Source organism: Telmatherina bonti, assembly GCF_933228915.1.
Source record: "Telmatherina bonti genome assembly, chromosome: 17".
Classification (NCBI taxonomy): Eukaryota; Metazoa; Chordata; class Actinopteri; order Atheriniformes; family Telmatherinidae; genus Telmatherina; species Telmatherina bonti.
The window spans coordinates 20,705,101-20,810,013 of NC_136615.1; the positions used below are offsets into that span (position 1 = coordinate 20,705,101).

Genomic DNA, 104,913 nt, shown 5'->3' on the forward strand with positions numbered 1-104,913 from the left:
TAATGCCGAGAAACCATTTTATTTGGAAAAAAAAAAACTGTTTAAATAGTCAGAAGCTTTAGTCCAATATTTGAGAACACATTTCTTTGACTTTATCAACAAAACTGTTCTCACAAAGGTTCTTAAGTTTATCATTTCTGATTAATTTCTGTTGACTGTCAAAATGAATGCCATTCTTGTTTTTACAACTTTTGCAGATAACTGTGGACATGACACTTTCTATGAGTTGACATTTAATTAAGGAGAATAAGAAAAAATTTAAACAAATTAACACTTATACATTTATTAGTCAATTGTAGAACAATGGACTGATGGTGGAGCTTCATGAGAACATAAAAACATCATTAGCTCAGACTATTCAACTGATAAGAGACTAAGCAAAGTATTTGCATTTAATTTTGTTGATTTTGATTTCCTGATAATAAAGACTTTGGGAAAATGAATTGAGCACTTTACAATCAGTTTTCAATTTTGCAATACATTTCTTACAAAACTGCAATCAGCAGCATACAGACTTAAATAACGAGGTGTTAGTTAGTCACTCAACGAGGTGGACTTTTTTGTTAGTTAGTCACTCAGTCAGTGAGTCAGTTACTCGATTAGCTAGATATTTACATAGTAAAAATGAGGATGTTTTTAGTTGCGTGCAAGGCATAACAAAGGCGGGTCTGTTGAGTAACAAAATGTCCACGTTGACACCACACAGATGTAATTAATATGTGTACTCACAGAGGGCGCGATAGAGCACTGCTGCCGTACAGTCAGCGCTACCAACAGGAGAAGAAGTACAACAAAAGCGACCACCTATTTCGAGTGTAGCATCTCATCACCTCTTCTCTTTGGGTCCTCATTTATTCTAATTAAGCAAAATGTAACTGCAACCAAATGTAGTTTTACAGTCTGGAGGCTTTTGCTGGGTAGCAGGTGATCAGAAGAAAGGCTGTTATTGCTCTTATACGTGTTTTTGTTTGTAAATTTGGCAGCTAAGCTAGCTCTGAGGTTAGCTCCCCTCTTTACTGGCTCGTCTTCGTCTGAACTGCTCTGGAGATGAACAGCTGTGTTTATAGTCCACATTAATCCTTTACCTATTCCTCAGTTTGATCTGCTAACATTCAGGTAAGTCGGCCAAGTCGTTATTTTCGGTAAATAAGCTGAACATTTGGTTCGTGTGTGATGAGAACTAACACCGACATCAGACTCTTTGGCTTTAAATGTGAGGAGATTAAAACTTTCTCACAGTGGTTAATAATGAATAATTAACTGTACATTTGATGACAGAGATGATCTGTTACTGCTACTACTTACCCATTTATTATGACCAGTCAATGTGCCAAGTTGGGCCTTTCTGTTTAATGATGGTTGCACAAGGAATATGGATAACATTAGGTCATTTATATCGAAAATTGGAACAGATAATATTGCTATAAAATTAATTGAGAATTTAACAGACTTATTGGGAGGAAAGTTTTTCCAGGCCTCTAGTAGTGTTCCACAGACCTCTAGAATACAAATGAGAGTGCTCTGAAGCAGAAAAAGTCCAAATACGACTGAAGTATTTTTATTTATTTGTCTGTTTCTCTTGAGAGATGGGAAGCTTGGGCAGCAGGTTCCAGTCCTCCCCTCAGGGACCGGAAGAGGCTGCAGAGGGAACAAGCAGCAGCCGTAAACATGATTGTGACTGTAAGAAAAGGAAACGAAATGCTCAGTGTGACTGTGAAAGTGAGCAAGAGGAGGATGATGCCTTATTAGACACACCTCGTAGGTAAGTCCAGCCAAAGAACTTAATTCAGAGTCAAATGTAATTTATTTATCATTATCAATTAACTACTTCATGTAGTTGTTCATTTTCTTATCTTATTTTATTCTTTACTGTTTTTATTTATGCAGGAAGAAACTGAAAAGCACTTCAAGATACATTTATCAGACTTTATTTCTTAATGGAGAAAACAGTGACATTCGCATTTGTGCACTGGGACAGGAGTGGAACCTCCACAAAGTCTACCTTTGTCAGGTAGTGCAAAGACACAAAGTATTTTATGGCAATCATGTATTATTGTTGGGTATGACCTTGTTTATTTTCACTATTCCCTTTGTAGTCAGGGTATTTCTCCAGTATGTTTAGTGGCTCTTGGAAGGAGTCCAGCATGATGGAAATCAACTTGGAGATCCCAGACCAGAACATCGATACGGAGGGTGAGAACAGCAGAACACTGAAATCTTCTGTAAGCATGTCTCTATTTTACTGACAATTCTTACATTTCCTTTGTTGTTACAGCACTCCAAGTTGTTTTCGGCTCCCTTTACCGGGACGATGTCCTGATCAAGCCCAGCAGGGTCGTCAGTATTCTTGCTGCTGCTTGTATGCTGCAGCTGGTCAGTACATGAAACAAACTAATTTCCTTTCTGACATGTGAAGTGACCATCTTTATTAAGCACGAATGTAGCTCTATTTTAGTAGACAACCTAAGAAAGTCTCTGGTGTGTTACTGTTGACAGGATGGCTTGATCCAGCAGTGCGGTGAAAGCATGAAGGAAAACATCAGTGCAAAGACCGTGTGTGGCTATTATGCTTGTGCTAGCATATATGGCCTGGATTCAGTCATGAAAAAGTCAGATTTTTTTTTTATATACATCAGATATATTTGGGTTTTTTTTTAATTTCCTTATAAACATTTTTTCCCCACATCTGTGTTCCTTCTTGCAGGTGTCTTGAGTGGCTTCTTAACAATCTGATGACTCACCAAAATGTTGAGTTGATGAAAGAACTTGGGTAAGTGTGATTCTACAGTTTTTACATCTTTCTATTCATAAGGCTCTATGTTTAATCCTCCAAAAATTTTCCATTTGGTTTATGTCATGCCTTGTGAGGCAACAACGAGGAAACAATCAGTTGCATCAGTTGTCGTAAAATAGTGACCATCCTCTATTCTCTTTATATTGCAGGGTTGAGGTGATGGAGCAGCTCATTCAGTCCTCAGATCTTTTTGTCATGCAGGTAGAGATGGATGTATACACTGCTCTGAAAAAGGTAAAAAGGGAAACATTCACATGATGCACATCATACTTCCCATGTATTTAAAAAAAAAAAAAAAAAAAAAACATAATGCGAAACTCAATTTTTATTGGCTACTTGATGTGTTTCTGCAGTGGATGTTTCTGCAGCTCAATCTGTCCTGGGACGGCCCCATCAAGCAGCTTCTAGCAGATGCTGATGCCTGGCTTTGCAAACGCAGGACAGGTTATATAGATTCACCTTGTTAAACTGTACTTTCATATCTTCACATTTTTGCATTTGTAATCTCACACTACCTCAATGCTAATCTGTAGACCTGTGTGAGAAAGAACCATTTTTGGACACAGAGGAAGGCGCGCCTTTTCGCTCAGTGTTCAAGCTTGTCCGCCTCCAGTATATTATCAATGATCTTGCATCTGCACGAATCCTGGAGAGAGACAACATTTTGCCCCCTGGTAATATGATTCTGGCAAACATAATTCCATTATAGATACTGTCTGCTTAACGTGCTTTTTCCTACATTATATAATAATATTAAGATATCACTGCCCTGTTTTTGCAAGTTGAAATTTATGTTTACACTTTATGTTCTAGAGTGGTTAACAGCAATGTACAAAACTCAGTGGTTTGCCATGCTTCGAACTGAATTCGACAACGACAATGGGTGAGTATCAAAGACGAAACCATTATAGAGCCTTTGGACATTTATTTTGCAATATGTAGCATGTTGATGGTACATCAACATGCTACATACATTTGGTACAAGCTATTCTTCATTTGAACAACACTCATTTGTTGTCAATAATCCACCTGTTTTTATCAGCACTATTTATAGGCCACCAAATCCTCCCTCTTGTTTTATTAAAGAATTTTCTGATTTCATATCAACCATACATCTTAAATATAATGTGATTTTAATAACTGGTGATTTTAACCTTCACATTGATAACAGTGGTGATCCTTATGCCAGAGAGTTTTTAAACATTTTAAACAGTATGGGTTTTAAACAGCATGTTACACAGCCTACCCACAACAGAGGACACACCTTGGACTTGGTCATAACTTATGGCCTGACCACTGGTGTGTCCTCTGTTGTTGACCTGGCTGTGTCAAACCACTACTGTGTGTTTTTTAACATCACCAGCTCTATAAAACAAGACGCTTCGGTGAGGACTGTGAGGAGGCGATATATTACTTCTGAAGTGGCTGCAAATTTTATTAATATTTTATCTGGAACTCCTGCTCAGATTTTTCCTGCATCAAGTGATTTTTATCGTCGACCATTTTAACAACAAATTAAAGTCTGCAATTAACTCAGCAGCTCCAGTTAAAACAAAAATATTAAGAACTAAATTCAGAATACCATGGAGAAATGAGGAAATAAAAGAGTAAAAGAGAAGCTGCAGGAGAGCAGAGAGGAAATGGAGGAAAACAAAACTAACAATCCATCAGGATATTTTAAAGGAACAACTTAAAATTTATAATAACAAAATCAAACTGGAAAGAACACTATTTTTCAAACCTCATCACAGATAACAAAAATAATAAAAAATTTCTTTTTAAAACCATTGATATTTTAATGAACACAGATAGTAACAAGTCTTCCTTGCAGCCATCAGACGCTGCATGTGAGGACTTCGCAGACCACTTCAGAAGTAAGATCAATGCTATTAGATCCAATCTTTTATCTCAGCATAATGTTGATTTTAATCGATCTGAAACATTGTTTTTATCTGAGGAAACACTGGAGAGTTTTGTTCTGGTTGATGTACGGATGCTTGGTCGAGTTTTCTCCCAGCTAAATCCAACAACCTGCCTTTTAGACCCGATTCCCACATCGCTTTTAAAAACTTTTTATGGTTTCTTTGAGTGTGAACTTTTAGACATAGTAAACTACTCTCTTCAGATGGGTGTCTTCCCTTCTGCTTTTAAAACGGCGGTGGTAAGGCCCCTTCTGAAGAAGAGTGGCTTAGATGCAAACATGGTTGATAATTACCAACCTGTATCCAACTTAACGTTTTTAAGTAAAATAATAGAAAAAGTTGTTTTTACTCAATTACACAAGTTTTTGAATAAACAAAACATTTTAGAAAAATATCAGTCTAGTTTTAGGACTAACCACAGTACGGAGACGACCCTCTTAAAGATTGTTAGTGACCTTAAATCTAGCCTGGACTCACAGAAACTTTCTGTTCTTGTTCTACTGGATCTTAGTGCCGCATTCGATACAGTAGATCATCAGATTTTATTGAACAGACTCAGAAGTCTGGGCCTCTCAGGGATTGCTCTTAAGTGGTTTCATTCTTCTCTCTTGGATCGACAATTTTTTGTAAGAATGGATACATGCTACTCAAGAACCTATGAAATGAAATGTGGGGTTCCCCAAGGATCAATTTTAGGCCCGTTACTTTTTAACCTGTATATGTTACCACTTGGGGACGTCATCAGGAGACACGGTGTTGATTTTCACAGCTATGCCGATGATACACAGCTTTACATCGCCGTGTCCCCTAATGACTTAGAGCCACTAAATGTTCTTTTAAATTGTATTTCAGATATAAAGTCATGGATGGCAGCAAACTTTTTACAGCTCAACCAGGACAAAACTGAAGTTTTAATTATCGGTCCTGAAGGCAAGAGAGAGATCCTTTTATCAAAATTACAACATTTTAATCCCTCCCAGTGTGTGAGAAATTTGGGTGTTCTTCTTGACTCTGAGCTGGATTTTATTCCACACATAAAAAATGTAACAAAAACAGGTTTTTATCATCTAAAAAAATATTGCCAGAGTCCGTCCATTTCTCTCTCTTGCCAGCACAGAGGTGCTGATGCATGCTTTTATATCCAGTAGATTAGATTACTGTAACACCCTGCTCTCTGGTCTTCCTAAAAAGTCTCTTTCCAGCCTACAATTACTACAGAATTCAGCGGCACGAGTTCTGACGAGGACCAAAGGGCGGGAACGCGTTACACTAGTTTTAAAATCGCTGCATTGGCTTCCTGTGTGCTTCAGGGTTGATTTTAAGATTCTTTTACTTGTTTATAAATGTCTTAATGGTCTTGGGCCTTCTTATTTATCCGACCTTCTTTTTAATTATGAGCCTTCACGGACCCTGAGGTCCTCTGGTACCGGCCTTTTAGTGGTTCCTAAAGTCAGAACTAAGACATACGGTGAGACCTCTTTCCATTGTTATGGTCCCTGACTGTGGAACAGCCTGCCAGAGAGCCTCAGGGCCGCAGAGACTGTTGATGTTTTTAAGAAGAGGCTCAAGACACACCTTTTTAGCTTAGCATTTAACTGAATTTTATTTTACTTTATTTACTTATCTTAATTTACTTCATTTATTTATTTATTTTTAAATTGTTTTATTAGATTTCTTATTTTTAATACATTATTGTGAAGTCCTTTTATGTATATATGTATATTTTCTTTTATTGTTGCTTATTTCTTACTGCTTCTTAAGGTTGTTCATCTTCTGGTTTTAACTCCAGTGTTTTCCTTATGGAGATCCAGCACGCTGGGGGCCCTGCCTGTTTGGTCTGGGGGCTGTTGTCATGACGACCGCTGCTGTTTGGGTGGCGCGGGGTCCAGCACTGCAGCTTCACGGCTGCGGGGTGGCCCCTTTGCTGCCTGGGAGTTGTGCGTTCCTGTGGCAGCGGCCCCTATGAGCATGCGGGGGACTGGCTCCTGGTGTGGATGGATCCTGACGTATTGTTTCCTCACATCAGCACCAAGTCAGAATTTTTATCACTTAATGTTTTTAGTTATTTTATTAACCAGAATTCAGTTAAAGAGACAGTATTCAGGGTATGATGTTTTTCGGGGAATGTGGGTGGGTGGGTGTGGGGGGGTTCTTTGCTCTATGTCCTTGTTTGTGTGTGAGTGTGTGGAAAGAGCTTGTGTCTATTACTTTTAAATGCCTTTTATCCACTGTTTGTTTTAATCCTTATGACTTGATTTTATCCTGTAAAGCACTTTGTGTTGCCCGTGGCATGAAAAGTGCTCAAGAAATAAAGTTTGATTTGATTTGATACATGTGAGCATATGTTAGTGATATGATGTTTTGAAATCAAAACCATCTTTGTATTTGTAGTCCTCAGGAGCCTAACAAAGAGGAGTTTGAGCTGAGCAGTATGAGGTGTGGCAGGAAACTGAGTAAAGATGGAGATGTGAGTTCACCCACCACTGTTACAATGACAAATGATCCCACTTAGTTTAAGTAATAAGTTTTATACTTTGTAAAAACAATAACTGCTATTTTATCCGTGTTAGTATTGCTGGCGATGGACAGGCTTCAACTTTGGGTTTGACCTGCTGGTGACCTACACAAATCGCTTCATAGTGTTTAAAAGGAATACACTCAGTCAGCCATGTGGGGGCGCTGTGAGCCTACAGCCTCGGAGACATCTGGCATACAGGTCAGAGTGGCACGCTTGCTCAGGGTTGTGCAGTTTCAACAAAATGTGTTTAAGAAGCTTTGAATATTTCCTAAAAATGTCACAATTGAGCTTCCACTCCCAGAAGAAGTTGTACCAATATCCATGGTAATGTAATTCAACAGTCCAGAGTTGGTTTAAGGTTGTCCAAGAGGCAGTAAAAAAATCAGTTGCCATTTCATCATAATATAGGGATAATTAAGTATGTGTTGCCCCAATAAAAATAATTAAAACTTATCTTCCTTATGTTCTTAAAGGTGGAATTTTTCAACAAAAGTAAGTTTTTTTTGACAATGCAGCCAACCAGGATACAGATTGTCAATGGATTTCCTGGGTTCAGCTATGTTGTATTTTGCATCTAATGGGTAGAATTTCATTTTATTTACCTAGCTCAATTAGAGAACTTTTCCAAAGTAACAAATGGAGCAACGGTTTATCATTACACCGATTATAAACTAAAGCGCTTCCGTCCAAAATGTCTGGATTTGGAGACATTGCCAAATGCAGTGAATTAATGTGCTTCAGCTCCAGAAAAAACACATGCATCTGGGGTGTTGTGATTAGGGTGAGTAGTTTTCATTGTCTGAAATGATCTTCTGTTAGAAAACCAAAAGAAAAAAGCCAGATGTAGCACTTCCTAGATTAGTTTGAGATCCAAAGTAAAATGATAAAATGCCAGCACCAAAAAGTTAACTGAGTTTCCCAGCAGTTTCAGCTGTATTTTGACAGAATCACACAGATTTAAAACTGTGGTGTTGCACAGAAAAGGAAGCTATGTATGAGATTAGTTAGGAAGGTAACAGATGTAATGACCATCTAATAACGTTAATTGCTTTGGTCACACCACAGAACTCGTAATGAAGCCATGAATTAAATTGGTTAGTTTAACTTCTCTTTTTTAATCAGATTTTCCTGGAGACTGTATAGAAACATGGTTTATGTGTTACAGTCCACTCTGAAATTATGGTTACACTTCCCTCCGACCCATTTAGTTAGGAATCTGGTTAACTTGAGATAGCTACCAAGATACATTTTCAAGATGGATTTCCTGCACTTTTCCCACCATAATTGGGCTCAGAATAAAATTCCAGCCATCTCATAAAATTGGAATGACCATGTCTCAGTGGGATGCTCCTCATCTAGTTAAACCAGAGAAACTGTACAGTCAAATAACCCACCAGCATGACACTGGAGCTTTTGTGAATAAATAACCCAAGCATTTAAATAATTCAAACAAAAAATGAAATGTTTGGGAGGAAAAATCTGGCTGGGTTGTGTCAGCAGAAGTTTTGTATGCATGAAGTGTACTCAGCTGTTGTCGTGGTGGCCTCGCCTTAACAACCACAGTGTGGACAAAGGCAGGTTTATAGCAAAAGAAAAAAAAATGCTGAAATTGTCCAGTCAGCAGATGCTTTTAAAGCTGTGTGAGCAGTATTCAACTTTTCACCGCAGTTCTTAGTAAGAAAGCAGAAAAGACTAATTCCCAAAAAGTTACTTTAACTCTTTATCTTTTAAAAATATTTTAACCCAATATAAAATTAACTCCATTTTAACCTGTCCTCTTTTTTTTTTTTCCATTTTGAAGGTTACGTCTAGCCTCCTTTGATAGTCGAGGTAAACTGGTCTGCAGTCGCTCAACAGGTTACCAGCTTCTCACGCTTGAGAAAGACCAGGTCAGTGAGAACAGCGGCAGTAGCCTGAATATGTGTTCACTGGTGGGTCATCACTGTTCAGACAGTACAGCCTGTAAATTTGCTTAATTCTCCTTTTTGCTAAATCTCTCAGGAGTATGTGGTAATGAACCTGGATAGCCGGTTGCTGTCATTCCCCCTCTACGTGTGCTGTAACTTCCTATATACATCACCACATGCAGACCACCGTCCAGATTCCTCAGAACAAGACAGCACCTCTCGCTGTGCTTCTTGATGCCTACTCAACGGCCATTAACTGCTACCATTCCTCTGGTAATAAAGAGACACTGGTGTAAGTTTGTATGTACAGTCCACCACATTTAACACTCATTGGACACATCGTCTGCATGTTCAGTTGCTCATTGAGATGTTTACAGAAACTGTTTTACATCTCTGTGGGCAGTTTTTGGCATATTGAGTTTGTTTTGGATGCAAGGGGTTTATTATTATACAGACTCATCAGTGTTCTGATGGGATCGGACCGTCATTTTCTGTCAAAGCAGCTGAACTCTGCCATCAACTCTCTGTTCTGGGATGCTGAATCACTTGTATAGATGGAAAATCTTTGCTGTCGACGGAATTTGAAGACTTTGTGGCTTCAATATGATAAATTGGGTGGGTAAGACATCTCTGGTTCTTTTTTTTTTTAAAACTACACCTAATGAATCTTCCCTCTATTTGTTAATTAGCATGTAAGAGGGCATTATCCTTTTAAAACATGGGAACATCAGGAGGGTGGAGTTACCACAAGGTGAAATCAACAAGTGTGAACCATTTTCAGACACTTGTCAGGCTTTACTCACATCAGATACATTAACAGTTTAAATAGACTCTGACAAACATAAATTCTGTGTTAATGTGGTGGATTTCTCAAAATAAAATTCCAGATTTGACTGAGGATGAAACTGACAATGTGCCTCAGATTTGGGGTTAATCAGCTTGTTTCATAAAGTTGCCCACCTGCAGCCAATAGTGACTAAACACCACGGTTGAAATGAAGAAAAGTAGCTGACTGAAGCAGTAAAAAGCAAAGATTTCCAGCTGTTTTCTTTTGATACATCAGTTTCACTCAGTCAGAAGTCGCTCACGTTTCCATTAGTTTATTTACAAACCAGATGCACAAAAACTCTGAAATGTAACAATACTGAGTGAAGTAGCGTTGTGAGGTCAAGTCAGACTTCTCTGTAAACTTTCCTCTTAAATCTTGGGGTCTTTATGATTGCTGCTGTCTTTTCTTTAGGCTTAACACTTAAATGCATTTCAGGTTTCCACAGGATTTCTGCAGTTTTTCCCAGCTAGATTGTCATTCAGCTTAAACAGACACAATGTCATTTACGTATGACTCATAAACAAAGCTTTTAGACTTCATGGATCAAAGTATGAAGAAGCATTGCAGTTACCTTGCTGTATAAAGTTATCATCTACTACATATATATATATATATATATATATATATATATATACACACACACACGTTTTCCAACATTTGTTTTCTTAACTTGTAAATCTGTTACCTCATATAGTTTTGAAAAGAAGTCGAGGATTTTCGGTTGTAAATCAGACATCATGCTAACTCCAGATTTTTCTGGAGGACTTGTCTGTATAGTTGCAACTTTGACTGTCCTTGTGTTCAAATTTTAAGTTGTTTTTATTTGGCCATTATTTATTTTTATTTTTTTTACCTCCTTTGTATTTTTAAGAATGTAACTATTTGCAAAAGAAACGTATAATTCTCCGCTGCCAATAAAACTGCCCTTTCACTCGGGCTATGGTGCTATGACACAATCCTCTTGTTACAATCAGTTTGTCATACAGTTACACATTAATGTATTGTTTTCTTCAGATACTTGACAAGTATTGATATTATCACTTTGGTGTGATGGCCTTTTATACACATTGTTCATTTACTGCGTACACTGTAAAACCTGCTAAATTTAGACACATCTACACATTTATATTCAGCAGTTAGATGTGTCTATACATTGGACTAGTTGTGCGTGCATCGTTCTCATTTCACAGACAATGCTTCATAAACATTTTTATGTAATGGAGTCTGTAAAGAACAAGATAAAGGATTTGACAAAGACAGTTTTAAGAAATTCAAATATAGCTTGATAAAACTATTTTGCTTCAGTCTTATGGATGGTTCAAAAATCAGTGTGTAGGAGGCGCCGCTTTTGTCATTGGTTGGATCACCTCCAAAATCTAATCTGGTCCTTGCTGTAAAGTCTCAACATTAAGTTTAAAGGTTAAAAATGATCCTGGTCAAAGATTTCTATTTGTGAGTTTTTTTTATGAATTTATGTTAAAAAAAAAACCAACTCATGTATAGTCATGAAAGTTACAATATTCCAGTTTCTTTCTACCAGTTATTGTCAGCATTGGAATTACTTCAATGTTGGGGTTTATACTTCATTACAGACCCGGTTCATGTGGCCCGGCTCCTGCATTATTAAAACATTCATGTGTGATTTTATCAAATGAAGATGAAACATTTTATTAATTTCTGTAGGGATGGAGCTGTAGAAATTGGCTGCAAGATGCACATCATGTTTGCAGTGTTTTACACTTTGTACAATTTTACACCATTCCTCAGGTTGCCACCTTGTGTTGCCTTTCTGTACTATGTTTAAGAATATTCCTGTCATTAAAAAAAACAGAGCAACAAAAATATCATTTCTTTGTCTTCTGTTTTTGAGATGTTTATTTTTAATTGACATACAGATCTGACCATGTGAAGTAGAGAAAAAAAAACACAAAAAAACTCACAATGACAAAGACAGTATGGGGGGTGAGAGATAGAGCTGATAACAGTGAACAATATCAAATCTGACTGCCAAGAAAAGTTGAATATAAAATCTGAAGTACAATGGTGAGATGGTGTACAGTTTGAAATAGCATACTCCCATCAAATCTGAATAAATGGACTGTTAATAAAATGCGCACCAGTAGGCCTCTGCAGTGTTAGTTTCACTGCAGATTCACACAATAACATGACACCAGATGTCTTCCTGAATTTCTTTCCCTCATCTTAAATTAAATCAAAATCTAACATTTAAAAAAACCTTCAACTCCAGTAACAAATCTCACATGATGGACAGTCACTCATTACTCTACATATTTTATGGTTCAAGCCCTCAATTCCTCAGACCTCTAACGCTGCACTGCTCTATGTGAAAACAGCTCAGCTGTCTTACTCCTCACTGTGGTATAGAGTCCAAATTCTCCTTGAGTCTTCGGGTCATGCTGGGAATGAGGTTGATGTGGTCATCCACACAACTTCCCACACAGCGGTCCATTAACGATCGAACAGCTGGCTCCTTTGCAGCGGAGTCAAAAAGATCCTTTGCTTTATCATTGCAATGCATTGTGCATCTGGTCAGACGATCCTGAGGAAAGCAAGAAGAGTTTACACGTCTTAAGCTTTAAAAAAAATAATCTTACCAGCAGTCAAAATTAGGCACTTAACTACTAAACTAAAAAAGTTAATAAAACACAAATATAAATGTTTCATAACATTCAAAAGCTAAATGGTATACAAGAACATTAAAAATAGAAATAACTCAAAAACCTTTTTTAAAAAAACGTATCTGTAAATCCTGCTACGTGCACCATACATATAGAAATAAAATTTTATTTTTCCCCACAATTATAGAATATACTTTCAATATAAAAACAATTGTTTGCCTAACTACAACAAAAAGTAAAAAAAACAAAAAAAACATACAGCATTATTCAAAAAGTTTGTATAGTGTATAATGATTATGTGTAGTTTTATTTGTTTTAATATATGTAAAGCACTTTCCGTTACTTTATGTATGAAAGGTGCTATACAAATAAATTTTGATTTGATAAAATTGATGCTCGTGTGATGGGTGTTGTCTTGGTTTTCTTAAGTCAAAATATGGGCATTATAATAGAGAGATTTGTATAAATGAAGCTGTCCCAGAACCAGAACATTTACTGGTTTGTTTTGTGGTTAACGACCTTGTCACTGAAGAGATGTTTGTTTCCACCTCACCTGAAACTTTTCCAGCTCTGAAGTGACCAATCCTTGAGCCTGTGCAAGAGGAGTGTGACACCTCTCAATGCACTGATGCACCTGGGTCATGGAGTCTGTGGGGCGATCACAGCACTCTGCACTGCACTTGAACATGCGACCCTGCAGCAGGATCACACACACCAAATCATACCGACAAACACGGCACAGCACGTGAGCTGCATCGCTAGTTTCACGCAGACACGACACCAACCTGCATCTTACGGATGTGCTCCCTCTCCAGACTTTGGACCATTTCTTCGACTACATTCTGCACGCGTGTCTGATGTGCCTCTGCCATTTCTGCTCGCTCCTCACCTTTAACAAACTACAAAGTAGAAACTGGGTTTTCATGTAAACCTATCTGGACTAGAGACGTGTAACAACAGCACTCACGTATAAGCGGACGTTTAGTTTCTTTACTATTTTCTAACAACTAAGGTCACCTCCATTCAAGCATGTTTCAAGATGATAAGGGGTTACGTCACTTCCGATTTTCTTCCGCATCCTAAGCAGAATAACTTCCGCCAGGCTCATCCGCATCATTTATGTCGTCAACGGCACTAATTTCATATCACGTAAACAGTGATATCACAAGCAGTAATTAAAGAGTTAAACATTTCTGTGCTGTACCTAGACCAGTTAATTTACCAGGTTAAGGGAAAATAATAAACACTTAATGGCTAACACACAACCACATCAACAATATTTAGTCTAAAAACAACCATATTGGGTGTTATGGCTGCTTTTCACTCTGTATGTGTCATACACATTGTTTAGAGAAGTATGAAAGTTTACTGAAAGCATCTGTGGACTTTTTTGTTTTGGTTTTTTTTTTTTTTTTACTGGAAACGTCAGCGTGACCGGAAATGTGCAGAAACGCTGCGTGACGTTCAGGCGGCGCTGCGTCGTCGTGACTCAACGACTAAAACTAGTTTAGTTAGTTACTAATAATTATAGGGTTTTCATAAAGCTTCTCCTTGAATTGTTGTTTGTGTTTAAGTTGTCAGAAGCGAATTTCATCAAGGTGTAAAGTTATCTTGAAGCGGAACTTTGTAGAAGCTACCTCTGGATTTAAAGCGTAAGAGCTTTACAGACTTTGAAACTAGTGAACACGAATTAACTCCGAAGTCCACAGAAGACATTTCAGTGCTCAGTCGGTTGTGTAAACTGTTTAGCTAATCATTTTATTATTTTGAACTATTGCGCTTCTGATTGAGGTAACTGAAGTTTGTAATGCTTCCCTTATTTCTAATGTCCAGATGCTTTGAGGTTGGAGTTGTAGATGCCTGCAATGAGTGTGCGCACGCTGTCCCTGCGAGCCCTGCTACTCCTCGGGCTTTGGCAGTCTGGGAGGAGAGGTCTGGCCTCAGCTCCAGAGCTGCAAGAGCAGCCCAAAAATATAGGTAAGCAACCAAATCTTAAAGGTGTCATAACCTGGTCTTTTCATGTACCCACTGTCCTCTAACGGGTTTTAAATAACGGTTTAAAAACTTATTAAACAAAAAAATAAATAAATAAATAAATAAAAATTAAAAGTGCTTTTTCTGACACTTTATTCATAATAAAACTTTTCTCGCGAGAATTCACGCGAGATTTTCATCAACCTAGATATCGATTAAGAACTTTTTCCAATTTCTAATCAGCCTTTACTGCCATGCACTTGTTTAAAGAAAAAAAAAAGTTTCTATGGTAGATTAAAAAGGATTATTATTACCCAACACAGAAACTTCAGTCCCATTTTAAAATGTATATCCACATTGTTCAGATTGTGGATGGTAAAACTTCCAACCCACAGCTGGTCAGCTGCTTATCTCAGCTACTGTTGGTATGAAAAGGAGCAGGAATACAGTTTTTGCCCACATCCTCAAACCTCTTAAAAAGCTGTTATTCTGTTGCAAGCCGGCATGGAGGTTTCACATTGATGTCTTTTCCATCTCTTTAACAGCCGTGGTTGGAGCAGGCATCGGTGGAACAGCGGCAGCATTTTACCTGAGGCAAGAGTTTGGACCTGGTGTCAAGATCGACGTGTTTGAATCTGACAGTGTTGGTGGGCGACTAGCGACAGTGAAGATTGGAGATTATGAGTATGAGACAGGAGGCTCTGTGATCCATCCTCTGAACCTGCACATGAAACACTTCATTGAAAGATTAGGTAATGTTCATCTGTTAAGCTGCACGCTCATATAACATGAATGGTTGAATTCTGAATCATTTGTAAATGGAAATCAGCTTTTTTTTTTGTTTTTACCAGGTATTCCTCCAAGAAAAGATGTCAGCTCTAAAATGGCAATCTTTGATGGAAAAGAGCTTGTTTTCGAAGAGAGTAATTGGTTTATAATTAACTTCTTGCGTCTGCTTTGGCGGTATGGCCTCAATTTTCTTAGGATGCAGATGTGGGTGGAGAGTGTTTTGGATAAATTTATGAGGTGAAAAGGCTTCCTTTTTAAGTCATTTCAAATGAGAATTACTGCTTCTTATTCTGTCTAGTGTCCTTACAACACTATTAATGCTATCATTGACAGAATCTACCAGTATCAGCAGTTCGGTTACTCATTCTCCAGTGTGGAGAGGCTCTTGCATGCTATGGGAGGTGACAGCTTTCTAACCCTGATGAATCAGACTCTGGAGGAAACCATGATTGGAGAAGGATTTTCACAGGTCTTCATCAACGACATTGTCGCACCCATTACCCGTGTCAACTACGGCCAGAGCGTTCGCATCAATGGCTTTGTGGGTATGTTTTACAACATTAAACAGAAAATGCTGCGGGAATTTATGGTGATAGTAAGGTTTGGTTAATGTGCGGTTTTGTTGTGTAGGGGCGGTGTCACTAGCAGGTGCAGATTCAGGGCTGTGGGCAGTAGATGGTGGCAATAAGAGGGTGTGCACAGGACTGCTCTACCACAGTAAAAGTGAGCTTATCAATGCCAAAGTGACTTCCATTTCACTCAAGGCTCGGCCATCAAAGACAGGTACCATTTATGTTGCTTGATTCAGCACACAGCTGTTCTCTGTTAAATGTCATGTATTCATCCTAATTTCCCCTCATTCTTGTTTTCAGGAACCACAGCTAGTTTCTATGAGATTAACTATGTTGGAGAATCGGGCGCAGCACATTCTCTGTATGACATTGTTGTCATTGCAATGCCACTTCATCAGGGAAAATCTGACATTGCATTTTCAGGCTTCTCCCCTCCAATCCCATCTCACTACCCGGGTCGTTACCATCAGACTGTGGCCACTTTGGTCCATGGCATGCTGAACATGTCCTACCTGGGAACGACGGAGCCAGCCTCAGAGTTCACAGTGTCTGATATTCTCACCATGGACACGAAGGGCTGCGTCATCAACAGCCTGAGCTCCATTGACCCAGTACACATACCTGATGGTTACAAGCGACCCCCTGCGAGTCAGACCAAAGTCTGGAAGGTGTTCTCCCCCGGCTCTCTGACACAGGAACAGCTGCAGAACATTTTCCTCTCATATGATACAGTGTCTGAGACTCCATGGCTCGCTTACCCCACTTACCGTCCTCCGCACCGCAAAACCCCTCCTTTCATCCTTCACAACCGACTGTACTACCTCAACGCTGTGGAGTGGGCAGCTAGTGCCATGGAGATGAGTGCCATCGCTGGCAGGAACGTGGCTTTGCTGGCACATAATCGCTGGCACCAAAAGATGGGAAAGATTGACCAGGAAGACCTACACACACGACTGAGAGGAGAACTCTGAAAAGTGACTACTATAGAGAAATCAAATCAAGAGCGATTAAACTCAGGCAATCAAGCTCTTCCTTTATGTCAGTCTGATGATCATTCACTGCACTGACCAAAGTAAAAATAATTTTGAAGCCCTTTTTTAATCACTAATTGCAACAGCTAATTGTGACATTTTATTTTGAACTGTTGAAGGGAAAAAACAACTGTAACCACAGTCAACCTGAAATAATCAATACCAGAAGCAGCACAACTAATTTAGAAAAAAAACTACTTTGCTGAACACTGTGAGCCAAGCTGCACTGAAAGGTGGACACAAGTTCGCCTCTTTTCTTAAGTTTATAGTTGTGTGTTGTGCTATGAACATAGTTTTCAAGTCTGTGTTTCAGTCTGTGTTCACTCTTTAGTTGGTTTTATGTGGTGATGAATAATATTCATGTCTTTTTGCTGACTGGTTTGCATTTCTTTAGATGACTTACCAGTCTTGCTACCTCCTCAGACCACTATAAACTGTAAAGTTGAGTGATTTTTGACCACCTATCTACTAATTTTAATAATATATAACTAAGCAGGGTAATCTCACTACACACCAGAAAACTGCATAAATCTACCTTTAAAAATGTGGTTGTGCCTTAGATTAATCCATTTACTTGCTTGTCTGAAACAATTAAGAAATTCTTTGTCTTTTAGGTTTTTCCGTTGTTTTTTGTTTTTTTTTTTAATTGATCACAGGCCACCAGGACCAATTTTATCATGTTTCTGCAGCATTTTGATACAGTATGTGAACTAAAAGGTGAAAGTATTAAACCCCTATGATTTATCAGACTTCATTTTGTTAAAATATACCCTTTTTTCTATACCTGGGCTTTACTTTTAGATTCTTCTTTTCTACTCTGGCACAACAAATATAGTTTGTTAATTGCTGAAGAGCTTCTGGTTGTTTTTTTGTTTTTTTTCTCACATTTGGCGAGAATATTAATTGTGCACTTTAATCAGGTTTCAGGTTTACACACTGATTTCACAGTTAATTCAATTTGAATTGTACTGAAACCCCGTCAAAATAAAGTGCTGAGATTTTGCTAATATTTGTCTAATTTTGGCAACTGAGCAGAGTCAATCTTATCCTTGTAATGATGGAGTAAGGAGACAATAACATCTTATTTAAAGCTGGGGTAGGTAATGTTGGGGAGCTAGCAAGATGTGAAAGTGGCACCCTGTCTTGGCTCCTCCCCCTCCGGTTTTGCTCATTGCGTGATCCAGGAATTTTTTGCTTACTTCCACCAAGGAGGTTATGTTTTTACTGGCGTTTATCTATTTGTGTTCAACATAACTCAAAAAGTTATGGACAGTTTTTAACTAAAATTTTATGAGTTGTTTGAATTGTGAAAAGGAAGAACAGGTTTAATTTTGGTTGTGATCCAGATCACCGTTTGGATCCAGGAACTTTTAAAGGCCGTGGCGGAGTTTTGCGCTCTCCAAGTGCTTTTCTAGTTCACAGCTTTTTCCACCAATGATTTTCTCTTTCTCGGCTGTTTAGCGAGAGGAAAACCCCACCCAAATAAACCGAGCCAGGTTGGAGACGTGCTTCCTGCATTTTTTCAGCCGTGAAGAAGCTTACCAAATATAAAAAATGAACAACTTCAATTTGGCCCAAATGTTTTGATTGGTCAGTTTTTACAGATTTACAGAAAACTGAGGGGTCTAACTATATTTCCAATTGTTTATGATTTAAAAATGTACAGACTACTATCAAGACGAGGAATCACTTCACTTAGAGTAAAAATAAAATGTCTGAACTAGATTCAGACAAAATGTAAGAGTGATCAAATGTGAGTCCCTTTCAAGAGCTTCATCAGACAGTGAGCAGATTTGGTATGATTAAGTGGAGAAAAATACAAATGAAACAGTAATTGATTCAACTTCTGGTTTTAATGTCAAATGTTTTTCTTTTGCTGCGATGGACTGGCCAGCTGTCCAGGGTGTACCCTGCCTTTCACCCAAAGACTACTGGGATAGGCCCCAGCTTCCCCACGACCCTGAATCAGATGAAGCAGTTAGGATAGTGAGTGAGTGAGTGAATGGATGGATGGATGAATGAATGTTTTCTTTAGCTTCCTGTTAATGACATCAGTCAGGAATTGCCTCAAGGACCAAGGCATGTTTCATAGGTAAAGCAGCGTGTAACACACACTTGCAGATAATTGTAAGTGTGTGTACTACATTTTTTTACCGCATGTATGTACTATTGTAGGACTGATGACAGACTTCAAAGGAAATGCAGCATGCAATGCATGGAGCAGAAAATGGCACGACTACCAAGCCATGAGAGTTTACTGCTCCACATTCTGAAAACACTTGACACTGAACACTAGAGTCCATCTGTAAATACAACTTTGTGAAGAAAATAAAAGGAAAAAAAGCAAAATAAAAACATTACAGAAGCGTAGAGCTGTCATCTTAATTATACCTTAACTACCAAGTGAAAACATACAACGTTAAAATGAAATGAAAAATACTTTATTAATCCCCAAAGGGAAATTCAATGTTGTCGTATATAATTAACTTGAGGAGGTCTTGTTCCGGAGGCTGCTGGCAAGAACGATCTTCTCTCTTTCAGTCTTAAATCGGACCTGAAGAAGCCTCTCATTGAACACACTTTGTTGTTTCTTCACTGTGTTGTGGAGAGGATGTGAAGAATCCTCCATCATCTTCATCAGCTTGTGCAGCATTCTTCTTTGGACAATCAGCTCCAGCGGCTCCAGAGTTACTCCAAGCACAGAACCAGCTTTCTTGATCAGTTTGTTGATTCTTTTCAGGTCTCTGGTTCTGATGCTATTACCCCAGCAGATGGCTGCAAAGCTGACTGCACTCTCCACAACAGACTTATAGAAGATATGCAACATCTTGGTGCAGACATTAAAAGAGCTCAGCTTCCTAAAGAAGTAGAGTCTGCCCTGACCTTTCTTATAGATGTATTCAGTGTTGTATTTCCAGTCCAGTTTGTTGTCCAACTGAACTCTCAACGTACTTGTATTCCTCCACCACCTCCACCTCCTCTCCCAGGATGGAAACAGTGCTTTGTTTATTCTTGTTCCTCCTGAAATCAACAATCATCTCTTTTGTTTTGCTGGTATTTAATATGAGATGATTGTCACCACACCATTTAACAAACTGACTGACCAGTTCTCTGTGCTCTGCTTCTTGTCCATCACTGATACACCCCACAACTGCAGAGTCATCAGAGTATTTCTGCACATGACAGGACTCAGAGTTGTACTGGAAGTCTGAGGTGTACAGTGTGAATAGGAATGGTGAGAGGACAGTTCCTTGTGATGCACCAGTGCTGCTGACCTTCATCTAAGACACACAACCTTTTCAGTCTCACAAACTGGGGTCTGTTTGTGAGGTAGTCATAGATCCAGGTAGTTGTGGAGGTATCCATCTGGAATTTTTGGAGCTTCTCACGTAACAAAGCAGGCTGAATGGTATTGAAATCACTTGAGAAATCAAAGAACATGACCCTCAGAAAGCTGCCAGGTCCAAATAAGAGTGTGCTCTCTGGAGCAGGTATATGATGGCATCTTCAACCTCAAGTCCATTACGATATGCTAACTGTAATGCAGTTTGTAATGTGAAAGCACCTCACTGTTCTTGTTGGGAAGATGCTGTCCACACAGAAGTTTATGTAATCTGTCACACACTCAGTCATGGCGTTGATGTCGTCACCATGAGGTTCACAGAAGACGTTCCAATCTGCAGCCTCAAAACCTCCTCTAAGAGCATCTTCAGCTTCAGCAGACCAGATTTTAATAGTCTTTGTGATGACTGGTTGCTGCTGAACAATGGGCTTGTAGGTGGAGGTGAGAAGAACCAGATTATGGTCAGATCTTCCTAAAGGAGGCAGGGCAGAACAACTGTATCCATTATTCATATTTGCATAAAATAAGTCTAACAACTTATTTTCTCTGGTGGAGCAGCTGACAAACTGTTGGAAAGTTGGGAGAGTTGCAGAGAGGGAGACATTGTTGAAGTCTCCGGAGATCGCCATGAATGAGTTTGGATGCTGTGTTTAGCCGAGCAACAACGGAGCTGATGACGTCACATGCTGTGTCTAGTGCGGTACCAGGTATCATATAAACCGCTACCAGAATAACACAGGTAAACTCTCTGGGTAAATAATATGGAGGGAAGCTCACAGCTAACAGTTTGATGTCCCTCGTGCATATCTTCTCCTTGACAGTAACATGTCCAGATGACACCAACGCTGGCTAACCAGCACTGCAATTCCATCACCCTTTAGCTTTCCGCTGTGTTGTCTACTGCGGTCTGCATGGACCGTTTTAAGGCCCGGTTAAGAAACATTACAGTCATGGATGTGTCCACGCAGCCATGTCTCGGTGAAGTACATAATACTGCACTCTTTGTGTTCTTTCGAGAGGCACCTCTTGTGGTTCTTTCTGAGACCATGTTAGCGTCTCAAGCTCGTCCGTTCTGTTAGCTAGCGATCTCACATTACCCATGAGGACGGTTGGTAAAAATGGTTTAAATCTCCATCGCTTTCTCCTCTGCCTCACTCCGGCTATACATCCTTTTGTCTTTCTTTTCAACTCCATCGGGATTTGATGTGTCGTTTCGCTGATAATCCTGATTTGGGAGAGTTTATTCAGTTGATCCCGATCGTAAACAAGTCTTTTGTTGCCATGGAGACTCATCATAACAAGTCTTGAAAGAGCCAAAAATATGCAGAAAAATCTTCACTGTAGCACACCCTCCGAACTGGCATAAAATCCTCAGAAAAACATTTCTGATTTGAGGTAATATCTATGTGAGAAGAGTTTGTACTTTAAAAAGAAAATCAAGATAGCAAGTCAGAACTACTACAAATTGCTGCCATCAGATGGCGCAATCTAGAATGGAAAAAGTGTGATACATTTATCACATAAAATGTGATAGTTTCACCTTTTTACAATAGAACTATCTTGTTATAATGTGGTAGTACAGTTATAATTAAGATGAAAGCTCTACACTTCCTTAATGATGTCATTCTCTACAGGTAAGGTGTTGCTGGTGTCAGTAAGCCAAATTCCAATCTTTGCTTGTAGTCTGAACAGGCCTGCCTGCAGTCCAGACTCACTTAACACATTTGTGTCAGTCCTGAATTGATGACATGCTAAATCTCATGTCAAGCAAGATAATAATAATAATAATAATAATAATAATAATAATAATAATAATAACAATAATAATAATAATAATGGATCTGTGTTATAAACTGAGGAATTGTCTCCATGAGCAACATTGTGACCGATCATTTATTTGCCAAATCTGTATTGTGAAGTCACTGTTTCCATGTCTAAAAAGAAACATTGTTTTCGGCTCTGATACATGGAGTCCCTTTTCATCAGACGTCCCAAATAAAGGCCCTGTGACCTAAGCACAATGGATGCTATTGTCAAACTGAATAAGGATAGATCTGTCTCATGTTGCATCTCCAAGCTGTCCTCTCAGGTAGGGAGGGACAATGGTACCAGAGCTGCCAGTCCATGAAAAACATGTGATCTGATTAGAGATTTATATAAGAGGACACAACAACAAACCCCATGTTCAAACCACCCCAAATCTCCCGAAAACCGAACCTGCAGCCGAGATGAGATATCTAGTGCCAATATTTGTTTTCCTTGCTGTGGCAGCGGTCCACACTGGTAAGTTGAGGAGTTGTGGATTTTGAGGCATGATGAAACTTCATGTGGTACCAATTAATGATGGTTAATGATCAAAATGTTATTATTTTGTTTCTTTTTAGATAATTATGCTTTATGATGTGCATGATTTTTTTTTTAAGTGCTATTTTTTATCCAAATGCACAATATTGTCATGAATTAATATGAAACCTGATAGTCCTGTTAACTTACAGCACTGTCAGCATCCCTGGAATCTCCAGAGAAAGAGGAAAAAAGTGCTCAGCATGGTGAATAATTATTCTTATCAATAATGACAACATTAATGTTCATGATGACAATAGTTGCATGACTGAAAGATTCTGTTTTTGCAGATGGGCTGACCAAACTACAGAAAATAGGTAAACTACACTGGTCAAGTTTACCATCAATGAAAAAAAAACAACTAACATGTACATTAAAAAAAATACCACCTGTTTTGTTAACTGCTTAATATCTGCAAGTTCATCTGCATATGTCTGTGTATTATTTCATTACCAATATATCAGTTTTTTATTTGATCTTGTGTTTTATTTAATCGCTTTTGTGTCTTCAGATCTGATGGAGTTTGAAGCTGCTCAAAAGGCCAAGGAAGCCCAGGTCAATGGTAGGTTTAGAACTCCGAGATGAAAATAAATGACGTAAACCATCTACTTTTGTGAAGATGTAAAAATGCTTCTGCTTGCTTCTACTTATTAAGTGACAGAGGAACAGAATGAAGATGATACTCGCTATTTAAGTGAGGGTAAACACACAACATTGACTTATTCATAAACTGACAGCTCATATCTAAGTAATGCAACTCTTTCTATTGCTTTCCTTCACAGGGGCTGCTCATGATGAATCTGGTAAGTCCCAGTTCAACAAACATTGGTTTATGACTTGGCGTTAACACCCGATTTACCTGTTTAAATATTTCAACAGTGGAGGAGCATGTTGCAACTGAGGATGACAACACAGGTTTCTGAAAAACATCATGTTATGCCTTGAGGTGAACGTGAGTTTATCTCTGAACTGCATTTGGCATTGCGTAAATGTGACTTTGTTCTTTCACAGAGGGTGTGGGCAACTCTGACACCACAGCACATGATGGTAAGAGGAAGTTCATGCATGAGCCTGTAGGTGACAGTAAAACACAGTTTTTAAAAAATATGGTCACATGGAGCTGGAAATGTCTGAATGGCTGCAATTACTTCTCTTAACATGCAGACTCGGAGTCTGAGTCCAGTGAGGAAACTCAGGGTGAGTGCATGAAATGACATATTAGACTCATTATTTCAACTTCTGCTCTTCAGACATTGTTAATTTCTATCTTTAATGTTTATGACAGGCAGACAAAGGCGAGGTAAGCTGTTCCCATTTATTCATTTATGAAGTTTTCTAAAGATGAATGATATGCAACAGTCTGACAAAATGAAGAACCTTTCTAGAGCACCATGAGACAGTGACAGAGACAGTGAGCAGCTTGGGTAAGACTGAGTGGAAAAAACAAAACTAAGTCCTCAGAAAATGAAATTGCGAGTTTTAATGTCCCTTATTATGCTTTTTTCCCTCCAGATGAAGTCAGTCAAGATTTGCACAAGGAACAAGGTGACACACAAATATTTATGTTTTTGTAGGATTGTTCATTTGGTATAATCCAGACAATGAGCCCAGATCAGAGATTGTATTTTACATTCTTTGAGGTTGTTTCAGAACTACCTGCAGGAACAAGATGTGGTTGACCGTTTAGAGCAAAGCAGTAAAATCTAAATTGGGGGTTATGCAATGAACCAGACAGTAAAAACAAACAAAAAGAGGCAGAGAAGGAAAAACAGATCTGGTCAGAGCCAGTCTTAGCTAGATTTAAATAGTGTCAGAAACTTTTACAGACCATGTTTGGAGTCTTTTATAAAAATTCCTCTGGAGGGATTTCAAATATGTAACTCAGTGATAATGTACCAGTTTAAACAGTCCAAAAGTGTTTTTCAGACGAGGTGTTTAAGTCACCAAAGAGCTGGGTTACATTGATTTGATCTAAAAACTAAGCTGCAAGGATTGTTTGTTTGAATGTAGCCTCCTTGCATATGTGTAAATGTAGGACAAGAATCCAGGGCACCCAGACACAGCTGTCCCCAGGTACTTATTGTGCTTGATTTATACCCTTTCATCTGCTACTGGCTATTTTAGGGCTTAGGATGCACTGTTCCTTCCCAAAACTGAGGATTGTTTTCAAACTGATTTTGGTTCAAGTTTGCTGATACATCATTGAGATCGTTTCAAGCCATGATTGAAAAATTCAAATTATGGGAGTAAATCCTCATGTAGTTTGTAAATGAAATTTAGGCTTTTGTAGTAAATCCCTACCTTCAGGGATTAAGCATTGTTTATGTGCCTAACCGTAGTGGGGCAGAAAAACACACAGAGGCATAATTCATTGGTTCCCACTCGGGAGTGGTGAGTCATAAAAACCTGGGTGATGTGATTCATGTAGAGCGCTCTGGAAAACTACTGCATTGTGATGTTTGAAGCTAGCATAAAGGAATCCTTTCTGTTCCTGCCTCACAGATGTTTTGGAGTGAAAAAAAGCACGACAGCACGTGAATCCTACCGCTGACTCATCACCTGCTGTTTGAGATTAGCACCAATAAAAGGGGGAATAATCCCACCTGTCTGTATAACCTGTCTCCTTTTGTCATTTGCTCCAAGATTTCACAACTGTTTTATGCAAAGGGTCTCACATGACATACTTTATCTTACAGCAAGGCCAGATTCAAAGCCATGGTCCCAATCAGTGATGTTGGCTACATAGTGTTCCACCAAATGTAAACAAACGACAAGGACAACTCAACTTTTTTACAAATTTTTATTTTCGTATGCATAACCACAATTTTTAAGATTGTGTGCTTAAAAAAAGACATTTTGGTACCTAAATGAAAGTAAAATTAAGGCAGCTAACTCTAGCTCTGAAATGGATTTGGTTCTGCAGTCAAGTAATCACTCTGGTAGCAATGCAATACACTGTTTACCTGCTTTTTTGAATGCATTAACACCATACCAAACCACATCTTTAAATTCCAGTTTTCAAGGTCCTTTTCTTTACTATTAAGAATGTTCAAAGTGAGAAATGGGAAAAGAGCAAATTCTTCACAATTCTTCAGACAGATGCTAAATTAAATACATTAAGCCATACTTGGAACTTGGGAACACATCAATAACTTGTGTTGTACATGTGACTTTTGCATTTATTATCAATTTCAGCATGATTTACGATGGGGAATTGCACAGTATAAAGCAGATACTTCCTTTTTTTATATCAATCTAATGTGAACTTAGTGTACAAAGAAGAAAAATAACACAGTTGCACATACATAATTTACAAGACAGTTGATGTAACTTTTACAGAGTGATGATTTGAAAATGAAAGTTAGAAACAGATATGCAAGTTTCCCCATTTGACCCCCCCCTCCCCCCAAAAAAAGACAGACAACTGAAACCAATATAGCAAAACAACCATAGGCACATGTCACACTTTTTTTGAACTCCTGGCTTTCCCATTTTCTTTTAAAGTTGTTGGCTAGAGGTAAGCAATATAAGTTTGGCCATCCAACCTTAGTACCACCACATCCTGTGCACCCCAACTATACATGTGTATATATTGTCATCCTTCCCTGCTTGAGGTTGCAGCTGCATGCTCATAGGATGCCATAGATGAAGATGGCCATGATAGCAGCACTGATTAAGCCAGAGATAGGCACTGTCACAAACCATGCCATGAAGATGTTCCTGAACAGACGCCAGTCTACTGCTTCTCTTGATCGCAGCCACCCTACTGCCACCACAGAGCCCACCTGGAAACATAGCAGTGGTCAGAAAACAATCCCATCATCTTAAACTAGTTAAAATTCAACTTAAAGAAAAAATGCCATATTTAGAACATCTACCAGACTGTTTACATTAGCCTCTCTCATACTAAATATTCCCTTCCTGTGTCAGTCAGCTTCCCAGACCACAGTGTCTGACTTCACTTACTTTGCAGTGGGTGGTGGAAACAGGGAGACCAATGTTAGAGGCAACCACGACTGTCAAGGCTGAGGCCAGCTCAATGCTGAAACCACTGTAGGAAGAAAATAAAAACACTCATGTCTCATGTGGACGTCACCCTGCTCCATTCAAAGGATGGTAATGTCTGAAGGAGACTGTTCTAATGACAGGAAGGAACAAGTGTCATCTGTAAAAAATGTACCTTGAAGGGGTGATGGGGGTAAGGTCCTTGCCCATAGTCTGGATCACCCTACGACCCCATACCCAAAGTCCAGCACAGATGCCTACGCCTCCATACAGCAGAAGCCAAATGGGTGTAGGTTCGTTTGAGGTCACGCTGCTTGTTGTGTAAACCAACCACAGAGCTACCAATGGACCAATCGCATTACTGCAAATTGAAAAAAAAGTGAGGTTACTTCAACATTTGACAGAGTTTTGATAAGTTAAAATGTCACGAGCAATGTGTCAGAGGAGCACAAGTTTTATCTTATCAGCAACAGCCTGACATTCATACAGGGAGTGCTTACCTTACATCATTTCCTCCATGAGCAAAGGATCCAAAGCATGCAGTGAGAATTTGGAGGAACTGAAACAGAGTTGAGACTTCTTTCTTGTCTTTGTCAAGTCCGTCCTCTTCCAGAGAGCTCTGGCAACTACCCGTAGTTTCTTTCTCCATTTCTAGTCTCACAGCATCTTCTGAAATCTCAGGAGTTGTGTTTTCTGCCACAGCATTGCAGTAGCTATTGTAACTGTCCATACGCACACGCTTCTTTTCCACACCACCAGATACTGGAACTTTGTCACCATCTCCAGCAGCGCGGAAATCACTGTGCATGCCAATGATGGTCATGGTATATGAAGTGTAGCTGTTGTTGCGCCGGATAGGTCGGTCACCACCCTCACCCATACAGTCACCAACCTTGGCCAGATGGAGTTTGTGAAGCAAGTCTTTGTAGAGGCCCGAGTCCTTGTGGACTGTGTGATACTGGCTGTAACCGTTGCTGGGCATGTGTGTCGGCCTGTTATTGAACTGAGCCTGGTTGTTGAAATGGGCTTGATTGGCAGCATTTCTAATGTGTTCGTTGTTGAGCTGGACTTGATCGTTTGTCTGAGGCTGTTTGGGAGCTGCAAAAAGCAAAGTTAAAGAAGAAACAAAGACAAAACAATCAGTTCATATAACCTCAGTTAACAATTAGTAAATTAAGTACATCAAACTAATTTATCCATTCTAAAGAATTCTGTCTGCTTTAAACTATCATTACAATGTAAGTAGAGTTTTAATATTGTTCCTTGGGACTTACCATCATTGTTATCATCTGCCTCATCAGAGTCTCCAATATCAAACGCCACTTTGCACTCCTTATCGTTTTCTCCATTGTCAGAATCGCCAATGTTAAACGTCACCTTACGTTCTTCAGGGGCAGATGGAGCTTGAGCGCCAGAGCTCTGACTGACATCTGGCACAGCAGGTGCAGGCGTCTCCGTGGCAGCCTGTTTCAGGATAGGACACTCAGCCTCTTTGAGCTCTCTCTTTTCCATCAGGGGGCTCTCTGAAGGGCTGGAAGACTTGTTATCTCCTAGTAGGAAAAGAGATGAGTGAGTTGCGCCTTGGATTATGTCCAAACAGTATAGAGGAGAAATCCTAACAGAGTACATTTGTTTTCTTTAAACTTGATCTTTAGGATTAAATAATTCCATAGTTTCAGAGTCAAAAGACCATTGTCCTGTTAATGTAACAATATCTGTGTTTAAAAGTGAGCCTCTGTGTTCATAAGATCAGATAAAAACATTACAGGGAGTACATAAACATTATCACTACCCGATCAACTAATGACAAGAATCAACACAAGTTGAGGTTCACATTTAACTTCATTGTTCTTCATGCAACCAGATACTCAAGATAGTGCCAATATTTGCCATGTAATGACCCTGACAGTGAAGTGACCAGGAAGCCACACTGCATCAAACCTGCTGAAGATTAGAGCTGCAGTAATCATCCACCCACCCGTCAGTGCGCAGCAAATGCCACTTCAAGACCTTAAATTAACCCAGCCTTATTTTAGTCAAGGAGCTAAAGTCCAATTAAAGGATCACTATGACCCAATTAATCAACTAGTACACTAAACAGAAGCTCATACAAATGGTCAGTCATACCCAGCATTCCTGTAACACAAGTGCATTGAAATTTATACATGCGCATACTGGCCCTGATATTGGTGTCAGATAATCATAGTAATTTATCCTCATGCATGACACCCCCCTAGTCCATACACACACCACAAAAACCACACTTATTGCATAAAAATGCAGGCAGCTTCCCACACCCATTCTAAAATATGAAAGTTCAGGATTATGAAGCATCAAATGATAATATTTTGGGATTTTTTTAAGCACCTCCATTGTGGAAAAACAAGCTCCATTTGGCTGATTAATATTAACCTTTTCCATGAACGGGTGGAGGATACAAACTGAAAAGACACATTTCAGCTATAGCTCAGTGGTTAAAGGAAAGAAAATAATTTCTTCCAGGTGACAAGATTTAAAGAGTACTTACGTTCAATCTTCTTCTTCAGGCGAGGACAGACAATGAACCAAACTATGACAGCCGTCAGCACAGCACAGCCCAATGAGATGAGTAGGATGCCCCACCAAGGGATTTTGTCAAATCCCAACACTGAGGGGTCGCCATGGTCACATGAAGAAACAAAGAGGAGCAAGTAGAGAGAGAGGGGAGGGGAAAGAGAGAAAAAAAAAAAAACATTTAAAAAGACGAAGCAGCAAGTGCTGCAACACAAATTACATCTAAAATACTTAAAGGAAAAACAAACAGGAACAACTTATCTATGAAATGTATTTAACTGGCCACAATGGTATTTTCATAATTATTAAAATTTCACAGAACTATTTCCCGCCCATGCTTCAAACATGAATGGCACCTCGGACTGAAAGTTATATGCAGGAACAACATGAAGCTTCATGTGGATTTGATGACTAGGTTTAGGTTTGAACTAGTAAGCATGGTAAGCTTCACTGCAGCATTGCATCATTATGCCTTGAGGTTAAAAATTGAAGGCATGTGTCCCCCTATATGTGAACAGTTATGCAACACCCAAAAGATGAAACAACACAGATGCCACCATGACCCTCAAGTGCCCAGATAACAGCTGCTCACATACAATGCGCACCTTAAAAAGAAGACTACAGTAGGGAGGGAAGGGGGGTGGGGTTATATACTGTAGTGCTATAACCACCCTCTTGCCAAGACTGCAGCAAAAATAAAGGCAGTGCAATGCATGCTGAAAAAAAGTATTTTCATTTCCCTGGGGAAGCAGTCATCTGTTTTTTATCCAGATACTTCAAGTCAACTGTGGTTAGGACCTTGACTGTGCCGAATCATTAAACAATAACAGCAATTCCTCCCTTTAAGTTAAGAATGTTTGGTTAGTCAAAAACACACAAAAAGAGATGAGGGCCAAAGGCAACTGTGTTCATTTTTTTGGACAGAGTCCTCTGTGCATGCTCTCCACCAAGTCACGCTGCAGCATGACACTGCAGAGCACTGCACAGTTTACTTTGTTATGCAATGGAAGCTCACTCCCTCCAGGACAGTCATAAGACAGAGGGAAAAAAAACCAACTTAAAATGGTTCTCTTAAAAATGTACCCTACTGAAACAACTACATGGGCTGGGATGAAAACAAACATGAAATATGTTTATTTCAGCTATGATTAATTGATTTTTTTTAACAAGACAAAAAGTTTAAGTTTAGCACCTTTAATGAATAAAATATAGCTATAAGTAAATCAGATTGAGATGGAACCTAATTGATTGACACTCCTACTCAGTGAGGTGAGCTTATCCCACAACCATGCTGTGGGAATAAATGGGATTGCACAGGAAATGAAATTTCACCACAGCTGTGTTGAAAACCCCTCCCTAAAACCTAAGTATCCAGTGGCCTACTTTGCACAATGACTTTTCCCTCCTATTACACTGTATACACAACCTACCACAAGCCTTAATTACAGTGACAGTTTTAAGATTCACTTACCAATAGTTTATTTGTCCTTAGTTTTGTGTAGAACTAAAACTAGTTCTAGTTTTAGAACTAGTTTTAACAAGAAAATAGACAAATAAATATGAAAACCTAAGATGTCTATACTCAACATTTACTGACAAATATTCTGATCCAACAGCAGCTTTTGAATGTGCATGACTTTCTTTTAGGATCATGATTAAAGCTAAAGGAGGTCCAGTACACATTCATGCCGACAATTATTTAGCATCTCTAGCGTAATGTAGACCTGAAAGTGTTTCTTTCTCACCATCATTCAGCTCAACACCCTGAAATTTAACAACTGAGGTTGGAGTGAAGAAGTCCAAATTTACCATCATGGTGACACAACACACTAAAACTATAAACAAGCAAAAGACTATTTGAAGTCATATGAAATTAGCTTCATTTTTTCTGAAGAGCAGCAACATGTAGAAAAATTGGGTCAATTTTACTAGACATCAGATGCTGTTCCTAGTGTCTGCAAGAAGTCTAAATGCAGTTATCACAAATGTTACTCTGCTGTACTGTTGAAAAACATTTGTCAAACATTTGGGGTGATGATGATGGTGGGGATTAATGAATCAGAGAATTTAGAAGTAATTTTACCCAGAATGTGTCAGCAGGGGAGTGATACCAGGAGAGTTTATAATAGGCTGTGACAATCTTAAGTCACACTGCTACTGCACAAGAATGCATACATCACCAATAATAAGCTGGCAACCAGTGAGTAGCCAATTGTCACCTTGTGTGCCAGTCATAGCCTGCGATATAAAACATGGACAGAGCCTCCGTCAACTGATTTGAAACTCATTGGGCGGTTTCTTGACATCATTATCTTGGCAGCGTCACACGTGTTGTCTCTCCCGGAAAATACAAAAATGGGCAAAGAAGTAGAGCTGAGAAGGGGGCTGTGTGTGGGGGGGTTGCTTGCTAACCTCTAGCAAACTCTGACCTGTCTGTAGCTAAGAGCTATCTGAGCTAACCAGCTAACGGAGGTAAGTGGTTGTTCTACGATCCTCTCTTTTGAAGCAGGCTATCGGGTAACTGTCATTCAAAAGGACACGCCCCTAAATAAGCAGAATTTCTTGATGAAATTACTTCTAAACGGAGAAGTTAGAAAAAAAAAAAAAAATCACTCCCCCACAGTTGTCATGAAAGTAAACCTAAACTATTAAACCTAAACTAGTTTTTGTACGACACTGTAAACATGTTTTCCTTCGTGAAGTTGGCCTTGTAAACACAGGGATTTACTCTGTTTCAGAGCCCCTAGCAGATGATGGGTGAACTGCAACTTTTGGCACTTTCACACAGGCTTCACTTTTAATTGCCAGAGGTTGCCGCGTGGTGCCAGTGCACTACTTGAACTAAATGACTGATATAACTATGCTGTAGTTTAGTCCTTGAACTAGTAGTTTCTGCTTTCCACATTAAGGAACTGAGTCCAGCAGGAATCTAGATTTTCCATGGGATGATGGTTTGTTTTAGTACGTACTGATGATGTGAATCTCAACTAACTTACACCAGAAGTTAAAGAAAAAAATGAAGTGGGATTGTTGGAAGTCTAAGCACGCACCCTTCTTGTGAGGTACCCAACTACAGGTATCATGTACAGTGTGTTCCTTTGCGAGGTACAGCACAACTGTACAAAATGTGCCAAAGCAGGGTCATGGGCTACAGTAGTACTGCAAGTGATCTCCACTTTAACAGCACTGATGTGTGTATGCACATTAGCACGGCGAATCTGGTCAAATTCTAGCCTGTAGCAGCCATTTTATGGCCCAGGCCAGCTAACATCCTGAAATGACCCTGTAGAGAGAAGAAAAGAAAAAAGGAGCAAAAGTGGCTCATTTATTAAAGAGGTATCTGGAAGTTGAAAAACTAATAAAAGCTTGAAGACCATGAATATATAAATTCTGGGCAAAAATACATCTACAGGGGGGCAGACAACTCCAACAACTTTAAAAACCACCCTGTTTACTTCTCTTGTTCTCCTCAAAGTCTGACGGGACACTGACAGCCAGAGTTAAGTGAATTCCTATTTTCACATCCCACCCTGTTGTGCTCCACTCTAAAACTTTCTAGTTATGACCACACAGAACCACAAGCAAAAGTCCCAAAAAACACGTTAAAATAAACACAGCCTCTGTGAAAATGATAAACAGTCTGGTTCAGTCTGGGATGTGTGTGGGCATCGGGCTGTCTGAGGGAGCAGTTTATTTTAAGCTGTGGTTAAGCATGCAGAGAAAAATGAGACAATGACACTCACGTGGAGCTCCAGTGAATATGATGGAGAACAGGTTGATACCCATGGTCACAGCATAGAAGACAGGTAGAGCCTTCAAACCATTAGGTACTGGATCTTTCTGCAGTGGGAAAAAAACAATTCACAAATATAAATACTGAATGAATAAAATTGTGTTGTCAGGAGACACGTGGCTCTACAAGGTCATGATGGTAATATGAGCCAGCTTTTTCATGCTATGTCACAAACGCCTTTTTCTTTGGCCAAGGACCAAATCAGTGCAGAAACGACCCCAACAACACCACTTAAAATCTCCACTCTCACAAAAATGTTCATCTGAAAACTAACAACAGGCTTACCTTGCGTAAAATGAAGTTGCGCACAAAGTAGAAAACAATTCCTGACATTAACCCGGACAACAGAGGACTCAGGAACCATGAAGCAACTGAAAATGAAAAATTCAGAGAATTACTTGGTGGAAATAAAATGTCTTGCATTTTATACAATATTAAAACCAACAAAATTCCTCTATTATTATAAATAAATAATCTTCCTGAAATGCATAATAATATGCAACAATGTGAATAAACAATTGTAAAATTAGGCTGTACGTGGTCTATTCTTTTTCATGTAATAATGTAATAGTAAGTTACATCATAGTTGTGTCAAATCTCATCTTTTATATACTTTCACGTAAGCAACCTCTCCAACCATGTCAATGTCATTCTTTGTCATATATTTCAACTAACTGGAGATTGCAAATCAATAAAGCCAATTAGAAACGTTCATGACTTCACACTTTAACACAGTATAATTCTTAGAAATAGAGCACAGTTTTAGTTCAGCACAGTACTAGCCTTACCAATACGGAGAAGTTCAAGCCACCTGACACCCTGCTGGCCTCTGGCAACCAGTGAGTAGCCAATTGTAGCACCAACGATGCAGTGTGTTCCAGAGATGGGGAGCTTGAGGAAGGAGGCGGCCAGCTGCCACACAGCAGAACCTAATGACAAAAAAGAGAAGCAAAAAAAAAGTCATAATCATTTGTCATCATTTCTCCTTTCCAAACAACTTTGGTAAAATAAAAAGCAGCAGAAAATACAAATTAAATTATCAAAAGACCCTCCAGTAAAAATAACAACATTCAATTTTTCTCTCCTTCCATTTTAACATAAAATATCCCGATTCTGTGGTGCATTATTTCTTCAAGCTTCACACTTCAACTTCTGTCCACAAGGTTCAATGATAAGCAGGCATTACTTACCAGCCATGGCACTGACTGATCCAGCCATTAACACGTGTTCTGATCCATTGTACATCCCAACATCAATGATGCCTTTCCGGATGGTTTCACTCACTTTGGCACCGAGGAGCACAGACCCCAAAGTTTCAAAAACTGTCGCCAGGATGCATGCTTGTTTTAGAGTTACCACACCAGAGCCAACAGCTGTGCCAAATGAGTTAGCAACATCATTGGCACCTACGGAAAACGCCAAAATGAAGGCAATAAAAAAGCCAACGATCAGTAGCCACATGTACTCTGTGAGAGCAGTGTGGGTTGCAATTCCTACTGTAGTTGCCAGTATAACTGCTGTAGCTGTTGTTGACACCATGGTTACACTATAAGGGTCCAAAAATATCTAAGTGTATATATAAAAAAACAGGAGCTAACAAAATAAATAAACTTTGGTTAAATAAATAGATAAATTCCCTTTAAGTCTGTCCGTTAATATAATTTACAAGCAGTTTAAATTTCCTAAGAAAAATTGATTTATTGCTATAGCGTTTCTACAGTAGGTATACTGTATCTTTGGTTCTTAACTAAAAGTGAGAAACCACCCATTGTCCAATTTGCAAATGGTGAGCAGAAGTGAACTCTGAAAAAATAAAAAAAGAACAGAGAAATACTTGTTAAACAACATTTTTTTTCACAAGTAGGTTAATAAAAAAAAAAAAAAAAGCACAGGTTGATTAGAGCGAGAATGGAAAACCAGAAGTGATTGCTTATAACTGGAAGGAACTCTTCTTTCTGCTACCTCTGTTTTATTAGTTTGCCATACCCATCTAAATAACAGACCTTTGCTTAATGCCTCATTTATTTGTAATTAGGGTTAGAGATACGGTTTGTGTTAATTGGCATCTTGTTTGAAAAAAACAAACCTGAAGGCAATTTCAGAATAGGTAATGAAGACCGTCTTTTTCGTACATCTGTGTTTTACCTGGACACTTAATATAGTCTGCTGCCGTTTGGTTACATCCACAAAATAAGTGTCTAGACAATAATTTACCGTAACATCAAGGAGACACCATTCGGACAAGGTATCCACGTGCCCTCATCCATTCATACAACACAGCCCTGAATCACGAGCAGTCTGTTCACAAGACGAGGAACGATTAAAAAAAAATAGAAATGGACGCAGCTGTTTAAGACTCTTGGTTAAGTCTTACGTTGATCTCAGTAGCCATTTGTGTGACGAGTTTTTTTTTTTTGTAAAAGGAACTCAACCGGATGTGAAACAGCGAGGACCACACCACCTATACTGTACCGCCGGCAGGCCGGGTGCCGTCGTTCCGTCTGGACCATATGGTCTGTACCGGTCCAGACCCGGTTTTAATATCTGCTAATTGTGTTCTGGACACATGGTCAAAACTGTCACCGCTAGCTTAGCGAACAGGGCAGTTTCAATGGCCGACAACATGAGTTGAGCAGACTGCTGAAATCATATTCCTAATGGAAATAATTTAGCAATAAAACTCATATTTCTAAAGTACATGTAGTCATTAATACTAATAATATTAATACTAAAACATCCGCATTTGCTCATCCTTTATTAACTGTTCACTCGTTGTTGAAGAGTTCGTAGAGCTATAGCTTGATATTCAAGCTGTCGATAAGTATGCGTTATAACTGACTTGTAATACACGTCTTAATTATAGTTAGGTCACTACAACAAAACAGATTTCTGGGTATGACACTCATCTAAAAGTAAGTAAGTTTAATACTTACGATACGTTGCGGCAGTAAGCCGTGGAGAAAATGTGCCCTTTAGCCGGTAAGCTAATTAGCGCGAGCGGGACGTTAGCCGCTGCGTTAGCGCGAGCGGGATATTGTTAAAAAAAAATTAAATATCAGCTTCAAAAAACTGTCAAGTTAAAAAAAATGAACTGGCTGTGTCGAAAACAGCTTTTTAAAGTTATGGTTTTCAATGAAAAATTACAATAATAATAAAGTCACTATCCCCGGCTTCCAACCGTCTTCGTTTGAATGAAGTCTTCTTCGGAGAAGTTGGTAGTACTGGTTAACCTGGTAGGTTGTACTTATACTCCTCCTCCTGGACCGTCCCAAATTAGATCCCTCCCATTTCCGTGAAAGCAGAGAGATGTCTGCACGTGATCAATTCGGAACACTCTACAGTCTATGGTAACGCTCCATGACTTTCTTTTTTTTCCCTTTTTTTTTTTGTTTGTTTCGTGACTATGGAGTTAGATACGTGTTTTTATTCAGTGCAAGAAAACGTCAACATAGCATGCTGAAAACACGACCCAGAACAATTCGACTCCATCTATATATACAACTTTGCAAAGAAAAGAAAATAAAAAAGACTAATCGAAACATTACGGAAGCATAGAGCTGTCATCCTAACTATACCTTAACTGTCACATTATAACAGATAACGTTAAAACATGAATGGTTATTATACAAATTGTTATAATATGACACATTTCACGTTTTTACAATGAAACTAGGATGTTATAACGTCAGGGCCAGATTAGAAGTGCACAGGCCCCTGGGCCCAGGGTGTTCCAGGGGCCCCCTTCCCCACGCCAACACTAAAAATTGTGAATCATACACTGTGAAATGACATTTCTAACATCTCTCAGCCAATGTTACCAATAGTAATACACTAAACACTGTGGTTTAACTATCTGGCTTTTATGTACGTTTTGTTTCATGTCCAAAATGCTGGTGTTTGCCCTTCGTGGGTCCCACATGGGCCTCAAGTGGGCATGGGCCCCTGGGCCTGTGCCCATAATGCCCATTGGACAATCTGGCCTTATGTAACGTAATATGTTACAACGTAATAGTAAAGTTTATGATGACAGCTCTACGCTTCCTTAATTATGTCATTCTCTACAGGAAAGGTGTTGCTGGTGTCAGTAAGCCAAATTCCAACCTTTCCATGTTTGTAAAGTTTGAACAGACCTGCCTGCAGTCCAGACTCACTGAACACATTTGCAGCAGTCCTGAATTGATGAGATGCTAAAATCTTATGTCAAGCAAGACATAATAATAATAATAATAATAATAATAATAATAATAATAAGATGAAGACATGATGTGATCTGATTAGAGATTTATATAAGGACACAACAACAAACCCCACGTTTAAAGCACCCCAAATCTCCTGAAAGTCGAACCTGCAGCCAAGATGAGATATCTAGTGTCAATATTTGTTTTCCTTGCTGTGGCAGCGGTCCACACTGGTAAGTAGAGGAGTTGTAGATTTTGAAGCATGATGAAACTTCTGTGGTATCAATTAATGATGGTTAGTGATCAAAATGTTATTTTGTTTGTATCTAGATAATTATGCTTAATGATGTGCATGATTTTTTTTTAAAAGCGTATGCTATTTTTAATCCAAATGCACAAACTATTTTGTCATGTATTAATCTGAAACCTGATAGTCCTGAAAATTAAATGTTCAAGATCTCAAATGACAGCAAGTTTGTGTGTCGTTAAAATGTCTTAAGTACATTTCTTGATTAGTTAAAACCTCTCATTTCAGTCAGTCTAATTTGTGATCAGCTTAATATCTGCAAGTTCATCTGCATATGTCTGTGTATTATTTCATTACCAATATATCAGTTTTTTATTTGATCTTGTATTTTATTTAATCGCTTTTGTGTCTTCAGATCTGATGGAGTTTGAAGCTGCTCAAAAGGCCAAGGAAGCCCAGGTCAATGGTAGGTTTAGAACTCCGAGATGAAAATAAATGACGTAAACCATCTACTTTTGTGAAAATGTAAAAATGCTTCCGCTTGCTTCTGCTTATTAAGTAACAGAGGAAGAGAATGAAGATGATACTCGCTATTTAAGTGAGGGTAAACACACAACATTTACTTATTTCTGAATTGACAACTCATATCTAAGTAATGCAACTCTTTCCATTGCTTTCCTTCTCAGGGGCTGCTCATGATGAATCCGGTAAGCATAAATGTGACTTTGTTCTTTCACAGAGGGTGTGGGCAACTCTGACACCACAGCACACGATGGTAAGAGGAAGTTCATGCATGAGCCTGTAGGTGACAGTAAAACACAGTTTTTAAAAAATATGGTCACATGGCGCTGGAAATGTCGGAATGGCTGCAATTACTTCTCTTAACATGCAGACTCGGAGTCTGAGTCCAGTGAGGAAACTCAGGGTGAGTGCATGAAATGACATATTAGACTCATTATTTCAACTTCTGCTCTTCAGACATTGTTAATTTCTATCTTTAATGTTTATGACAGGCAGACAAAGGCGAGGTAAGCTGTTCCCATTTATTCATTTATGAAGTTTTCTAAAGATGAATGATATGCAACAGTCTGACAAAATGAAGAACCTTTCTAGAGCACCATGAGACAGTGACAGAGACAGTGAGCAGCTTGGGTAAGACTGAGTGGAAAAAACAAAACTAAGTCCTCAGAAAATGAAATTGCGAGTTTTAATGTCCCTTATTATGCTTTTTTCCCTCCAGATGAAGTCAGTCAAGATTTGCACAAGGAACAAGGTGACACACAAATATTTATGTTTTTGTAGGATTGTTCATTTGGTATAATCCAGACAATGAGCCCAGATCAGAGATTGTATTTTACATTCTTTGAGGTTGTTTCAGAACTACCTGCAGGAACAAGATGTGGTTGACCGTTTAGAGCAAAGCAGTAAAATCTAAATTGGGGGTTATGCAATGAACCAGACAGTAAAAACAAACAAAAAGAGGCAGAGAAGGAAAAACAGATCTGGTCAGAGCCAGTCTTAGCTAGATTTAAATAGTGTCAGAAACTTTTACAGACCATGTTTGGAGTCTTTTATAAAAATTCCTCTGGAGGGATTTCAAATATGTAACTCAGTGATAATGTACCAGTTTAAACAGTCCAAAAGTGTTTTTCAGACGAGGTGTTTAAGTCACCAAAGAGCTGGGTTACATTGATTTGATCTAAAAACTAAGCTGCAAGGATTGTTTGTTTGAATGTAGCCTCCTTGCATATGTGTAAATGTAGGACAAGAATCCAGGGCACCCAGACACAGCTGTCCCCAGGTACTTATTGTGCTTGATTTATACCCTTTCATCTGCTACTGGCTATTTTAGGGCTTAGGATGCACTGTTCCTTCCCAAAACTGAGGATTGTTTTCAAACTGATTTTGGTTCAAGTTTGCTGATACATCATTGAGATTGTTTCAAGCCATGATTGAAAAATTCAAATTATGGGAGTAAATCCTCATGTAGTTTGTAAATGAAATTTAGGCTTTTGTAGTAAATCCCTACCTTCAGGGATTAAGCATTGTTTATGTGCCTAACCGTAGTGGGGCAGAAAAACACACAGAGGCATAATTCATTGGTTCCCACTCGGGAGTGGTGAGTCATAAAAACCTGGGTGATGTGATTCATGTAGAGCGCTCTGGAAAACTACTGCATTGTGATGTTTGAAGCTAGCATAAAGGAATCCTTTCTGTTCCTGCCTCACAGATGTTTTGGAGTGAAAAAAAGCACGACAGCACGTGAATCCTACCGCTGACTCATCACCTGCTGTTTGAGATTAGCACCAATAAAAGGGGGAATAATCCCACCTGTCTGTATAACCTGTCTCCTTTTGTCATTTGCTCCAAGATTTCACAACTGTTTTATGCAAAGGGTCTCACATGACATACTTTATCTTACAGCAAGGCCAGATTCAAAGCCATGGTCCCAATCAGTGATGTTGGCTACATAGTGTTCCACCAAATGTAAACAAACGACAAGGACAACTCAACTTTTTTACAAATTTTTATTTTCGTATGCATAACCACAATTTTTAAGATTGTGTGCTTAAAAAAAGACATTTTGGTACCTAAATGAAAGTAAAATTAAGGCAGCTAACTCTAGCTCTGAAATGGATTTGGTTCTGCAGTCAAGTAATCACTCTGGTAGCAATGCAATACACTGTTTACCTGCTTTTTTGAATGCATTAACACCATACCAAACCACATCTTTAAATTCCAGTTTTCAAGGTCCTTTTCTTTACTATTAAGAATGTTCAAAGTGAGAAATGGGAAAAGAGCAAATTCTTCACAATTCTTCAGACAGATGCTAAATTAAATACATTAAGCCATACTTGGAACTTGGGAACACATCAATAACTTGTGTTGTACATGTGACTTTTGCATTTATTATCAATTTCAGCATGATTTACGATGGGGAATTGCACAGTATAAAGCAGATACTTCCTTTTTTTATATCAATCTAATGTGAACTTAGTGTACAAAGAAGAAAAATAACAGTTGCACATACATAATTTACAAGACAGTTGATGTAACTTTTACAGAGTGATGATTTGAAAATGAAAGTTAGAAACAGATATGCAAGTTTCCCCATTTGACCCCCCCCCCTCCCCCCAAAAAAAGACAGACAACTGAAACCAATATAGCAAAACAACCATAGGCACATGTCCCACTTTTTTTGAACTCCTGGCTTTCCCATTTTCTTTTAAAGTTGTTGGCTAGAGGTAAGCAATATAAGTTTGGCCATCCAACCTTAGTACCACCACATCCTGTGCACCCCAACTATACATGTGTATATATTGTCATCCTTCCCTGCTTGAGGTTGCAGCTGCATGCTCATAGGATGCCATAGATGAAGATGGCCATGATAGCAGCACTGATTAAGCCAGAGATAGGCACTGTCACAAACCATGCCATGAAGATGTTCCTGAACAGACGCCAGTCTACTGCTTCTCTTGATCGCAGCCACCCTACTGCCACCACAGAGCCCACCTGGAAACATAGCAGTGGTCAGAAAACAATCCCATCATCTTAAACTAGTTAAAATTCAACTTAAAGAAAAAATGCCATATTTAGAACATCTACCAGACTGTTTACATTAGCCTCTCTCATACTAAATATTCCCTTCCTGTGTCAGTCAGCTTCCCAGACCACAGTGTCTGACTTCACTTACTTTGCAGTGGGTGGTGGAAACAGGGAGACCAATGTTAGAGGCAACCACGACTGTCAAGGCTGAGGCCAGCTCAATGCTGAAACCACTGTAGGAAGAAAATAAAAACACTCATGTCTCATGTGGACGTCACCCTGCTCCATTCAAAGGATGGTAATGTCTGAAGGAGACTGTTCTAATGACAGGAAGGAACAAGTGTCATCTGTAAAAAATGTACCTTGAAGGGGTGATGGGGGTAAGGTCCTTGCCCATAGTCTGGATCACCCTACGACCCCATACCCAAAGTCCAGCACAGATGCCTACGCCTCCATACAGCAGAAGCCAAATGGGTGTAGGTTCGTTTGAGGTCACGCTGCTTGTTGTGTAAACCAACCACAGAGCTACCAATGGACCAATCGCATTACTGCAAATTGAAAAAAAAGTGAGGTTACTTCAACATTTGACAGAGTTTTGATAAGTTAAAATGTCACGAGCAATGTGTCAGAGGAGCACAAGTTTTATCTTATCAGCAACAGCCTGACATTCATACAGGGAGTGCTTACCTTACATCATTTCCTCCATGAGCAAAGGATCCAAAGCATGCAGTGAGAATTTGGAGGAACTGAAACAGAGTTGAGACTTCTTTCTTGTCTTTGTCAAGTCCGTCCTCTTCCAGAGAGCTCTGGCAACTACCCGTAGTTTCTTTCTCCATTTCTAGTCTCACAGCATCTTCTGAAATCTCAGGAGTTGTGTTTTCTGCCACAGCATTGCAGTAGCTATTGTAACTGTCCATACGCACACGCTTCTTTTCCACACCACCAGATACTGGAACTTTGTCACCATCTCCAGCAGCGCGGAAATCACTGTGCATGCCAATGATGGTCATGGTATATGAAGTGTAGCTGTTGTTGCGCCGGATAGGTCGGTCACCACCCTCACCCATACAGTCACCAACCTTGGCCAGATGGAGTTTGTGAAGCAAGTCTTTGTAGAGGCCCGAGTCCTTGTGGACTGTGTGATACTGGCTGTAACCGTTGCTGGGCATGTGTGTCGGCCTGTTATTGAACTGAGCCTGGTTGTTGAAATGGGCTTGATTGGCAGCATTTCTAATGTGTTCGTTGTTGAGCTGGACTTGATCGTTTGTCTGAGGCTGTTTGGGAGCTGCAAAAAGCAAAGTTAAAGAAGAAACAAAGACAAAACAATCAGTTCATATAACCTCAGTTAACAATTAGTAAATTAAGTACATCAAACTAATTTATCCATTCTAAAGAATTCTGTCTGCTTTAAACTATCATTACAATGTAAGTAGAGTTTTAATATTGTTCCTTGGGACTTACCATCATTGTTATCATCTGCCTCATCAGAGTCTCCAATATCAAACGCCACTTTGCACTCCTTATCGTTTTCTCCATTGTCAGAATCGCCAATGTTAAACGTCACCTTACGTTCTTCAGGGGCAGATGGAGCTTGAGCGCCAGAGCTCTGACTGACATCTGGCACAGCAGGTGCAGGCGTCTCCGTGGCAGCCTGTTTCAGGATAGGACACTCAGCCTCTTTGAGCTCTCTCTTTTCCATCAGGGGGCTCTCTGAAGGGCTGGAAGACTTGTTATCTCCTAGTAGGAAAAGAGATGAGTGAGTTGCGCCTTGGATTATGTCCACAGTATAGAGGAGAAATCCTAACAGAGTACATTTGTTTTCTTTAAACTTGATCTTTAGGATTAAATAATTCCATAGTTTCAGAGTCAAAAGACCATTGTCCTGTTAATGTAACAATATCTGTGTTTAAAAGTGAGCCTCTGTGTTCATAAGATCAGATAAAAACATTACAGGGAGTACATAAACATTACCACTACTCGATCAACTAATGACAAGAATCAACACAAGTTGAGGTTCACATTTAACTTCATTGTTCTTCATGCAACCAGATACTCAAGATAGTGCCAATATTTGCCATGTAATGACCCTGACAGTGAAGTGACCAGGAAGCCACACTGCATCAAACCTGCTGAAGATTAGAGCTGCAGTAATCATCCACCCACCCGTCAGTGCGCAGCAAATGCCACTTCAAGACCTTAAATTAACCCAGCCTTATTTTAGTCAAGGAGCTAAAGTCCGATTAAAGGATCACTATGACCCAATTAATCAACTAGTACACTAAACAGAAGCTCATACAAATGGTCAGTCATACCCAGCATTCCTGTAACACAAGTGCATTGAAATTTATACATGCGCATACTGGCCCTGATATTGGTGTCAGATAATCATAGTAATTTATCCTCATGCATGACACCCCCCTAGTCCATACACACACCACAAAAACCACACTTATTGCATAAAAATGCAGGCAGCTTCCCACACCCATTCTAAAATATGAAAGTTCAGGATTATGAAGCATCAAATGATAATATTTTGGGATTTTTTTAAGCACCTCCATTGTGGAAAAACAAGCTCCATTTGGCTGATTAATATTAACCTTTTCCATGAACGGGTGGAGGATACAAACTGAAAAGACACATTTCAGCTATAGCTCAGTGGTTAAAGGAAAGAAAATAATTTCTTCCAGGTGACAAGATTTAAAGAGTACTTACGTTCAATCTTCTTCTTCAGGCGAGGACAGACAATGAACCAAACTATGACAGCCGTCAGCACAGCACAGCCCAATGAGATGAGTAGGATGCCCCACCAAGGGATTTTGTCAAATCCCAACACTGAGGGGTCGCCATGGTCACATGAAGAAACAAAGAGGAGCAAGTAGAGAGAGAGGGGAGGGGAAAGAGAGAAAAAAAAAAAAACATTTAAAAAGACGAAGCAGCAAGTGCTGCAACACAAATTACATCTAAAATACTTAAAGGAAAAACAAACAGGAACAACTTATCTATGAAATGTATTTAACTGGCCACAATGGTATTTTCATAATTATTAAAATTTCACAGAACTATTTCCCGCCCATGCTTCAAACATGAATGGCACCTCGGACTGAAAGTTATATGCAGGAACAACATGAAGCTTCATGTGGATTTGATGACTAGGTTTAGGTTTGAACTAGTAAGCATGGTAAGCTTCACTGCAGCATTGCATCATTATGCCTTGAGGTTAAAAATTGAAGGCATGTGTCCCCCTATATGTGAACAGTTATGCAACACCCAAAAGATGAAACAACACAGATGCCACCATGACCCTCAAGTGCCCAGATAACAGCTGCTCACATACAATGCGCACCTTAAAAAGAAGACTACAGTAGGGAGGGAAGGGGGGTGGGGTTATATACTGTAGTGCTATAACCACCCTCTTGCCAAGACTGCAGCAAAAATAAAGGCAGTGCAATGCATGCTGAAAAAAAGTATTTTCATTTCCCTGGGGAAGCAGTCATCTGTTTTTTATCCAGATACTTCAAGTCAACTGTGGTTAGGACCTTGACTGTGCCGAATCATTAAACAATAACAGCAATTCCTCCCTTTAAGTTAAGAATGTTTGGTTAGTCAAAAACACACAAAAAGAGATGAGGGCCAAAGGCAACTGTGTTCATTTTTTGGACAGAGTCCTCTGTGCATGCTCTCCACCAAGTCACGCTGCAGCATGACACTGCAGAGCACTGCACAGTTTACTTTGTTATGCAATGGAAGCTCACTCCCTCCAGGACAGTCATAAGACAGAGGGAAAAAAAACCAACTTAAAATGGTTCTCTTAAAAATGTACCCTACTGAAACAACTACATGGGCTGGGATGAAAACAAACATGAAATATGTTTATTTCAGCTATGATTAATTGATTTTTTTTTAACAAGACAAAAAGTTTAAGTTTAGCACCTTTAATGAATAAAATATAGCTATAAGTAAATCAGATTGAGATGGAACCTAATTGATTGACACTCCTACTCAGTGAGGTGAGCTTAGGAAATGGAAATGAAATTTCACCACAGCTGTGTTGAAAACCCCTCCCTAAAACCTAAGTATCCAGTGGCCTACTTTGCACAATGACTTTTCCCTCCTATTACACTGTATACACAACCTACCACAAGCCTTAATTACAGTGACAGTTTTAAGATTCACTTACCAATAGTTTGTTTGTCCTTAGTTTTGTGTAGAACTAAAACTAGTTCTAGTTTTAGAACTAGTTTTAACAAGAAAATAGACAAATAAATATGAAAACCTAAGATGTCTATACTCAACATTTACTGACAAATATTCTGATCCAACAGCAGCTTTTGAATGTGCATGACTTTCTTTTAGGATCATGATTAAAGCTAAAGGAGGTCCAGTACACATTCATGCCGACAATTATTTAGCATCTCTAGCGTAATGTAGACCTGAAAGTGTTTCTTTCTCACCATCATTCAGCTCAACACCCTGAAATTTAACAACTGAGGTTGGAGTGAAGAAGTCCAAATTTACCATCATGGTGACACAACACACTAAAACTATAAACAAGCAAAAGACTATTTGAAGTCATATGAAATTAGCTTCATTTTTTCTGAAGAGCAGCAACATGTAGAAAAATTGGGTCAATTTTACTAGACATCAGATGCTGTTCCTAGTGTCTGCGAGAAGTCTAAATGCAGTTATCACAAATGTTACTCTGCTGTACTGTTGAAAAACATTTGTCAAACATTTGGGGTGATGATGATGGTGGGGATTAATGAATCAGAGAATTTAGAAGTAATTTTACCCAGAATGTGTCAGCAGGGGAGTGATACCAGGAGAGTTTATAATAGGCTGTGACAATCTTAAGTCACACTGCTACTGCACAAGAATGCATACATCACCAATAATAAGCTGGCAACCAGTGAGTAGCCAATTGTCACCTTGTGTGCCAGTCATAGCCTGCGATATAAAACATGGACAGAGCCTCCGTCAACTGATTTGAAACTCATTGGGCGGTTTCTTGACATCATTATCTTGGCAGCGTCACACGTGTTGTCTCTCCCGGAAAATACAAAAATGGGCAAAGAAGTAGAGCTGAGAAGGGGGCTGTGTGTGGGGGGGTTGATTGCTAACCTCTAGCAAACTCTGACCTGTCTGTAGCTAAGAGCTATCTGAGCTAACCAGCTAACGGAGGTAAGTGGTTGTTCTACGATCCTCTCTTTTGAAGCAGGCTATCGGGTAACCGTCATTCAAAAGGACACGCCCCTAAATAAGCAGAATTTCTTGATGAAATTACTTCTAAACGGAGAAGTTAGAAAAAAAAAAAAAATCACTCCCCCACAGTTGTCATGAAAGTAAACCTAAACTATTAAACCTAAACTAGTTTTTGTACGACACTGTAAACATGTTTTCCTTCGTGAAGTTGGCCTTGTAAACACAGGGATTTACTCTGTTTCAGAGCCCCTAGCAGATGATGGGTGAACTGCAACTTTTGGCACTTTCACACAGGCTTCACTTTTAACTGCCAGAGGTTGCCGCGTGGTGCCAGTGCACTACTTGAACTAAATGACTGATATAACTATGTTGTAGTTTAGTCCTTGAACTAGTAGTTTCTGCTTTCCACATTAAGGAACTGAGTCCAGCAGGAATCTAGATTTTCCATGGGATGATGGTTTGTTTTAGTACGTACTGATGATGTGAATCTCAACTAACTTACACCAGAAGTTAAAGAAAAAAATGAAGTGGGATTGTTGGAAGTCTAAGCACGCACCCTTCTTGTGAGGTACCCAACTACAGGTATCATGTACAGTGTGTTCCTTTGCGAGGTACAGCACAACTGTACAAAATGTGCCAAAGCAGGGTCATGGGCTACAGTAGTACTGCAAGTGATCTCCACTTTAACAGTACTGATGTGTGTATGCACATTAGCACGGCGAATCTGGTCAAATTCTAGCCTGTAGCAGCCATTTTATGGCCCAGGCCAGCTAACATCCTGAAATGACCCTGTAGAGAGAAGAAAAGAAAAAAGGAGCAAAAGTGGCTCATTTATTAAAGAGGTATCTGGAAGTTGAAAAACTAATAAAAGCTTGAAGACCATGAATATATAAATTCTGGGCAAAAATACATCTACAGGGGGGCAGACAACTCCAACAACTTTAAAAACCACCCTGTTTACTTCTCTTGTTCTCCTCAAAGTCTGACGGGACACTGACAGCCAGAGTTAAGTGAATTCCTATTTTCACATCCCACCCTGTTGTGCTCCACTCTAAAACTTTCTAGTTATGACCACACAGAACCACAAGCAAAAGTCCCAAAAAACACGTTAAAATAAACACAGCCTCTGTGAAAATGATAAACAGTCTGGTTCAGTCTGGGATGTGTGTGGGCATCGGGCTGTCTGAGGGAGCAGTTTATTTTAAGCTGTGGTTAAGCATGCAGAGAAAAATGAGACAATGACACTCACGTGGAGCTCCAGTGAACATGATGGAGAACAGGTTGATACCCATGGTCACAGCATAGAAGACAGGTAGGGCCTTCAAACCATTAGGTACTGGATCTTTCTGCAGTGGGAAAAAAACAATTCACAAATATAAATACTGAATGAATAAAATTGTGTTGTCAGGAGACACGTGGCTCTACAAGGTCATGATGGTAATATGAGCCAGCTTTTTCATGCTATGTCACAAACGCCTTTTTCTTTGGCCAAGGACCAAATCAGTGCAGAAACGACCCCAACAACACCACTTAAAATCTCCACTCTCACAAAAATGTTCATCTGAAAACTAACAACAGGCTTACCTTGCGTAAAATGAAGTTGCGCACAAAGTAGAAAACAATTCCTGACATTAACCCGGACAACAGAGGACTCAGGAACCATGAAGCAACTGAAAATGAAAAATTCAGAGAATTTTAACTACTAACTGGAGATTGCAAATCAATAAAGCCGATTAGAAACGTTCATGACTTCACACTTTAACACAGTATAATTCTTAGAAATAGAGCACAGTTTTAGTTCAGCACAGTACTAGCCTTACCAATACGGAGAAGTTCAAGCCACCTGACACCCTGCTGGCCTCTGGCAACCAGTGAGTAGCCAATTGTAGCACCAACGATGCAGTGTGTTCCAGAGATGGGGAGCTTGAGGAAGGAGGCGGCCAGCTGCCACACAGCAGAACCTAATGACAAAAAAGAGAAGCAAAAAAAAAGTCATAATCATTTGTCATCATTTCTCCTTTCCAAACAACTTTGGTAAAATAAAAAGCAGCAGAAAATACAAATTAAATTATCAAAAGACCCTCCAGTAAAAATAACAACATTCAATTTTTCTCTCCTTCCATTTTAACATAAAATATCCCGATTCTGTGGTGCATTATTTCTTCAAGCTTCACACTTCAACTTCTGTCCACAAGGTTCAATGATAAGCAGGCATTACTTACCAGCCATGGCACTGACTGATCCAGCCATTAACACGTGTTCTGATCCATTGTACATCCCAACATCAATGATGCCTTTCCGGATGGTTTCACTCACTTTGGCACCGAGGAGCACAGACCCCAAAGTTTCAAAAACTGTCGCCAGGATGCATGCTTGTTTTAGAGTTACCACACCAGAGCCAACAGCTGTGCCAAATGAGTTAGCAACATCATTGGCACCTACGGAAAACGCCAAAATGAAGGCAATAAAAAAGCCAACGATCAGTAGCCACATGTACTCTGTGAGAGCAGTGTGGGTTGCAATTCCTACTGTAGTTGCCAGTATAACTGCTGTAGCTGTTGTTGACACCATGGTTACACTATAAGGGTCCAAAAATATCTAAGTGTATATATAAAAAAACAGGAGCTAACAAAATAAATAAACTTTGGTTAAATAAATAGATAAATTCCCTTTAAGTCTGTCCGTTAATATAATTTACAAGCAGTTTAAATTTCCTAAGAAAAATTGATTTATTGCTATAGCGTTTCTACAGTAGGTATACTGTATCTTTGGTTCTTAACTAAAAGTGAGAAACCACCCATTGTCCAATTTGCAAATGGTGAGCAGAAGTGAACTCTGAAAAGAAAAAAAGAACAGACTGTTAAACAACAGTCTCACAATTTAATTTTCATGAGTAGGTTATAAAAAATGACAGGTTGACTACAGCGAGAATGGAAAACCAAAAGTGACTGCTTATAACTGGAAGCAACTTTTCTTCTTGCTGCCTCTATTTCATTAGTCTGCCATACTCATCTAAATAACAGACCTTTGCTTAATGCCTCATTTATTTGTAATTCGGGTTAGGGATACGGTTTGTGTTGATTGGCATCTTTGTTTTAATAAAGAAGCCTACTTAAACAATGCTGTAAATGTGAATATACGGTGTATTATTCTGATGAAATATGCCAAAAAAATTCCAAGACCAAAACTTGAAGGCAATTTCAGAATAGGTAATAAAGACCGTCTTTTTCGTACATCTGTGTTTTACCTGGACACTAAATATAGTCTGTTGCCGTTTGGTTACATCCACAAAATAACTTTCTAGACAATAATTACCGTAATGTCAATGACACAATTTGAACAACGTATCCACGTGCCTTCGTCCGTTCTTTCAGCCCTGAATCACGAGCAATCTGTTCACAAGACGAGGGGCGATTAAAAAAATAGAAATGGACGCAGCTGTTTAAGACTCTTGGTTAAGTCTTACGTTGATCTCAGTAGCCATTTGTGTGATGAGTTTTTGTAAAAGGAACTCAACCGGATGTGAAACAGCGAGGACCACACCACCTATGCTGTACCGCCGGCAGACCGAGTGCCGTCGTTGCGTCTGGACCATATGGTCTGGACCGGTCCAGACCCGGTTTTAATATCTGCTAATTGTGTTCTGGACACATGGTCAAAACTGTCACCGCTAGCTTAGCGAACAGGGCAGTTTCAATGGCCGACAACATGAGTTGAGCAGACTGCTGAAATTATATTCCTAATGGAAACAGTTCAACAATAAAGCTAATATTACTACAGTAAGTGCAGACATTAATATGTACTGAACCCTACGCATTTACCCATCCTTGATGAACTGTTCTCTCGTTGTTGAGGAGTTCGTAGAGCTATAGCTTGACACTCAAGCTGTCGACAATTAGGCATTATAACCGACTTGTAATACACGTCTTAATTATAGTTAGGTCACTACAACAAAACAGATTTCTGGGTATGATACTCATCTAAAGGTAAGTAAGTTTAATACTTACGATACGTTGCGGCAGTAAGCCGTGGAGAAAATGTGCCCTTTAGCCGGTAAGCTAATTAGCGCGCTCACCCAAGCTGCAACGTTAGCGTGAGCGGGATATTGTTAAAAAAAAATTTTAATTTGCAACTCAAAAAAACTGCCTGAAATTAAACATGAACTGGCTGTGCCGAAAACAGCTTTTAGATATGTGGTTTTAAATAAAAAAAAAATTAAATAAAATAAAGTCGTTGTTCGTGTATTCAGATTCGTCTTGGTTTGAATGAAGTCTTCTTCGTCTGCCTAGAAGTTGATAGTACCGGTGAAGCGGCAGAGAGGCGGTGGTCTATGGCGTCTTCGAGTAGGTGGGTCGCGGGTGTCGTATGACAGCTGACTCGACAAGTAAATCCCTCCCATTTCCGTGAAGGCGGTCGAGAGGTCTGCACGTGATCACTTCGTGACGTAGGCATGACGCTCATGCACCCGACATGGCTTTTTTTTTTTTATTGCTTCTTTGAAGATGAAGGCAGTTTTCAACAATGGGACCGAACAACATGGGGACGTAAGACAGATATCTTTCAACAACGAGAAAGGGGAAAATATGCCAGCATTGTGACAAATTATCAGACAGGAATAAAGAAAAATAGTTGCAAACAGATATCACTCGTAGTTTATATTGTACTTATTAAATAGGTTAAAAGTTTTAATGATTTGGAACTGTGGGAATTTTTAGAGATACATATTAGTTTTTTAAGTTATGTATGAAAAGTAATATGAATAGTTTACTGTTTGAATATTGGCATTTATGAATGTAGAATTTGGCCAAAAATAAATATTAAGTTGATAATTTATAGATCTGCTGTCTTCTTTGTGTTAATAAAGCCCAAAAACATCATTCTTGAATGAAAAAGATGTGTTTAAGAAATTATTCTTCTGCAGAAGAGTTAAGATATCAGATATCAATGTGGTTACAACCAGACATTTTTACATAATATGTTACCAACTAAACTATTCCAATAACACACAACAGGAGGATTAGAGACAGCAAGCTGTTGAAAGAGCATTCTGACTTTTCTGTTTGAGTGGCTGATCGAAAAGTACATCTTGCCTACAGATGTTTGACGAGGATCCATATTTGTGACAACAGGAACAGAAGTTGGGAAACCTTTAAACAGCATTTTGAAACCAGCATTCACTGCAATAGAGAAATCTTTAGCTGAAATAAGTGCAGGATAAGTGCTGATAAATTCTGTGTAGCTATACAGCTGTCCATCAGGTTTATATAACGGTTCACTTAAGGTAATGTTGTTTTTGAACAAGTTTTCAAAAAAGAACCTTTTATTCATGTATGTAATGTTCTGTTGTTCTAAAAGCAACATGTGTGTGGCGAGAAGTTGTGCTTAAAAATAAGAACCAGGCAAGCAAGATCTGTCTCTGAAAGTTGGAAAGGTTTATATGAATTTTGGAAATGTGATAGTTTCAGATTAAGAGAAATCCAAGGCCACCTACTTTAGAGAAGATAAAGGAGGGAATAGCATTTCATATAGAAGAGGAGTTGGCTAGGAAGTGTTTTAACCATTTAAAAAAAAAAAAAAAAATTGTTGAGGGTAGAGAAGTCCATAATTTTCACACTGCCACATTCAGCAGAGTTGAATAATCCAGATTTTTTAATATAGTGCAGTTTTCTTTTCCAAACAGAGCAGATTCTGGTCAGAAATGGTTTGAAAAAAAAAAAAAAAAGAAGATATATCAGGTTCTAAGCCCATAAAGCAGCGCTCCCCCTGGCCAACACCTACTTGACCTCCATTGCTCCTGTTGTTTCCTCTTGTGACCCACGGTCCAGACGATAATGACCCCCCCCCCCCCCCCCCCCCCCCCCCCCCAACATTTTAGGCCAGAAAAGGTTGCCCGTTGAATCAAAGTTTAGACCAAATTCACTTCTCTATTATTTATTGTAGACAGTACCGCTTGTACATCTGCCACTCTGTCTGAATTCTTAAAAAATAATCATAACACCTGTAAGGATGCTCCAAAAATTCTGGAAAAAATGTGGGATGACCCGAACAGCGTCTGGTATGCTGGGAATTTTGTATTGCCTCTGACAGATATTTAAGAAGTTTAAAGTAATTTATTGATTTTTACATTTAACTGATTTTTTAAAAATATTTATGAAAAATGCAAACTCTGTCTGTAATTCATAAAAGAATATTCCCTCCTATGAATGACTTTGTATGGAGTCCTGGGATTCTTTTTTGAGTTCTCTTAGGATTGAAATTGAGTGCATTAAAAATGTAAAATTATTCAGTGTTTTAAGGCTACAAAAAAAAAATTCTGTACACTGATACTTTGACAAATCTTGGCCAAACTTGGTAAAGTTTACAGTGTCAATCCAGAGAATGAGTGTAGTAAATTTGGTGAGAATAAATTATAGAGATCCAAAAGTTTAGGTAATTTGCATATCGATGATCATTTCTTCGTAGCAAAAGGGAAAAAATCCGGACACGACAGGCCAATGCCAACACCGCCCCCTGGCGGCCGTCGTTTCAGACGGTCTGGGAGTTTCTGTCCTCTTTGCTGTCATCAGTTGGAAGGGGTTAAAATGGTCTAAAAGTGCTTCACAGTGGATAAAATCATTAAAACGAGTTACCTGCTTGTAAACGTGATGTGAGAGGCAGGAAAATATTTTTTTCCACTATGAGCAAGAAGGTATTCAGGATCTAAAAACAAAAAAAGTTTCAGAGCTGATTTTTATGTTTTGACACCCTGCTGAAACAACTTTGACAACAGGTTCAGATATTTTCGCCGAATCGCATCGCTGTTACATGGAAATGTTCTCCGGATATGAATCAGCCATCAGAACAAGAGAGCACGTCGATTTCTATGCTGGTGACGTGTCCACATCCACAAGTAACAAGTCCGCACTAGTTGCAGGGCAGCTGTGGCCATAGAGAGGCTGTCTGGCGGGCACGACACCGGTAGTCCAGAAGGCCGGTGGCCACCTGCCACATGAGGGTAGAAAAGCTGCAATGTCACCCGTTTTTCACCCTGATAATCTACTGCTTCAGATGGCATAAAGACTCTTTTAACACTAAAACTCTCGGGCTGAAGTCCCCTGCAGCTCATAAACCCCCATCAAGTGTTTTCATGTAAACATCTATTGGCTTTCCTGCTGCTTACAGTAGTAGTCTGTCATGGTATTATTGCCTTCCTTTTAACTGCACTTGTTTCACAAAGGACACAGCCTGATGGCAGCAAAGGTTTGATGAACTTACCAACAGTGTATGACTTGAGCACAACTATTGCTTATTCAGCTACTCAGAGGCCTGGTAGTAGGTAGAAGTTCATTTGATTACACAAAAGGTAAGACACAACAGCAAATTTCGAGATATGTTGTTGTTGATGAATAAAAAACGTGAGAGAGTAATGGTGTGAACAAAATATGAGGTCCTCCTTCAGTGGGGCTTGTGTAAATACAATTTGGCCTTCTACCTAATGATCGATTAACTCATTTTCCATACCTTAATCCAATTAAGGAGCCTAACCCCCAGCAATAATCAGGCGACACCCTGGACAGGTCGCTAGTCCATCACAGGGCCAGACACTTATTCAGGCTCATAATCTTAGGGAGAGAGACCAATTAACCTACATGCATGTGTTTGAACGGTGGGAGGAAGCTGGAGTAACCTGAGAAAACCCACAAATACACGGAGGGAAAGTGCAAACTTCTCTTATTTAATTATTTATTAATGAGCGATGCAGCGCCACCTGGCGTAAAGTCTTTAAACATTCATTCATTACAGGAACATCTCAGACATTAAACAATAAACATTAAAATATAATGAAAAAGTTCAATATTTTTCGTCTCTCATTTCAGAATGTGAAACCCATATATTTTATAGACTCGTTACACATAGAGTGAAACATTTCAAACGTTTATTTCTTGAAATTTTGATGATTGTCGATTTTAGATAATAAAACCCAAAATGCAGCATCTCAGAAAATAAGAATATTACACAAGAACAATGGAAAAAAAGGATATTTTAAACAGAAATGTCAGGCTTCTGAAAATTGTATGTTCATTTCCATGCACTCAGTACTTGGTTGGGCCTCCCTTTGCATGAATTACTGCATCAATGCAGCGTGGCAATGGAATTGATCAGCGTGTGGCACTGCTCAGGTGTAATGGAAGCCCAGGTTGCTTTGATAACAGCCTTCAGGTCATCTACATTGTTGGGTCTGGTGTCTCTCATCTTCCTCATCTTGACAATACCCCACAGATTCTCTATGGGGTTCAGATCAGGTGAGTTTGTTGGCCAATCAAGCACAGTAACACCATGGTCATTGAAGCAGCTTTTGGTAAAAAAAATAAATAAATAAAAAAATAAAAAAAATAAATCAGCATCTCCATACAGTTTGTCAGCAGAAGGAAGCATGAAGTGCTCTAAAATTTCCTGGTAGATGGCTGTGTTGACCGTGCACTTCAGAAAACACAGCGGACCAACACCAGCAGATGACACGGCTCTGCAAATCATCACTGACTGTGGAAACTTCACACTGGACTTCAAGCAACATCGATCCTTTGCCTCTCCACTCTTCCTCCAGACTCTGGGACCTTGGTTTCCAAATGAAATGCTAAATTTGCTTTCATCTGAGAAACAGTCCAGTCCTTTTTCTCTTTGTGACATTTGTAGCTCTTGTCTAGGATTCGTCTGTGTATAGTGGCTCCTGATGTGCTGAGTCCAGCTTCAGTCCACTCCTTGTGAAGCTCTCCAGATTCTTGAATGAACATTGCTTGACAAAGCCTTTCAAGGCTGTGGTTATGCTGGAGCACCTTTTCCTGCAAATTAAATCTCCATTAATATGCTTGGATACAGCACACTGTGAACAATCAGCTTCTTTAGAAATGAGCTTTTATGGCTTTCCGTCCTTGTGGAGGGTCAATGATTGTCTTCTGGACATCTGTCAAGTCAGCAGTCTTTCCCATGATTGTGTAGCCATCTGACCATTTCAAGGTTTATAATACAGGTATTTTGACTTAATTAGTTGATTAGAAGGGACATCATGACTTTCTAAGATTGAAGTTTTTCACAAAATTCTAATTTTCTGAGACACTGCATTTTGGGTTTTCATTATCTAAAAGCCACAATTATCAAACTGTCAGGGACTGAATATTTGAGATGTTTCACTTTATGTGTAATGAATCTATAAAATATATAGGTTTCACATTCTGAAATGAGTGACAAAAAATATTTAACTTTTCAATAATCTAATTTTTGAGATGTACCTGTATATTAATTGCTTTGTCCAATAGCGGGTTGATGGAAAGCTGGAGCCTATCCCAGTAATCACTGGGTGAGAGACAATGTAAACTCAAGACAGGTCACCAGTCTGGTCCGATGTAAGACTGAAAGTTACAGAAGATCATTCCTGCCAGCAGCCATCAGCCTCTGGAACAAGACCTCCTCAAATTAATTATCTACTACTTTATTGAATTTCCCTTTCGGGATTAAGTATTTTTCATTTTATTTCATTTCAGTCCACCACACGCCAACACTGAGACAAACATTCATTCATTCATTCATTCATTCACAGAACATGCAAACTCTGCTTACTTGATGTTTAATAAAGCAGCGCCACCTGGCGCCTAAAACCCCCTTCAAAATGATCACAACCTCTTTTTGGTCGACTTGTGGCAAAAATGATATCAGGTTAGCTATTTCAGGCCAAACCTTTTAATCGTTATTGAAAGAACAATTTACTAAAGGTTGTTCAAAGTCAACACCAAACATTTCAATAAGCAGATTTTTTAAACTCAAAAATCCAACCTCTGTCTTGAGAGATTTTTACAGTCTGATTTCCTAACACTTTGGTCATTGCCTAACAGTGATGACTTTGTCTTTGGTTGCCACCGCTAGAGGGCGACTCCGACTTCCTCCACATTGTTTATTATCTACTTTGATGGCGGCTGATCGTATACCAGATTTACAATATACCTTAACTTTTGGGGCAATCTCGATTTAATAAGTGGGGCACCAGATTTGATCACTGGACAGCAAACAAAAATTGAAGGTACTATCTGGTTGAGGCAACACGGGACGTACTAACTTGCTGGTGCGTGAACCGTTAATATCATGACAGGCTCTTATAGAGGCCAATCATAATTGTCCTAGTATGAGCACTAACCAATCAACAATCATAGAAAGACAACATGTAAGGCGGGCTCTAAAAGTGGGCGTGTTAGAGACAACAGGAAGAGGAGGTCAAATTCAGTGCAAGAGCTCTACAAACGTGAGACCGTCCTCTAGAAAGTTTATCAGGTAGATAGGCGTGTAATGTGACATTACAGTATACTTTGAGGTTATTACAGTTCTGTTTAGGAAATAAAAGTAACGGCATTGGTAGGAATGTAATCCCCGGCGGAATAGTCTGGGATAATAGCCAAGAGAGACATTTAGCTAATGCTAACGCTACATGTCGCGTGTTCACACACGAGTAGACGAGCAGCATAAATACCATGGTAAAGTTAGGAACTGGAGTAACTTTAAAGTTATCATCTTTATCGAGAGAGAGCATGGTGTTTCTCCGCTGAGCACAGTCTTTGGCTGAAAAGATCGTTTGCTAACCTTGCAGATACACGTAGTTGTCTGTGGTATTTATCTCGTCTTTGGGACCTTGTGTCACGGTCACAGCTGTCATGTTTCACTCTTTGCCTCGTCGTCCTGTCTGCGAGATGGGTGTTAATGCATTGAGGCTTCAGAGCAGCAGGTCATTCAAATTTGCAGTCGATGAGGGCCGAGGGAAGCTGCAAAGGATCCCCTGGTTGGGTAGGAGCGTGGACATGCTGCTGTCCTGGCTCCAGAAGGTAGGCGTGGACGCCAGTGAGGCCGTGGGTCAGAAGAGGAAGGGGTTGCTTTCCATCTTTGCGGACCACTGTGGGTTTGTGACAGGCCAGCGACTTCGACGTGCTTGCCAGATTGGCGAGCTTTACTCTAACCTTTACTCTGAGCGAACCAAGCGGACCCTGGTCAGTAACATATGGCGCAGGTTTCAGAGCAAGCACGCCCCTTCTGGGAAACTTGTGGCGGCCCTGGCTGGCGTCTTCATGTGGGACAACGAGAAGATTTTAGATGAAGAAATACGCAGGTTGGACATCTTTATTTATACTGATACATCTATGTAATTGCATTTGTGTGGCATGTTATGGTAGATCGGAGTAAATGTGCAGCTCTTCGTAGGCTTCCCATTCATCTCATATCTAGCTGAAAGATTTTGACCATCCCTCATTTCTTGCAAACTCTCCCACCACCAGAGCACCAGAAATGACACTTTTTTTTTCTTTTCAATGGCCTGTCTTTGCTTAAAGGGATGAAAAACAATTTGGTCTTCTTACTTTGTTGTCCAGTTTAATGTGCAGCATGCCATATTGGTTTGTTTCTAATCTACAGTGTCAGCTGTGCAGTGTGCTAAACTTGTCCTGACATTGGCATACTTTACCTTTTGAAGGTGTGGACTCGAACTACAAGCCCTCGAGGCTGTTAAACGCTTGTGCACATCTAAAGGAAGTTTGAGTGGTCAACAGGAAGCTAACTGGGAGAATGTGATAGACAAAAAGGATTTCCGAGTATGGAAGCGACCTATTCCCAACAGTCACCTCTATGAATACAGAGGTCAGCAAACTCACAAGCTATTATTTGTGCAATTTGGGTTTTGACAAGCATACATGTTAATATTCTTATGAGGTGGTATTTCTAAATATGTGATTGCTTGTATTTGTGTTTTTCTTGCAGTCTTGGGTTCCTACAGTGATGTCACACCAAGACAATTCTTCAATGTACAGGTATGGACTCCTTAAATCTTATTAAATGCACCTTAATCTGTGTCACATTCCATTTGAGAGGAACTGAAGAGAAGCTAAGACAGATGGGAAGTAACTGTTTCCAGTTTACCAATGCATTGGAATAATTTGCTGCTGAGCTTATAAATTCCTTTTTATATTGCATTGCAAATCAACAAGGTCGTGCATGTTTGTATGTTACTATAAAATAAGGACTATGGTAGAAAAGAAGTGTAACTGTATTCCTGAAATAATTTGAAAGCTTTTAAAGTATGCAGAATTATTAAGACTAATGTGGAAACACTAGCAACGTGGTGATAAATATCTTTCTACACAACATGGTTTCCTTTGCAGATATGCAATGTGTTTGACATGTGCTGTATGTGCAGCACAAAGCTTGCTGCTATGAAATCAAAAAATCATCTGTAATTGACACTAAATGTGCTTCTGTTATAACAACATAGGGACTATGATTTGCATATTTTGTTTTTTCAAAGCAAGCCTAGATTGAAGCTACAACTTTACATGTTAACCAAGAGGCTGTTGCTATAGCTAATGGTAGCTCTTGCTCCACTTTTAATAGATTTCAAACCCATTCAGACTTTTATGGATTGAATACATCAAGAGTGCTGTCACAAAATCTATTGAAAGATCTGCACCTTTTCTCAAAAAGTAGATGCACATTTCTGTTTGGTTACATGACCTTTTTAGACCAAAGTCTGGTTGCTCTCAGAGGTGAGTAACTTTGGAGAAAAGCATCTGCTAAATGACAGTGAAATAGAATAAAGATATTCCAAATGTAGTTTTATGTGATGGGGTTTGGAATTGGAGTTATGTATACAATTAGTAATTTGACGATTAATTAATTTTAGTGTTGTTGATGTGTGATTTTGTCATTGACAGAGCGTGTAAAGTATTTGTGGCGCCTGGCTGAGCTTTTTCTTTTTAATAACATGTTTTCCCTGTATGTGTGTGACACAGAAGCACCTGCATTCATGTATGCTTTTCCCTTTCCCTCAGTTGGACACGGAGTACAGAAAGAAATGGGATTCTTTGGTTATCAAGCTTGAGGTGGTAGACAGAGATGCCAGCACAGGCTCTGAAGTCGTGCACTGGGCGACACACTTTCCTGTGAGTTTGCAATAATACTTAACTAGAAGAGAATTTATTTTTTTTATTTGTATATTTACAGATGTGTTTTATAATAGCAGCAAGATTCAATGATAAAGGTTTCCTGTTTAGATAAACAATGTCTAGTCTATGTACAGTAGTTAAAATAATCAATTTAATTACTGATTTCCATCTGTTGATTTAGTTTAATTTCTTCTTGCAGTATCCCATGTATTCGCGGGACTATGTGTATGTGCGTCGCTATGAAGTTGATGTTGACAGTAACCTGATGATCTTGGTGTCCAGGTGAAACTTATTAATGTGTTTTTGCTCTAATATATATATATATATATATATATATATATATATATATATACATTTTTAAAAAAAAGAAAAAAAACAACAAAAAAAAACCTTTTTCAAGCAAAGACTTAATGCTGTTTATCTTTTTACTTTTCCCAACTTGACTTGTAGAGCCGTGAATCATCCCAGAGTACCGGAGACTCAGGAGTTTGTCAGAGTGCACTCCTACCAGTCGAAAATGGTTATTCGCCCTCACAAGTCTTTTGATGAGGTTTGTGATGAACATGTTGAAGTACAAATTATTTAATTTAGTTAAAACATTCCTTGTTTTGTTAATTTGAGTTTGGCTGTTTTTCCCCCCTCTTCACAGAATGGATTTGATTACTTGCTGACTTATAGTGATGACCCACAGACTGTCTTCCCTCGTTACTGTGTGAGCTGGATGGTGTCAAGTGGTGAGCTTGTTTTTGTTTTTTGTTTTTTTTTTACTTCTTAGATTCACTTTTTACTTTTACTTTGCGATGGCTGATGCCCATATGTTGTCCCATTTTCACATCAGGTATGCCAGATTTTCTAGAGAAGCTGCACACAGCTGCCCTGCGGGCCAAGAACTTGGAAGTGGGCATTCACGATTATACAGGTGTTGTTAAATCTAGCGACACCAACCGGCAACCAAGCCAGGAGCGCCTCGGTGGAGAAAATGCACACACAAGTGGTCCTGGGCAAATCTATGCTTGAGATGGATACTCTGTAGAGCGGTTGCTATGTTGGCACATCTTCACTTGCACTCAAGTCTGAATCAAACCCTCCAACCTCACTGAACGAAATGAAATGAAAATAAAGTTTGCAACCTATGTTAAAGACACACGTCCACTCATAGATGTGGTTAAATTGGTTGTAAATGGGGTTCCTGAAGGACAGCAGACTACGCAGGTGATGGTATAACTGTTCTTGTGGAGAAAATGTTGCTACAGAAACGGTGGCAGCAGTGACTTTTTTTTTTTTTCCCTTCCAGCCAATGTCACTAAACACCTTTGCACAGTTTGATGATGTGTGTCCTGCAACCGTCTGTAAGATCAAGCCTAATTTCCAATTTCTAGAGATGCTTTTGCCAAAGTGCGCTCATCTCTGCTCGCTATGGATCATCACGTTTGACGAAGGAAGACATTAAACCTTGCTCAGACTGCCAGTATCCACACAGCTGTACTACTGGTTTGTGCGATTTGTAAAGGAGGAGCAATGGCTCTGAATTTAGCAGCATTTGACAGAACTGGCTAATACTGGACAGTATTGGTGAAATGTCTGGACTTGGCCAAGTTAATCCACTGGCAGAGGAAGAACTGTGGCCACTGTGTGAAACACTAACAGGTTTCATCATTTCATGGTTTTAAAGCATGTTTGTGTTTGTTTGCAGCATGTGAGATTTATATGTCTTGACAAGGAGCATTTAAAAGCTCAGAAAAGTGTTCTATTGCTGGAAAAACAATGTCCAGAAAACTCCAGAGGACACATCTAGGACTTTCTTTTGTGCTTTGAAGATGACGTGTTTGGGGTCAGCACTGTTCAGGTGTCACACTGTCATGTTTACAGTGGGCGTTAAAAGCTGCCAGCCTTCTGAAGATAAACCAGTCCTTCAGCATTAGGGGCATAGTGTCTTATAACAACCATATAAATCCTCATATGCAACGGTACTTATGTGCTTCTAGCAAGGCAAGGTAATTGTATGAAGACACTCTTCTCTGCCCTTTTTATTGTAACATAGAGCACTAATGCCACATTAACAACCCGTTTGAGTCACCAACATTTATGTTGTCTCATTTCAGCTCATGTCTTTGTTCATCAGTTTAGTTTGTACTCTAGCAGTTTATTTTTTTTGTGTCATAGTAGATTTTGTACATTCATAAAATAGCCTAAAAACTGGAAGACTGTTTTATGTGTATGCAACAAGGTCTATAACGTTTTCTGTTTAGTCTCAGTCACACAGTGTTGTGGTTCATAATGAAACAGTCCATGATGTATTTGCTATGATCTGTAGGGTGGGGAGGGGGAGATGAATGTGTTTTTAAAAAAAAAAAAAAAAAAAAAATCTAGCGGTGGAGGGAAAACATCACCTAGTTATACATACTGTTTACAGCCTGTTAAGAGTGGTACAGATGACCTCACAATCTGCCTTGAAAAGGCTTATTCTAAATTTCATGTAATTTGTCTGTATGGTACATCTGAGTTTAATTGGCTGTATGAAAGTCATGGCGTATTCCTTTTTGTGAAGGAAGTCCCACGTATAAGCGCTCGTACTGTGCAGTGTCAAATATGTTGAATTCTGTCCTGTTGTAAAGTATATCCTGCTATTTAATGCAAATGGCGGTGTGTGAGAGATTAGTGAAAATGAAAATCTTATTTCTAATGTTCTCATATGCTTTAACAAAAATGATGAATCCCATCTAATTAAACATGCCATATTTACTGATTTTTGCGTGAGTGTAACAGTGTTATTGCTGTTTGTAGATGTGTGCCACCTGCAGCAGTGATGAAGAGTTGTCACTGTTTTGTCTAATCTGCAGGCCGTATAACATTTGTTGTGAATTAGGAATTGGAATATGTTTGTAACTCATAAATTTGAAAATAATTAAAATGGAAGAGAGACTGAATAAATTATACATCTTCATGTGCATGTTACTGTGTAAAGCTAGTGATTGGAGAGTAGCTTTGAGTCTGTCCTGTCACAGAAGGGGATAAGCATTGTGTCTGTGCTAAATAACCGTTGTGGTCCAGTCTAATGGGATAATCTGTAAACCTCATCTTCCTTGTCTAGGCGAAAGGTCAGTAAAACTACACAGACTCCATGGTTTACTGAAAGCACTATTGAATCTGTCAGTGTTAGAATGCATAGATTAAATTACACTTTATACTCATTAAATGCAGTATATTAATTTGGAATGTGTTATTTTGGCTTAGATGTTATCCAATACCAGAGTTAAAAAACAAAAAAACAAAACTATTATAAAGCACAAAAAGCCATAAGGTAGATGAATAAAGTTATCCAGTTTTGTGTTATCACTCTAAAGTAGAAGTTTGTCATAACTTTCACAGCCTGATTGTTAGTTTTTTTTTTTTTTTTTTTTACTAGCTAACGAAAGTGCTTTTTGCTTTATGGCATGAAATGAGAAATGAACTTTATCTAAAACCTGAAAAGAAGCCCCGTCAAACTTTATAAATAAGTATCTTCCAGTTGAAAAATGTATCCCCGTGTTAATTTGTGGGTGAATGGTATGTATTATGAGTAAGCAAGCAGCTGTCTGATTTAACCATGTTTAATTTCTTTTTTGCAAATAAATGATGTTTGCTATGATCCATACATCCACTGTCTTGTACAGAATTCATCAACCTAATGTACTTTTGTCGTGACAGGCAGACTGAGACAACGCAAAGTGTGTGCCTTGTTGTCTTCACTTCTAATTCTACTGCAGTTTTTGCCATTTTGACAAGTTGGACAGAAAAAGCAGTAAATAAAATCAATAAAACCACAATTTAATTCCATAATGGCTGAAGTAAGTGTTTCAGTTCATGGTCCATTTGTCTCAGTGCCATGTTGTGGGAAGATAATTGAGTGTTCTCAGTGCTGTTCTACCTTACAAGCTATAAAAATGGTTCAAACATATTTAAAATAATAAATGTAACCATTTTTAAGATGGCAGGTATGATCGGATAATAATAAATACCACATTATGTCACAGACAGCATGTGAAAACCTGGATTTTGACTATTAATAATCTTTATTCTCCTCATGGCAAAATTGCACCAAAAAAGTTCATTTTCTTCTCTTTCACTTGCTCCTTTTTTTTTGTAATTTCAAACCAATCTTAAATGCATGGTTAAATGTTTCTCCCCAGTAAAGCCTATGGTTGCAGGTTAGTATTTTCAGGCTTTTGGTTCCCTTGATGCTCATAATGACAATAATTGAAATATATGAATCATCCAAAATCCACATTACATAAAGGTATGGGAGGAAAAAGAAACATAATAAAAAGCTTGACTGGTTTTTACAAGTGAAATTTATTGTTTCAGTGAATAAAAAGAATGAAGCAACACGTGTGGGACTAAAAATAAGCAGATAAGCTCTCCAGGAATATGAACCATGTCTGAAGCATTTAGACTTCTATGTTCCAGTGCAGTGGTGTCTAAAAGTTGATTTATAGGTCTGTGACGCATCCAGAGACCTAACAGAAGACACATTGTTTTAATAGATGACCTCTACTGGCTAAAATCAGTGGAGTTAAAAGCCACTGAGCACTTACTGTAATTGCTTTGTTCCATAAATTGGACATATTTTGGCCACACAGCTTGGAAAAAAATGACAGTTTTATCTATATTAATGCCACAAACCCTTTGAACTCCTCACACTCCACCCCTCCACACATTTTTTTCCTCATTTGTTCTTTATTCAACAAGACATAACAAGAAGATTTTAATAAAACAGGATTTAAAGATGTTATTTATTGGTTATACTCCAACTTTCATCACACTATGAAATAAAACATCACAACAAATATGAAACTTTTGTCTTGTTAATGTACCACAGTTTTGTATTCTTTTTTTTTATCTTACCTTTGTCCCGTTGCAGTTTTCATTTACATCCTTATATATTAAATAACGTAGAAAGTTAACATTGGAAATCAGTGTTTCATAAGAAGAAAAGAAGTGCGGCAGTCGATAATAAAATGCAGATTGTGCTCACAAGCCTCCAGGGTGCTTGGCACAACCATGGACAGAGGATGCACTGCATGGTTAGATCAAGCACAATGGGGTCTTGGGCAAAGACAAAAATAAACCAAACAAAAAAAAACAAAACACAAGAGAGATCACACAGGTCCAACTTGGCTTACTGCATCCAAGGAACACAAGCACTTATTGATTAACTAGATGTTACGTTAGAGGAGAAAACCAGGATGTCAGAATGTACAGTGTGAGTTTTTATTTGATATCAGTCCCTTCTAGAGAACAATTCACTTTAAAAAATCCTGCAAGAAACACAACATTGTCAAATTATTTGTGGACAGTCCATGGTTCATTAGCATCCACAATGTCAAAATAAAAATGACAAAAAATTCCAAAAGGTACACAGTAGTTGATGATTAGCTTGTTTAATAAAATATTTTTTAAAATGTATTAGGAGCCTTGCAGAATTTGCAGGTAAAACATCTGCAGAATATTAAAAAGAAAGATTACTCATGGGTCATACTCACTGCGGAAAAAAAAAGGCTACACCCCTTCCTGCGCACAAACTGCGTCAAACCCCACCCTCTCGCCCTTCTCGCCCAAAACCACCGCAATTATATAAAAAGAAAAGAAAAATTTAAACTTTTCCATAATTGTATGAAAAAAAAAAATCCACATTTTTAATACAATATTTACTGCAGACTTATGAAACGTTGACTTAATTAAATCTGCCCCCCCCCTTCCCCTCCATCAGTCCAGAGAACATTTCTCCTGTGATCAATGGAAACAGAGTTTGGGTGATTTTGTGGAGAATCATTGCATCTCATAGAGTCCAGAACCAGGTATTTTACTGGCAATTGACTCGAAACAAGCCTTGGTGGCCCACTGACCTCAGCTATTATAGCTATATCGTTGTAGTGCATCTGAAGGCATTTGCTATCTCCTCAACCGAAAGATAAAACCACTTCTGACAATTTTAGTCCTAACTGCATTAACGGTCAGTGAGTGCAATGTCAAGAGTCATGATACCATCAAGCTTACAGAGCTTTTTACCCAAAAGGTTTTACAATCTTGTTACCTTCTCTTGAGTCTCTTTCAGCTCCCCAGGGACATCTTACTAAAATGAGAAAGCATGGTGCGATAATCAACTTAGGGCTCAAGCAACTGTACCACTTTGTGCGATGAAATGACACCATAATGTGTTTCAATGCATCAAAGGCAGACTGCGTTTGTGAAGACCAAATGGTAGAAATGTGTGAGTACTTTGGGTCAGATGGTGGGCGGTGGTAATGAAATAGACCCTGGTTTTTTAGAACAATGAGGATGTTTTGTTGGGATGCAATGAGGCTGATGAATGGGTTTTAATGCGCAGATGATTGTGACACGTTATTGTGCTTTCTTACCTTGATTTTTCTGTGTTTTTCTTTCCTTCAACCTTTAAGAAAGCCTTTTCAGGAGTTGCCATCACATTAACTATAACCATGAATTTTGGATTCATTTCAAAATCTGTCTGAGAATCTATGAGATGTCAGGAAAAAAATGCATCAAATTATTTAAGAAAATTATTTTAAAAAATTCATACTAAACAACTTGAGAAATAATCAACTAAACCCTAAGAATATGAGAAATAGTTTACTCTGAATTACTTACTCTGAATTTTTACTAACAGTGTCCAGTTTTTTGGGGGGGGGTCTTGACAAAAAAAACCCACCTTTCCATCTGTTGGCCTCAAAGTTGAAGAACGATGCAGGCGGCTGAGAGGTGTGAAGACGACTGGATGATCTGAGTGGCGTCTTGGGGTCTTGGAGCTCGCTCTTCTGGAGACAGACTGTCCTGACTGTGTCCTCAGCACCCTTCAAGTCCCCATCTCCTGCCCCTCCTTCAAGCTAGGAGGGGTCGGTAATGTTCTCTTGGGATAGGTGCACTGGCAACGAGGACTTGGTCAGTCTGGGATTGGATGTGGGTTGTGGAGTTTGGAGGGGCCACTGGTTCTGCATTTCATAAATATTAATACAAAGTCCTCCCTCTCTAAATGGGTAGATTCTTTAATTTTGTTAGAGGGGGAAGTGCTTTATTCACTTAATGGCTTTTATTAGTGCCCAGTCCTCAACTCTTTCATTAGCTAAAGTGCTGCTATAATTTACAGGGTAAAAGGGGGTGGGGAAGGGGCGGTGTCTGAGGAGGGGTTGATCCTGCTGCTGCTGGACAGCCACAGCATCACCCTCAACCACTGCAGCTTTTACTAAAAAGCGGCTATTTGCTTAGATTAGAACAAACTTCTGTGTTTAACATCACATAAACTCCTGGCAGAATCTTTTCTGAACCATTAGTGTTGTCTCTCTTGCACCCTTTAAACATTAAATTTTGAGCATTGAATCGCTGCCTGCATCTTGCTAAATAAAGCAAATCTGATTTGACGACACAGTGTAACCAGTAAAGTGCAGCAGATTTTGACCATCAAATGGGTGTTTACATATTGCAGCAAATATCTTTAATTATACCATGTTCTTTCTGTAACCACAGTCGGGGTCTGTGATTGAAAATCATTTATCAGTTTTGATCTTTGCTGTTGCAGGGATTTCAGTGAATACAGATAAAGCAGAGCTACAGTTGTGTGTGCTATCATTTGTATGGCTGAAAATACACATAGTACATTTTGGATTAAATATAGGCATTGTTAAAAAAAAAAAGAAATAACTCAGTCCTTTTAGCACATTATAAGGGAAGATTAAGTATTTATTCTTCTATTTGTTAGTATATGTCCTAATAATTTTAATCTATATTTTTGTGCATGTGCTGGCACTGTCCAATGCAATCACTAACGAGCATCTGTAGACGCAAAATGTCTACTCCAGCGCACAGGCTATTAAATACTCACATAAGCTAACACGAGCGTCTAGAAGTGCACCCAACTCTGATAAAAAGCTTTTATTTTGCCCTGTGGAAAGTTGCGAACAGCTGGCATCTGATGACTCCAGACTGCATCTGAGTGAATGAACTGATTAACCTGAGTGGCCGTCCCCACCAGATAGAGTGGCTCACCAGCCTGAATAACTGCCCTCATCATCAATGTCACATAAATCACTCGACTGCACGGTGCTTTCAAACGAAAGCGTTTTTTTTGGCCTGAGACAGACTGAAATGTTCTTGGTGCCACAGCTACTTGGATTTATCCATGCAGCATTCCTGTGACACTGCAGTCATGAGCCAAATGTGACACACCCAATGATCTAGTATTAAATACAGAAAAAAAGCCTGATTACCCCTTCTTTATTGATAACATGCTAATGATGATTAGGAGAACTGGAATTCCTTTTAAATTCACGTGGCTAAAAAACACCAAAAAAAAAAAAACCCAAAAAACAAAAAGGTAGAGCTGTACAAGAATGAACACAGGAAATTCCATTATGTTTTTATTGTAATTTATTTCAATGCAAGCCTTAACCAATATTCAATATGAACTTTCATAATGTTAGGTACTGTGGGTTCTTAAATGTGACACATCTGCATCACTGTTTTTAAATGAAAACAAACTATCTGAAACCACAGGACAAAGATGCTCTATAATGGACATATTTGGTGGTTTATTGAGCTGCTGTATGAAACACGCTGTGATAAACAGGCCATGCAGTGATGCAGTAAGACTCTTTATTTTTTGACCAGCTGGATAACGTCTTCATCTTCCATCACATGGTCTTTGCCCACCTTTTGAGGGTTGTGTTTTACAGATGAGCCCCACACGAGTGCACTGCAAGAGAGAGATGAATATTAAAACTGTAATATTAGAGTATAAAAAAAAAAAAAAAAATCTACCCTTCATTATTGTTTCCATTGGAAACTAACTCTCAAGGTGCAATAACATCATTTAAAATAATCAATCTTGGTGCAGAACCAGTTAATGTAAGCCAGGTGTGTTGGAACAGGAATACACGGAAAACCTGCAGGACGGCGGCCCTCGAGGACCGACTCTGGACTCCCCTGCTGTCGGCAAAGCCATCTTATTTTATGCCGTCTTTTGCGCCATCCACTCCCTTGTGGACGTTTAATGCCCAGAAGCACAAACATACAGACTGATTTACTCTGATTGCTCCTCCATTTCATGAAACTGATGATCAGAGACTAAAAACTGAACTTGCCAGTGCTTCAGTGACATAGCTTGTCACAAACAGGCGGTGGCTGTGATTAAAGTGACTGCACTGTTTCAAATGAAGGATGCATCTCAGTAAGTGCTGTTGAAATACTTTCAGCTGTGTTCCAGTCAACACAGAGAAAGGATACAAGTGTTAACTTCACAGTTTCAACAATTAAGACCGTTTCTGCTTGTTGCTGCTTCTGCAGCATGTAGCATGTGCGGTTCCAGCTCGTCGACACAGTAGCATAGTTTGCACACGACACAGTGAGGAGAACATTCAGGAAGGCACTATATCTACAGCACATGGTCAAGTACGCCCTGGCTAGTGTGTGAACCCTGAAACTGCTTTGCATGTAGAATGACTCACTGCAGCACAGTCCTCATCAATCCTGTATGCAGTCCTACTGTTGCAAAGCTGACACTGCATTACAAATATCAGCCGAGCTTCTGGCTAAAATGTCCTGCAACAAGCTCTCATTGTGCTTTTTAAAAAAATCCAAGCACCTAAATTTCAAGATTTCTGTAATGTGGAAATGACTGAGTCTTTACCTTGACTCACGATGCCTGGATAAAAAGATGACAAAGTCCTAATTCCTTCTTATCAAGAGTAATGTGCTTCTTAGTAGAGGGCTTCTTTTAAAAACTCTGTGCTGCAATTTCGCCTTTTTCTTGCTACTTTGATGTTGCTTAGACTTACTGTTCTGTTTTTTTTTTTTTTTTTGGATGTATCAAAATGCTTGATTTACAAGGTTTATTGAACATCTCTTGATAATATGTCATAAGCGCATTTCTCTAAAATATTTCCAAAATGCTGACATTACTCTTAAACACACACAAAATAGGTAGAAGGTTCACTTTTAAAATAAATGGCCAATACAGCACACCTGTGTGCTACTGGTTTTACATGTATGGAAGAGATTCAACAAACCAGGCTAACAGCAGTTATAGATAAATGGATGTCAGTGTCGACGTAAATATATCACTTGACGAAGTCTGTTGGCTTAGATTACAAATGATCCTGATTAAAGTAAACATGTTTTCAAGCTTTTTAAATCCCCTTTTAGTTGAGCTTCATAGCTGTCATGTGTTATTATCTTATCATACCATCTTTACAGAACTGCCACTAAGAAATGTACAGTACATTCTACATTTGCTCTGACAGTAGTGTTCCTCATCCAAACTAATTGCTTACATAATGACTGACATTTTCTGCTTTCACTTGAATGTTTGTGTTTTAAAAAAATATTCCTCTACTATGAAAGATAGTTAAACTTTCACCCAACTTTGCAATACTTACTACTTGAATTCTTTGATGAGATTTTTGTGTATCTTTAAGCAGAAATCCTCAACTGAAGTTCGGCCATCAGGAAGTACAACAGGAGACGTATAATCAGGGAGCTGGCCTTTTGGTTTGGTGTAACTGTAAATCAGGACATAATCTCAGTCAAATTTTACATTAAGAACATGCAAACAATTTCTTTTGCAGCTCCTTGCCCTGCAGCATTTAATGCTTGACTGCCTGCTATTCACAGCTCTAATAAGAATAATAATAATAAAAAAAAAGTTCTTACATGCGAACTAGCTTTAGGTAGTCCCACATTCTCTCCAGGAGGTCATCGAAGTTCCAGCGGTGGTGGGCCGAGATGGGTACACAGTGAGGGACCTTGTAGATGATGTCGAGCTCCTCAATGGAGATCTGGTCGATTTTGTTGAGCACAAAGATGCAGGGAATATAAACCCTGTTGAGACAGATAGTCAATGACCTCTGTTGGCTCATCAACAACGTTTACATCCAGCTTTAACAGAATTATGTAAAAAAACTGAATAAATAAATAAAATAAAAACTACAACTTTAAGCAATCTGATTCAGTGTCACCAGATAAGAGCCTAAAGAGACACTGCAGACAATTTCAAAGCCTTTTTTTTTTATTTTATTTTTTTAAATATTTTGAGATTTTGATGAGAATTTGGTCTGGTGACAGCTTAAGTTGGTCTGTTAAAAAGCCTGAAAACTGTTGTCTGGACCACACAGGCATGTGATGCAAAACTGATGGAAACTGCCGTTTTCTTTATGATGCACAGAAAATAGCTAAAGATGCTGATGAGTACTGTATGTATCAATGTGTCAATACACGTTTAACATTAAAGACAGTCTGACCAGCACAGTCCCTCAAATTGCTCTTTGCTGAGATGTGTATTCATTTCAGCACCTGCTAATGTCCTGCAGATTTTACAAGGAGCCCAAGTGGAAAATCTGCTGAAATTCAGGAGGAATATGGTGCATGCCACTGCTCTGAAACAGGAACTGAAACTGGAGTCCTTTTCTGGACTCCAGCGCATGTGTAAAAGGAGCCCAAGTAGCCCATTTTCAGATCCGATAGAATCATGAATCATCTTGATATGGGTAATTCGTTTTTTATACCATTTCTCTCCAAAGTTAATTAAGAAAATGAAAAGAAAAAAACAAAATCAACAAACCTTAACTCAGGTTTTGGGCCACCGGATGCTGTTACAGTTTCACCACAACTTTTGATTTAATTCAGGGACTTTTATAATCAAAGGATGATGCACCACTGAAAAAAAACTAGATTAAATCATGTGGTGTAATGATGGTGGCGGAGAGCTCTCTAACAGATCTGTTAAGAATTCCCCACAGGTGTTCAACTCGGTTCAGCGGTTTAAGCCATCAGGCCACTCAGGAACCTTTCATGCCACACAGATGACGGCAGCTTTGTATAAATGCGCACTGACCGTTCCCATGTACCAAATGAATCCCAATCATGACAGCATTTTTTTTTTTCAAATTCAAAAAATTAATTTACCATAAATATTATCATCCTGCTCCACACCTCTTTATATATGCTAATAATAAAAAGTACAGTGCATAAGAATTACTGACATTTAGTTATAAGGACGTGGATAAAAATGACTTCAAATGCCAAGCGTAGTAGGGCATTGTACAGTGGCAATCCCTGGTCAAATGTTTTTGAAACCCAAACATGTTTTCATCTGTGATTGGATCCAGTGGCCTCAGGTGGAGCGATAACTGCAATGCAGTCAGTAAAGTTACAGTACATGCATTTGTCTTTTTCTAAGCACCCGTTAAGAAATAACTTATCCCAAACAGCGTTCAAGCATCACTCAAAAAAAGCCAGTACTGCAGTTTTCAAGCTCAGAGGATTCCAGCTTTACACGTTGTTTGTCCATTCAGAGACACCATAGTAAAAATTGTGGCTCAAATAAGGCAACTGCCATGTATGTGAACACATGGCTAGTGCACAAAAATGGCTCATTTTAACGCAATAAAAAGTTATTTTAGTAAAGTGATTAGTTATCAATAGTTTCCAATAATATAGTTAATTTTTTTCCTGACCTTTGAATTAATTACACACTGCATCTTGAAGAAAGATAGTCCTTTCTAAATGTTAGCATAAATATCTAATGTTCTCATTAACTTTTGGGCTTCTCACCAGGTGGAAAAATTCTATCTACAGGTCCTTTTTTTTGTAGTATAAATATGTTTTGTATAATTGTATACAGTGTAAATGCTTTCTTTCCAGGTGCATGAAAATTATTATGCAAAATTTAATCTTTGTGTATGTAGTTCAAGTATATTTATATAACCCACTTACTACATCCTCAGTTGTCCAACTGCACAATAAAATTAGTAAAAGCAAATTATAAGATCACAAAATGAAAAAACAAAACAGAAAAACAAAAAAACCCCAATAAAATATATGCAATGTTCAAAATGAAATATATGCAATGTTCAAATGTCAGTGGGAAGAAGTGGGTCTTGAACAGGACTTAAAACCAGAAACAGACTCGGCAGCTGTAATGTGAAGGGGCAAACTGCTCCACAGCTGCAAACAAAAAGCTCTGTCATGCCTGGATTTGAGCCTGAAAGAAGGGACCTTTAAAAGGAACCGGCGTATAAAACCTTTAAGCCTTGACTGGAGCATTCTGTTGCAGCATACTGTTTAGGGGTTTAAAAACAAGCGAAAAAATTTTGTACCGACTCCTGCAACTGACAGGAAGCCAGTGCAAAGAGGCGAACCCAGGGGTAATGTGACCACATTGTCTCTCAAGCCAACTGCAATCGGTGCAAGGATTATTGATCTGTCTGAAATACAAGAAGTTGCAGTAATCTAACCAGAACACAGTGAGCAGGTGACTTTTTCTCTGCCTTGCTTAGGCAGATTGGGTTTTATCTTGCCAAACAAGTGAAAGAAAATGCTTTTTACTACTGGCCTGGTTTTTTGATGAAAGTCAAGAGTTCTCAAGGGTCATCCCAAGATTTTTGACATTGGACTGAACAGCAAACTGAGAATGCTCACAGCATCATTCAGAAGCTACAAACTTTTCCAAAGACCAAAATCTCAGTTTTGTCCTCATTTAAAGTGGATAAAATTAAATTCCTTCCATGTTTTTAAACCTTTTGGTCAGCTGAGCAGCAAATCCCCCTGTTGCTTTAAAAGGTCATATATCTGCACATCTTATCCACCAAAATAGCACCACGATGAGTTAAAACTCACGACTCATCTCCCACCCCATTCTATAAAATATAATTGCTGTGTTTTGATGTTTTGCTGCATTAAGTAACTACAATCCTACATGTTTTAAATCGAGCAGAAAGTGAATATGACTTTGCACAGTAAAAAAAAAGAACAGCGTTTCTAAATATATCTGCATTGGTGTAGTGGGAGTTCCAATGGGATTTTCAGATTTCAACAAGCCACACCCATCGGGAATGACTAACGTAAGCCCACTCTGACACTTCAGCAGCTTACCGATTTCCCTCCACCACGTCAATGAGGTCATCAGCTGTGGAGTCGCTGCGCAGAGTGATGTCTGCGTTGTGGATCTTGTATTCTGACAGGATGCTCTTGACTGTTTCAGCGTCAAGCTCACTTTGTGCACACTAATGAGAAAGAATAAGAGAGAGAGAGAAAGGAGGGGGAGTTTATGATGTCAAGAAGTAAGACGCAGAATATAGAAGAATTCTTGTGCTTTGTAAGACATTTGCAGTGATTAATATTTTCATTGAACATCCCATTGCACATCACACAAAAATTCAGGATGAACTTATTCATTAAGGTAACAGTTATCAGAGTTTTGCATCTCTGTTATTTTAAGACTGTGACACATACTGTAGCAGTAAAATTGATGCCTCCTTTGTCCTTCTTCTTGAAACCGATGTTGGGGGGTTGCTTGTTAAGTCGGATCCCAAAGCCCTCCAGCTCATGCTCTATTAGCTTCTTATGAACAAGAGGCTTCAGCACATCGAGCACTATCAGGATTAGATTGCAAGTTCGGGCCACTAAGTAAGGGAGATTGAGAGGAAAGGCAACAACAGATTAGACAGTTAGTGAAGAAACACGATTATATTTTGTAAAGTGCTATAGAATAAAACTTGTTTAAGATTTCTTGTAGTAGTTCAGTACTAATACTCATTTTGTTCAATTAATTCAGCAAAAACCCTATCGAGCGTTTTTCTTCTTTATTTTGCCATCTGGCTACTAAGCCTTGGTGACAACATCTGTACCTGCAATGACCTGTCTGCCTCTACCCTTGCCATCCTTGGCTCCTTCAATGATTCCTGGGAGATCCAGAAGCTATGAAGGAAAATTGCAGACAAAGAAATCAATTAAACAATTTACACTCAACCACAGTGAACAAATTATTGCCTTAGTACAGAAAAAAAAGAGACATAATTTTTGTACCTGAATTTTGGCACCTTTATACCGAATAACCCCAGGAACTGTTGTAAGAGTGGTAAACTCATAAGCAGCAACCTCAGAGTAGACACCTGCAAGGTTACTGAGCAGTGTTGACTTTCCTACTGAAGGAAAACCGATAAAGCCAACCCGAGCATCACCGGTTTTTGCTACATCGAAACCTGAAATTCAGTGATGAGACACCAGAATTTTAATTAATTATGACTGACCTTCATTTATCAATACCCTCTACCAGATGACAGAAATAAAGTCTATATTTGTATTAAGTCTGCAGTATCGTGATCATACCCTCTCCTGTTCCACCCCCACTGCCTCCTTTCGGTGTGATGAGTTCCCTCCTCAGTTTGGCAAGACGTGCTTTGAGCAGACCCAAGTGGTGAGCTGTTGCCTTGTTCTTCTGCGTCCTTGCCATCTACAATAAGTAGCAATACAAGTTGCACAATGTTGTAATAACTAGTGAATGGCATATGCTTAAATTGCCTACAATAAATTATAATTTAAGATTACAAAAAAAGCCTTAGATATCACTTAAATCATTTTATTTATCTCCCTGCAAGAAACCGACAGCTAGTGCAGGGCTTTCCCACTGAATTCGAACCCTTTACATTATGTCAAAAGAAAAGGTAGATGTTGAAGTGAAGTGAAACCCGTTCTCAGTGTCCTGTCTTTGTAGGACTTGGGGAAAGTTGCAAAGACCCAATCTCTTAATAGGACACATGTTTAAACCACTTTACTTGTCACATCCCAAAGAGAAGAGCAGAAGAGCAACATGGAAGGGTCAGACATAAAGAGTGTTGAGGACACCAGTCTCAACAGCCTCTTCATTTGTCTCAATCTGAAAGAAATTAGTCTAATCTATTGGAAACCTCAACAGCTGCCTTAACCAGGTGAATGAACTAAGTTACATATTCAGAGTAGATCAACTTTTTTCTTGATCCTTAAAGTAAACTAAAACATATCTGTGTATTGCAGAACCTTTAAATCAGTGCAAATATAAAAACCTGCCTCATAGATTAGTCAAGAAATGTGATAACAGCATAACAAAGCATGACACAGCTAGAGATGTGACAACTTCAGAGACGATCTACTTGTGCACATCACAGTAATAAGAGGATATTCAGATGTAAGCAATCATATTTTATGATAAAACTTAAGTTTAAATAAAAACAAATAAAAAACAATATCTGAAAGAAAGCAAACATTTCAAAGGAGAAACATGAAGCACTACAATTCACAGTTTTAAACCAAAACGAAACAGCTGGATTGTACTTCTGTTGGCTGATTTTGGTTATGTTTTTTTAAAAGTTATTTTCCTTAAATGTTGTCATTTTTGTTTGTCCTATATAGTCCCTACACGAACTCTCTACGTAAAACTAAAAAGGAAACGATTAAATTCCAGATAATCACTAATGCAGGGGTCACCAACTCCAGTCCTTGAGGGCTACCATCCTGCAGGTTTTAGTGTTTTCCAGGTACAACACACCTGACCCAAATCAATGGCTCATTAACAGGCAGGTGCAGAAGATGGCATTTGATCCAAGTGAAAAGGTTCTCCAAGAACTTGTTTTCATCTTCTCTCCGCCCCCCCCCCCCCCCCCCCCGATCTCCTTCCCAATACATTTATGGAACAGTTTATAACACACTTTTGTTTCTTTAGAGCAACGCTAAGTTAGCTACATAAGTTGCTTGAGAAAGCATATTTTAACTGCCAGTTTACCAAACCAAATTAGATTAAACTCATCTTGACATCCGGTCAATACTATTTTTTGAATTAACTACATTTACATATGTTAAAGGAACACATGTAACAACTTTTATTATACAATTAAACGTGTCAGGAAGACAAGGGCGAGTAATATGAGGTATAAATAGAGGCCCGGCTATAAGAATAGTTGCTAATGCTAACAGCTAGCGGTAGTTTGCTAAAAGGCAAATGACAATGAGCTAACCGACCGCCAGCCTTTACCTTACCTCATTTTCAATCTCTGCTATTTTGGCGAGTATACTCATGATGAAGACGGTTCCAATATGCAATTTAGGTTAGGGAGATAAGACTAAGGAAAATTCACATGGAACTTGGCAACTTTAGCTGTTTCGCATGCGCACAGCACACACACGTATTGCAACGTTGTGCGCGGTTTCGATGAAACTCTCGCGAGGTCTTGAAGGGCGTATAAGCGCTATATTACTGCGCTCCATCCTGAAACTTAAGCGTGTTTTCACCAAAGCGTAATTTTCACCAAAGCAAAGATGCTCAGTTTTTGGTGCAATAAAAGAAAATTATTGTTATTTACTAATCAAACAAATAAACAAGCAAATAAATAAACAAATACATACAACTTGCAATGTCATAATAATCTAATAGTGAAAATGTATTTACATTTGGTGCAATTGCTCTAAGCAATAGTCATCTTGAATTTTCATTCAAATGATATTTTGATAACCGAGGCAACGGTTTCAATACGTTGCATTTATCAGATACAGGTATATATAACTTTGCAGCAATGTACCATATCTCTGCACCCAAAAAAAGCAGAAACTAATCGCACCTCAAACACCAGCAATAGCTAAGTGCTGTTTATTGGTCCTGAAATAAATTTAACAACTAACTTGAATTGTATTATTTGCATCTAACATACACAAATTGCTCTCTTACTTTGGTAACAGGAAACAATACACCTCGTACAGTATATCATTTATTGTGTTGCGTTGTGTTTTTATTGTGTGCATCTTCTCAGCTTACAAAGGTCTGTCCTAATTTCAGCTACACATGTATGACTTGGGCTCTCTGCAGAAGCTATCATTGAAAACCAGCAACTAGCCATATTTAGTGCAATACTTACATTGTACATGGCTGTAAGGAACTGTTCGGTGAATAATTAACCCTACGTACACACCCATATGAACATTTTCCCCTCTTCTGTGTGGATCACCTAGACAAGAAAAGCTGTTGCAGCTGAATGGATGTCTAGCTCTGGCCATCTCTGTTACAAATCTACTTTCAAACTCATTCTGTTTGATACATTTCTCCTCATAAAAAATGACAGAGACACGTCTAATTGTGTACTTTTATTGTTTAATTGTTTATCATTAAAGTCGCATACATTATAATCTCTCATAGGATTCTATTTGACTAAAGTCTGTGGGCTGAATATCTATCATTCTGGTTACCTTCTGGTTGATTCATTAGTAGTGGATGAGCTGTTTGAACAAGATCAGTGCTGCTGATTTAATGAGTGACCTCCAGACCTCCTCTGACCCATGCTATACTTTTTGAACCATGAACAAGTTGCCTTAACAACTTTGATCATACACTGAATATTAATGCATAAAGGGTACACGTTTTCAAATCACTATATGCTCAAGAAAGAGCCTCATAGACAACCTTGTGTGTCTTCGCTTCAGTCCAGTCACAGATTTCTGCAGTCATACACTAAATATGCTGAATCTGCTTCTTCATAACTACTTATTGTTGTTTTGTTTGTTTACTTGAAAGAGGTGTGCTTGTCCTCATGAAAATATACAAAAATAGGCATTTTTCTTTTCCTTGTCAAAAGATAGGTACAGTTTACAGTTGTTGATCAGCATTTTTTGTCACTCAGTTGGATTGACAGCAAGCATAACTAGCACAGGAGAGAGGGGGTGAGCCACAGCAAGATACGAGGGTAATTACGGAATTTATAGTCATTCAGTGCAGTTCTACAGACCTATGCAGGTCTATGTAAATGCATCTTTATGAGAAAAAAAAAAAGGGGCTTTGACCGGATTCATCAACACCAGCCACTACTTGAGATTGACAACAAATCCATGCCAAACATCTCACATGTTCTTCTTTTAATGAGTAACACATCTTTATATCATATGTCAGTCAGTATTGAAGTGCATTGATTTAAAAATAAGTGCAAGTACAGGTTTTGATGCATTCATTTTGACTTGGGGAATAAATTATTTGCATTGTAACCCTCCCCCCCACCAAAAAAAGTAATTCTACAGGGACACTCTGCAAAAGAAAATCACTATAGTTGATGCTGTTTCTAACCTAAAAGATACATGTATTTTTCCTCATTTCAAGCTTTTTAAATTTTCTCTGAGTGACAATGTGTTGGAGCAATTCATATCTGCCTTCTGCTGTCATTTCACTTCAGGCCTTTAAACATTGACATTGACATGTTCCCTGACTGATTTCTCAGTGGTTTATCAGTTTGCGTTGAGGAACGCAAACTGAATCAAGCCAGAGGAAGCACAAAGTCTGTGCGAAGCACTATTTTAGTGCAATAGTGTCACACCTGGTAACCTTGCCACCTAGAACTGGCTACCTCTGCATAGAGATGAAGAAGAGTTCTTATAGCCTTATAGATAGGCGTTTCAGTTTTTACTGAGAGAAGAGCCATTATTTGTGGACATGCCACCAGAGCAAGGATAACTTCATCTTTTGAGGTAATAATAATAATAATAATAATAAAAAACAAAAACAATAACAGTATGAAGTTATCCGTTGAAATGTATTGTCCCCAGTAACTCAGATTCTGTATTCAGAATTTGGATAATACTTATTGAAACCATAAGGCTTTACGATAAATGCAACTTGGCCATATGATGGCAAAAGTCTTCCGTGGATGCATTCCTCTTGGACTCTAGCTGCTCTCTGAGGATGTGGGTGGCGCTGTGGAGGATGACCTCCTTCGTGACACTGATTGTGAGCGTTCAGGGCTGTGTTTGTCATAAGGTAGTTGCACCTCCAGGAAGTCCCTGTGCTGCTGGCTGATGACCTGGCTGATGAGTCCAGGCAGAGCTTGCAAATTACTCAGTAGTGTCTCCAGCTTTGTCTCCAGCAGGGCAATCCTCTTCTCCATGTCCTCGCCTCTTTCATTTAAGTCTGATACCATGTCATACATGATATTCTGAGTCTGCAACAGGAGAGAGGAAAGACATTAGATGCAGTAATTCTCTAAACTCTTGCCTGCCTCGGCCTGAAAAGAGTGGATCCGTGTTTTGTTTCTAAATATATACATAAATAACATTTTATAGGACTTCAGTAAATGCTGCAAATGATCTGAAAAAGAGAGGAAATGAAGTACAAGAACAGGTGAGATTCATTCACATTAAAAGAGTCACTTTCTCAACACAACTAGACGTAAAAGAAACAAAAAACAAACAAGCAAACAAACAAACAACCAAAAAAACAAACAACCCCCCCCCCCCCCCCCCCCCCAAAAAAAAAAAAAACAATGCAAAAACATCTGCCCAACAAACAAAAAAAATGAAGAAAAGGTGGATTTACATTTATTTCTAACAATAGGCTCATATTCAGACTGGCTCAGTGTTCCAAACACTAAATCTAATGTAAGATATGACATAAACAATAATTTAACAAAGTAAAATAGATGAAAATACAAGCTGAAAAAGGACTGCATAGTTTGTGTTACTTGTGTTACTCTTCAGAGGTTTTTTATTTTATTTTTGTAATTAGCAAAAACATCACAACACAACAAGAACACAGAAAGCATTCCAGTGTCTGCATAAGCATGTGGACTGTATATAAAGATAAACCTAAAAAATATTAACCAAATTTAAAATTTAAATACTGAATGTAATATTTCATAGATTATGATCCCTTTTTTACAAAAAAATGTGATACTGTAAAAAACATAAATTATAAACCAAATGCAATGATTAGCCTGCATTTTCATTGTTTTGAATTTTCCTCTCATGTGTCCTTCATATAATTCAATGATAACAAATTACAAATAGGATATTTTACTAAATACTAATGAATTTTTAATTTTTTTTTTACTATACATCATTATTTATGGGGAAGACATACATATTTACTTTAAATTTGAGGTCTGAAAACACTGTAAGACAAATTGAAACAAAAATGACAGAAGACTAAAAAAAGCTGTCAACATTGGGAGAAGAGATTTGATAAATGTCCCATTAATAGTTACATTTAATACCAACTGATGAACAACATGATTTAGCTAAATAAAAGAAAAATGAGCCCAGAAATGAGGAGTACAACGAAAGTCTAACCATGCTATAGATTGTAGTAGTAGTAGTAGTGCAGCAGTTTGGCTACATATGTTCAAATCTAAAGTGTCTAAGATGAAGAACAAAAAAAGAAAATAGAAGACATAGTGGGACTGAATGAACTAACTAAATGCAAAACCTGTTGATGAGGCTATAATGTGTCAAAATTTGATCCTTTGTCAAATCTGCCTCCACTATGGCCAAAATTACTTCAAACAAATTATAATTCTTGCAAATACACCTAGCCATGTAGTCATTATAAATTCATATGTGAGAGATTTTATGTGTCATTAGACTGATGGTGAAGATGTGTCTTGATATAAAAAGTCAGAAGAATTTCTTTTAAAATCAACATTGAGTGGGCAGGTGTGTTTGACATTGGCTAAAGGGATTAGAAATGTACCAAGAGGATTTGACAAGTTGATCACACAATCTGAGTGCAGAAATATGACTTCAAAGTGACATTTTCTGCTGGCATCCAGTTCATCTGTCTGGAGCGCAAGGACATGAGGGGCAACTGTCTTTTTTATTGAAAGGGTGTCAATTTAACTTGTTTTTAATGCTACAAGTTTCAGTGTCTATCATTTCTGACAGAAATAGACACAGAAGGGCAGATGCCAAAGACCTTGACCAGACCATAAGGTGGCTGCTGATGATGCCTTTGGCTCTTTTGATGTATCAGCCCTTTGTTTTGAGAGGATTAATTGTAGCTGATGCTTTGTAAAATCCCTGAATTTCACGCTCCCATTATCATCAACAGCCAATGCAGGAATCCGTGTCACATTTAACGTAATTTTTAAGAGTGAAGCTAGCAGATTGTGGTTTCTGAGGTGATGTTATCTATCACTTACCTTGCCTTTTTTGAATATGAGGCTGGAAATAATGGGATAGGTTGTTTGTGATTACTCTAAACCTGGCAGTTTTACTCTGTTCGATCCTTAATTTCTTATAATGCAAAGATCTTTGAGTGAATAACCAAGTTCAGCAAAGAAATGATCCTCCACTCATGTTTTTCTTCTTGAAATGATTTCAACCACACACACCCAAAAATGTAGGAGCGGGAATAATTTAAGTCTATCTTTAAATTGCAAAGTGAAATAATATACCATTTTAAAGAAAAAGGGCAAAAATTAGGCTGAGTGAGTCATGAGAGAGCAAATGTCATAATCGCAGAGCAAGCATTCATCAATCAATAAATAATACCACAAATTGAGTTGATCACTTTTCTTCTAGACAGGATAACAAGCAGAAAAGAGGGTGGGAGGATAAGTGTTCGAAATACTTTCAAACAACAGCTTGAGTAAGGATCTTTGCATTTTGTGGATGCAGAATTCAGACAAATTGGTAATTGTGACACACATGCTGTGGAAAAAGCAGCATTCTCCAAAAAATGGTAAACTTAGACAGAATACGAGACTGTAGAGGAGATAATGAATTAAGGGAATACATTGTGATCTGAGGAATTTCGCTGTGCACTGCAGTGGTAATGTCTCTTTGAAAGATTCACATGTTCATCTCTCCACCTCTCCATACTGTCGAGAGCATGAGAACAGACAAGCTACACTGCCCTCTCATGGCTGTAGGCTCCTACAACAGCCATTAAAAGATTCCTTCAGTGGCACTGGCCCTAAGCCATCTTTTCCAATGCCATATCCCAACTCTCACTGCTGTTTTACAGCATGAGATGATTAGGCAATATTAACTAATACCTTTCATGACACGCTGGCCTGGATCCAGTGTAACTGTGGTGTACTTTTGAATGTCAAGGCACTCTACCTTTCTCTCTTTCTCTCTGCCTTTACTTCTGGCTGAATCATCAGATCACAGTGTGTCTCCCTTCCCAGGTTACTGTTTCTGCTGTGTCAGGCTGGCAGACTGCCTGGTCTTTCCCTGAGGTTTGTCGACTTCTCTTTAGTGCATCAGAAGACAAACGTTACAGGACACACAAAGTGGAAAAACTGGGGTTTTTTTTTTTTTTGGAAAGGGGTTTCTTGTTTGTCTCATTCAGTAATTTCAGGAGAGCATTTCCTGGAAAAGTAATTCACACCGAAATACAGAGAGGTTATTAGTTCATCACCAAACAGCTTGACTTTCAGGTAACGTAGCCACCACACAGATGTAAAGCCTGTCTGTTTATTTGACACCTGTAGACTTTGTCTACATAAGAAAACACAACTAATTCAATAAGTGAAATAACATTCATCGAATTCACTCAAACAAGTGAAACAAACCTAATGCAGAATGCAGCAGTAGATCTGTTATTGTCTAGCTTACCTTAGCAAGGTCCACTAGTGAGTTTGCTTGGTCATTCAGCTTGCGTTGCTCCATTTTAACACTTCTCAATCTGAACACAAGACCATTCAGAACCCAGTGAATCAATGCTATCATAAATCTTAAATCTGTGCACACACAAGGCATACACATGGAGAGCACTCCTAGGACATGCACAGGATGTGTGTTTAGAATGCAGGGATTGCAGGGGGTCAGTCCGTTTGGTTGAGCTGCATGCAAGTGGAAAGGAGACCACAGAGGGGGAGAGAGCTGCACTGAAGGAGAAATGAGATCAACTCTGTGTTCTACTCAACCAATGCTTGCAACCATATAAGAAACAAGGGAGACTCGTATCATATGCCTACAGAGCACCTATAAAGATTAGAAACATCAAAATGGCCCCCTGTTGTTTCCTTGAAGTCCCCTTCTAATTAAACCAACTCTTCTATAAAGGTAAATGGTTTTGCCACTTAAGAGCAAAGTAAATCTGCTTGTGTTTTATGGAAACGCCAGAGCGCAATATTTAATATTAAGATCACAGCTGTTTGTTTCCATTTATTGTGTTTCTTCTGAGAGGCTTTCTCCAGTAATATGAAAAATCTCAAGTTTAAAATTGAAAAACTCAAATGTCCACATAATTTGAGATTTAATTTTGCATAACTGAAAAAAAGTATTTCACTACTTACTGAAAAGGGCATAAAAGACTTAATTTGTTATGTTACAGTTACCTTGTGAGATAAATTAAACTGCAATGTGTGCAAAGTATAATGAAGAGAAAAAAATATCTCACCTACTCCATACAACATGCATCGAGAATTCACAATTCCTATTTAATTAGAATGCTGAAGCCCGTTTTTGCACATTTTCTCAGGGGGCTCAGCAGCAGTTTTACATTAGCCCATGTGGTTTTAAGATATTGTATTTTTTTTTTGCCTGTTTTAGGTACGCTTGCTAATTAAAGTGAGCACAAGAGCAAAATCTTGTCATGATGGCAGGTTAGCAAATGTTTCCCATTTATTGTGTAACCATGATAAACCTGCTCCTGTGATATTTATGTAGTTTTAAGGGTCAGGTGACCGTAAAGTCATGTGTAAATGTAAATCAAATTTAAGCTTGGAATGAAAAGTTTAAAATGGGGCAAAAGTCTACTAATTAGTCCAGAAATTTTTCTGCTTCCTGAAGGCACAAGTGGACTGAAGATGACCGATTAGACCAACAGAGGGTGCCACAGGAGCCACAAAAGCAAGACCATGGGAAAGGGTAAAGATTCTTGACCCTTAACCTGACATGTTTAATACAGCACAAATAAAACTTATATCATTCCAGGGAGCAAATGAAAGGCAAAAAAAAAAAAAAATTGATATACTGAGTAATAAAGCCCGTTGCAGGTGATAAAAACCTGCTAGAAATATGCATACTTGGAGGACTGACAGCTTTCAGAAGGGGTCGAAGCTCAGGTCAACTAGAGGTCAGAGTGAAGAAGCATGCCCTCCCTATCAGTTAAATTCTGTCTTGTTTCCTCAGTCAATCACTCCTCACCGGCAGTTCTCATACTGAACAGGCACTTAAAATGCTTTTGCTATTCATCAGAGGGAAACAGCTACGCTAAGCTTTTCAGTGACTCACTATATCTTTTTAAGCAATCTCAGTTAGTGCTGCTGCATACCCCCCCCCCCCCCACACACACACACACACAAATACAGACATATCTATCTATCTATCTATCTATCTATCTATCTATCTATCTATCTATCTATCTATCTATCTATCTCTCTCTCTCTCTCTATATATATATATATATATATATATTGCTTGGCTGAGACTTGTTTAAGATTCCATTACTTTTTAATTTTTCACTTAAATATATTAGAAACACACATTTTCTTTATGTTCAGATGTGGATCTGCTGGAGTAATACAGTGAGATGGTTGCAATCATTTCAGTTTAATTAAGAGCCTACGTGTAGAATTTATTCTCTGATTGTTGCATCAGCAATTCAGCATTGAGTTGTGTGATGTAATTCAGCAGGTTGTTAATCAGCAGTCGGATCCTTGTTAGATCAGGGTAACGTCCACAGTTTGAACAGATTTGCAAAGCAATGAACTGAAATGTTAGTTTCAAAAGAAATTGCTACAGATAGTTTGATTCAAATAATAGTTTTCTGGTCAGGATGTTGTGTGTTTTCCTATGTTTGACTTCTAATTTTCTTTGTTATAAGTTTCACACTGGCAGTCACACTTGCAGGCACTAACGGGATTGCTTGGAAGTTGACCTTCATCCTCGAGGGTCATTTTCCTGCATCTACAGTTTTCTGATCTTTGAGCTAATAAGCACTCATTTTCCTGCTTCCTGCTATGATTCACACTTCAACCTTGTGGGTGGAAAGGGGCATTGATCCCAAAGGGGACACTTAATTTCACAGCTGTTATGGTCTAAAACCCTCTGTAAGACTGTTGGCTGCTTTCTGCCCATTTTGTGATGAAATATCTGATCCAAATGACCTCAGCAGCATTTAAACACTCTCTGTTGCTAATTCTCCTAATTATTCTTGCATGACAGCTGTATGTTCATGTTATTATGCTGTTTACCAGCCTCGATTGTTGCAACTGTGTCATCCAGCAAAGGAATGGAGGAAATGAGGCTGCAAATGCTGGAACAGGCATAACAATGGTTCCACTCGCCGAAAGATGACCCTGAGCCCTGATGCGTATGAGCGTGACTGCTCCGTTGTATGTAACATGACTTTTAGGTGTATTATAATGATATACTTGCACTACTGCAGATCTGTTAGGTGTGGAGCTCTAGCCGTCATCCTTCGGTATGTGAAAACACAGTTGGTTGGAGTTTAATCAGTGGCTTTCTGATTAAAGGTCAAAGTCTCATCACATCCATGCAGAAATGGAAAGAAAAACACCCTCACTGATAATTGAAATTCACTTGATATGGATCTGTAGATGTGTTCACAATCTGCAGTGTGTGTTGTATAAAAGTGTGTTTTCTGGACAACCGTGTAAAGAATGTGTGTAAGTGTGGGTGTATTGTGCTTAACTGAATCGCACTGATAAAATAACTGTAGCACCTTAAATAATATGGCAACATCATGATTGTGGCGTGTGAAACAGGTGATATCTACAACTTTATTGAGGCATGAATTTCACTTATCAAATGAGGGAGTGTAATTTTTAAAAATACTTTTAGTAACATCATTGGGTTGAAGGACAGGCTCTCGTTAGCATGCACACAAAAGGTTTCTATCTACATTTAAGGCGAAGACTTACTTTCGAGCTCTATTGCATTGTGTTGACACAAACAGGAAAAAAGGAAACATGAAGTAGACAAATGAATTATTACAACATTAGATTAGATAAACATACTCAGATGGCAAAGTGTGCTTCCTGAATTCTGACTGCTTTCACTCTCATGTCTGCTGAACTGGGTTTCCACACACAAATAAAATCTAAGTGAATGTTTTGAAAAGATGGAAAAAAGAAAAGTGAATCAGTCATGTTTCCACTGGCTACTTTAAAGGAAGTAAACTAGTCTGTGCAGTGTTGCCAGACGGTCGCGGTTTAGGCTTTATTGCCATTGTTCATGAATCAGAACCAGCAGTCATCCCAACCAGACACAAATCTCAAGCAGCACAAAAAAATTAAACTGCGGTGGATATAGATATGAAGAATGGATGATGCTGTTTAGGGAATTACTTTATGCTCAAGGAATAACTGTGGTAATATCACTGGATAGTCACATCAGCTAGTATGCAGCTCAGACAGGAAATGTTGGTTTTATCTTTACCAGGTCATATGCAATTTGCAAAGTTGTTTTCATTCCTCCAAAACCACATCAGGCCTACCACAATATAGGTAAAATCATCAAGTAAGCCTCTGAACAGTTTAGCAAACTGACTATTTCCATTTGTCTATTCTTCACAGCTTTTGGGTGATTCAGAAGTTGTAATGGAAACACAGCTTGCGCCACTTTGTTTCTGAACAGCAGTAGTACTCTTTTCTCACTTATTTCCTCCTAATTGCCTTTTCTCCCCATTAGTCCTAATCCTGATTATCAGAAAGACAGTCAACAAACACAACCATGATCGTAACCGACACGGGCAGTGCCTCAAATAATCTACAGCTCTGTTTAACAAGAGAAAACAAGCATGATGACATCTGATTTGATGTTTACAATCACCTTATGACAGGTCAAGGACATTTTTAGGCCTTTGACAAGCCTCTACTTGTCAGGCTGCTTCCTACTCCAATTAATCTTAATCAAAACTTTGTCAACGACACCTTGCACACTGAGTACAGATGCAATTTCAAAGTACAGATAAAGCCTGTGAACACTACCTCCTAACAAGACCAAATCTTTATAAGACAGAGGTGTGACAGGATGATGCCGATACCATGCTGAGATGTTACTGCTCACAGAGTTGGATGTGACTTTTGGCTTCTGAATCTGGTTCTTTATAGATTAGACAGTGGCTAAAAGTAATTTCCATTATTAGGCTGTCCTGGAGGACAGAAAGTAGACATGAGACATTGTCATCACCACTACAAATTACCGATATACAACAGCAAGGGCATACTGACACGAGAATGCAGCAGCAAGAAAAGCTCTGAAACTGCACTAATCTGGATGCAGGGTGCAGAAGGAGCAGCAGACAACTGGAGGATTTTTTGTGCTTCCCTCTCTTTATTTGTGACTGAACATCTCAAGGACTTTAAAACATAAACGTATGTTCAAAAGATTCATGAGAAAATCAAAGTTGCACACAGAAGACCACAGATCTATATGCATGAGCGAATCCACGGAAAGCAAGCAAACATAGACACAAAGGACATGTTTCTTATGTATTAGGCGACTAACAAATTCACAGCAGTCCTTTAACTTGATAAATCCAGCAGCTACTGAAAGGAGCCACAGAGAAGAAGTGCTAGTAAGCACTATAGGGTGAGGAAAAACAACACTGAGGTGAGGCTAAATCAATACTGTTTTGGAGTAAGCTGGAGGTCCTTGGGGACCCACTAAACGAATGGCTGACAGGTAAGTGTCTGACCAGCCGCTAGAGAAGTAGAAACCCCGATGTGTCAGCCCTGAGGTCAGCCTGACATCTGACTCACAGAGAAAGAGACACACAAGAGTCAATCTGACAGCACATGGCCAGCAAGAGAAAAATCAATATCATACTTTTGTAACTCCAGAATATTTCAATTCAAGTGAGTTTTATTTAAAAAAAAAAAAAAAACCCCAAATAAACAAAAACTTCTCTCATGGCAATTTATACCTTGTTACTGATATAGCATGTAAATCTAATGTATTAAAACAATAATTTGGCTCCTGTGTGTGGTTTATTATTCAGACAACCACAGCGGTGCACCTGTCAAGTCAAAGAAACACAGTTACTTAGTGCATCCTTCGATCTTTAATACCATGGGTACACAAATTTTGCTACAGGTGTCAAACAATTCAGATTTCAGGTTTGTGTGAGTCAAATGGACATCCTGTTGGATAAAAGGCAAGGTTACAGCGTGGCACCTACTGGTGAATGGCTTGAAGAAATTTCCTCTGGTGCTTCCTGACTCTAGCGTGGTCCATCTTCCTCACCAGTTTGGTGTTCTTGTAGATGAGCCACGTCTCCCTGAGAACATTCGCAGCTGTGTTTTTCACCTACAAGGAAAAAAACAAAACAAAAACAAACACAAAAAGACAAACAAAAACCAGATACAGTGAGACATTGGGTTGGGACTGAAGAGAGACCATACATCGGTGATGAGTGGGGAGCACTGACTCACTCGTTTTGTTAGCTGGGTGTCCATCATAAAATTGTGGACATGTTTTTCAGCTTTGGTTAACTCCAGTTTCTTTGCCACCACAGCCACAACCAAGGCAGTGCAGCCAGCACCCTGACAGGACACATGCAGAATAATGTTTCTTTTTATTCAGTCATGCCATAGCAGCTCTTAATAGCAGCTAAATTAAATTAAATAAAGAGGAAATGCACCCAGTCTGCTGTACTCACCATGATGCCAGTCAGGAGGCAGACCCCTTTCCCACAGTATGTGTGTGGAACCATATCTCCATATCCAATGGTTAGAAATGTGATTGAGATCAACCACATGGCTCCAAGAAAGTTGCTGGTAATGTCCTGGTTGTCGTGATACCTGTAATGAATAACAAATATAACAAACTGACCAACATTTGACCTAAAAACAAGAATTAATCCAAAGTAGCACATAAAATGAGATAATAAATAAATGGTCAGATCTGACTGGTAGAAATCCTTTGATGCTCAGACACAGGCTGAGCTTAGAAACCTGCACATTCTCCATTTTTACACATTTATCTATTTGTTATGCTGTGGGGCAAGGCAAAGCATGAGAAACTGATCCAGGCACCTCTCGCAAGCTCTCACTGTCCATGCAGCGATGATCCATAGCGAGATAGTGAAGACCAGCAGCACAGTGCCAGGACAGATAGTCATGAGAGTCTTCATCACAAAGCGCGTGTTAAAGTTAATCTTGTTGAGTGCACCAATACTGCGCGACGAAGCATCGGTGAAGAGCTTGCTGTGTAGCAGCATGACTCGAGCGATGAGATACAGCCGCAAGAACATGGGGATGGACAGAATGATGTCCACGTCTGCATCTGTCTTGGATGGGACGTAGGAGTAGGCCAAGCGTGCTGTCCAGGTGAAGGTGTAGTTCCCTGGGATTGGATGTATGGCGCACACCAGGATCTCCAAGCAGATGAAGAAGATGCGCTCATAAGTCATGGCTATCCTCCAGTCATCGGCTGCGTTGTCCACCATGAACAGCTGCAAAGGGAAGGGGGACAGTTTTAGTGATGAAGAGCGAAAGGTAGTAAACATTTTCATCATGCTGACACAGCAAGCCACAGAAAATCATTAAACTATTAAAGAGCAAGTTATAATTTTTTTCCACGTCATTAAATCTTATACGAGCCACATTTGTTAAAGATCTGTGCTCAGACTAACATTTGGAGGAGAAAATAAAACGTAACTGATATGATAAGGGAAGGATTACAAGGTTAGATCCTACACAAGGGAGAATCTGATAAAGGCTGCAAGAGCTTTATTATGAAATGATTGTATGATATTTAGTAAGTTTTATGTGTTCTTTCTTTTATGAACCTTTTCTTATTAATCACTTACACTCCCCTTCAAAAGTTTGGACACACTTTCCCGTTAAATCCAAGGGAAAGTGTGACTGGTAGACTATATATTTAGTTTATATTTTGCATGGTAAGACAGTCACTTGATCATAAATGTTGTGACACAAAAGTATTAAAAATTATCATGATATTAAAAGAATAATACATTAACACTGGAACAGTTTTCAGCTGGATGTAAAAAGTTTTTTCAAGCATAACAGTAGAAGTTTGGAGTGAACATTTTCAACTTCTGAGGCTCTCTATGATGAGAGCATCTGCCACGGCCACATTAACATAAGGTCGTGACTGCCTGGCCACTTCAGCCAGAAGGTAGGTTGGTTCATTGGGGACCTGAGTATGAATGGATTTCTACAGCTCTCATCACTCATCACAACCCTGTCCTCTGTCATATACAGCAGATTCCTCATATGGTCACTTTGCTGCTGCTGCTCTCTTCGCTTGTTCACTTCCCTCCTCTTCATCACTTTCGATCCAATCTGCTGCTCTCTTCACTTTGAAGATTCCCAGTAAAGTGTGTTCGCCCTGAACCGATGGCTGAAGCCATCACTGCCATCACCTCCTCTTTCATATGATCCGTGAGCATCCTTGTGGTCGAGGACAGAAAGTCTCAATCTCACTCCTCTTATGGTGGTTTGTGTTTGCTGGTTTGGGTTGCAGATTAAATGCTATCGAGCCATATTAACTTCCCTTCTCTCTGACACACCACACTGCTCCTCCACAGCTGTTCCTGCTTCATCCACTTAATCACGTCAAGGTTCTCTGCCTGCGCGAGCCGTCACAAGTGGCAGTAGATAATTCATAAAACATTGCTGTCAGCAAATATGAGCGAGGCTTTCCCGTGGGTGTTTTCACCACAAGAGCAGGCGGATTTTAAAAAAGAGAAAAGAAAAGCTGCACTGTTACATTTTTGTCATGAACCTTAACATGCTTGGTAATGAATCATGGGATGTCCAGTGACTTTCTAGGTGCTGAAATGAAAATATGCACTTCCTGTATGCTGTAAGCTTACAGCTTGAGTGGGAGCAAGTGGTTCAAAGGTTCGTGCAGGTTTCAACAAGTTTTTACAGGCTGTGCAAAAATCTTGACATCAGGATAAAGACTTAAGGTAAAATAAAGAAACAGAGAAGGTTTTTTATATCGTTGAAAGCATATTAAAAGGATGTTAATCTTTTTGAGGATGCACAAGCTACTCTTTTTATTGCCTTTTATTGCACAAAATATCAAGTTTAGTTATGTTAAATGCAGTATTTAACCTGTGATATTATGCTACCTACTCCCCTTAACAACAAATGTTCACCTTAAAGACATAAACTTGTGATTAAACTGCAAATCCAGAATGACAGATAAAATACATGAGTAGAAGACTGGACCAGTTCAAAGAACATAAAATTCTGGTAATTTTGTTTAACTGTACATTAAATTTGTACACTTTTACGTTTTCATAAACATAAAAACATAAATGTTTCAGAAAAACAAATCCCAATTTTATGTCAGGATCAATGATCATCATGATGTGGAAAATTATTAGACAAGGGTTTTATTCAAATAAAGGTAAAGATGTATATTACACATCTTTCCTTTGGACAACAAACACAACACATTCACAGTTTAAACACTAATATATCTTACAGTATCCAGTTTAGCTGTTAAATCCTTTTTTTTGACATATTAAAAAGGCAAACTTAACTCCATAAGTAGTCCAACTTGGACTATCATGTAGGACTGGAACCTGCAGGACATTATCTAACTGGTGGTGTGATTTTATTCTTATTTGCTTGTTTCACAGTAATTTAAAAAAAAAAAATTAATTTAGTAACATTTTTTCTGTTTTTTTCATTTTCAGTTGCTGTTTCATAAGGAGTGAGCATATAATCATACTTAGTTTAGATTAGAAAATGATAGCTTGGCACAGATAGATTAATTTAAATTTCATTTTTGTCGACTAGCGTGATAATAGTTCCCACAAGAGTCCATCCCCCTCTAAAAATGTACCGTACTCATATACATGCAGTCAGATTCTAACAAATATTCAGTCTAACCTGACCTTTACTGGCGTAACCCTGAAGTATGAATGAATGTATCTTGTAATGTACTTTTATCTGTTCTTCTGCATCAAACAGTCATATTCTTGATCATAATTCAGTGTTCAGTCATATCTTTCCATCTGCATACATATGTTATTTTTTTATTTGTTTGTCCAAATTGTTTACATCAGATGTGACGGCTATGCAGTCGTAAAGAGCCAAGAATGATGAAGAAAACAAAAAAAGGTTAATTTGGCGCAAATTTGATGTTTTTGCTGTTATTAGTAAAGACAAAGAGGCTGAACCATCCAAAGTGAACAATTGTTGATAAAAAATCTCTCATTAATTCTTAATTTTTTATAATTTTTGCACTACATTTGACATTAAATGGATGCTTTAGTTGTGATTGGCAGTTCACTATTTCACTATGTCCAGTTCGTGCCTCCTCCCCAATCAAAAATTTTTTAGACCTGGCCCTTTATATATAACACATTGTTCTTTAGGTAAAGAAGTATTATGGGAGTGCTGCCTTTTAGCAGCCGCAGTGTTCAGTAAGAATTTATTTTTATGGAGTTCTTGATTCAATAGTAGAGAACACCTACAATACTGCTGAACAGCTAATATCTCACATAATTTTCATAAATTATGAAGCAACTCTAAAATGGTTTGCATAATAAGAGTAAAATTTTGAGTAGAATAGAAAATATATTTTCACGCTCTGCTTTCTTTCACAGCCTTGATCCAATTTTATTGCCCGTAGTCTACAACGCTGCTATAATGCTTTTAGGCAAAATGGTAGCGTTAACACATTGACAACTGAAATGTTAATATTCAGGACAGACTGAAGACACTTTACGACTCGGAAATTTGCCAACAAGCCTCCATTTAGTCCAATTTGGGATTTCTCATTATAGAAGTAAAGAACTGTCCCAATCCCGAGGGGCTAATGGGATCAGTGACCTAGATTATAAATTTAGCTTGGATATAAAATGAATTACAAGAATAGTCATATTTCTTACATTAAAGGGCTCTTCTTTAATCTCCTCAACTCAAGGACAAAGAAAGCATAAAGAAAAATCAATAAAGCTGTATGCTGCCACTTCTGTAGACATACATGAATGCTTCACATATCACAGTTTGACACCTTCAAAGACACTCTGAAACTGAAGCTTTTCAACCGTTTCACATTAACACACAGATTGCACTAAACACTGCATGCTCATCAAAGCCTCTGAGTCCGTTAAATGGCACAAAAGAAGCTTCTGTGCCAGAAATATACTCTGTAAACAAGCTGGCACATTACAAACAAAACAGACTAGCACATGTCCCCGAACAAATGGTACAACTGCCCCACAAAAGCCTCTGCAGCTCATTTACATTTATTTAAAAGGCACAATTAAGCCCCCCCAAACATGGAAAACACACATATTAAACTTTCAGGGGCAGTTGTTCATATCAAATGAGCGACACTGAGCTTCTTTAACAAACTGACATCTGTCAGAGAAGTGTGTAACTCTAACCACAGCTCACCCTGTTTGGCTTTCCAAGTGTAATGAAGACATGGAAACACAAGCTTTGACTGCACTCGACTACGGTTTCTTACTTAAAGAATTAAGGCTTGGAAAGGAACAAAATCTATTGTTTGCACACAGCAAAAGCCACGTTTTATTTTACATTTTACGCCACAATCCAGTCCTGTCAAAAGCAGTTACAAAGTCAGTTAACTTAAAACAGCGTGATTAAACATTTAAAGGAAGGTTGCATAAGGAAAGCGTCTTGGTGAGTAAAAGCAATTATGGTAATGGATGACCTGAAATTCAATACTGAAGGGCCCTTTACCTCAGAGAATGAAAATATTCCATGCTACCACCAAAACACGCAGTTATGACATAGATATGAAAGAAACTACTTCTGCAGTGAGGAATAAATAATTGTGTGTTTGTAGAATTATGCTGACATGCCACGGAAGAATATTGTTAGAGTATCAATATTTTAAAATGCCTTTAAATAAATATTTATGTTTACTTAAAGAAAAAATTTGTTTAACAGCTCCTGCAAAAAATCTGATATTTTACTAAGTACTAACAGTACTAGCAGTCCCCATAAATAAACACCCAGTTAAACATCAGGTCTATCAGATCAAATTATGACTCTTCATCATTTTATCAAATTTTCATACAAACAAAAACATTTATCACAAAAGATAATAAAAAATGAGCCTAACTTCAACATATAGAAGTAATTTAGAAAAATACTGATCCACATTTCCCCTTCTTTCTGTTTTGAGTTTTTAAGAGTTTTTAAGAGTTTTTTTTAATGGTTTGAAAATCCAGAGTTTAGAAATTAAGATAAGACATGATGCAATGTGATACAATGTCATATAATTTATTTTACCAATGGATCAAATTATAGTTAAAAAACTCTTCTCATTTTGAGCTCATGTTGAATTTTAAAGCGGTAACAGTGAGGATGAGAGTAACAAAAGCCTGAAGAGGGATGTGGCACTAAAATCTCAATAGCTGGGGGACAAACTGAAAAAAAGAAAGTTCAGCTTCTACCCACAGATTCAAGTTAAAACTCTGTCATGTGTGACTTTGATCTAGAGGCACCATCTTCTCTGGGCCAAAGCTCATTTAAAATTAACTGAGTCAAAGTGGAAAAGTGCTCTCTTGTCTAGAAAATCAAAAGCTGAAACTTTTTCTAATGTTATTCACAAAATGTCCTTGAGACAAAAGAGAAGAAGGAGTATCCTATGGCCTATATAACGAGTAACTTTGACACCTGGAAAGTCACCTTAAAAGGTTTGTAAAGGTTTTAAAGCAACATATGCTCCCTTCTAGTCAGTAGAACACGTGGATGTTTTATCAAGACAATGCTATATGACAAACTGCATCTATCACGACAGCATGACTCTGGGTGTTGGATATGCCTGCGGTTCTGACCTTTGATCAGTTAAACATAAAACAGCGCCGTGTCATCATGAAACATCATGACAAAAATGCAGTGTCACTGTTGAGTAGTTAGATCACCATATTAGACAGGGATTGGACAACAGTCCAGCAACATGTCTCCTCAGTTCCCTGGCTTTGTCATTACATTAGGGTAAACATGGCCTTCTTTCTAAAAGTGTGTTGTTGATATTAAATTCCACTATCTTTTATACAATAGTAAAATGTTTCACTTTTAACATTTAATGTGTTTCAGTGTCATTGGGATTAAAGTACTGGTTATTGTGATTTTAAAATCCCTACATTGTGTTTTTGTTTACACTGAGACCATGTTTCACCTTCAGAAAGCCAGGATAAATACTTGATGCTACATAGAGGCATGTGATGTGCTTTTATAATGTAAAACTTCATCTTCCTCAAACAACGTGCCACATACTTGTGCATTAAAGGAAGCATTAACCTTTACATTAAGCCTTAATTCTCCAGAAGCCCTTGAGATAAACAAAAACTGTCCAGAATTGTCTCACTTTACAATAGTTACACCTCCAAAGTGACAATCAAGAGTAAAAGCAACAAATCTACTCAAAATGACAGCCAATACAGTGACTGTTCCTAACTTTCCAATGAAAATTAAACTTGTTTTCTGAGGGACTCAGGAAGCAGTCTAATCACTCGGAGTGCATGCCCTTGTCTCATCATTAAAAAGGTTTATTCATGTCAGGTTGACAGGCAGTAGAGCTGAATAAGTCCTAAACTTATTCCTTGCGTACGCACATGCTGAGCAGTCTCTGAGTAGCCCACCTACAATGCTAGCTGGGTTGGTTACTGGTTTCACTACTCTCAATATAACTAATGGAGTGCGGCTCAATATTTAATCTGTGTAATGTAGAGATGGGAACATATATCTTGTCACTGAGAATGAAATCGCTCAGTCTAATTAGTAAATTAGGTTAAGAGGTTCAGTCCAATTAGACATTAATGCAATGCGTTATTTATGATATCAAAGCGAGCCACTAAGAGGCCACTTTGCTGAGTAAATCTGAGGTTGCTGCAAATTTGGTTGGTTTTTGTTTTAGAGATTAAGTCTGAAATTTGCATTTCTGTCAGTGTCTAAGTTAAACTCTGAATATCCAAAAGTGCTTTGGCTGTAGCTAACTTTCACACGTTAAGAAGCTAAAATCATTTGAATGTTTAAAGTCACATGGCAGACATAGGGTGTGTGCAGAGGGGGGTGGGCAATCACGTAAATACCATCAATTAATAATCTCTGGGATTCTTGGCTCTTCAGGAGGCTGGGTATCTCTGCCTGTGAAAGCCTGTATGTTTAGTGAAAAGACTGAGGTCACCAGCCAGTGGCGGTTATCTGACTCCAGTCTGGAGCCTCAGGTAGAGAACAGATTTCACTTTGAGAAATGCAGAGTGTCTCCTGCGGTTGCACCATATCTCTGACACATACACTGCACTCAGGGACGACCCGACAAGCGCGGCCAAGTTTAGCTTTGGCAGGATCTGCTGGCACAAGTTTGCACGATGGGTTGTGTTATCTTTTTCAGACGATTGTAAAATGTAATGTTGTGTGACTGTAACACATCAGCACTGACTTTTATCAAAGACAGAACAGCCCCAAAAGCGTTTTGCATTAGTTTAAGAAAACTCAGCAGAACTGTCATCGCAAGGTGGAGAGACACAGCAATGTCCTTAACACATATGCCCCACAGCAAAGAGGCTTTGATGTGAGAAGAGGAGAAAACTTAGATGTCAGTTTGTGTCTACTCGGGAGAAGACTGAGCACATCAGCTGTCTCAGAGGAAGAAGAGACTCTCAGCTTGTAGCTCATATAAAGCTTTGACAATGACAAATCAAAGCCGGGGAAAAGCAACTGACTGTAACTTCGCTGTTTCTACTCATGCTGCACAGCAAGTAGCTGTTTTCCAGTACAGTAGACTTATCTAAATACCATGCAGTTGCCTGAGTAGATCCCAAGCTGTCAACATAACACATCAATGTAACTGAATCTGAATATGCATTGTTTTGCTACTTATACCAATGCAGGTACTGGACTCTATCCCAGTTGCAACCAAGTGAGAAGCAGGGTACATTCTGGACAGGTTTACAGTCCTTAGAAAAATCTAATACCCATAAGACAATCACTTGTACACACACACACACACAAGCTCAATTTAGAGACAATTAACCTAACGTGTGTTTTTAGACTTTAGGAAGAAACCAAAGTAGGCTACTTGGAGTGATCCCACCATGCATAGGGAAAACATTTAAACTCTTAAACCCCGCTGAGATTCAAAGCAGGAGCCAGACTGAAAAATAAAGCTTTATATATGTGAATAAGACGTGACTGTGCGGAAAGAAAAGAAACCAGACAGGAAACATGTTGAACATCTAGCATGACAGGAGCGTATACTTCCTCAGTCTGTCAATACATTTGGCTCAGTAGGTCAGCCATCAATGCCAGTGCAGCACAGCAGATGTATCCCCAAACAATTCAAATGACAACTGGTGTCCAACTTCTGTCCTGTCTGACCTGACCTTTTGTGTGTTCAGTTACTGTGAGGAGGAAAACTTTGTTCTGTGAAACCCTGCAAAGATCAGACGGCGAGGTCTTTACAGAGCTTGACAAGGAAATCAGTTTTAAAGGGGCAGAAAATGGTGGGGAAACACTTCATCATTCTGACTCATGCTTCTACATCTGACAGGCATCTGTGAGTACACATGGATGTGCATGCATAATCTATTTCACTGCAGGAATGAAAAAAGTGCACTTTTTGAAGCTGCAGTCCATTTTGCAACACTGCAAATATGTTAGACCTCTATAAAACCTGGACAGAAAGTTCAGTGAGGGTCAAAAAGAGGCAACAATAACATTAAATTGAGTGACAGTGAATAGTTGATGTGCTGGTTATGAAAAAGGGATTTAATTAAAGTGATGTTTTATGCTTATATGAAGCACATCGCAGCGTGTTCATGGTGTTTTCTTGAATGGTAATTATAAAAAGATAACTCGTTCAATTTAAAAGTGTGAAATCAAGACATTATAGAATAATATTACAGAGTTCATTCTCTGGAGTTAGTAGATCAGTGTTTTACACTTGAGGTACAATTTATTGTATTTTTATATTTAATTTAGTGTTTTTATTATTGATATTAACTCACTGGCTGCCAGGCATTGTTGTAGCAGATGTCTTTGGCAGCCAGTAAGTTAATAGAGTAAATTACCTTCTCCTGATTCTGCCAGTTGTATACACCACCGTTAGTCAGTGGGAGCATCCTAACTCTGGGAAAAACACTTTTATAGTGTCTCCTGTGGTCGTGGAGAAATTCTTGCGAAAATAACCCATGTGATTTCACCCAAGTGTTTGCATTGAGAACAGGGACCATCGATATTTAATGTTAGAGATGGAGGCAGGGGTGATCTGATAGCTGAATGAGTGAGGCAGATGCAACAGTGGTGCATGAGCTGTGTGAGTTCCTTGGTTTGGATGTCATTCTCTCATTCACCTTGGCATTTCAACTCTTTCAACTGCTCCTGTCTAACATGAATCATGCTCTCGTGTCCCTGCTTCTGTGTTGTGAGGATTTACTGCTTCTTTCTGTTGTGCACTGCTTGCCTGACACCAGGCTGTCACGTTTGCCTCCAAGAAAATGTGCTAAGCCTTTTCAGCAGGAATTTAATTATGTTATTGACGAATCAATTGTATATTAATAAAATAAAGAAGAAAAACAGAAACCACTTTGTGATTCCTTGGTGAAAATAATCAATAGAGTCTCGGTTAGGATGTCATAAAGCTGCATGGCTGGAACTGTATTGGATGCAACATTTTTTTTTGTACATTAGATATTTTCTGCTGTGCATGTGCTGTGATGAGTGAAAAGACAAAACAGAAATGCTGAGAAAACAGGAATGAGGTACACATTTCATGACTCTGTGTGCATATGTGTTATTAGCAAGACCGATTTTGAATCAACTCATCTGTGTGCGCTTGTTTGGGCACACGAGTGTGTTTGTGTGTTTGCCAGCATATATGTCAACCTGCAGGACACAAGTAATGACAAACCAGCAACAACAAGAAAATGCCTTCAGGCGGGGAAAGAAAAGCAGCAGCTGGTGTGGTAGAAGTTGCTGTAAAAACAATGCAAGGTGGATTTAAATAGTAAAGACAGAGGCAGTTCCGGGAACTACTTGATAGTTACATCCCAGGGGGATTTTCTGAACTGGAGGACAGATCTTACCATTATCACATCTCTTTAGATGCTGGGGCAGTTGTGAGTAAGACTGTGATGACAAGATAATATATTGCAATTCAGCTGAGAGTTTAACCCTTGTGGATCTATGGTGAAACCTGAACTGCACTAAACAACTCTGAGACAAATAATTGCCTTAATAAAGTTTTCTAGGTCAGCATATGAGGAAACGTCTTTATTGTGAAGCAGGAGCTATCTAACGTGAAACATGCCTTGGATTTAAACGTGACTGTCAGAGGAGCCTGGATCAAAGGGGTTTGAACAGCCTACTTGTAGGATAAATATGAAGAGGAAGACAATAAAGGAAAGGAGGGAAGAGCTTGTTTTAGACCAAAAACAATCATTTGAGCTTGCCTGTAATGGTGGGAACAATAAAGCCATCTCTAATTTTAGGAGAAAATAAACAGTTCTGCCTTTTAAAAACTAATCAAATCCACATTTGTACAGAAAATACAACTATGCTGTTATATCATGACAAGGGCCAAACATATGTTGCACAATTAAGTGCTCAAGGAAATTGGTTTATTACAACAGTAATGATGAATGCGTGACTGAGGCAGAACTAATTTCACACAATGTAGCGCTAATGTTCTAGTAAAAAAAAAGGGCTCTACATCACAAGTAACCCATTCTTCCATCATTTTGCATCTGTACAAGCAAACCACAATGAAGCCTCTGCTCATGAACTCAGCAAAATGTGTAGATTAAAAAAAAAAAAAAAAAAAAGGGGTTTTACATTATGCAAACTTCCAGTTTGCCTTCTATTTTATTAACATCTACAGGGACATGTATGCAGGGGGGGAGCTTTTGTTGTGCAATGAAATATGGTAATGATGCCTGTACTCTGCTATCATTTGGTATAAAGAAAGGTTTACAACTGAGGAGATTTGAAAGGAGTGACACATTGCAATGACTGAGTCCCTCCTGAGACTTGCAACTTCTAAATATATCAACAAGGCTCATGCACATCCCACAGATAAAACAACTTCATATCCAAGACAAGATCCTAAACCGTTTGTCCATAACATGTTTTTGTTCAATAAAGAATATTTTACATAGCCTAATAGAAAAAAATAAATAAGAACTGATAAAAAAAATTGCAACATCAGCTTAAAGAACTTTAGCTACAGGCATTTTAAAAATTACCATCTTGTGTAAACATAAAAAAATCCATTAGGATGATTAAACATGGTGCCATTTAAGATTCATGAAAATGCTGGAGTTGTGTTTCTTTTCAAGTCAGGTTTTCCTTTTGAAATTGATTTAATTAAAACAGAAAAGGATGTCTTAGATGCATGAAACCTTTCTGGCATCGTAAGTCTGCCCTGCAGAAAGTTGCAGCATTAATTCTGGGGCCACTCAATGGAGACACAAGCGCTGAAGTGCAGAAAGAGCATCACCATTCCATGCAAGGTCACAACACTGTTGTGTTGGACTGTCTCAGGAGAGTTTCATGATCAGTCAGCTGCAGACTTAAATCCTTAAATGCATGATGTGGCCTCAGTCTACAGTGCAAAAAACACCCCTCACCATTATTAAATGGCTTTAGTGCTGCTTAATGTTCAGTAAATTGATTTGCAGGGTTTATTGAAGCCTGATGTTTTGTTCAGATGCTCTTTCTGACAATCCAGTTCATTTAATATTCTTTAAATTGTAATGAAACGTTAAATTCTTATGGTTACGACATGCATTCTGAGCAGCATTTGCTTTAATTAATGTTGAAAGAATCCCCTCAACTTAGCAAACACATTAAAAGAACTTGCATGAACCTCAAAGAGCAATATGACTGAGATTTACTTAACTGCAATTTAACATTTGCTGTCATCACACTATCTGTTTCCCCCTTCGTAAAATCATCAGAAAAATAAAAGAAAAAGTGTTTCAACATTACCTGTATCTCTCTTGCATGGTATATAATAATCAGCCCCAGGAGAATGATTGTAGAAAGGCTTATCAGGCATTTTAGAGCTAAAGAATACAGGGATTCCTGCAAAAACACAACAGCCATATAGACAAAACATCATGACACAAAACAATGTCCTGTCATGGTGAATTAGAATATCTGCAAAGAAAATGCATGTCAACTACATTAGCCAATTGACATTGCAATTTGTTATCAAAACAACAAGGGTTCTCCTTCATGGTTGGACAGCACTGGGCCTGTTGGCCTGTGTTTGTCAGGGCAGGCTAGATTACATGGGACATTGTCCAGGGCAGAGCCCAGACTACTGCTCCCAAAGTGGAGGATTCTCTTCCATGCTTTACAAAGAAGTTTTTATTTTTCTGGAAAACAATGCTCCGTCAGTCACAAAGCAACAGAGCCACTAAATGCACTGTAGTCTGAATGGGACTGCAAGACATGGACTTTGAGCAAATACGCACCTTTCCATAAGCTCCCCATGAGAGTTCAGTCTCTATAACCATAACAACGATCCCAAACATCCCAAAGATTAAAGCATAGTCGCTGAGTCGCTTCCTTTTCTCAAACAAGGCCCTCCTGTGCCCCAGTTTTTCCCCAATGTTCTGGTTCTTCTTTTTCCCCGATTTGCCGCTGCTGTGGCCGCAGCCTCCCCCTCCGTCTCCCGATGCGTAAGGCATCAGTGTGGTGGAATTATTCTCCGGCTTAGATACTAAAGTGTCCGAAGCATCTGCGGCTGAAATGGGCTGCAAAGGTTGAGACTCAGAATCAAACTCGTGTATGTTTCTGCGGGACGAGCTCAAGTTGCTCAGCGGCCGCATTACGCCGCCGTTGTATCTGCAGCTGCTCATGGCTATTTCATTGTAGGAGTTACAGTCTTTGTGGCTGCTGCCCAGACTGCCCCGCTGCCGATCCCGGCAATGCTGCTGCTGCTGCTGATGGTGAGGATGATGATGTCTGGATGAACTACCATGACTAGAAGGTGTGAACTCACAGACGCTGTACTGACAACCTTGTCTTGAAGACGTTTCCGAAGGTGTCCTTAAAGTTCCCACAGTGGTTGGCGACGTCCCGCGGAAGACGAGGCTTTTTCTCGCATCACAGGTGCAGCTATTGCAGGTGCAGCATTGGTCGTGCTGCTTGAGTCGATCCTCCCGCCCGCAGTAGTGCTGGTACTTACAATGCTGGAACTGCTGCTCTGGAAAGAAATCGTTCTGCAGCTGTAAGGGGGTTTCCATGTCAGTGCTGCTGTTTAAAGCAGCAGCCGGGTACCACGGAGCCCCCCGACAAAGGGCGTTATGGTCCAAACGGGAGGACAGAGACGCTGCTGCACGAATAGATCCATTTCGGCTCCGGTAGAAGGTGAGAGGAGCCTACGATTGGGGGACCAAAACAACTGGCTCGACGTCATGAAAAGGTTGCAACCGACGTGAAGCCCTGCCTCATTTAATCAAGATCAACATAAAACTAGTGATTTGGTGCTTTTTCGATTCTTCTCATGCAATTAGAAAGAGTTGAACTTCTGCCTGAAAAAAGGGAGTCAGTTCAAGCACATCGCTGTGTTTTGTCCATTCTCTCTGTTATCAAATGTCACTTTATCAATACGCCTCTGCTCTGTGAGATACTGCCATTCTCCACAGATGCAATTTAGCTTTGACACACATCAACCATTCGTCAGCCTTGCCCGTAAATTCTCAATTGATTTCCCATTTATTGGCTTCATAGAGAACACACGTAGCTTGCCGTCACATGTGATATACAAGGTACTGATCCCATTCTGCACTCTGACCGCGTGGCAACGTGGGCCTGTAGCACCTATATGTCTGCAGCCACAAAATGATGTGGCTGCGTTATTAATGGAGTAGAAGAATTATGTCACCCCGAGGAAATACAGCCAACTACCCGAGATTGAGCAGCTGTGGAGACATAAAGCAAAGCCTGAAACCCAATCATCCACATGTCTTGGAGGTGCAGCAGCAACAAATTTAGTTTCCGGGCTGTTAGGCTATATTGGAGTGATAATTTTTGAATTTGTGGTGAGATTTTATTCAGAGCTGCTCAGCCTGCTTCAACTGCAGGGAGATGTAAAAACCACCTCTCACACAGTATGCGCAGTACTGTATATGTAAACCAAGCGGGGTCTTTGGAAACAGAAACAACAATAGAGACTGGAGAGCTGGAGCACTCGGGTGTGAAGCACACACATTAAAACTGACGTCTTTGTGTTCACGTGTAACGTTTCCGGACAAGAATAATGAAAGCGGAGCTGTTCGGGGTCCTGAAAAGCAGCCTCTCAAGAACTAACTTTCAGTACCATGGACAGCTCCACTCACTCATTGATCACAAGCAGCCCTTCAATAAAACAATCCCTCTGCACAGGATCGCAATGCGCACTTACTCCTGATTGGCTGCAGTCACACGTCACGTGACACCCCCACCGACTTGAGGCGGAAGCTTGTTTCCCCCTTTCTGTGTGTGGAGTCCAGTGAATGAGAACAGACTCTATTAATTCAATTCACGGGATTCTAATTTGGTTTATCTGAACTTTAAAGAACGCTGGGAGCTCATTAAAGCTGCATGATGTTATAAATATGTTTTAGATTGTCTTTCCTCTTACTTCCCATCTATCTATCTATCTATCTATCTATCTATCTATCTATCTATCTATCTATCTATCTATCTATCTATCTATCTATCTATCTATCTATCTATCTGACAATGAAATTGTGTAAAATACAGTAGAATGAGGAACAAGCAACTAGATGAGAAATATTAAAGAAATACTAAATTTAGTAAATCGGCAAAACCACTACAGATGTCCAGTAACACATAGCTGGTTTTTAGCACACAGGTAAATCTGCAGTTCATGATTTATGGTCATGTCACTATAATTAGTAACAGTGCATAATTTTCTTACTATGTTCTTGGAAGCTCCTTACAGCTCTCTCTAGTGGTAGTGTGCTGGAAAAATCTTTGTGGATGAGAAACAACGATGCTGAGTCAAACTGCCTTTGTTAGTTTATTCACACAAATGATACATGTAAGTCATACATGGAGAGATCTCTGAGAAGTAACGAAAGTCGACAGCTTATATAGTTTCAGAACTCCTCCTCTGTTGCTGGGCAGACCATATGAAACAATCATTATTTCTTATTTAAGACTAAACTGAACTCACTAAGCATCAATCACTTACTATATTACTTTATTGCCTTTAACCTTTAACCTTTAAACAACAGGTCAACCAAGCAGTTGACAAAAACAGATGCACTGCAGGAAACGCTTCCTGCCTCAAACATTACCAGCGCATTCCACTGAGAGGTCATATATGAGTTAAAGAAAGCAGTTCACAAATGAGTACAATGTCTAAACTTTATCTACATGGACTACAAAATACAACAAATCAATGTATATATGTCTAATATCTAATACAAATCAAACTCATAACAATTTTCCGACACAGTAGGAATGGCTGGAAGCTAACAGTCACGTGATATCTGAACAGAAAATGATATGCATACTTTTGGGCCACTGTATAAAATAAGGTTTTGCCACTAATAATCCAAAACAGCAATAGGAAGCCTCTTACCTCCGCATGTTAGCAGCTCTGGGGAACCAGGCATGAGTCATACAGACACACAGTTTCAGAAGGATGTGCTATAAAAACATCTGGATCTTTCGACTTAATTAACTTTTGCATACATAAACACCAAATAATAAATGTAAAATATTAAAGTGAGTTTAATAATTGAAAGAATCAAAGATTAAACTTAACATTTTTAGATATTTTCTACATTCTTTCCCATTTTTTTATGATGTATACCTTAACTGAGTCGGTCATTTTTATCCTTGGAAACGTGCAATATAATATGAGGCATCCTTCAGTGGAGATTTTCAGCTTCAGTGCCATTTTATGCAACATTATTTCTTCTCCTTCCAATGTAGTTTGAAAGGGACACAAAACGCTGCCTCACACAATTACTCAGTCGGCATCACTTCACTGCCCAACTCCATGTGTTTACATGCTGGACTGCATTTTGATCATACTGACAGGTAGTCAAAGGGTGTGCAAAGAGGCAAGCAGCAAAGGGAGCAGTCTGCTTAGTCATCAGAAAAAGTCACTCACATGCTTAGCTGTGATTTCCTTTGGGTGACGGTACAGGTCCATTAAGACCAAAAATATCAGGAACACTCTTGACCTCAAGCATCTTGCTGAGAGTTGTTGCTTTTCATTACCAGAGTCGCTCACTCTGAGTCTATAAAAAGCACTCTTCAGAGAT

At 38.8% G+C, this 104,913-nt stretch overlaps 9 protein-coding genes across 14 annotated transcripts; 4 read left to right on the forward strand and 5 right to left on the reverse strand.

Moving 5' to 3' along the window:
- Nucleotides 1–1,586: 1,586 nt before the first annotated feature.
- Nucleotides 1,587–10,459, forward strand: gmcl1 (germ cell-less, spermatogenesis associated; the record flags this gene model as incomplete). The annotated part of the gene is made up of 14 exons (XM_079256275.1): nucleotides 1,587–1,762; nucleotides 1,888–2,011; nucleotides 2,097–2,193; nucleotides 2,276–2,373; nucleotides 2,497–2,609; nucleotides 2,705–2,770; nucleotides 2,944–3,028; nucleotides 3,148–3,238; nucleotides 3,328–3,468; nucleotides 3,608–3,677; nucleotides 7,108–7,183; nucleotides 7,287–7,432; nucleotides 9,036–9,123; nucleotides 9,236–10,459. The coding sequence occupies 14 exons, from the start codon at nucleotides 1,587–1,589 to the stop codon at nucleotides 9,374–9,376; spliced, it is 1,512 nt and encodes a 503-aa protein (XP_079112401.1). The 3' UTR covers nucleotides 9,377–10,459.
- Nucleotides 10,460–11,841: 1,382 nt separating this feature from the next.
- On the reverse strand, nucleotides 11,842–13,648 carry fam136a (family with sequence similarity 136 member A). 2 transcript variants are annotated; one of them, XM_079256758.1, is made up of 4 exons: nucleotides 13,577–13,648; nucleotides 13,395–13,508; nucleotides 13,163–13,303; nucleotides 11,842–12,530 (listed from the first exon to the last, which is right to left on the reverse strand). In XM_079256758.1, the coding sequence occupies exons 2-4, from the start codon at nucleotides 13,479–13,481 to the stop codon at nucleotides 12,342–12,344; spliced, it is 417 nt and encodes a 138-aa protein (XP_079112884.1). In that variant the 5' UTR covers nucleotides 13,482–13,508; nucleotides 13,577–13,648; the 3' UTR covers nucleotides 11,842–12,341. The 2 variants fall into 2 exon arrangements, with proteins under 2 accessions (XP_079112884.1, XP_079112885.1); XM_079256759.1 differs by having other exon boundaries at nucleotides 13,395–13,498; nucleotides 13,577–13,628.
- Nucleotides 13,649–14,139: 491 nt separating this feature from the next.
- pcyox1 (prenylcysteine oxidase 1) lies at nucleotides 14,140–17,880 on the forward strand. Its single transcript, XM_079256572.1, has 7 exons — nucleotides 14,140–14,261; nucleotides 14,443–14,586; nucleotides 15,129–15,335; nucleotides 15,435–15,609; nucleotides 15,706–15,917; nucleotides 16,003–16,155; nucleotides 16,245–17,880. The coding sequence occupies exons 2-7, from the start codon at nucleotides 14,466–14,468 to the stop codon at nucleotides 16,913–16,915; spliced, it is 1,539 nt and encodes a 512-aa protein (XP_079112698.1). The 5' UTR covers nucleotides 14,140–14,261; nucleotides 14,443–14,465; the 3' UTR covers nucleotides 16,916–17,880.
- Nucleotides 17,881–20,971: 3,091 nt separating this feature from the next.
- On the forward strand, nucleotides 20,972–25,253 carry LOC306768559 (uncharacterized protein). 4 transcript variants are annotated; one of them, XM_079256967.1, is made up of 13 exons: nucleotides 20,972–21,057; nucleotides 22,814–22,867; nucleotides 22,952–22,978; nucleotides 23,173–23,223; nucleotides 23,317–23,355; nucleotides 23,444–23,464; nucleotides 23,541–23,576; nucleotides 23,673–23,708; nucleotides 23,826–23,858; nucleotides 23,947–23,961; nucleotides 24,047–24,085; nucleotides 24,174–24,206; nucleotides 25,164–25,253. In XM_079256967.1, the coding sequence occupies exons 4-13, from the start codon at nucleotides 23,178–23,180 to the stop codon at nucleotides 25,175–25,177; spliced, it is 312 nt and encodes a 103-aa protein (XP_079113093.1). In that variant the 5' UTR covers nucleotides 20,972–21,057; nucleotides 22,814–22,867; nucleotides 22,952–22,978; nucleotides 23,173–23,177; the 3' UTR covers nucleotides 25,178–25,253. The 4 variants fall into 4 exon arrangements, with proteins under 4 accessions (XP_079113093.1, XP_079113094.1, XP_079113091.1 ...); XM_079256968.1 differs by lacking the exon at nucleotides 23,947–23,961 and having other exon boundaries at nucleotides 23,826–23,862; nucleotides 24,036–24,085; XM_079256965.1 differs by lacking the exon at nucleotides 25,164–25,253 and having other exon boundaries at nucleotides 24,174–24,389.
- Nucleotides 25,254–26,119: 866 nt separating this feature from the next.
- Nucleotides 26,120–36,203, reverse strand: LOC306768047 (sodium-dependent phosphate transporter 1-B-like). Its single transcript, XM_079256257.1, has 11 exons — nucleotides 35,946–36,203; nucleotides 34,203–34,815; nucleotides 33,801–33,941; nucleotides 33,298–33,383; nucleotides 32,963–33,059; nucleotides 29,194–29,313; nucleotides 27,941–28,216; nucleotides 27,167–27,764; nucleotides 26,842–27,027; nucleotides 26,628–26,712; nucleotides 26,120–26,446 (listed from the first exon to the last, which is right to left on the reverse strand). Exons 2-11 carry the CDS (start codon nucleotides 34,549–34,551, stop codon nucleotides 26,291–26,293), a joined length of 2,094 nt encoding a protein of 697 aa, XP_079112383.1. The 5' UTR covers nucleotides 34,552–34,815; nucleotides 35,946–36,203; the 3' UTR covers nucleotides 26,120–26,290.
- A 4,427-nt stretch (nucleotides 36,204–40,630) lies between these two features.
- LOC306768208 (sodium-dependent phosphate transporter 1-B-like) lies at nucleotides 40,631–50,472 on the reverse strand. Its single transcript, XM_079256460.1, has 11 exons — nucleotides 50,190–50,472; nucleotides 48,405–49,017; nucleotides 48,003–48,143; nucleotides 47,767–47,852; nucleotides 47,432–47,528; nucleotides 43,696–43,815; nucleotides 42,445–42,720; nucleotides 41,671–42,268; nucleotides 41,346–41,531; nucleotides 41,132–41,216; nucleotides 40,631–40,950 (listed from the first exon to the last, which is right to left on the reverse strand). The coding sequence occupies exons 2-11, from the start codon at nucleotides 48,751–48,753 to the stop codon at nucleotides 40,795–40,797; spliced, it is 2,094 nt and encodes a 697-aa protein (XP_079112586.1). The 5' UTR covers nucleotides 48,754–49,017; nucleotides 50,190–50,472; the 3' UTR covers nucleotides 40,631–40,794.
- A 5,973-nt stretch (nucleotides 50,473–56,445) lies between these two features.
- Nucleotides 56,446–62,842, forward strand: stard7 (StAR related lipid transfer domain containing 7). Its single transcript, XM_079257147.1, has 8 exons — nucleotides 56,446–57,307; nucleotides 57,668–57,831; nucleotides 57,952–58,001; nucleotides 59,019–59,129; nucleotides 59,332–59,414; nucleotides 59,583–59,682; nucleotides 59,782–59,866; nucleotides 59,971–62,842. Exons 1-8 carry the CDS (start codon nucleotides 56,859–56,861, stop codon nucleotides 60,147–60,149), a joined length of 1,221 nt encoding a protein of 406 aa, XP_079113273.1. The 5' UTR covers nucleotides 56,446–56,858; the 3' UTR covers nucleotides 60,150–62,842.
- Nucleotides 62,843–67,532: 4,690 nt separating this feature from the next.
- On the reverse strand, nucleotides 67,533–76,113 carry drg1 (developmentally regulated GTP binding protein 1). The gene is made up of 9 exons (XM_079257232.1): nucleotides 75,969–76,113; nucleotides 74,286–74,409; nucleotides 73,983–74,158; nucleotides 73,805–73,874; nucleotides 73,410–73,579; nucleotides 73,050–73,180; nucleotides 69,831–69,998; nucleotides 69,557–69,679; nucleotides 67,533–67,875 (listed from the first exon to the last, which is right to left on the reverse strand). The coding sequence occupies exons 1-9, from the start codon at nucleotides 76,005–76,007 to the stop codon at nucleotides 67,776–67,778; spliced, it is 1,101 nt and encodes a 366-aa protein (XP_079113358.1). The 5' UTR covers nucleotides 76,008–76,113; the 3' UTR covers nucleotides 67,533–67,775.
- Nucleotides 76,114–78,631: 2,518 nt separating this feature from the next.
- Nucleotides 78,632–101,874, reverse strand: kcnn2 (potassium calcium-activated channel subfamily N member 2; the record flags this gene model as incomplete). 2 transcript variants are annotated; one of them, XM_079256151.1, is made up of 8 exons in its annotated part: nucleotides 78,632–78,904; nucleotides 82,302–82,371; nucleotides 87,838–87,965; nucleotides 88,091–88,201; nucleotides 88,318–88,459; nucleotides 88,694–89,112; nucleotides 100,610–100,702; nucleotides 101,101–101,874. In XM_079256151.1, the coding sequence occupies 8 exons, from the start codon at nucleotides 101,872–101,874 to the stop codon at nucleotides 78,632–78,634; spliced, it is 2,010 nt and encodes a 669-aa protein (XP_079112277.1). The 2 variants fall into 2 exon arrangements, with proteins under 2 accessions (XP_079112277.1, XP_079112276.1); XM_079256150.1 differs by having other exon boundaries at nucleotides 100,610–100,705.
- Nucleotides 101,875–104,913: the final 3,039 nt, after the last annotated feature.

Excerpts from the sequence above, each read along its gene's own strand:
- fam136a (XM_079256758.1), bottom strand. The coding sequence starts at position 13,481 with ATGGCAGAGGCACATCAGACACGCGTGCAGAATGTAGTCGAAGAAATG. Across the intron at positions 13,304-13,394 it reads AGCACATCCGTAAGATGCAG|GGTCGCATGTTCAAGTGCAG; the intron begins GTTGGTGTCGTG and ends ATCCTGCTGCAG. Across the intron at positions 12,531-13,162 it reads CAGAGCTGGAAAAGTTTCAG|GATCGTCTGACCAGATGCAC; the intron begins GTGAGGTGGAAA and ends TGCTTTCCTCAG.
- pcyox1 (XM_079256572.1), top strand. The coding sequence starts at position 14,466 with ATGCCTGCAATGAGTGTGCGCACGCTGTCCCTGCGAGCCCTGCTACTC. Across the intron at positions 15,336-15,434 it reads ACACTTCATTGAAAGATTAG|GTATTCCTCCAAGAAAAGAT; the intron begins GTAATGTTCATC and ends TGTTTTTACCAG. Across the intron at positions 15,610-15,705 it reads GTTTTGGATAAATTTATGAG|AATCTACCAGTATCAGCAGT; the intron begins GTGAAAAGGCTT and ends TATCATTGACAG.
- LOC306768559 (XM_079256966.1), top strand. The coding sequence starts at position 23,178 with ATGGAGTTTGAAGCTGCTCAAAAGGCCAAGGAAGCCCAGGTCAATG. Across the intron at positions 23,577-23,672 it reads AACTGAGGATGACAACACAG|AGGGTGTGGGCAACTCTGAC; the intron begins GTTTCTGAAAAA and ends GTTCTTTCACAG. Across the intron at positions 23,709-23,825 it reads TGACACCACAGCACATGATG|ACTCGGAGTCTGAGTCCAGT; the intron begins GTAAGAGGAAGT and ends CTTAACATGCAG.
- LOC306768047 (XM_079256257.1), bottom strand. The coding sequence starts at position 34,551 with ATGGTGTCAACAACAGCTACAGCAGTTATACTGGCAACTACAGTAGGA. Across the intron at positions 33,384-33,800 it reads GCTTGAACTTCTCCGTATTG|TTGCTTCATGGTTCCTGAGT; the intron begins GTAAGGCTAGTA and ends TTTCATTTTCAG. Across the intron at positions 28,217-29,193 it reads CCTGAAGAAGAAGATTGAAC|GAGATAACAAGTCTTCCAGC; the intron begins GTAAGTACTCTT and ends TTTTCCTACTAG.
- LOC306768208 (XM_079256460.1), bottom strand. The coding sequence starts at position 48,753 with ATGGTGTCAACAACAGCTACAGCAGTTATACTGGCAACTACAGTAGGA. Across the intron at positions 43,816-47,431 it reads CATGTTCACTGGAGCTCCAC|TGTTGGGATTTGACAAAATC; the intron begins GTGAGTGTCATT and ends GCGACCCCTCAG. Across the intron at positions 42,269-42,444 it reads GGCAGATGATAACAATGATG|CTCCCAAACAGCCTCAGACA; the intron begins GTAAGTCCCAAG and ends TGCTTTTTGCAG.
- stard7 (XM_079257147.1), top strand. The coding sequence starts at position 56,859 with ATGTTTCACTCTTTGCCTCGTCGTCCTGTCTGCGAGATGGGTGTTAAT. Across the intron at positions 58,002-59,018 it reads GACAATTCTTCAATGTACAG|TTGGACACGGAGTACAGAAA; the intron begins GTATGGACTCCT and ends CCTTTCCCTCAG. Across the intron at positions 59,867-59,970 it reads GAGCTGGATGGTGTCAAGTG|GTATGCCAGATTTTCTAGAG; the intron begins GTGAGCTTGTTT and ends TTTTCACATCAG.
- drg1 (XM_079257232.1), bottom strand. The coding sequence starts at position 76,007 with ATGAGTATACTCGCCAAAATAGCAGAGATTGAAAATGAG. Across the intron at positions 73,181-73,409 it reads GCATCAATTTTACTGCTACA|TGTGCACAAAGTGAGCTTGA; the intron begins GTATGTGTCACA and ends CTTTCTCATTAG. Across the intron at positions 67,876-69,556 it reads CTCATCAAAGAATTCAAGTA|TGCACTCGTGTGGGGCTCAT; the intron begins GTAAGTATTGCA and ends TCTCTCTTGCAG.